This window comes from Gadus macrocephalus, chromosome 22, assembly GCF_031168955.1.
Source record: "Gadus macrocephalus chromosome 22, ASM3116895v1".
NCBI lineage: Eukaryota > Metazoa > Chordata > Actinopteri > Gadiformes > Gadidae > Gadus > Gadus macrocephalus.
The window spans coordinates 16,425,040-16,569,218 of record NC_082403.1 but is presented as its reverse complement, the minus strand read 5'-3'; the positions used below and the strand labels follow the sequence as shown (position 1 = coordinate 16,569,218).

The following is a 144,179-nucleotide window of genomic DNA, read 5'->3' as shown; positions in this document are numbered from 1 at the left end:
TACTGTCTTACTACAGACGTCCTTGACCTCCGTTAAGAATTACAATTATTAATATAAATCTAGAAAACTTGATTGACTTCATCAACATTACTCAAGGCACTTTAATCCCTGTGGCTCTGAACAGAGGGGTATAGGGTCCCAGCCCGCCGTGAACACAAGGGTATAGGATCCCAGCCCGCCATGAACAGAGGGGTATAGGGTCCCAGCCCGCCATGGACACAAGGGTATAGGATCCCAGCCCGCCATGAACAGAGGGGTATAGGGTCCCAGCCCGTCATGGACAGAGGGATATAGGGTCCAAGCCCGCCATGAACAGAGGGGTATAGGGTCCCAGCCCGTCATGGACAGAGTGATATAGGGTCCAAGCCCGCCATGAACAGAGGGGTATAGGGTCCCAGCCCGCCATGGACAGAGGGGTATAGGTTCCCAGCCCGTCATGGACAGAGGGGTATAGGGTCCCAGCCCGCCATGGACAGAGGGGTATAGGGTCCCAGCCCGCCATGAACAGAGGGGTATAGGGTCCCAGCCCGTCATTCCTAAAGATTGACTCATCAGAATCTATCATAACACGGTTTTCCTTTTTCATTCAACATTAACAGCGTGTTAATGTTGACCACGGGGCGGTTCACCGTTAGACCATGGGGCGGTTCACCGTTAGATCACGGGGCGGTTCACCGTCAGACCACGGGGCGGTTCACCGTTAGACCACGGGGCGGTTCACCGTTAGACCATGGGGCGGTTCACCGTTAGATCACAGGGCGGTTCACCGTCAGACCACGGGGCGGTTCACCGTCAGACCACGGGGCGGTTCACCGTCAGACCACGGGGCGGTTCACCGTTAGATCACGGGGCGGTTCACCGTCAGACCACGGGGCGGTTCACCGTCAGACCACGGGGCGGTTCACCGTTAGACCACGGGGCGGTTCACCGTCAGAGACTCACCCTCTCTTCTTCCTCCCGGAGGTCGGGCATGGTGCTGATGCACAGCGTGATGGCGGTGATGGCCACGAACACCACCGACAGGCAGGCGAACACCTTCCCCGGGACACCCGAGTGCGGGTTCTCCACCATGTCCCGCAGCCGGCGCATGCAGTCCCCTCCCTGGCCCTCCTCGTCCGGGACGCCCCCGGCCCCGGCCGGCCCCACCACCACCACCACCGCCGACCCCGCCCCGGCCCCGGCCCCGGGCGTGGCCCCCGGCGGGGCCGGCTCCTCCTCGCCGGACGGGGACGCGGCCGTCAGCTCGGCGGCGGCGGCCTCCTCCTCCTCCTCCAGCCGCCGCTGCATCTTGTACTCCTCCTGCCGGAGGCGCAGCTTGCGCAGGCAGCACCAGTCCAGGCTCTGCTCCTCCACGCCCCAGTAGAGCAGCTCCTCCTGGAAGGACAGGGCGCACATCTCCCGCAGCAGCCGCAGCTTGCCGGCCGCCAGGAAGGTGACGATGGTGCGGAAGGCAGACGGGCTGCGGTCGAAGAAGTACTCGTTGCGCCGGCCGTCGTAGTCGTCGCACACCGCCATGATCTCCGCCTCGCTGCTGCAGCCGCGCAGGCGGCCGAGCCGCGTCAGGGGGAACTCGTCCAGCGTGGACCAGGGGATGCGGTACTTGATGCCGCCCACGTTGATGATGGCCGAGGGGGAGGCCGAGTCGTCTCCGGGGTGGTCGTCGCGCGGGGGGGCGTGGCGCTGCTGGGGTTGCAGCAGCAGCAGCTGGGCCCGCTTGTAGTACAGGCCCTTCTTGGAGCTCACCTCCTGGGGGTTCTCCGGGGGGTTGAAGTGGAAGCTGGTGAACTGGTGCTCCGTGCTGCCCGCCAGGAAGGCCACCTCCTGATACATCCCTGCTACGGGGGGGAGGTGGTGGTGGTGACAGTTGGGGCGGGTGGAGATGAGGCTCACTGCTCGGATGGGGAGGGCTTCACGCCGTGGGTGGGATGACTGGGAACCCCGTCAGCCTTCCAGTGATACTCTGTGGGACAGAATAGACAGTGGGATCAGAGCCAGAACTTACACTGAGCTCGCCACAGCACTTGTGTTCCCACAGGATCCCGTGGGAATGGTACGGGCTGAGACAGAGGACGCCTTCGGCCGATACGAAAACAAATACAAAATCCAACACCAAAACCGAGCCAAAACATTTTTTATGTGTTCCGTCAAAGTAACTGTCACAAAGATTGTCACAAAAAGAACCAGTCGATCTCAAACCGCAAGAAGAACCACAAACAAAAACATTTGAAAGACAATTCAGATGTGTTATTTATTATATTATATTACATTTGAATTGTCTTTAAATGTATTTGTTTGAGGTTCTTCTTGTTCGACGCATTGCCAAAACAAGAATGAATAATGAACAAATTAAACATATCTTTCACAATAAGAGATCAGGTCTAGCAAGGTTTAGAATTCAGGTAAGATGTTAATATATATATTTTTTTTCATAATGTTGAATAAATAAAATGGATTACGATTAAAAAGGAGGAAGGCTGTGTTACTGCCGTTGTTTATTTATCACTTACTTAAAATTCAGGGTTCCTGAATTTATGTCCCAATTTCCATTACTGATATGAATAGCGTTCAATGGTGAATGCAGGGATTAAATATTGATTAACTATGATTTGTGTAGGCTTCTGACGCTCCGATGAGCTCAACGTATTTCATCAACGTCAACAGCCACGCGTCGAACAAATTACAACCTAACAGTGGAAAATTACACGCTGCAAAGAAGATTGGGCCACAACCATCACAGGCAGTGTAAAAATGATTGAACCTTGAAGGCAATTTAAAGCAGTGCAGCCACGGATGGCAAACTGACAGTTTGAGAGAGAGAGAGAGAGAGAGAGAGAGAGAGAGAGAGAGAGAGAGAGAGAGAGGGTAAATATAGAGAAAGATTTGCGAGAGGAAGAGGGAACAAAGTTTCGGCAGAAGTACAGCCAGTCCCCTCAAAAATAGATCCCTCTACATCTCAAGACATGACATTAACTCCAGGGAATGCAGCATCACATGAAGGTACACATTTTTATTCCCCCGTATATGTGCTTTGAATATTGTATTTGGATTTTGAATGCTTTGCAAATCATTTTCAACGACCCCAACATAATGGAAAGTGATTATCAGAACATGATCGATCATTATGCGAGCATAATAATGGTTTGCGTTCCACAATCATTTTATCTTTTTTCGTTAAAAAAATAAAAAAGAAGCCTTAAACCTTATCTTAGTTATCTTAGTGGAATCAAATGCATGGTCCCGCCAGCACTATAGTGTACTCAATAGTCCATTTGCCAAAGCAACTCTCTCCGTTCTGCTGAAGGCCTCCCTAACCCACGGCATTCCCAGGGCAACACCAAAGCTTCGGAGCGTTGGAGTCGAACTCTGGTTGCATGGAGTACCCCGGGCAGGGCTCCAGTTCAGCACTACAGCTCTCTACACAATTGACGCTATATTTATATATTATACAGAGCTGTCTGATTTTCGGTGCCATAATCACCTTGTGGTATTATATATAAATACATTACAATGCTAATTGGTACATGTGTTTCAACGCACCCTACATCGTTGCTGTATGTGTGTCTCGCGCTGGCTCCAGCATTATTTAGCTCCTAGCGTTCCGTGGTGCAATCGACCATCACCCTCTAGATTAGATTGATGAAAGGGATCGGTAAGAAAGCGTTGGTCAAATCAAATTGCCTCAATTTCTGTAAACCCTAATTAGGATTCAATATATCATGTATGGTGATGTGGTCCACCCCACTGCTCCGGCCTGGGGGGGCATCCCCACACCACTGACGCACCGCAGCCAAATGCAATCCAAGGCCACCTTTACCAACCTCAATGATCATACGTTTCTACACAGCCATGTGACGCAGACTCCCAGACTACCCCACGTCTCTGATCTCCTGGAGGCCCGGTGCTTTTAAACATTAGGCCCAAAATGCTTTGGAATTCAATACAGAATTGTGCTATCGATGGCAGCTTTAGAGTACTTTAAAACACTTTTAATGGATGTTTTATCAGAGGGCTGTCGTTGCCTCACTCCTTGTTTTTAATGCGCTTTATGGTTAATTGTTCTTTTATGAATTTGTTTTATGTATTATTTAACTTCTTTGTACTTCCACTCTTTGCTCAATTTTCTTTCATATAAATAAAATACTCGAAATACTGCAGCCTGCCTGTGCATATCGTGTCCAGAGAGATGATCCTTATGTTCAGCAGAAACACAACGCTGTGTATTGGCAATGGCTAGGGTAATGCAGAGATATCATGTGAGACCAGAGATACGTTGATAGCAAATCTTTGCCAGTAAGACAGAGCCAGAGAGAGTAAGAGTGAGAGAGAGAGAGAGAGAGAGAGAGAGAGAGAGAGAGAGAGAGAGAGAGAGAGAGAGAGAGAGAGAGAGAGAGAGAGTGAGTGAGTGAGTGAGTGAGAGAGAGAGAGAGAGAGAGAGAGAGAGAGAGAGAGAGTGTGTCTGGCTGTATTTAGTGGCCAGTCGTTTTGAATGCACACGTTTCCCAGGAGGGTGCTGCTACCTCACAAACGTTCAACAAAGTGTCTCAGACAGAAACAGCTTATTGACCGTGACAGTGCACCCTGGGGTGCACTGAGATGCACAATGGAAATGAATTCAGCTTGTGTCAGGGTTTGCGAGGGAATGTGAGAAGACTATGGTGGCAGACCACATTATGATGCCCAATAGGAGCAGGAGTAAGACAAGATTTGAATAAACACAGTTATGTGTTTATGGGTATGAGATGTGAGTCCTGGCTTCAAAGAGATAAGAAAGCTGGAGATATGGAGGGATAAAGCATTCAGATCCCAGCACATATTTTTATACTGGATTGTCTGCAGGAATATAATTGGCACTTTTGATGGAAAGGTGGAGCCAAAAGGTGGGCCAATGCAAATGTATACAAGTCTATGCATACGGCATATAGTGCCTGGGGGCTTTACGGTTGGGATTCTGAGCACGCTCTTCCTAGATCTTACTGACCTAGAATGATCTGCATATACTCTCATGTCTGTTGTTGACGAGAGGGAATCAATGGAATAATATTAACATATTACTGTATTATCTCCTTTTAGAAAGGTCACTTTTTCCCAACATTCATGCAACCATTTAACACAGACTGGACACATGAAGTTAACATTAACCTCAAATACATGTCGTTGATGAGTAGGTTGGCCGTGTTTCGAAAGCTACAGGTAAACATACTGCATCGTAATCCTGATCTTTCTTTGGTAATCAAACCAATGACCTTTGCGTTTCTCGGTGTGAAAATGAATATGGATCAGAGATAGAGCGATTACAGAGGAGACCATTTCAAATCAAACCAAACACACAAACGTATGAGCATTCAGTCCACTACCCCTCCATTATGAGATTAAAAACATACACATATGAGCATTCAGTCCACTGCCCCTCCACTATGAGATTATCAAGTTGCAACTGAGTAAACAAACCCTCTCTTTACTCTCACTTGTTTTAATTGGGTGTTTTCACATTAAAATAAAACCAATAATGACATTTAAAAAGTAATGAATACAACATGATCATCTTAGCAGTAACTTGTGCAACACGGTCGACTGGAAAAGGGAATTTAATCATGCGTAGTGAGTCGGTAGGGCTATCCCTGAAACAACCACACAAGCCCACATCACATTTCAAAGTGAAACATCACTTTATTCCTGGAAGGATTTATAAATAAAAAAGTCCCATTTAATCTACACCATCTTGTGGCATATGAGGATATGGGAGCTTAATTTGCTGCTGTAGAGTCTTGTAACGTGTGAGTTGGAATCCACCTGTTTTCTTGGGGTCTCTCCCGCAGAGTTTAAAGAAACCGCGACCTAAATTCAAGAGAGAACCGCTCATTTTACAGAGTACGGTACACTGCAGTTTCGCCCCAGTTTGAATCTAGGTTTGATAATAATATTCAGGTTTAACCTTAACAAACAAATGGAATTTAGATCGATTAGGCCTACGGTTAACATTTGCTGTAAATGTGTGGTTTTCATGGTACGTTGCCTTGAGTAGAATATACAGCCTTATAGGAGTGCCCTTGCTTTACTCTTATTCTTATGAAACACAGAGCTGAGATGAGCCAATGTCTCCTCTCTTCTCTCCTCCAGGCTCTGTGAACCATAATCTGCTTTGCTTGTATTTTTGGTTTAGAGCTGACATGCTCATAGAGAAGAAAATAATTCTCAGAGAGAGAGAGGAGCAGAGAGGGAGAGAGAGAGAAAGAGAAAGAGAAGAGAGAGAGAGAGAGAGAGAGAGAGAGAGAGAGAGAGAGAGAGAGAGAGAGAGAGAGAGAGAGAGAGAGAGAGAGAGAGAGAGAGAGAGAGAGAGAGAGAGAGAGAGAGAGAAGCAGAGAAGGACAGACGGAGAGAGAGAGAGAGGGGGGGGGTGAGAGAGAGCGAGAGAGAGAGTGAGAGAGAGAGGTAGAGAGAGAGAGAGAGAGGTGGGGGGGAGGAGAGAGGAGAGAGAGAGAGGGAGAGAGAGAGAGAGAGAGAGAGAGAGAGAGAAAGAGAGAGAGAAGCAGAGAAGGACAGACGGAGAGAGAGAGAGAGAGGGGGGGTGAGAGAGAGAGAGCGAGAGAGAGAGAGAGAGGAGAGAGAGAGAGAGAGAGAGAGAGAGAGAGAGAGAGAGAGGGAGAGAGAGAGAGAGAGAGAGAGAGGGGTGGGGGGGAGAGAGGGAGAGACAGAGAAAGAGAGAAAGAGAAAGAGAGAGAGAGCATGAGTGAGAGAAGACGAACCCTGAACTTGAGTGTTGGCTCGAAAATCTGGGCCAGTGTTCACACCTAGGATGCATTATATTACATCCAGAACTTTCTGACTGAGTTTATCTCAGTTATGTCTGTTAAAATCGGACAAAAAGTTCAGGTTGTGATATAATGTTTCAAACATGTACAAAAAAGTAGATAGGTGCTTCAATTGAACCAGAGTATGTATGCATGCTGTATGAATGCATGCTGTTCCTGCTTCTAATTGGTTCTACTTAGTGCCAGGTGGTCTCTGCCCACCTGGCACAGAATGGAGAGATCAGAAACAGTTGCATCAACCTCCATCACGATTACGATGGTAAAGAAAGATTGGGTTGTTCTTTTTATATTATGACTAAATAATAAATATTGCTGCAAAATCTCTATCACAACAGACACTTTTCCTCATTTGCTTTTATCTCGCCAAGCGGCCATAGAATCCATTTCATAGAGTGGGGAAAATGTGAAAAGTAATCTGTCCTTCAAGATAATAATGCCTGGGGGGGGGGGGGGGGGGGGGGCAACTTTCGCTCGCTAGACTCAGAGGAAGATAGGGGAACTTAGATAGCTTTGGAATGATGACCTCCTATTTTCTTTTTGCTGAACACACAAAAAAAGTACAGGCTCATCTTGATTGAGAACATGACATTGAAATAAATTAGTATGAATAGAACCCCCTCCCTATTTATCATGGACCAGGATGTTTGTAGCCAGCCTAGTCACATCCAATCACACGCTTCCATTGTTAGCTATTTAAAACATCCCATTATAGGAGCTGCCTTGTGGTCTTTAACTCAGAGCTAACGTCCACCATTTTTAGGTATAAATTGTACATTTCATACAATCAATGCACCATGTGCTTTAGATGGGACCATTCTTCCCATGTATAATCATTGTATTTGATGTACCATCATTCTCAAAGGGCCGGGCAATGACAAGCAGAGTGCATTGAAAGGTTAATCCGTGCCAGTAGGGTTATTCATCATACACGCAGCGTTCGTCCCCAGACCTTAGCCGGTGTGACAGAGTGTGGGAGATGATAGACAGGGTGAACAGTTCATATCTCGCACGTGACGGCTCAATGGAGGAAAAGGTGAGGTGGTGGTTGTTGATGTTCTTGTTTATTTACTGCAAAGTTAGAATTCTTACGACTTTCTTCAACATAGAAAAAGAGATTACGAAGCAAAGAATTACCCCCTCCACGGTCTATCTCTCTCACGACTCTCTCTTTCTACCTCTTTCTCTCTCGCTATCCCTCACACGCTCTCTCTACCACCCCCCCCCCTCTCCCTCTCTACACATCTCTTCCCCTCTCTTCTCCCTCACCTCCTCTCTCCACATATAAGAGATAGATAAAGCCAGCTCATATCCTGCCAGCACTGCACACATTTTGATTATATTTGGTGTGTGTGTGTGTGTGTGTGTGTGTGTGTGTGTGTGTGTGTGTGTGTGTGTGTGTGTGTGTGTGTGTGTGTGTGTGTGTGTGTGTGTGTGTGTGCGTGTGCGTGCGTGTGTGTGTGCGTGTGTGTGCGTGTGTGTGTGTGTGTGTGTGTGTACGTCGCACCGGGTTAATGGGCCGACTAAAGGGCAGATGTGTGTGGCACGGGGGCACTTACATTAGTAGGCCTAGTCGGCAACATCAGACACGAGATGGAAAACACATTTCATTTCAGAAAGAGGGGAGGGGGGAAGCATGCATAAAGTTCAATCATCTGTGGTATTGGTTATATTGAACCGTCCAGAGTACAGCAGTGATCTGCGTTGTGGAAAGCCGTGCGTAATGTGCCGTGATGTGTGTGTACTTTACAAAATCCATACAAATCTAGGAAATCTTAAAAACAAAAAACACACAAAAAAACACTTTTCTGGAGATCCATAAGGAGATTAACTTAATTGTGATTTAACATTGGATCATGTTAGACGTCATTTTTCCCGCCTGGTTTTCTCTCTTGGTAGTTCATTAGAGATAGCTAATGTCTTAGATATGATATGATATGATATGATATGATATGATATGATATGATATGATATGATATGATATGATATGATAGGAAAAAGTGTTATCTTCCTCAGACTTACCCCTGGTGTTCGGCGTGAATCCATTCGTTCAGCTTGCTTTGTTTTCGATCCCAACTTAACTCCCAACAAGCGACGACGGTGGCGCACGGCGGATCTCGGCCAGCCCTCCAGAGCCCCGCGGTACTGGACCGTTCAATAAAAAGTTGCGGTCAAACCCCGCAGAACACGCTCATCGAACGACCACCACTCTACCCACACCGCACCAAGGAAACCCGCATGTCTGTGGACTGTTCCACACGCAGAGCGAGTGCGATGCTCTCCGTGGACCGGAGTGGAAGCAGATGTATGAACTGTGTTTCCGTGGGGGTAGGCGGGCTACTGCGTAACCGAGAGGGTGTTGCCGTCCGTTCCGCTCGGACCGCTCAGGCGCGCTGCGCTGCTACGCGTCGCGCGCCTCACAAGCGTGCTTATATTTTGAATTTCATTATAGACTAGACTTTTTTGGTGGATTATAATAGGAATAGGAATAATAATAATAATAATCAATTTGGACACTTTTCAATCATTATATCATCTTTTCCATCATTATATAATCTTAAATGTGATGTTAATTGAAAAACGTAATAGGCCTATTATTAGGCAAATACTAGTAGCAAATGCAATTGTGTATGTCTAATCCCATCGATATCCGTCATCGGTTTAACCGTTAAACTGTGATTTTAGATGGCGTCGTTTTATCATGTGTGTTAAACATCGGGAAGAGGAGTCAGCTGTAGGCCTATATGAACGTGTGCTCCCCGGACGTCAATCAGGAGGAGCTCGTCTCTCATCACGCGTTCGTTAGTTTGAACCCAATATCTTGACATGAGCAATTGGGACAATACCTACTCATTTGACTGATGTCCTCTAAATTAACACGAACACCGGAGAGGTCTGGCTGTGCAAATGTAGGCCGTTGTATGCCAAAACGACCAACTAAGTCAACAGAAAGTGATTAATTAGTGACTAATAAGTTTCAGCTGAATAATTGCATATTCAAAAGCGGATTTACATACGCAGCGAGCAACAAATACCCATCTTAGTCTTATCTTCACGACCAAAACACCTTCCAAACCCTTCTTATTGGGGGGGGTCAATATCTTTGTGGGTTAACCTAACAATTGTCCATATTTAACAAGACCCTAGTTATATATATGAACATCCTTACTGTACCGACAGTGTATATTGTTTCCCCTTCTTCTAACATACATACTTATTGTAAGTCGCTTTGGATAAAAGCGTCTGCTAAATGCCCTCAATCTGAATGTAAATGTAAATCAATGGGGTATATGGGGACTTTTTTTGACATTTCATGTACAGTATATACTTCAAGCTTTGCATTATAGCAGCAGCATCGTTTTGCTTGGGAGCGTATGATAATGTTGTAGAAACCAAGTGGTCTATTCACCATGCTAGATTCGATATACGTGTCAGGTATGTCCCGTTGTAAATGATAGGACTAAACGTGATCAACACATGCATCCTTTATCCATTGGTTTTCTCCTTTACTACATTTATATTTTATAAACACAAAAAAGTTTAATTCTGGAGTTTCCTACTTTGCGTGCAGCCCTCACCCAGCGAGCGCTGGGTGAATGTAAGCAGATCTCCCACGTGGAAGTTGTCCTGCCAAGCCAACGAGGGATCTGCCGTCGGCTGAAGGAAGAAGCCTGTCTTGGCCGAGTAAGTAGGCTGTTACATAAATAACTATTTCTGTGGTGCTCCAGGTGAAGGAGGAAACAAAAGCAAAACAAAAAGGGAGACATCTGCAGACAAGGACTTTTCCATCGTCTGAGACGAGTACGTAGAGATGTTGTTGATGCAGTTGTTCACTGATACAGTTGTTCACTGATAGAGTTGTTGATTGATACAGTTGTTCACTGATACAGTTGTTCACTGATAGAGTTGTTGATTGATACAGTTGTTCACTGATACAGTTGTTCACTGATAGAGTTGTTGATTGATACAGTTGTTCACTGATACTGTTGTTAACTGATACAGTTGTTGATTGATACAGTTGTTCACTGATACTGTTGTTAACTGATGCAGTTGTTGATTGATACAGTTGTTCACTGATACAGTTGTTAACAGAGTGACAAATTACATTGTGCAGATTTCTGCTTTGATTCCCTTTGGTGCACACATCCATGGAAAGGTGAGGGGTTTCAATCCGGCCTAGCCATGGCAACAAACCCAGTTGTGCACTTAAACCCGGGGATACTAACCAGGATGAGTGGCCGAACCGTAATGCGTTGGGTTATTTTCTCTCTGAAGTAACACAAGTACCACCTTGCAGAAACGGGGAAAGGCTGCGCCAGGTTTTCTAGAGGCCTACGCATACATGCTAATGGTACCAGTCCTTTGAAGTGAATTTGCACAAGCGCAGAAGGCTGTGTTCCTGTTTCCTCGCAGTCCCTCGCAGGATCATTAGCCCCGCTGCCACTGGAGACCCTAAGAGGGTGGACCCGTTTGAAACCATTATGAACTAAAAGGTCTGTATACATTCTAATGCATTGCGTTGGGATGCAAAGGACAAGTCATGCAGAAGCATGCTGAGGCCTGAATGCAGGAGGTGCGCGTGATGGCGATTTGCAGAGGATGGGCCCTAGCAGCTCTAGGGTCTAATGTTCATAAGGAAATAAGCATGTGTGGGTTTGATCAATAACCATGGGGAAAAGAGTTGTAGCTATACTTTCAAAGGAATACTTCAGAATTGACATCATTGGTCCTAATTGAACCAATGGAGAAGGCCAATTCTAAAAAGAAAAGGGTGTCAACTTTGTCAAATCTCTTTTGTGTGTATTAGATTCTCCACAGCTCGATTGAGACAGAACTCTCCAATATTATAAAGGAGCCGAGAGTGATGGTTTCTCTCAAGCTGAGCGCCAGGAGTTAAAGGCAGTGAGAAGGAGATAAGTGATCCTATTCAATGAATCCATCTCCAGAGTCTGAGCTGCTGCAACATTTCTGTCGGGTGAGTCAGAGCAGGCAAGCGCTTTTCTCTTGCCTTGATACAACTGATCATCTCATCGGGGAACTCACTGTTCCTGCCATTTTAGTAGTCATCTTGAGAACGGTCACTGACAGTCAGCGGGCCGGTCGACTTCGAGCCCGTGCCTCGGTGTAATCCCTCAGATGTAAACTTGAGAGTGGGATTGAGACTCTGCAGCTCACTGTGCTCAGCCCTCCTGCTGCCATGACAACGAGCCTTTGTTTGGCCTTGGCTGAGATCCGCCTGAAGGCTCATCGCTTTGACTGATCTTTATAGAGTGACCCTGAACAAGTGGCTAACAAACTTTTGCATGCTGGGAGCTGGATCCCTTGCGGACCACCAAGGCTGTGATTGAACACTGGAGGCCTACTTAACGTTTTCTGGACCACTTTGGATTGCTCGCCCCACCATGTCAGTCATTTTAACCCTGTATAATCATTCACTTCACACTCTTGTTCGGGTCTTTTCTTTGCTAAACTTATTACATTCCTCACAAGAGAGGACGTATGGGTCTACTCTGACAGACGTCCACCATCATCTGGGGATAATGAATCAAAATGGCTCCCCTAACATTTACATAAAGAAGGGCTGGATGGGGAGGATTGTTCAATTTTGAATTATACCTTTTTATTTCTTCCAATGACGTTGAAATGTCACTCTTTCAATGTGTGGCGCTGGGGGGTGCGGATTAATTCTCCATCCTCCACCCACCCACACTCTGACGACTGTGGCTGCAGGGATTGCTGTTGGGATCGGTGCAGGGCTGAACTCTATTCCTAATGAATATAGAATGCATAAAGAGAGAGTATAAAGATGATATGGATTCACATTTCTATCAACTTTCCCCAATAGCAAAATTATTGTAATACACAATTAATTTCAATTCATTAGTTAGTGTAACTCTTAAGGGCAAAAAATATGAAGGATAAATGAATAAAAAAAAACGAATTCAACATGTAAAATTAAAACATTTATTCTGATCCTCGATTTGAACCCCGGTTTGGAGAGTTAAAACGTCTCCGTCCTCTTTCTCATCTTCCTCATGCTTACATTCAGCTGAATGATTCCAATTAGGTTTTAACCAAAACATCCTGCAAGAGAATTGTGTCTTTTTGTGTCCATTTTCCACCAAAACTTCACTCAATTTCTTGAGAAACATCTTTCAAATGGGTCATAATTACTGTGCTTGCTGCTTTTCTACATACACCTCGCATTCAACGTTGAGAAATTCAATTTTCCCCTCGGCATGTTTAATTCAGCGAAATAAATCTGTGTCTGACAGAAAGCGCGATGAACCTTTCTCCATCCGTCGAGAACAAAGCAGCTGAACACATCTGAATTCAAGGTGTAATTCCTGCTCCTTTCAATGGTCCTCAGAAGCCTCTGAAGCCTTTTCTTATAACACAAACGCACACACATCCGCTGCAATAATGAGGTAAATTATGTGATCAATCCAGCACGAGCACGAAACGGTTGCTAGCGCGGGCAATGTGGTTTGACCGAGTGTACGGTCGAGGTGACGGAGTGGTCGGTTGAGTCAGTGTGTGGGTCAGTGGCTGTGTGTGTGTGTGTGTGTGTGTGTGTGTGTGTGTGTGTGTGTGTGTGTGTGTGTGTGTGTGTGTGTGTGTGTGTGTGTGTGTGTGTGTGTGTGTGTGTGTGTGTGTGTGTGTCTGTATGTCTCTGTGTGTGTCTGCATGTCTCTGTGTGTGTGTGTGTGTGTGTTTTTGTGTGTGTGTTCATCAGATTGTATGGGCAGAGAGCCAAGCGGTGTCTGATATGGACAGAGATGTAAAGTGTATTACCGCTATTACTTTGCAAAGTACACCTTTGATACGGTTGTGTGGCTTAGAAGCAAAATAATTAATTTCTCAACATCAAGCAAAGAAATTTTCCTCACTGATGATCATGTGTGTTCACCTCCATTCATTGGTTAAGTCCTGTAGCAACGCATTTAGGCTCTGAAGTGATTCAAAGGAGGGGGATATACTCCATTGTTTCATAAGAATGTTGATGACAATCTTATGATGACAATTATGAATGTTATTTCTGAACAGTCACACAAACTTAGCGTTGCCACATTTGAATAAAATGTGTAAACAAACAATGGCATTTCAACGTACCAGAGACCTGCACACCCACTCAGCTGTCAATCATGTTACTCTAAAAGGTCATTGAAACCAACCCCCCCCTCACAGTTGACTAGTCAGTTTCGTCATCTTTCGTCATCTTTACATCGCTAACAGGACAGGGTTCAGAGAGAGAAGCAGCTGTTATATGTAAGGATGCATGTAAGGAGACAGCAGAAAGAAGGTTTGCAGATAGAGGACTTGTAGAGCTTACTGTACAGGTAAATAGGACCGGTAGCTCGGTAGATGTGTCGGTACAGATCAAGAAATTCTGGAAAGGAGGTTGCCTCACACATTAAACAATCTAGATTCAACCCCCTGTGTGTTCAACCCACCTATAGGCTTAAGCTGTAGGCTTAAGCTGTAGGCTCAAACTTTAGGCTCAACCCACCTGTAGGCTGAACCTGTAGGCTGAGCCTTTAGACTTCACCTGTAGGCATTACCTGTAGGCTTAACCCACCTGTAGGCTCAACCAGTAGGCTTAACCTGTAGGCCTAACCCACCTGTAGGCTGAACCCACCCGTAGCCTTAACCTGTAGGCTGAACCTGTTGACTGAACCCACCTGTAGCCTTAACCTGTAGGCTGAACCCACCTGTAGCCTTAACCTGTAGGCGTAACCTGTAGGCTTAACCCACCTGTAGGCTCAACCTGTAGGATGAACCTCACTGTATCCTGGATCACTATTCCTAGCCCATAGCCGTTCCTTAATGACGTGCAGTGTATTCTATGTCAGGCGCTCTGGCCAACAGCGTCTCTGATAGTTAGCAGGTAGGCATGCTCTACACTGAGGTGCTGGCATCGGCCAGTGAGCTCGGCCCCAGGCTCATATAGCTCTGTGTTCGATTGCCCGCGTGGAGGGACAGCTTGTCATCCTGCCACTTCAAACGCCCACTGTTTGCCACCAATTGTTGTGAAGACCAGAGCTATGGTCTGTGAATCATGTGCTCGCTTGACAACACCGCAGAGCTTGGGGAAGTCATGGGCGTGGGTAACCCTTCAACTGCCAGGGGCTGGCTGATTGTCAAGCCCACCTGTGTGTTTGTGTGTGTGTGCGTGTGTTTGTGTGTTTGTGTGTCTTTGTGTGCGTGTGTGTGTGTGTATGCTTGTGTCTTTGTGTGTGTGTGTGTGTGTGTGTGTGTGTGTGTGTGACTACGATAAGCAGCCCCTGGCCAAGCATTTATAAATGAGAACCTCGATTAGGTGGAGGCCGGGTGTGTGAAGGACTCCTTCAGGAGGAGAGGAGCTAAGAAGGCTAGCCACAGCTAAGCCCTGTTCCGTGGGTTGGCAGCCAAACTGTTGCATGCCTCACTCAAGGAGTGATTCCCCCATCCGAAGGAGATACCCCAGTCCGGGGAGAACCTTTCTACTTTTCCCTCCCCTCCCCCTTGGTTCTGTTTGGACCCGGTTTACATAAAGATTCCATGCATGGGTTTAAACCCCAGCTGTATTGGGATTGTGGTGTGGGGTGTGTACATTAAAAAAAGATTTGTATTTAGACAAAAAATTTATGCAGGAGAAACCGAGGAAATGGCCTTTATGGTAGTTATCACATCAGAGCGACCTCAACCTAAAGCAAAGCACTGTTCTGTGTATTTGATGCAGACTGGAGTGCAAATGGCCCTGCTCTGAGTTCAGTCATCCGTGTTCGCCGTAGTGCCGACCTAGCAGTCAGCAGTCAGGGGGTTGCACTCTAAACACATGAAGCCCCCTCTTGAACCCTGGGAGAGCGAGGCGAGAGAAGGCTGGTAATAACAGCCGCAGTACTAGCATTAAGACCGACCCGGTGCCCTCCTCCAGGGACACAGCGACACCACGACCCCTGTGGTGAAGGACGACACAACGGCCCTCACTACGGCCACTACTGCAGAAGGTAAGTGGCTGACCGGAGCATAGAAGAGCACTTTGGGTTGAACCGAGCCGAGACGAGGGTCAACAGGGGTGAGGGAACACCGGGTCCCAGAGCAAATCATTTTTATGAATGTTGTAAATCACATCGCCCGGCGGATGTGTTTTGATTGTGGCGACTTTTATGATTGCGCAAGAAGTGGCGATTGAATGTTTCATCTGTTTTACTCCTTTTTGGATTTTATTTCATTGTATTTCTCTATTTGTATTTGTTTATACGATGTGTGCATTGAAGAAATTGTGTTTGTGTGTGATTCTGTGTGTGAGAGATTCCCTCTACATTATGAAGACTGACATCCCAGATGCTGTGGGAAATACCGATTAGTAGCAGACGCTATACCCAGCAATCTCATTACATTTTCTATTTTTAATTAAACCCTAATGATGTCTTTAGCATGCATGAATGCCATTCATTTGTAAACAAACCGCAGTCAAAAAATGTAAAGGCTGACTGGAATGGAAGAGGAATAGGGCGGCCCTAATGTGTGGCATCAATTATTCTACCAATTTCACAGGGATTTAACCAATCTTGCAGAAAATCTAAATTAAGAATATTAAAGAATCTTGCACAATATTTTAAATAAAAAATATCAAAGAATCTTGCAGAAAATCGTGTTGTATTACATTTATTTTGCTGACACTTTTATCCAAAACAACTTAGAATAATATAACCAAGAAATTGCAAGAATCGTGCCTGTCAAAATGCATCAAATAAGCAAACTGCCTAAAGTATGTTGTTAGAAACAAGGGATAGAGAAATGTTTTTCTTTTTTTTCATTAATTATATTTGCATTGAAATACAACTGCAAATATACAAAACAAAACCCCTGGAAATATGCAAAATAGGTTCACAGAACACGTGGATTGGAGACAAGAGGGTAAAAATACTGAATACATTTCTAGAAATATTACATGAATAATTCATTATGGATGTGATATGGGAAGACTAAGGGATATGCATAAGTATAGTGTACATATTGTGTACAACTGTAGTTTACATTTTGTATTAATTTAATAGTATCTAAAAGTAAAGTAATATTCATCCCATAATAAGACTTCCTCCAGGGCAGGTGTATCGGTGTAGCTGAAGCAGGCCAACATGGTCTCATATGAAGTATTAGAGAAGATAGGAGTTAATGAGGATGGTGGAGTGTATTCTCTCCCCTGACCTGTCTGCCTATCTCCAGGGCAAGGTGTAAGGAAGCCACCTTCTCTGCCCTCCACCACCTCTACATCCAGAGAAGGTCCTTCCCACGCCACCAACGGTTCTCTTTTGGCTGGAAACTTATTTGGATTTACTTTGTACCGCAGTCAACATTCAGCTTAATTTTGCTCTCTGTAAAGCAATACAGGTCTAGTGTGGTTGGGGAATGGTTGTGGACAGTAAAAATGGCAAACCGCTATTTCAAATTGCTAGATTGAGGCTAATTTGTCTAATGCAAATGAGCAGTTGTGGAATGTATAGCGTTCGATTGAAGCTCGAACAAAGTGTCCTCATGACAAGGGACCGATCAATGGAGCTGAGGGCGAAACACATGATTGTGGTACTGTTAGCGTGCAGCTGAGCTTCACATTATTTATTGATTTCCTTTTCATCATGAAAATGAATTCATTAAATTATGTGTTTTTAAAAATAAATATAGAAGTCAGCGCTGGGCAGTAATAGAGAGGGGATTGAAACGCCTAATTTGTGTTTTGAGGATTTTGATCAATGGTCACAAAATATTAAAGGCGTGGTTAGCTATTAGCATGCTAACTACTGGATGAACGAACACATGGAGCCATTCATTCATATGTTGTGAACAAAAGTCGATTTTAATATGGTTTGCCCATGTAAGGTGTGGATGTCTACCGGTCTCTGCCTGTCTCTACCTGTCTCTACCTGTCTCAACCTGTCTCTACCTGTCTCTACCTGTCTCTAATAATAATAATAATAATAATAATACATTTAATTTAGAGGCGCCTTTCAAGACACCCAAGGTCACCTTACAGAGCATATAGTCATCATAAATCGTTTAAAAAAAACAAGACATTGTGGAAACAATAAATAAATAAACATAATTAATAAGAAATAAATAAAACAAAAACAAGACAAAACAAAACAAACAAACAATCAAAACAGTGATCAGTTAGACGTTGTGTGCGAGTTTGAACAGGTGAGTTTTGAGTTGTGACTTGAAGGTTGTAATGGTGTCTGACTGTTTTATGTGTGGGGGGAGGGAGTTCCAGAGCCTGGGTGCTGAACAGCTGAATGACCGGGCACCCATTGTAGTGAGTCTTGATGTGGGGATACATAGTAGTCCAGCAGACTCTACCCATCTCTACCCGTCTCTACCTGTCTATACCTGTCTCTACCTGTCTCTGCCTGTCTTAACCTGTCTCTTAGCACTAACTCACTGGAGCGAGAGCCCAACCTTGAGCTGATGAAATTGTAAAGTGAGAATTACATTGCAAGGAGTTCATGTCTGCATAATTTGCCCACATAATGCAGAATTGGCGGTTAGCCCACTTATTTTGCCTTTGTCTATTACTAGGATTTCTCAAGGCCTATTTGAATAATTGTCCTTTCATTCCTAGATGCAAACCTCAAATAATCAAAGTGTGTAAGCCAAGGCAAGTGTTGTCTTCTTTTAATGAACTTTTTCCAAGTTTCCACCATTTTGGTTCTCTAACATAGACTCCAAGGTCCATGGTTAATGTTCTTTAACATTACAAAAGCCCTGTTTCTGCAAAATAAAAATCCACCTTTAGTTAAAGTGAGCGCAGTTGAGTGCAGCCTATGCCGCCATTCACATAAATTTTTCTCCCACTTAATGGCCGTGGTTATAAAGCGTCTTTAGAAAGCAGTTACAGAGCTTTAAAAATGGGGGTTCATGAGTGCAAAATTATCCCATAGGGCTGATTTTAAAAGGTGCATTTGGAAGTTTGGCACAGTCCCCACACAGGTCCCTTTGCTGGAGTATGCTCCTGTTGTGCCTCATGCACCATTACCACACTATCATGAATCCATAATATTAAACCACGATGGGATTTACTGCGCTGGTATTGACGACGGAAAACAAAGGTGAGGAATGCTATAATCTCTCGTGTATACGGCCACGAGAAACTCACCAGTAACTAACGCCGGTGCCTCGTGGATGACAGGTAGGCCTTTTGTCGTCATATTTCATATTTAGGATAAAAAATGAAGATCATTGATATACAGCCAGTGTCTCCCTCCCGTCCTGTCAGCTAGACAACACACATGGAGCCTGCAGCTGTCCTCTGATCTATGGCGCTGTGGGCTGGTTCCCCCGCAGACCTCGCAGCATGGGGCAGACCGAGCAGGATCGAGGACTTTGGAGAGGCGCTGCAGAGGAAATCACAGAGAAACACGCCTCCTGAGACTTCAGTGTTTCCCCAGGTTTGCATGCCTAAGTTTATAGGCTAACCTTTTTTATTAAAAAATGTGATTCTGTGAAATGTGAAAAATGTGAAAATGTGAAGGTGGTGTGGGATTCAACATGAACATGCACAAACGTCCACTACAAGGCTGTTTCTTTGATGTGTTTTGAAAATCTGTTTGAGGTTCGGCTCTCTGAGAACAAAGCCAAAGGAAACCACTGAGTGTAGAATCCTTAAACTTGACTTTAGTCCCGTTCTATGTATTAACATTGTTTGCAAACAATAACTCCTTTACATACAACATTCAACATTCTCCTAAGGATTTAATGCACCGTTACAGAATTTATCCCAAGGAGAAAATAACGTAGATATAATATTAATGATATAGGTTATTCATATAACACCTCTTAAACATTAGAACACAGGTCAGAGTGCTGTACAGTACAATGCACAACGTAGAAAAGGGAACAGATGTTTAGAAATGAAACATATTACATCAATACAATAAAATCTGAGATACCAGCATAGATAAAATTCTAATTAAAAGCTATTCATTTGTCTTATAAAATGCTAATCCAAAACTTAATTGAAGAGAAAGGTTTTTAACTGGTGCTTAAAGACATTGACTGAGGTTGCTTCCCTGATTTCTTGAGGTTACCTTTTCCACCGTTTAGAGGCCTAATTAATAAATGCAGCATCACATTTATTTTTAATGGTATCCTCCAATTAGCCAGCAGGAGAGAGCCTGAGTGCTCTTGAGGGCGTATGGTTGTCAGCCAGTCAGAAAGGTAGAATGGCCACAGCCCATTTAGTGCTTTAAACATGAGACGAAGGACTTTGAAGTCAATTATAAACGATACAGGGAGCCAGTGCAGAGCAGTTAAGACTGGAGTGATGTGCTTTCTCCTCTTCATTTTTTTCAGAAGCCTAGCAGAAGAATTCTGAATTAGATACAGGCTCTCTATTGGCTTCTTAGGTAGGCCAGTAAAGAGTGCTTTGTATCAGTCAGGTTTACTCAAAATAAAAGCACTGACTTAATCAGTTGGGGTTTGATTCCCAAGGCTGTTTAAATGCATATCCCTTTGGTTTTTGTGGTCAAATTAGAGGATTTCAGTATCAATAGCAAAGCTATGGCAGTTGACAGTGCTCTGAAAATATCGCCAAACCGTAGCTTGTACAGTGAGAATAGTAAAGGACCAAGATAACTTCCTAAGGATCAGAGGTTCTCGTTATCAATCGTGTCAAATGCTACACTCAAATCCAAGAGAACAAGAACCCAGACTTTAGTAGCATCAGTGCTAGGTTTAAGATCACTGACAATCTTTGTTGGAGAGGTTTCTGTGCTATGTAGACCTTAAACCTGATTGAAACTCTTCCAGAATCGTGTTCTCGTGAAGTTTCATTTGATTATATGCTAGTAACAATATAGCATCTTGATAATAAAAGGGGGATTGGATATTGTTTCCCAACAGTTAGAAATAAGCCTGACTCTGGAGATGTGTTGGTGGTTTGCAAGGGTAACATGAGACGTTTAAGAGGAGAGTGGGATGTGTGGGTTTTGGCATTAGTATTTCTGAGGGTAACCAGCAAAGACTACAACATTAAATTGTTGTCGTCGATTCATGTAAATTGGGACACACATTGGTATAAATATCATACTGTATGCAGTAGGAAGGAAATGTGGCAGCACTGCTACACTGTAGAGTTGGGCCCCGTATTTGGGGGCCTCCGAGCAACCAATGAAATTAACATATTATGGACCTGGCAATCAATTTGTAAGACTGATGTGTACAAAGCGTGTAACATTTCAAAAAGCCATTGGCCGCTGAGTTAGGTGCTGTCACACTAAATTTGTACCGGCTGCCAAATTTGTACCGGGCGCGTCATCCATACGTAATCCACTCCAAATCTGCCTGGCAACAGATGATCGCGATCGCGTCGAATGACGTGAACATTCGCGAACCTTCTATCTAGCGATCCGTTATCTGTATTGTGCTATTTCGTCCTTGACCTGCTTTAAACACTCAGTTTACTTGCTAAATTTGATTAAACAATTAAATACAATACAAATATAAAGTAAAAACAAGTGTTATCTGTAATGATATCAACATCAGTTATTAGTCACACGGAGCATGCGCAGTTGGATTGGCGCGCTGCATGTGGATGTCTGTTCCGGGTTAAGAATGTGTCAAGGCGGGTTAATGTTACCTCATGGATGGGTCATGAATATAAAGCCCTTCTCTTCAAGATACATCGTGTGTTTATTAAGGAACCCACAAAACATTACATTATCTAGCGATCCGTTAACTGTATTATGTTATTTCGTCTTTGGCAACATGAGCGCGAATGTTTTTTTAAACCTGCCCGGCAACGGACGACGCGATCATCTGCTGACAGGCAGGTTTGGAATGGATGACGTATGGATGACGCGCCCGGTACAAATTTGGCAGCCGGTACAAATTTAGTGTGACAGTGCCAATGTTTGCTTTTTGATGCGCGCAATTCACTTGCCTCAGCCCCCGAAAGTACAGAGCCGGCCCTGTAGGTATAGGCCATCCGTGGTAGAGCGTTTAGCGGCTGGTCTTCAGTAGACCGGACCCTGGTTCTAATGTCAGTTCTATATAGAGCTAGATGATGCACTCTCTATGTTCGAAAATGTGCATGATTAAGAAGGGGGAAATTAAGGGAAGATAAAAGCTTTTTATGCAAGACTAAATTTGTGAACAGTTATAGCAGATAACAAATAAACTGGGATTAGAATCGAGAATACTCTTTTCACCATCACTCTTAGAGTTTAACCTTTTCCAAATTCCATATTTTATTATATTTCATTGTTTAATATATTCAACAAAACTTTTTAGTCCCATTCTAAGAATCCTTTGAGATCCTTTTAGATCTTCCACTGAATAGCATGCTTATGACGGGGAAGCATGGCTTCAAATTGGATGCATAAATGTACCGAATGCACAGGAATGAGGAGTACAATGTTGTGTTAGTTGTCTGACAAATTATATATGAGCATAATATATGATATAATGCAAGGGGTATCGTTTTATTCCAGTCTACATAATCAAAAAGATGTTATAGGCCTATACGCTATATAAACACTATCTTTCTAATGCAAATACCTTAGAATGCAATCTATATTGTAAAGGCATTTGGTTCCTTGCGTTTATATCATACATATTTATGAATGACATTTGCATTGTTGCTTTGGGATGGGTGAATAATTTAAATGTTGCATTGTACAACGCTGAATCAATCCTTAAAACGTGACTGATCTGTGTTGCACATCATCTCTTTACGGTACCACTGTGGATCCTTACGAAAGGGGGCCTATTCTGTATTTCCTGAACGGGTTCAATGTTGTTAAACTGCACCATAGGTACAATTTGAGAAATATTATTTGAGATATTTGTTTGAAATGTTACAGATATCCGTTCGCTATTAGTGAGTTAAATGTTCTTTAATATCTATTTCGAGTTTACTTTTGCTGCCTTTGTTTGAGATTTTTTTAATTCATACCGCTCACAACAAATTTCAGACTAATCAGGTGCGTGAATGCAAAACTACTCTATTAAGGAGATAATGTTTTACAAAATCACTAGCCTAATCTCTTGACAACTCCAAAATATGTCCGAATTGTGTTGGGAAGAGATGTGGAGGTTTATGATGATGAAAAGGTTCAAACTGTAACATTTGATGAGCATCATCGCAAATATGGCGCTGGGGCGTAGTAATGTTATTGAATCAGAAAGATTCGGCCGATCGGAAGGACAACACTTTTCAACACAATTAAAGCGCATCATAAACATATTTTTATTCAATGGAAAACTATTCTCTTTCTCTGGTTGACATAGGAAATACATTTCCACATATTTGATATGTTCTCGAGTGAAACATATGACAGAAGAGAACTGACAAAATTGTAATTGTAAATGTAAATGTTGGTGGATGCTGGTAAAATGGTGAAGTCAAAGGCAAGGGTGACTGTGTTGGATTATGAAATGGCTGCAACCTGGAGCATAGACTTCACCTTTGGATTGTCTATCCTTTTCTACAATTTAGGTTAATGGCAATATGATGGAATATAACCTAGATGCATATGAAACAAGACATTAAATCGCCATGGATTCTTGGAATGTTAAAAAATAAGACCATGTGCACAAATTACCGATGAGAAGGATGTCATACACTAAGTCCAGGGCTTGCAATACCATACTCAAACATCAGATTAAAATCAGACACATTCTGTGTGAGCACTAGATAATACACTGTTAAGGGAACAGGTGTGGGGGAACTCAGAAATTAATTATGCACCGTAAATCGATTGGCGTGCCGTGTATTGGTCACATAAAGTAGCAGACGTGTTTGCGGTCGCCTCCACACCTCCATTAGATGAACTCCATGGAAATGACAAGACAAATGTACTTATTGTAAGTCGCTTTGGATAAAAGCGTCTAAATGCCCCAAATGTAAAAGTGAATAAAATGAAAACGGCTTTGCATCATATAATAGACTATAGTGAGAAATATGTGAACATCCTTTGTACACTTATTATATGGTGCATTGTGGTTATCAACAAGAGTATGGTATAGTGAACACTACCATTTCAGACAGCACAACAAAATATTGAGCTACAGGTGGACCAATACGCGTTTAGCAAAGGACTCCATGGCATAAATTAATGGTTTCTCCCACCAAAATGTATTTGGATTGAAAATTAAATGTGAGCAGCACCTGCCTTGAAGACCATGCCATGACTTGTAATGAAGCATGATCACACAAACGAACCAATTGTCAACTATGTACAACAAACAATTTCTTTAAAGGATGGCATCATTCATATCTTGGCATGTCATGACCTATTTGTGCTTAGCCAGGGGCAGTGGTTCTCAAACCTCTCATACCATGTCCCACCTCAAAATACTTGTCTTCAAGTCCCACCATTATGACCGCTGTTATAAAGTGACAAAATACAGGAGCGTTGGCCTGCGTCCCTATTCAGCTACACAGAGCTCACTCAGGAGACACATTTATTCCTCCAACTTATTTTAAACCCCATTTAATGACCTCATGGTTAATTTATTTCCATTAATGCTAGTATTTCGATATTGTTCTTTAATAAATGTAATACACTTTTGGAGGTACCACTAAATTACGCACGCGTACCAGTTTGAGAACCAATGGCCGAGGGCAAACAGCCAGCTGGGGGGTAACATTTTTATAAAAAACAAAGCCTTGTCTTCCTATAAAGGTTAGAACAAGGTCAAAAGGTCAGTAGATTTGCAAGTGAACCGATGATAAATGGAAAACTGACAAACATTAATGACCAAGAACAGACCAAATTAAATGGATTCCAACACAAATCGCTGGTTATTATTTTGATCCGGGAAGATTCAAAGATTCCAAACTCTTCGAATGGACAGAAATCGAAATCACAGAAATATTTTTCTTACCCCATTTTATTGATCTTTTCACTCATTTATATATATTTATATAAAGAAAAACGAAATAGTAAAAAGCTAATTCAAGTGAAATCAAAATGTATCAAATGTCACAATAAAATGTCAATTTTACTTTCCAACCCCATCAAAGCAGCCGTATCTACCCCAATAAAAAACAAACATCTGGAAGGTACTTATTTACACGGAAACACACAAGCTACCTTCTGTACAGTGCATCAAATGCTTACGGCAGTGCCCGTTCGTCACACACACACACACACACACACACACACATTACAAAAGCGAATGAAATACGTAAAAAAAATAGATTTTTGGGAAATTTAAGGGTTTGTAGGGGGCCCCTCGGGGTGTTTGAGTCCCGACTCCGCCCCTCGGGGTGTTTGAGTCCCGACTCCGCCCCTCGGGGCGTTTCAGTCCCGACTCCGCCCCTCGGGGCGTTTCAGTCCCGACTCCGCCCCTCGGGGCGTTTCAGTCCCGACTCTGCCCCCGGGTCACATGAAGTCGTTTAGTTCGAGGTCCAAGGCCGCGGCCATCTCGTCCGCTTCTGAGCTGCTGCCCTCCTCTTCCTCGTCGTCTTCGTTATCAGCGTCCTGGTCAACGGGTTGGTCTTCCTGTTTGGAGGGCGAGCCGCTGGCCCCGCCCTGCTCATCCTTACTGTCCTCCTCATCCTCACCCCGCTCCTCCTCCTGGGCCTCGTCCAGCTTGCGCTTGTGACCCCTGGCAGAGTGAGACAGAGAGAGAGTGAGACAGAGAGAGAGTGAGACAGAGAGAGAGAGACAGAGGAGAGTGAGACAGAGGAGAGTGAGACAGAGGAGAGTGAGACGGAGGAGAGTGAGACAGAGAGAGTGAGACAGAGCAAGAGCGAGACAGAGAGAGAGCGATACAGAGCGAGAGCGATACAGAGGAGAGTGAGACGGAGGAGAGTGAGGCAGAGAGAGAGTGAGACAGAGCAGAGTGAGACAGAGAGCAAGTGAGAGAGACAGAAAGCGAGTGAGACAGAGTGAGACAGAGAGTGAGACAGAGAGCGAGACAGAGAGTGAGACAGAGAGCGAGACAGAGACAGAGACAGAGAGAGAGAGAGAGAGAGAGAGATGAGAGCAGAAAGAGGGGAGGCAGACAGATTTAGAAACGCAGCTCTCTTAGGCTTTTATCTTTTGTGTATTGTTGTCTTCTCAATTATTTGTTGTCTTGCAGACTTAAATTATTTGGGAGAAAGCATACAGTATTATGCAAGCAGTCTTATGAAAAAAAAAAAAAAGAATAATCCGCCTTCCATTTTTCATGGTGGAGTTTTAAACTCGACACTACCACTCGAGTTATATAATAGATATAATTCTTCAAGAGGTATTGAGGAGGAGCTGGGGTGACGGTTTCTTCCCAGCGATCATTCAAGACCCTTTCCTCTAAAAACGGCCACGGCCTTCACTAAACACTGAGCCAGTGAGCGTTGCGGGACGTGCGTGTGCGCGGACAAGGTCTCAAACCATTAATCTTGAAAGAGACGGCCCACGAAAAACAAACAGATCAGCTGCTAAACCCTGAACAAGGGACTCGCGTCGAGTGACAAAAGCCAAGGGAAGAAATGACAAGAAGGAAATTCATTCGTCAAGCACCCCGCCGCCGCGGTCTAACCAGAGCTCTGAAGCAGACAAGTGCCTTCCATATCCGCCACCAGCCCTTGTACTCTCCCCGCCCTGAAGAGATGGGTGAGGGGGCTCAGAGCGCTGGAGACGGGAGGCCACCAGATAGCAGAGCTCTGGTGAGATCAGGAGGGCAGAGCTGGGTAAATAAAGCCCATGGCTGCCAGATGAGAAGGTAGAGAGGTGTGCACATGTACCCGCCAATTTCACAGCATGGACATTATTCCGGAGGGAAGACCACCGGAGTGAAAGCATGACATTTCACTCCTGTGTGCTTGTGAGTATGATTGATGCCTGGAGAGCTTCACATGTCTTTCCATACCAATAAATCAACCATTGTTTTTTCACAAGTAGATGTCGCATCTACTTGAGTTGAGTAGACGCGGCGGTGTGTGGCTCAGGAGGTAGCGCGGGTTGACTGGTAACCGTAAGGTTGCTAGTTCGATCCCCGGCTCCTCCTAGCCTAATGTCGAGGTGTCCCTGAGCAAGACGCCTCACCATAACTGCCTTGCTTGGCTGACACAGAAGGCCTGTGGATGAATGGGTGAATATTAGGCAATATTGCAAGCGCTTTGAGTTTCCATTGGTTAGAAAGGCGCTGGATAAAGGCAGTCCTTTTACCATGAGGCGCAAGACCAACAAACACCAGGGGTTTAATAAATGGACAATGGCTGCAAATAAGGGACAAGTTGCTTCATTGCTCATATTGTACCATGGCACAGACCATAGACCTGGCTGGGACCCCCGCAGCGCACGTCTCGTTAGCACCATGCTAATGAGGCGGTCAGATAGGGGCTGGGGTGGTGGCGCGTTACCATCACCAGTGTGAGAAGGAGTGACACCGAGGCCACACACTGCTCTCAATAGACCTGCGTGTACACACAATCCTTCCAGTCTCTCGTGTTTGCTCACAAATCGACACACACACACTTAAAGGTTAGATGTCAGTTAAGATTGCATCCCCCCCCCCCCCTGTGTGCTGCAGCATGGACCGACCTCCCTGGTTTCCCACCCCGTGCACCAAACAGCCAGGAGTGTAACGGTACACTGAAGTCACGGTTCGGTGCATACCTCGGTTCAGACATCACGGTTTGGTACAATGAAGGGAAAAGAAAAGGCTGAAGGCGATTCTTTTTTCATTGTGCACGTCTCAGGTTGTACCACCTAGTGTTATACAGTCTCCCCTGAGCTAGCTACGACAGCCTGAACTGTGTAATCCAAGATGTAATCAGAAAACAATAAGTACCCCACATCATCTCCAGACTCCAAATAGGCCAACTTTGAGGCAAGTCCCCCCTTCGACAAACCCAAGATTAAAGCGCTTGGTACAATATACCAAGCCGTACCGAGACAAGGGTGGTCTCAGGTCTTTGGCGGAGGGGGAGAGGATGAGCACCAGCGTCTTCTGAAAACCGTGGGCAGGTTTCAGCTCAGCAGAGGGCAAGCTGCGACCGGAGTCATTTGCACCTTGCTCAAAGAAGGTGGATCAAAGTAGGCGGTGATCCTCGCGTGAAGTTTGGATGTGTGATGAAAACGAGGAGATTGGGAGGATTGAGGGGTGGCGCTGAACACCGTCTACACAGCGCAGATGGACAGAACGACAATCGCGGGCACAAAGGGCTACAAAACTAACAAGTGATGCAGGGGAGTGAGTTCGCTCTGTGGGGAGGGTGAAGTTAGCAGAACTTTAAGGAGCACAAACATGTCTTTATTTAGAGAGGTACCCCCACCCCCCCAATTAAATACACGCTGAGAGACCTCCCCCCACCAGCCCGCTCCTTTATTTAAATGTCCTCATTACCGGCCTGGAGCCCAGAGCAGCGGGCCCTAATGAACATGAGCCTCCCCAGCCCACTGGGCCACCAGAACAGCCCACTGGGCCACCAGAACGGCCCACTGGGCCACCAGAACAGCCCACTGGGCCACCAGAACGGCCCTGAACCCCAACAACATTACACCTGTACTGTGCTAGTAAGCAGGTCATTAGAGACCTGAATGAATAGGCAAGTGACATGCAGGCACATGACCCACAGCCTCTCTTGACTCCTGGGGCTGGGGCTTTTAAAGAAAACGACAAAAGGAATTCGTACTGAGTTAATTGAATCCGGACAAAATCTGTAATCATTTATTCTAGAAGACGTGATCTTCGTGTGTTATTATTAAGGTAAGTAATTAATTAATACAGATTTAATTAACAGATTTTATTCAAAGATGTCTGAGGGCCTTGCTGAATAAACCTGTGTAAATTAACCAACAAGGTGAAAAAGTACATTAGGTTGGCAGATTCCTGGTGACATTAAGTATAGAGTAATACCTTTAATTATGGGACATTAAACACAGTGACCGCACAACAGATATCAAAAGCAACAAGACCAATGACTTGTCACTAGGGCTGGGATAAACGATTATTTTTTAAACGATTAATCTAGCGATTATTTTTTCGATGCATTGATTCATCTAACGATTCATTTTTTCAGTCCGATTCGATTTCGATTCGATTCGATTCTCGATTATCTCCCCATTAATTGACTAATAGCAATTTATACATGTTGATTTACATATCTGAATTCCTTAACATTTCAATACATGTTTATTGCCTTTAAATTCCAAAATAAAAGTGCAAAGTAATGCATTCTTAGAATTCTACGGTGCTCAGTCATCTGCAGCTGCTACCGGGTGACGCCTCTTCAGGTGCTGGTGAATTGCCGTGGTGCCAGAATGGAAAGTCATCCCCATTTTGCAAAGACGACATATCACGGAATCGTTTCATTTCACATTAAAGAATTCCCATACTTTAGAGGAACGAGTGCGTGGCGCCTTGCACTTATGAAAGTCTGAGGAGCCACTCGCGTTGCAACTACGCTCCGGCGCCGCCCATTTTTATTTATTTTTTTAATCGACGCGCATTTTTCGCGTTGACGTAATTTATGCGTCGACGTTGTCGATTACGTCGACACGTCGTCCCAGCCCTACTTGTCACGTCTTTTCCGATGTCAGTAAAGTAGCCTTCCAGGCAAGTGGAAACACAGTTGTAACTGGAAAGGAGGCATTTGCAAGGTGGAGAAATCATCCAGTCAAAGGGACCACAAATCTATCAAGAATTTCTTCCTTCACTCATAAGCACTAAAAGCAGCAGAACCACAGACACAAACGCCTCTGTCAAAAGGCCTTGTTCCAAGGATGTCGGGAAATAAATCTAATGGAGGCTAATCCATTCTGAGCAAAACGGGGGAATGTTAATGTGATGTGGCTTAACCCGATAGCCTGCCTCCGTAAAGCACCAGCTTAGTAGCGCAGCACAACAGAAATTATCAGCATTTGTAATTGACTGCAATGTGAACATGTATCCTACTAGCATGCCTTCCTAATTCCATTAGCGTGATGTGATTGTGAGGAGTCAGCTAGCGGGATTGAGTTAGGGCTGCCACAGAGCGTGGGGCCGTAAACAAATAGCCTGGAGCCGGCACCCTTTTCCTCTTTTGTTGTCTTCATCATTGCTAATTTGGGTCATTAAAACTCTAATATGGCTTAGCAAGATAGTCAGGGTACGAGCACAGAAGGAGCTTCAGGACATTATTGAAACTTCTAGTCGAAGCATCACACATGTATATTGCTATGGGTAGGCCCCTGGTCTCTGATTGAACGAGCTGTATTCCTACCTGGGATTTGAATGACGTGCAAGTCTAGCAGAAAAACAACCGTTCCGTCAGGGAGACCAAAAATACTTTAAAACATGACTCAGCGGTGTCTGGAGCACGGCAATAAGCAAGGGGCCGAACTGAACGGATGTGTGGGGGGGAAATAAATTGCCAAAGCTAGCCATGTGTGCAGCTAGGGAGCAGGAGAGCAAGCGCGGTGGGGATAGGACACACACCACGTCTCCTAGAGGAGAGGACTGCAGAGCACACCAGGGGCCAAGGGTCCGTGTGAGGGGTGGGATCCATCTGAGTATCAGATCTACTCTCTGAAGAATCGGGCAGGCAGTTTATAGAACGCAACAAGGTCATCTTAGTTCACTGGCACCAAGACTTTCATTCCATTCGATTTAATTCATTAAAAAAAAAACTAGTGGCCACTTAAGCAGCATCGTCTGACCCACCGATGACTCCAGTGGCTATGGGCCACTGGATCTTTTTTGGTTCGCAAATAATCCGATGAAATATGTCAAAATGCAGTACCACGGAGGAGCGAATAGAGTGGACCAATTTAATTCTAATTTAATTAATTCCATGTGCCGATTCAGAGTATTCACATGTCAAACAATGAATCAGACCCGTTTATCGTGGATGCATCAACACAGATTAAACCTCCACCACGTTCACATCTCTGATCTCTGCTTGGCAGTGCAGTGAAATGGTCCCCTGTCCTCCCAGAATCATACAGTTTCCGTCAGTCATCGTGTTGGCGCGGCCGTGCAGGCTCGGGCTCGCAGGAGGACAGAATGGGGGAAGGAGTGTTCGGGGAGGGGGAGGTTGTGTGCCAATTTAGGGAGGATATGACAGTGTTGCCGAGTTGGGTCAGAGAGGAACCAATAATCCCCTGGGCGTTCGTTATGAAGTACACACAGGGGGGCGGAGGGGAAGCCCAGTGGGGGGTCTTAAACCAGTGCCTGCATAATAAGCCTAATTTTGTTTAGTTTCTGGACATTTTCAAAAATCTTTGGCAAGTTGTCTTTTCTACTTAGGAAAAGAAGACAAAACAATAAAATTAAGTTTTTGAGGAGACACAAGCTGGGCGAGCGAGGAGGAAAGGAACTCCTGCTGAGACCCAGCAGGAGTTTCTTTCTTTCTTTGCTCATTTCCCTCCATCACGCTGCAGACCGTAGCTCAGAGCGGGATGGAGGGAAATGAGGAGCAGTTTGTCAGCGTGGGCTGAGATTACCGTCACATGTCCATTAACCACCTCCACCACATCCTGCCTACAAAGATCCTTTCCCTCTTCTCTGGCAGCACAGGGGCTTTGACTCTGAGTGGGCTCCTTTAAAGGCACCCAGTGCAACTTTATGTAAACATTCAATGAAAAATAAACATTCAATTTCTAGTCTTTTTTACACGTAGTAAGTTTCAATAACTCCATACCATTACATATCGACATTCAAGGAGCAAAGATGAGACGTCGTTGTGTGGTGAGAACTGATAGAAAATCGTAAACAACAACAATCGCCGGTGGGGAGAAGCCATTTTTCCATTGACTGGAAGCCTGCTTTATTTATTGTAGGTTACAAAAAATAAAGAAAATGGCGGCATTGTTGTTGTTATCGATTTTCTATCAGTTCTCACCACACAACGACGTCTCATCTTTGCTGCTTGAATGTCGGTATGTAATGGTATGGAGTTATTGAAACTTACTACGTGTAAAAAAGACTAGAAATTGAATGTTTATTTTTAAGCCTCGAAAGTTGCACTGGGTGCCTTTAAGGGCTTTCTTAACCTGCGCTTTGCTCAAAAAGCTTCCACCATTTGCCAAACAACTGAGACCAGGATGTTTTCAAGCTGCCTGTGACAAGAGCCAAAGTCAGTTCATTTATCAAGAAGGTCAACCATAATCCCATTGAAGCAAGTTCCTTGCTTCAAATGAGTTACTTGCTTGAATTTGACATTTACATTACATCGTTTTAGAAATTACTTCCAAAACCAACAAAAAATTAGTTTCTGCTGGCTCCTCCGATCTCATCAAGTATTTCAAAGTAAGAATCCACTCCTACTGCCAACACACCCCGCTTACTTTATTGACACCAAACATTCAGGCGTATTAAGGGTAGTGGGTAGGTTGGCGTTGAGGTGCATGTCAGATAGGTGAGCTATGGTCCGCTATGGATGTATTTCTGCAAACATAGATCGATATCAAACACAATTCAAGACCTATGTAGATTTGAACACTGATTAATCACCAAATGTATTCAATTAATTCAATTATACAAACAAAATGATAAAAAAATCATTCGCTACACTCAATTGGATGAAGGATTGGCTCAATTGCATCATGATTTACGACTTGTAGGGTAATATTGATTGATGGTGTGCGCAATAAAGAACGATGGCGTGTGCATTAAAGAATGACCATCATCCGCTGATAATCTCTTGCTCTTACCCTGATCGTCGATGTATAAAACACGGTGACAGTTTGAGTGCTGAACCAAGGAACGGCCTGCGAGAGGACCACCACCTCAGTCATTGTTTCACTCCCTCACCCAGTGTGCACCCAGGTCAGGGCGTTTGAGCTCACATCACTCACACCTTGTGTCGGTGCATGCATCGCAAATACCGCCCTGAGGGCAGTGACGGAGACACTTCTGAAGGAAACGCCAACGTCAACAATGCACACACACACACAACTATTTCTGTCGCTGCATGGACAGATCTTTGATAACTGTGTCTGAACTGGGGCTAAACAATAGCCTCGGAACCAGACCAATCTGTGAGCTCATGTTTTATTTGCTCTGGCTTATGTGTCTGGCCCCCCCCTCTCCCGCTCAGACAGATTCCAGCAGGCCTGGCCTGGCTCGATCCCAACCGTTTGTCTAATATTGCTGGTTTACAGAGAAGAGTAGCTGTACTAATGTGTACCGTCTCCTATTGATACAAAGCATTGCACCGCCACTCCTCACCGACTTTCTCTCACACATTTCCCCTGTCTCTCTCGCTCTCTCCCTGCCTTTGGGCGGAATCAATCAGACACTGAGGCATAACCAACAGAGGAAGGGCTTGCGTCACCACCTACTCGGAAGCGGGTAAAGTAGAAAGCCTGGCAAGAGAAACTAGGTCACATTACTTGCAGTTTTGTTCTCCTCATTCAAATATCCCCTCTTTGTTGACGCCCCCCCCCCCCCCCCCCCCATCATGAATCCACATCAAACCGGACCCGAGTAAGCTCCGCACACACCTCAGTTCAAGCTCTGTTCGTCAGAGACGTGGAGCGCTTCAGTCCGAGTCCTCCCCCTCTATCCCACCGGTACACAGAGGGAGACAAAACAAGTGTTCCTGTTCATCGCCCGCCAGGTGGATCTGTATGAGGGGCCGTTTAGGACATAACTAATTGAGACACTCTCACACACATACCTATGAAACACTCTTACACTCACTACTGAAACGCTCACACACTCACTACTGAAACACTCACACATACATACATACTCGTCTGAAACACTTACACATACATATGAGAAACACACACGCATACATACATACCTCTGTGGCATATACACATGAAATACTTACATTCATACAAGTGAAACATTTATACGTATCTATCTGAAACACTCATGCAAGCACATATTTGTATAAATGTTTCAAATGTATGAATACGTTTTTCAGTTTCACATGTAGTATTCATACCAGTAATTTCAGTAGTGACGGTGAGAGCGTTTCAATAGTGAATGTAAGAGTGTTTCATAGGTATGTGTGCATGAAATTCCAAGGTCAAGGTCGGCATTTAAACCGGAAGGCGGGAACAAAGAGTGCCGGTTTCTAAGCCAACGGTGAAGAGCGTGACATTTCAGCCAATCTAAGCAATTGGCGCGCTCTGGCTGTTCAAAAATGCACTCTTTGTTCCCGCCTTCCGGTTTAAATGCCGACCTTGACCTTGGAATTTCATGCACACATACCTATGAAACACTCTTACATTCACTATTGAAACGCTCTCACCGTCACTACTGAAATTACTGGTATGAATACTACATGTGAAACGCTTGCACATCCTCATGTAAGAGCATACATACATATAACTGAAAAACGTATTCATACATTTGAAACATTTATACAAATATGTGCTTGCATGAGTGTTTCAGATAGATACGTATAAATGTTTCACTTGTATGAATGTAAGTATTTCATGTGTATATGCCACAGAGGTATGTATGTATGCGTGTGTGTTTCTCATATGTATGTGTAAGTGTTTCAGACGAGTATGTATGTATGCGTGAGTGTTTCAGTAGTGAGTGTGTGAGCGTTTCAGTAGTGAGTGTGTGAGTGTTTCATAGGTATGTGTGTGAGCCCAACCCCACCCACGCACTTATTGTATGTTGTACGACGTCCTGGCACTTAATGTACACTTAATGTATGTCATACTTAGTTATAGTACTTAGTTGTATAGCGTCTTATCCTAGCTCTCTTTGTTGTATACAGGGAATGGGTTAACCTAGCGATTGTTTGTGCTTGTCTTTTGGTTCTATGAACATCCTGACTGTACCGACAGAGATACAATGTTGTTTCAGCTTCTTCTGAAAAATGAGTAAGTCGCTTTGGATAAAAGCATCTGCTAAATGCCCTCAATGTAAATGAGCCAAACACCAGCCGCCCCGTGTGTTACATCAACCTCGACCGGCTCCACCTACTTTACGCCACAACCAGACCTCTCTGGGCCTTCCGCAAACTCCACCTGACTTGGGTCAGTCGGTGAACCTCGTCAGACCCGCAGACCAGTACCCCTGTGCGCGGTCAAGTCAGGTGGTAGATTCAGAGCCGACGACAGGGGGTTTAAAAGGAAGAGCATTTCCACCAGCTTTTCATCGTTATTCCCGGCCAGAGAAATTGCAAAAAAGTGAATAATCTTATAAAGACACGTTTTTCTGCTGCATGGCGCAAACGGTGTCAGGAAAAAATGGTCGTCAGGAAAAATCAAGTCCCAGCCTGCCACCGTAACTCGGCTTTTAGGTGACAAGCTAAATTCCATTAGAGCTTGGCTTTTGCCTTCCCTCTCCCTCGCTTTCAGGTTTGATTGCAGACGCCTGCGGGAAAGGCTTGTTCGATAGAAAAATGTAATTAATCTGACACATTGCAAATGAAAGAGGGGGGGGGGGGGGGGGGGGGAAATAAACAAACGCGTGTAGCCTTAGGAGTAAACGCACGGTGTGAGGGACCGGCGTGGTCGCCCCACGTATCTGGGATACGGCCAACTGGGAATTCCGAGTGTGGGCAAAAATGAGGGCAACGGACAGAGGACTAAGAAAAAAGTGAAGTTTTAATGTCTCCAAAACATTCACACAAAAATATAGCAACGTTCCAAACGAAAAGGAAATGACTGCATCGGTCAGCAAACAAAACTAAGATACATAACATAGGATATCATAACCTTTCGTACTGGCCTCACGTCAAGCCAGCACCACCTTCAGCCCCAAACACCAAATGAAAAGGCCCTTAAATAGGGAAATGGTAATTGGACCAATCACGGCCATATGGGCCAGACCATTAGCTGGGGGAACATTTACCTAAAGCTAACAATCCAACATAACTGAACAGAAAGTACATTGTGTGAATACTAAATAAACATGATACTAAACAAACAATCACCAAATACATATATACCCACACCCTGTGCAGAACCTAAAGATATTTACAAAACAGCTGTTTCTATCAACACCCCCCTGGGCTATTCCCTGATACTTTGATCCTAAGCTCCCTTAGCATACTGCCCCCTACCGGGACGGAAGACCAATTCTATACCAGCCCAATCTAATATATACACACAATATAATAATAATAATAATAATAATTCCTCTAATGCGGGACAGTGAGAAGGGGGAGGATTTCACCTTCTCACACACGGCTATAGCCTGTTTATCTACTAGTGTAACCCCCCCCCCCCCATCCCAACAACTTTCATAAATGCTATTTGAGGCCTCGTTGGAGAATTGCAGTGCCAGAAAGTCTTCCAGCGATTTGTTAAAAACAATTGCACATTATGAGCCACAGCCTGTATGGGTCTCATACTCCTAAGCGGTAATCACTTTAGCAATGCACACATTGTGACAGGGAAGTCTAATTTCTCCGGTGCCACAAATCCCTCCAAACGTAATAAACCACCAGCAGTTCTCCCTTCTTGGTAATGCCTTAGCGATCGTAGTTTGCTTTTTAAGCCTCTTACCCATCGTGGCCTTTAAGGTTGTTAACCTTTTGGGAGCTTAGGTAGCAACTTTGAAAACTGTTAAGGCGTAAGACAGAAATCAGTACCAACCCAACTACAGCTCCATTAATGTCCAAAAAGTCAAAGTCAAAGTCAGCTTTATTGACAATTACTTCACATGGACCAGACATACAGAGGAAACTAAAAGACGTTTCTCGCTGTCCCCCCCACGGTGAAAGAGATAAAGGGCACAGGCAAAACAGATTAAGACAAGACATTTCCTCACACTAAATTAAGCAATAAAGTGAACAGATAAAAAAAGATACAAATTAAGTGTGCCCTCCTAAACAGCATTTTTTTTATGTGTTGATCCTTCTTGGACAAATAATGATTGCAGGAAAGAAGAAGCAGAAGGAGTAGAACCAGCGTGTGAATAGCCTGATTCCTCACTGTGGTATGGACCGTGAGGCCATATCCACTACTCGCCCAAGCACCACCCAACTCAGGTAAAGGAAGGGTTCCCAGCCAGGGGATGAATGATTCAAAGCAAGGGGAGGAAGGCAAGCACAAAATAAACGCAAAATCCCAATGCTTATACCAATATTTCATGAGCACAAGTCGTCTGTAGAAATGAGTCAGTGTTAAGCCACTTATGCAAGGAGGAAAGGCTGGGAGACAGGAACGTTCCCCCTCAACCCAAGCCCGGCAGCTCGGAAGAGATTAATAAAATGTAGGAGGCCAGGGAAGAAAGTGGAAAACTTAGAGCGATGGGGAGGAGTGGAAATTCACCACATGCTGACATCGGCTGCAATTTTCTAAATTTCTGCCTTTATTTATCTCGCTCAAAGCAAGAATTTAACAAAGAGCGGCAAAGGGAGATTAGATAGGCGAGCTGCCCACTTTGTGTGTTCAAGCCCTGCTCCGGATGGGACCAGAAAGCAGGCAGTAGGATTTGAATAGTCATGGCAATTGGGGGAGCCATTCTGCACTGCAACAACGACAATAAAGCCGTACGGGGCGTCCAAATGGAGCTCAACCGTGCGCTTCAATCAAAAATGCCTTGGACTGGGTTCCTTTCCACCCACCCAACACACACTGGCGATTGTGCAGCTATAACTGGGGCAGTATCTATGAGGAACCACATGTATGGGCCGTGATGCAAATGTGCGGATCCATAGGGCTGACGGAGTGGGTTCAGATAGGCTCTGCAGCTGGTGTCACCCCGGACGCGCCCCACCACCGGCTCCTACAGCCAACAAAAGTAGGTGTGCGTGTCTGCTGGAGGGTCTGCTAACATGAATTCTATCTACATTTCACTTTCCTGAGGACACGGTGTTGTCTTGGAATTGTATGAAGGGGCGATTTCCTGGTGAACCAATTAAATGCAGCAACTACTGGAAGACTGACAGATATAGCGAAAGAAACATTGTGAACAGTGCGTGCTCAAGGTATCCAAGAAAGCAAAGACAATGCTGTCCTCTTTCATCCAACGAGAGAAAGCTGAAAACCTTCAAAAAGTATTTATTTCACTTAATAGTTATTTGCTACAGACTTGTTGCTAAAACTTTGGACTTGCATTTGATGTAATTTCGATTCTAATAGTACAACACTACTGTGTACAGACGGATTAATACACTAGAGTCAGAGCACTCTAAAACTCAAGTGCTCCTTCACAGTGCTTGGCCTCTCTGCTTAGCACCAGAACAAGGCGAAATCACTCTTCTGTAACTGCTTCAACACTTTGGGGCTCTTTCTATTAGCTTTGGCAGAGCAGGGAGATGGATGAATCAGCTAAGTAGGAGAGGGCCTAGAGTCTTGTTGCAGCTCAAAGAGCAGAGCCCTGTTGTTATCACCCGTCATTCAGCTAGTCTTGCCTAGAATTTATATCTTCAACAAATAAAACTAAATATGATTTAAAACACAAGCCTGCCTCTTTTATTTATTATTATTATTTTTCATATATGAATGTAAATATGCATATATTTTGAGCGTTCAAATATCTGTAGCCTACATGTGAAAAGCCGGTGGGGGAAAAAGTTGGTGCTGTGGACGTTGGTGAATGAGGGACAAAATTTGACTTCAGACACTACAAGATTAGAATATCAATATAGATTATCAAGATATCAGAATTATAAAAAGAAAGTTTTGAGTTTTCCCCTTGTACAGTACTTGGGCTGCGACTGATGCCTTCTCACAAGTACAAAAGAACAAAAACTACAAACAAGAACAATGATTGTGAAAGTAAATATCAGAATGGAGTTTGTCCCTTGGCCCGATTTACATTTCCTAAATTTGGTTCAAGCATATAATTTAACTTGCAAAAAACGAACCACCATGTGGAATTTGGTTTCAGATTTCTAAACAAATAACAAAATTCATTTATTTTTTTCATATTCAGATTTTGGATTCTCAGTTGAATATGGAAAGATTGAATTATGCACAGATTCTATTTACTTAACAGTGCCCTCTAAATTTAAATTCCTTTGATAGAGTGGGGAAAGTGTTATGATTCAGATTGGGCAGCAATCACTCTTGCCCTGGCCATGGGCCAAAACCTTGTTTCCAAGTAGCTTTTGAGAGGCTGAACCAAACAAAGACACAGAGGTAATGGCTTTGATACATGAGCTGATCTATATCTTAAAGTGCCCTGTTGAACGGTTTAGCACATTAAGACCTCTCTAGACGCTTTGAGATGGTAATCGTACTAAGATACATCTTTGCTATTTATCTAATCAAATGTGTGTTTGCCCTGTGTGCATTTCCACAGGGATTCAGTACTTTGATGCTAGTCATGATGTTTATGAATTGAGTGACCGCAAAGATGTACATATTGAATGAAATATCAAAAATCGTAATGCTAGCTGATCCTACCATGAAGAAAAATGACATGGCAACCCCCCCTTACACACAAAAAGGTTTGTGTTAACATCCATGACAAACGGTCAAACAACTTGCGTATTTTATCGTTATCGCCCTTCTGCATTACCCGAGAATTCGGTCCATGGAGAAAAAAGAAAGCTTATTTTGTGAATCACAGGTATGTTCAGGGACAGAACGGCGACTCTAACAACGGTAACCGTGGCCCAATAGAAACAAACAAACCATTGAAAGAAAGAGAATGTGAGCCCTATTATTTCGACCAGCGAGCGAGAGAAGCGCAGAGCAACCGTTAAATATTCACTGTGAATCCCCGAGTGGGGACAATGTTGTGGAAGCCTCACGGGATGTGTTCACTGCTAGGAAGAGGTGTGGGGGACCATCACGCCACTCTGTGTGATAGGATCGGATCCGTGTTGGCGGCGCTCCATCGCAGTTACCTCTCATTCTGGCTGCCTGGCTGAGACGATTTTCCAAGGGTGAACACTAGTTTGGGGGCTATTGGAAGGCAAGGGACTAGCAGGGGAAGTACAGCGAGGCCACTTCGCTCTTATTTAACAGTTAATTAAACCCTACCGGCCCAGTCGATACCAAGCCTGGCTGGAAACATCGGTCAAGAGCCCTGCATCCATAATTGTGCCGTGTTATGGATAATATTACAGCAACGCAAGATAGGAGATCAGGAGGAGGAAGCGAGGGGATTAACAATCATGCACTGCAGTCAAAACATAACGATGGGGAGAGGGAGAGAGACAGACCGACGGATTGTAGCAGCTAGAGCAGCATTCTATTAACCTCTTCATCACTGGGCATGTTTCTTCTGAATGAGTTTTATTCTGAAAACAACATTGCTAAAGTGAATGAAGTATACCTGCAAACTGCAAGGGTTATTAAATGCAATCTTGGGACCAAAATAAAAAGTACACCTGTGAGATTGTTGTGAAAGTAATGTATGCAATGTGGATACTACTTGGTTAGAGTGAATGAAGTTGGAAGACAGCATAAGTGGAAAATTTCATTTCCATCTGAAAATAAATGTCCTGTTTAAGATTGAATACCACCAGGTGCATTATCAGTTGGTAGCCTTATAGTACTTTAGGGCCATAGCAAAACATCTCAGGAGAACCTAGGTCGATATCTGATACCACTAGAGTTAAGTACAGCAAAGATAGAGAGGTTTTAGTAGATGAAAATCTCAAAATAAATCAAATGCAAACCAATGCCAAATTGAGAATATAAACCGGTAGATATCTTGAGACTCATTGTACAATTGTAAAACTTGACCACTCAATTGAAAGGTCAGGACAAGAGGATTGAATGACACCCAGCCAAAGAATCGCAAAAAGTCTGACCAAAGTAAAAATAAATTGGAAGGAATTATTTCTGCCTTGAGGTCTGCCTCTCATGACATTTCATTCTCATGACATTTGTAAACCTGGCAAAAATCAAAAGCGTATTCGAAGAAAATGGATACATACATTTTTGAGGTGTAGGGTGGTGTATAACAATTTACATCTTGTGTTTAGAAAAAATGTATATAATATTTTTTAGTTAATTACTTTAACCAGTTTTCCTTCCTTTGAAATCCTTTCCCATAAAAAATGTCCCTGCCACTTTTTCCTTAACGGATATTTTTCTTCTACCACACAACCAAGATATTTCTTTCGAGCATATATCTATTTTTCCAAATTTTTCAGGTTCAATGAATTTTGGTATCTAGCGAGTACATTATTTAAGGAAGGATTTATGCTTTCCCTCCTTCCATTATTTCCGGTCGTGTGACCTAAACATGGACAATTCAAAAACAATTGAGAGCAACTGCAATTTTTCGCTTTCAGTTGCTCTGGAAATCAATTTGCTGGAACACATGGCGAGTTAGCTGCGCTGGCTCGTTGTCAAGTGTTACCAAAGAGGACAGGAAATTGACGGTGGCAAATACAGACGATGGTAAGATGAATCTATGCACTGAAACGAAATAATTGCCGTTGTTAATTGCACAATAATGTGTAGTTTTATAGATTAAGCAGAGTGAAGGCAATCCTTTGATTCAAACAAGGCGATTGAGAACATGATGGATAGGTTGGCAACTCTGTATAATGCATTTCTGAAAATGAATACATAACTTGTCCGCCTGCTGTCCTAATCAGAGGTAGAATGAGCCTATTGTTCAAATGAGCGGAGATCATGGATTGTTGTCTCATGTGAAATGTGATGAGTCTAATTTAACTCCACATATTGTGATTGTAATATACTGCTACATAGTATTTTTTAAACCGACTCCTCCATGGAACTGGGCTTCCTTGGCCTCTCTCTGACTGAAGATCGAATCAGGTTCCCCCATTGGCTATTCACCGGGCACCTGGGCCGGTTGTTTTTCCCAGTGACGAGGTACACCCAAGTAATCAACTAGATTTAACACACCACCACTTTAGTCCATGTCTCGGATGTTCATTAGAACATGGATTAAAGACTAAAATTTGCAATCAGCACTGTAGCAACTTATAATTCCCTTTCAAGTGAGAAATTACTAAATACTTCAAGGCACAAGCTGTTGTATCAATGGTAAGTTGGCTGGTAACTGCATATAACAGAGCTGCAATCATCAAAACCGACAAGAATGAAAGATAAGACGGTCCATCTCTTTATGCTGTTAACCCGTAGGACGACTTACAGAAAAGGAAAGCGATGCATGAAAAATGACTTGACTTTTCTACATTACATAATCAAAACACCTCAACTAAATCGTCCCAGAACTACATGATCTATATGACCTGGAACTGCAAGCCCAGGGTGACAACAACAGAGTGTCAGAAGAGTCCTCTTGGGACAGGCTGCATCCTAGACATGTGAAAGCAGGGGAGGGGGTGGGTGCAGTAATGAGAGCGGCTGCAGAAAGGAGATTGTACTGTAAATGTCAAGAAGATAGTAAACCTTCTACGTGTTCCCGGGTTGACAACTGGAACACGTGTTTTGGTGACATTTAACAACTTCACACGACGGGAATAAGATCACGCGTCGACAGGGTGGGCGGTCGGAGGGTTTCTTAGCAACATGATTGCGGAAATCCACACGCAACTCAGATAATAGATCGGAGGATACTGATGATTAACCGGACGGTCGACGAAGGAGACGGAAATGTGCAGAACTTAATTTATGTTGCTGAAAGTGTCTTGGTGGTGACAACTTCTCTTCACGCCTGTTGGGGGAAGAGCAGCGTGAACGAACTCCAGTCATCTCGTCTAAGTAAGCACTGCACATGCAGTCACAAATGGGGACGCATGTCGTCGTGTGTACCGCTGTTACAGACACCAAGGTGGTTGAAGAGATCATTCTTCAACGATTGAAGAATAATTGGCCGATCCTGAATTAAATGCAGTGTCCGTTCTAAAAGAGACCAACGTTGGTCTTCATTCGTGTCCCTAATATAACTTCAAAACATGGGGACTCATTGATGTGGTTCCTACTACTGCATGCTCCCTCATACCCGTATCCTAGCTAAAGAGATCTATGTAACAGCTAGTGTCTGACGCAGGTCTCCTACACCAGGGTTATGTCCCCTTGCAGTGAACACGTGAACTGTGTTGTGAGTGTTACAATGAGCAAAGTTGAATATGAAATGTGCAACACACAGTGGCGGTGTACGGTGTGCGGGAAGCCTATAACACTCGTTGACGCATCAAAATCAATGGCTGTCCAGACAGAGCTCCAGACATTCACAGACACCTCGCCGCCGGTGTCCCTTCACCGTGACGTTGATGAGTATACCAATTAGGGATGGGCATAATTAATCGATGCTCGATAATTGATCGTTAAGAAATGCGTCGATCAATTTATATTGTTATCGATTAAAAGGACGTTGTGTTGCATACTGTGAGTCTTGAAGCATTTAATTGAATATAACCCTGCCGACTGGTGGAAAGTGAATGGAAGAAGGTTCCCCAGGCTGTCAAAGTTAGCGCGACAATACCTCTGCATCCCCGCAACTTCGGTCCCGTCAGAGCGGGTGTTTTCTGCTGCTGGACTGACAGTTACAAGGCTGCGTTCGCGTCTGACCCCCGAGCATGTTAACATGCTTATATTCCTAAACAAAAATATGTAGGCTGGAGTTACTGTATGCTATGGACGACAGTCACCACCGTATGTGAGTCGCTCTTTTCTTTCTTAATGTGTTGACTCTCGCTCCGCTTGGTGCCTCTTGGAGTCGTTACATTTTGCCAAAACTGTGATATTTTAGCAACAAGTCCAGCCTTATATATGTTCAATAAGGTATTGCTTTTAGATAGACTAGTTCATGCAATTGTTTGTAAATGGGTGGCTCATCTTTTTGTTGCGAGCCTTTTCCGCGCGCCGGCTGCAGGCATTATATGTCGGCCTTTCCCCCCCCTTTTTTTTTCATAACAGTTATACAGTTTAATGCCCACTGCCTTTGTTTGATTATTGTTGTCCGATAAGTTCGCTACTTATTGTAATTGGAATAGGCTACAGATTTAGTCTTGTTGAATCGTTTCCAAACCTTTAAGAGCGCCTGTAGGCGCATTGTTCGGACTTTACGAGCGCCGCATAGGCCTATAACCTATAATGCCTGTATTTATTATTTTAAAACTGTTAAACAGTTGTAGGTCTTCAAGTTAACTGTATTGTATTAATTTTGGCCCATACATTATTGTTGGAATAAAGATTTCATTGATAAAAACATTAGAAAAAAAACATAGAAAAAAGTTAATGATTAATCGATAATTGATCGATAACTCTAGCGATGCTCGATCAAGAAAATTTCTTCAAATGCCCATCCCTAATACCAATAGTCACATCTGCGACATGAAAGTCTGTTACCTGCCTTCCAAAAAGAAGTGCAGGTAACAGTTCCTGTAGTGTTTTGAGGAGACTGGCAAAAATATGATTCTACTCTGGTTTTCTCTTAATGGCAGACTTGTTGTAGTAACAGTGACAAATTGGCAAAGATGACCATGTTCACGATCATGTTAGACATTACCACGATTAAAACCAAAAAGTAAATACGGCTGGGGTTCTATTGAACATTGACATACAGCAAGATTAGTGGACGCACTAACAGGAGGGACGTGTTTTAATCCCCGTCCGTTTACTTCACCGCTTATTTTGTTTGCAAACAAGCTCCATTTACGAGAATGACTGGAAACAGTCCCGGTTCCGAAAAGGGGGGTCTGCTCTCTGTCCCCGCGGTTTATGCCAGCTGCCAGCCATAAGTGTTGCATTCCTGCCATCTGCTGGACTGTCCCTTGGCCCGTCTACTGCGGCATTGTTAAGCCATGGGTGGAAGGGCGTGTAAATCTTCCAGACTGTCTGCTTGTTTGAAAAGTAAACATCACTATCTGAAAGGTAATCCCAGTAATGTACCTGGAAATATGTGTGAAAGGGGCGTTGTATGAACCATCTACTCAACGAGGGTCAGACAGACTGCATCTTTTTTACCAATATTATACAACATTTTAATACAATAGTATGATGGAATTTGATTTGTGCATGGTCTTTGATGGGGTTCTAATGCAAGACAACTGCAAACCAATTGCTGATAAGGACTTAAACAATATACCTAATATATACATTTGTGTATCTAACCAATTTACCAAACGTTTAAATTCGACCTACGTTACTGGGATCAAATACTATCAGTATCTGAAAACCAGTGACTCTAAAAGAACACTGCTATATTTTATTATAACTATTTCACTTGACCTGGACAACCTGGACCTGGTGTTTAAGTTAAGGGGGATGTTAGGAACCCTTAATGAACTGTAAGACCAGCAGGATCAAAGAATTAACGACCAAATAGTAGAAATAGTTAGAAACTTTGGTTTCGATTTCTATGTTCAAATGCTCAAAAATGGACATGTGCTTTATAAGACCAATGAGAAAACTTTTCCCTATATTAATGTTCGATAGTTTATGAGAGGAAACATCCATAAATATATACACAATTCTGGGTACTTTGTAGAGTGTGCAGGGAACAGAGTAGCAGTGAAAGGAACATGTATCGACTGAATCTGTAACCAGACAGTCACACCAGTTCCGTATCTTAGCAACGGTTCCATGAGTACTCTTTCAAAAGAGGAAATGGTGCCAGAAACAATGGTGATAGAATGTCAACCATCATTACACACCTAAATGGGTCTGGTACCAGACTGGGGCGTTTGGGCCCAATGCTGAATGTCGCGATAGGGAAATTGCTGACAAATGATTCCCTCATTTAGAATAAGATGAACTCTGGCTGACTTTTATTGGGTGCATTTCACTGATGTTTTAAATACCAATTAACACGAAACGATGAAGCCAAAGTAACTGTCGCTTGCAGTCAAGAGTGTGTTGAAGGAAAATGTTGAATGGCCTTTATAAAAAGAAAAAGAAAGATTTAAGCATTCTAATTATTGAAACCATAACGTTTACTTTTAAAAGAAAAGGGATTTAAATAAGGACACAGAATACTTGTGGCGTCTTTTCTTTGCAATAATTGCTCCAGTAAGATGGAAGATCGTTTAACCCTTTCTTTTTTCTTCTAGTTAGGAAACAACTATATTTTATCCATAGAGGTATAAAAGATGAAAGACCGTACTGGTGGACTAAAGTACAGATTTATCTGGAACTCTCCCATCCATTCAACCACAAGGTGCACTGTAGTTGTGTTTATAAGCAGTTACATCTCCTGTAACTGGTCCAAACAGCATTGGTTTGATTGGATTGTGTCACTGGCAGGGGGTAGATCATCACTCTCTCCCAGTTAACTTCCTGCACTGTGTTAGAATCATAGCAATCAGCGAGACGGGACGTGCTTCTTTTAACAGACACTATTTCTGTTGTGTTTTGATGCGACGGCTCTGTTAAGTGCCACTAAAGAGTCGTCCTGATATATTGAGTGCACACCAGAGACGTGCGGTGAGGTCCGTGGCTAGTGAGGCACTGACTTAGTCCAGATATTTTCAAATGTTGAGAACAAAAGACAGGGAAAGCAGAAATGGCGATTTCTCGTAGCCCAGCCACACAGCCAGTCTTTTCGGCGGTACCACTCTGTTTGAAAAGACCGTTACTTTCTGTCCCGTTGTTTGAACGTTGTTCCATCATTTATTACCTATTTTTTTGATTGAAAGTCCAGTTTTGAGAAATTTCTGAGCTTGACTATTGAATCATTATCTTCCATGTTTGCAGTCAGAAATGTTTTGTTTAAATAAACAAACTGATGTAGTGCACTTGACTGCTTAGAAGAAGTTAACGGAAGCATCCTGTAAACACGGTGGGCTCACGCATACATTGGTGACAACGGTGAAAAAGCAAACTGGGTAGAGCGCATGCGCTCTACCCAGTTTGTGAGGGATTGTGCAATTCTCGGTGAGGCAGCACTGCTCGCTGCCTCAGCCGGCCTAAGCTCCTGTATTTCCCCTCAGGAAAAAGGCAAATTCAATGATTTTGATAATAAAAATGATTTAAATTATTGGAATCGTACATTAATTACATTTAGACCACAGATCAGTAGATAAATACCAATATATAATATTTTTTCAATATTATCATAATTCGTTTTTTCTTTTCATGATGACAGGCGAGGCTCTGCCTCACCTGAATCCCCTGACTGCACGTCACTAATGCACACCTAATCCGGCTTGGGAAAATGTTTGACGTGGTGGATTTAGTTTCATTTGCGGTGTAATGGCTACTTAACTAGGACAGCAATGGAGATACAGACTGCATTATTCACATCTGGCAGCTCAGACCAGCCGCTTGACCCCAGAAAGAGTCTCTCACGTGTTGTCGAGACCCCAGTCTGCATGCATTCAGCTTCCTCATTTCTCCATAGCAACCAGCTAGCCGCTCTTTTCTGTCATGTGAAGCATGCAAGCGTTTGTGAAAAGGTGTTTGGAACGGGAACACAAGACGAGAAATAGATGCCTAATTTCAGTTCTAGAGGCCACACCATGGGTTACAACATCCCTTTTAACTTCCTTTCACTTGATGCAGAGTCGAAATAAAAAATACAGATGAACGGCGCCCCTCTTTGGCATCCATAACTGGAGTTTGGGGTCTCACCTTTGTACACTACTCGTCAAACAGGCCTCCTTGCCTGGGGTCTGGAGTCCCGTGTGCTTGGCGACGGCCAGTGACGGAGCAGTGTGCTCTCCGCCCGTGCTCGCCCCCGCTCCTAGCTGCTGATGATGCTGCTGCTGATGCTGCTGCTGCTGATCCTCATCCTCTTCATCATCATCATCATTCTCCACCTCTTCCTCCCCTGGCCTCTCCTTGCCTTGCCCCTCACTCTCGTTGTCGCTCTCCTCCCCTAGGATGTCATCCACCTAAGTGAGAGAAGCCTTGGTTGAGTGACTGCGTTTGGGGGGGAGGGGTTTGTCATGATCAATGTTAACAAGGTCTCGCCGTCTACAGCGGCCTCCCATAGCACAAGCTGCCCTGTTTGACCAGAGCAGTGTGTGGACTACAGTACACACGCCTCGTCGGTTGCTACAGAATGCCTCCACAAGTTTCATTGGGATTGTGAAACAGGTGCGCAATGTAAACAGCAAACTAAGTTGAACGTGGACAGTGAAATGTGTGACAGGGTCACAGCTTCTCCAAGCCGGCATATATATGTATATGTGTATATTTTTATATTATACAAGGTTTTGATTATACAGTGAGTTGTACTTTAGAGTAACTAAACATGATTTTCAACATAAAAATGGCAAATGATCCACGAGTCTCGGCGTAAAAGTTATTTGAATGAAATAAATGCACCAGCGTCAATAGAGTCGATGACAATATTTTCTTTTATTAATTTTCCATTAAAACACATTGAGTGCACCTAATATATCAAAACAATATGTTGTACAATGAGGAAAAGCTAAACTAATCTACTACAATACTCTCAATTAAAGTTAATGTTAGTTACCCAATTACACATTCCTGTAATCACAATTGGCAATCAGTTATAACACCTACTGATTCACTGTGATCCAAGCATGGGTCTGCTTGAGAATCCCACTACAGTTAGTTTGAATACGAGAGCACCTCCAACATAAAAGGGCCTGCCGTATGAATTGATCGTCATAAGTAAAATGGTAATGCGATCTCCAATATACCAAGGCAACAGCTGGGTTATAACTTGGATAAGCAGCAGTTCTTCTCGTGGCATGCATTACCACGCAAACGTATGAATGCTTGCATTAACCCCTCTAAGTGACTAGGGAGCGTTAAACATCAAACTTGTCCATGCATTGTTTGACATTTACATGCAAATGATTTACAGTGTAGAGGTATGTCTGATGTTATCCTGTGTCAACTCATTATTTGTCAAGTCTGTGATATTTTCAGCCATGCCAGTATTATTTACACCATAAAAACAAGTTCACCACGCTCTAAAATGAAAAAGTAATAAGCTTGCCATTTTGATGGCAAAGAAGCAGAGATCCACTGTTCATTTTAAACCACATAGTCTGGGTTGATCGGTCAGTGCCTTGACAGTAATATGTGTAAACAGAGCAAACGTCAGGGAAGCAATAAGGAATGATTCCCAACAGAGCAAACAAGAGCGGCCTGCCATTCGTCATGCCATTGAGCAACTCACACCACTTAACCCAGTGGCCAAGAGAAACCGATGATAAATGCAGATAGACAATTATTCCCTTGAGCAATGAGGCTCATTATTGGCGTTGACCCAGGCTCATTAAAAGGCAAGTTGTTAGCGAGATCCAGACAGAATACATAGCAACAAGACCTTAGGATGGATGACTCGGAATCTGAAAAATTACTATTTTGCCATCATTTTATTTAGAAACTATTGTAGCTCCCACAGAACAACTATAGGAAAGTGAATTGAACCAATTTTGGATTGCAATGTACAGACATCAGAGTCAACACTGGTACGTCTTCTCACACATGCCATAAAAGGAATGATCCATCTCTTATCACCAGTGCTGGGGCACTGTGGCAGCTGCAGCGTATCCTAAATGCCAAGCACGGAAGGATTTCTGTCTCAGTATGGATATTTAACGTGTGGACATAACCCACTTGGGTTCAAACATGCTCTTATTTAAATCCTACCAAGGTTGCCGAAAGTGAAAATAAATGGGGCTACGCCTAGAGAATCACCAGGTACAAAGGAGCATATACAACATATAACACTGTATTTATTTATATGCCTGAAGCCTTTAGGCTCGAATCGATTGGGGCTTTTGGAGAACTAATCTGTCTTTGCAATGTTGTTGTTGAATCACATGCAAAACATGTTGAGGTGCAGGACAGGAAAAGGCATAGGACGTAAGGACGTTGTAAGAATGACCATAGTATTGATGACGGCAGGCCACAAAAATGTTATGCTTTACACTTTATATTCAAAAGAGGTGTTAGAAGCTAAAAAAAAGAGCCGGTCAATGCTGGCTGTGTGCCACGTGAGCAGTGACAGCTTGGTGATGGCATCAGTTACACTTTTGATCCAAAGATCAAAGCCCATATGCTGTCCAGCGATTGCAGGAGAAAGGCTCATCTGGTTTCCATGTAAGGTAGGTGTGTGTGTGTGTGTCTAGAGGTGTGTGTGTGTGTGTGTGTGTCTAGAGGTGTGTGTGCGTGCGTGCGTGCGTGCGTGCGTGCGTGCGTGCGTGCGTGTGTGTGTGTGTGTAGGGGTTTGTGTGTGTGCACGCGCGTAGGGTGTGTGCGTAGGGGGGGGGTGTGCGTGAGAATTATCATGGCTTCAAATTCACAGTTGCCATTCACCCAATCGCTTCAGGAATAGTTGATTGTAAATATATTCGAGAGAGATGTGATCTAAATGTCAATGGACATGCAACGCAGTTTACCATTTGAAATAATATTCTTAAGTGCCAAGCCAACCGGGGTAAACGGGCAGCTTTTCTTAAGTCAGGTAAGAAATGGACAGGTTATGTAACATTTAAGTGAAAGCACTTAAAACAAAGAACATTTGCGGTTCAGAGACAGGGCAATATGATGAACACTCATAACTTTCCAAATGAAGGGCAATGACTTATTTCCAAACTGACTAAATACCTCAAACGCAAGGATGGGGGAGACGCAGATACAGAGCCCCAGACAGCACTCGCTGTGCTGCCAAGCAACCCATTAAGTTAACGTTCATGTTATCTTCTGTCAAGCTCAGATAGGATATGTGCAAATGGCTCATCAGGGAAAACTGAGTGCCAGGTCTGGGGATAGACAATACGGTTTGTAAGGGAAAGGTGGGGCCAGACAGGGGTGTTTTGTGTATCAAGAGAATCAGGCATAATCACTAAATGCTGCCTCTTTCCAGCATATAATCTGAGCCCTGCTTGAGGAAAGATGCACATAATAATAAACCATGTTCAACAACTTAACTGTTCTCAATAACAGGCAGATGGCATGACTGGACTTCTTGACAGTTAATGCAGGACATGTTAACCACGAATATGCAGAAAAGAACAGAAAAAAAAAATAGTATTCAATGTAGGGATGGGCAACGATCGTCGAATAGTCTAATAGTCGGAGTCACGTAGAATATCGAATAATGAATGTGATTATCGTTATTTATTACACGGCTCATCTCAATGCGGTTGTACGCTCCGTTCACTTGCATGGGCCTTCACAACTTCCGGTGGTGAATATTTTTTTGATGATTCACCTTTGCTAAGCATATAATGACCGCTGGGGTTGAAGTCCGGTAGCTTCAACCCCAGCATCCTCGGTTGCTAACCGACGTCAACGTCTTTGGCAGACTATTTCTCTGCCGATCAACACTACGAATGCAGGTAACAAATACATTGTAGAAAGACACACCGTGTGAAGTTATTTTTTTGGCCACAGTTTCCATACGCTAAAGACGTGTCTAGTTCACCGTCATGCAGGCTGATTTCAGTAAAATAATTAGCGATCTGTTTGACGCATGTAGGCCTATCTGCCTAAGCCCACGTTGAAATAATTTTGATGTTGAATGTTGATGGCGCAGTTGTTGAAGTAAACAGATTGATTTCATACAAATCATAAAAGCCTCTCCCTGTGTCGTTGTATGTGCGTGTATACGAGGTGCGCGTGTGCGTGCGTGCGTGGAGGGTTCTTGATTGACCGATTTTCGAATATTATTCGAATACTTCTCAGCGAATATTGAATAGTATTTTTGCCAGAAATGCACATCCCTAATTCAAGGTCAAACAGATCAGTTATCACCATCAGTGTTCAGGAGAGATCTGAAGTCCATCGTAGAAGAATTAAAGATAACTACATTGTATAAAAAGGGGAAGTCTCTGGATGCTTAGTACAATGTAAAATAAGGGTTTGAATTGAGAAGTCCAAGTTTATGATTACTACAAGCCAAGACAGACAAGCCATGTCAGACATGTCAACTCAAATGAGCAATCAAAGCAGGACAGCTGGGTCCCCATTATGGTAGCAAGCTTTGAAAGTACAGGAAACATTATGTTGTTTATAAGAATACAAGCGGCATTCCGCTCCTAATTTAACAATAACAACAAATGAAAGAGCCATGGCCGATACCCTCGGCCATCTGTCATTCTGGAATATCTATATGGGGACCCTCCCACGATTCTTCATGCTCAAGCTGGCTAGTGGAGACTATGCCTGCTGTCTCTGGGAAACACAGAGTGAGCAGCATTCCCACTATAGCAACTTGTATACTCATCTCGCAAGCCATGGCAGGCCTGTAATTATTTTTGACGGTGGTAGGCCAGGGCTAGACTTTTGTCTTGGGACCAGATTCAAGGTAGAAAGCTGCTCGTCATTATGTCTAGGCTTGTAATGGGTTTGAGATGTGATCCAATTTCTGTCCTCTCTACTCTGCCAGCTCGAATTTGCGAGACGGTAAATTGATGTTCTCCCATACCCTCTGATGGAAGGATGCCAGGAGAAGAAGAAATAATTTTACCAATGGGAACGCCAACTTTGCTTTCGTTTCAACCATAAGTAAACTGAACTTGGCCAGGTTGAAACTCCTCCTCCTCCAGAGTACTGGAGTATCAAGGCATGGTGAAGAATGAAATTGGCACATGTGCGGACCAAAGATAATGAGGTTTGTGACCAAATTTGTCCGTTCCATTTCCCAGAATGAACAGGCCGGCTGTTTCAATTCACCAAAAATGCTAACATTGGTTATAATTGTTGTCGCCACTATTGGCTGGTAGCTTCTGGCTTCTTCCAACTGAACATCCCACTTTGTTTGTTTTTTAGGTAAATTAGGTATGGGACAGATGTCCCTACCGAGCATCAGCGTCCCTTAACCACAAAATGTTGTGCAGGATCATTTATGGAGGGTGAAATTTTAATTGTAATTGTAAATACAGGATCTGCAAATTTTAAGATGGTTGCTGTTGGGCCTTGACAGAGACCGCAATGACCGCTAGCCTCAGTCAATGGGATCATTTGGAACTCTGAAAACTGAGCAACAATTCAATAAGTCTCACGGGTAAGACTTGGAGTGTACTTTTCTTTTACTGATTTGAACGCTAGATAAGCATTCACCTCTGAATCAGAATTAAGTGCTAGATTCCTGGGTGTAAGAATGAACCTTGAACTAAACTGTCAACTGAACACAAATGTCACTTCTTCCCCATTGGATATTTCCCCATCATGGCAATAAAAAAAATCCAGTTGGATCCAAATGACCCACTGTGCACTGTGACATTAAACATTCAACAGTTCTAACTGCTTGCCTCTCAGTCTACGTCACAGAGTCTGTGAGCATGAGAAGTGGTGTTTGAACACAGAATGCAAATGCTGTGTTCAAATCCGTAAAGAAAAGACTCACTCTCGTACCATTACACTTGCGACTCATTGACAATATCTTTGCACATAATTCTAACTGATTGCCGTAAAATCTAAGTGTTTCATAAACAATCATTAGACTTTGTAACAAAGCCACTTACTTTACATACCTGCTCACCTTAGACGTTTCATTGATTTGTGGAACCAATAAATGGTGCTTTGCGAACTAACCCTTAGCACAGCGATGGTGCACCCATGCAGGGAAACATGTCCACCAGGGAGAAGGACTGGGGAGTTGTAGGCTGTCCAGGGGGAACAATAGCTCAGTGAAAAGGGTTACCTCTGAAGGCGTAACCCACCAAACAGGCTGCGGTTATAATCCATTGGGGCAGTGGTGCCCCGTCATTGTACGTCCTCTAAAAATGCTTGTTTTCGGCTCCTTTATACATACTAACATTATGGATATGATCCCTACAGAAAAGTTCAACTTGTTGCGTTACCTTTCGCTTGAACAGTCTGTTTTTTATAATGTCCAACCAACGGGACGACAGTAGCACAGGAGGTAGAGCGGGTTGACCGGTAACCGGAAGGTTGCTAGTTCGATCCCCGGTTCCGACTGTCGAGGTGTCCCTGAGAAAAACAGCTCACCTTGACTAACAAGCTGTTGCCTTGCGTGGTTGACTCCGCCGTTGGTGTGTGAATGTGTGCATGAATGGTTGTAAATGACTTTGGATGAAAGCAACAGCTTTTATATTGTAGCTTTTACATTGACACAGCGTCAATGTCAATGTAAATGTAAATGTCCAACCAAGTCTCTCTCAAGGTCAAGTCTATCAAGAGTTGAGTTGTTGCAGGAATACAACAGTGTAAACGATAGTGAGAGCTGGAGCGAGCCGTTTGCCGTGTTGGGCTACAGAAAGTGTGGGTTGGTATCATCTAAAAAGTTTGGGTTAAGAGAGCTGAGATAATAATGACAAGAGGGAAATATCCTGCAACGAGATTTCAGAGCAAGACATGTCCTTGATGGTAACTTGGTTGGGCACATAGCAAACTGAGATCACGCGAAGGTTAAAGAAAGCCGTTTTATTTCTCTGTAGGGATCTTTGACATAATAATAGAATATAATCTGAGCCCGTCAAAAACAAGCATTTTAAGAGGACGTACATAACTTGGATTACACCACGGGCCGTTTTCACGCATTATGGCTGTGGCGTTCTCACCCAATACTGTTCAAAGTTCAAATAAGTGTCGTCAACACTAGACCCCTTTAACAGAAATGATCAGAAGATAAGGTCCAGGTTGAAATTCTTGAAGTTCTCTTTCAAATAAGTAACAAGCACCAGGAAATAAAGGTTATTCGCTACACTTTGGCTGGGTCTGGGATGCTTAAAAAAATCCAGATGGCAGTAGTCCAACATATTAACTGAATCAACAACCGTATTAATTCGGTTTTGGAAATCACACAATCCCTAGAAAGCATTAGCTGAAGTTTGAACTCTGTTGCTGAGCCGTTGCTAAGGTCTATCTAACTTAATAATAGTTTGTGTTGCACAGGAATTTATAAATGTAACTGATTGTTACTCATTTCCAGGTTTTAAGGAGACCCCTTAAAACGGGGAAAAGATAAAAAATGTACTTATAACCCTACAATATGACAGTTTTTTTTGTCTTTGTGCAGAGTAAGACAGGAAGGTATCAGAGAGAGAGGGGAAGACATGCAGCAAAGGACCGCGGAATCAAATCCCGGTCGCTGCGGTTAGGACTGGGCTTTACAGCAGCGACCGGCTGAAGTCGAACATCTCATGTCAGCTGTACCTTTTAGCCAGTGAAAAATTGTCACATTAACAAAGGTTCGTTCATGAACACTTTGTGGCTATTTCTGTCCTAATGAGGGTGTCCCTGCACTACTGGGGACTAGGGCTGGGACGACGCGTCGACGTAATCGATGACGTTGACGCATAAATTACGTCGACGCGAAAAATGCGCGTCAAAAAAAAATAAAAAAAATGTCCTTGCAAGATGTCCTTGCCTTGTAGCTTTAAATTCAGTGTATTCAGGTGTGAAGTGATATCAACCAAAAAAGCCACAATGTCCTTCTTCTTATCATCTTATAAGAACTGAGAAAATGGTGTTGCTCTGGCTCTTCCGCTGCACCAAGAATCTGTGATTTCCCTTCGGACGGACCAGAAGCACTCCAACACACTGCCTTTGCTGAGCCATCTTACATTGAGCAGCAGAAGGTCATCAGCATGAGCATCAACTACTCTGAGGAATTCCCAGAGTACGCAATGCTGATGGGAAGGATAGGATGAAGGATGCCCTGAGAAATTGAATCATTCTGATCAGCGTGTTCATCACCACAGGATTCTCATCCGACAGGGGGGAGCACAGGATCGATGGATGAATTATGCAATGGTAAGAGATTACCTCAGGACTGTCCAATTTCATTCATGCCACAGCTCATCTCTCTCCATCTGTGGTTATTGAAACCACTTGATTCAGCTCGATTCCCCTCTTTGTGGACATCTCATTTATGGCCAGGTAGATGTCCCCACCTCTTGTACTGGTCTGAAGGGGTGCACCACTTCACCAAACTCTTTCTTCTCCTTGTTGAAGAACCTCACGTAAACTAACAGCGGAGCATACATCAGTGGTCTCGCTAAGCCTACACATGCTGCTTTATGAATTGCTTCATCCAGCTTTTGCTATCACATCCTGGGTAAAATGTTTCAGTTTTCTTTGTGGTTGATGATGCCGACGTACAGTAGGTACTTGCTGTATTTTTGTCACAGAACTCGTATTATTTTTGTTTTCCCTCAAGAAAGGTTTCTGCTCCTGCACCCAATCATATTGGGCCCTTAGATCGTTGATTTTGTGCTTCCTCATCTCACATTTGAATGGGTAAGCTTGCTCAAAGGATGTGTGCTTTATTTTAAACATACAAGACCCACTGGGTCAGGGCTGCCTGTGGGAAGCATTAACATAAGAATTCGGCATTCTTAATTGATAGCTTGTAGGTCGCCATTTACCTTTCTCTTTTTAGAGCGATCCTAAAAATAAAATAGACTTTCCACCGACTGTTGCGTCTCGTGACTCCCGTATTTCTCTCGTCTTCTCAATACACGAGTGTGCACCTCACACTCACTGACTCTGTATAGGCATAACCTAAAGTACATTGAATAACATAATGGATACACTTTGAATATAACCACACACACACGCACACATAAACTTCAATATGATCAATTTATAACTATACTTTGCCAAACTTTGCATTTTCAACACCAATAATGCCCCATTTCCACTGCAGGGTGCGGAACGGATCGGATCGCAAAGGTGCGGTAGGGAGGGGGCAGTATAGCCCAGCTCAGTTCCGAGGTCGCGTTTCCACTGCCGACAGTACCCTTGGTGGTAGGCCGGATGTCAATCGCCGCGGCAGCTACGTAAACAATGTAAACAACGTCTTCCTCCGCAAGAATGCAGACGAACGTCTCCACCTCCTTGTTCGCCCAAGCAAGCTTTTTACGCGACATGTTAATTGTAAAGAATAATACCTTGAGGCTACTGTTTGTTTGTTTTTATCCCCGCGTCACCCGGAAGTGACGATTCTGTCGACCAATCAACGGAGGGGGGGTGTAGCTAGAATTCCAGGGTACCCTTTCAGGCGTCTGGTCTCGTTTTGGGTACCGCAACGGAGGAGTCCCTAGAATGGGGTCGGAACGGGTACGGCAAAGTCCGGGTCACGCCCACTTTTGGCGGTGGAAACGCGATCCGACCCGCACCTTTGCGATCCGATCCGTTCCGCACCCTGCAGTGGAAATGCGCCATAAAGGACTCTCGCTGTACCAAGGCATGAGCTGCCCTTGTGTTCTGACCCCAGCGCCTTCCTATCGGTGCGGTGATTAACGACGGCGACGTGTTTCTCTGGGTTCTCTTGTAGCTGGGGTTGCAGCCACTGTGCTTCACAAAATGCTATCGACTTACACTGAAAGGTGGACCGGGCCAGCCAACTCTGAGCACTCTGCTTAGAGTGGGCTGCTCTGAGGTAAGGTAGGTGGGCTTAGTGGTCCCCCTAGGGACAATACAATTAAAAAAGGCACTATACTGTTCTACACTGTACTGAATGGACCATTCATCCATTTCTTGTACATTTTTATATGTTAAAGAGACTGCATTTATATAGCGCTTTTCCAACAGGTGGACACTCAAATCGCTTTACAATAATGCCTATCATTGACCAATTCAAGCACACATTCACACATTGACGGCGGTGTCAGCCATGCAAGGCGACAACCAGCTCGTCAGGAGCAGTTAGGGTGAGGTGTCTTGCTCAGGGACACCTCAACCCTCAGAGGAGCCGGGAATCGTACTAGCAACCTTCTGGTTACCGAACAACCCGCCCTACCTCCTGAGCCACATGGCGCCCCTAATCTGATCTGATGACTCTCGATTCCTATCTGTGGTGCCAGTGACTCACCCTTCATTCCCATTAGCATTCTCATTAGTCTATCTCTCTGCCTCGCAATTAATAACCGGTTCGCCTTCAAGGGAAGCTTAGAGTGGAAAACCCATTCTCTCTCACGCCCACACACACACTCTGACCCATGGCAGACATTACCTGCTCTTACAAGATTATTCACAGCAGTGAAATGTCCTTATGGTTTCCTGCTGTGCTCACGTGTTGAGCTGTGTTGCTGTTGTGAGGTGAGTGAAAAAGGAAAAATAAAACCTAATCTAAAAGACCTCAGAACAGTGACGGGCCACAGGATGGATATGGCATGTTGAATCATTGAATCACATGGTTCAATAATATTATTTCCATGTTTGCGTGTTCACCATCATCATCGTCAAGCCTGAAGCTCCCGTCCACCACCACCAGGTTTGTCTTATACTGAATACTGAGCAATCTGTTCAAATTGATAGAAGACGGGAAAAGATTAATATAAACGTCACCCTTGGTTGTGGTTCTGGGTTTCCACGGTGGAACGGCGGAATTAATAAAAACAGGGTTTAACTAAAGAGGAGACTACAGGGAGCTGAACGTCTAACTATAGAATTTAATTAATCCAAAGAAAATCATTTGAAAACATCCATCAAGGCTGACTGGCACTCGGATGGGGGCACTTCAGTTCAGTCATTCAAAGCCAGTCCAATCACACAATCTGAATCATTCAAATCAGACCTGACCAGATGACGATATAACCATGCCTACTCTGCTAGCTGTAATGGACCATAGATCAAGGTTCGAAATATAAAAACAGGGTGAGCGGGGTCACCGTATAATTGAATGTACAATATAACAACCCCAAGGTACTGGTAAACACGAGAGGTAGCAAAACATAGCGTTAATCTTGCCAACAGCGGTATTTGCAGAGAGTGCACTGGCTGAACACTTATGTGATAATTGTGCAATCATGAATGAATAATTGTGATTCAGATGAACAGGGCAGAGCTGCGTGCGCCATTAGACTTCGAGTTGGTGTTCCATCATGCCATTATGATGCATTACCCTGCGTTTGAAGCAGAACAGAAGCACTACGCTGCCTGCAAACCACACAAAATAACAATTGTAATAATGATATATTATTATGCTCCGTCTGGGGCCGCAAACCGATACTCTAGAGATAGTTCATTAATGTGTATCGCAGGAAGTCTTTCACGGTACATTTTTTTTGGGGGATAATTAGCCCATCTCTGTAAGGCGCCTAATGACAAGAATCACAAACAAGGCAGATCCTACAATGCACAACGCTGGACTCCCATGTGAATTCAGTCATCATCGGCACACATCACAGACTAATGTAATCACTCCATTGCATTGCACGAGATGGTTCAAGCTCATTTACCATTGAGTGGGGTCTGGGGAACCATCTCATTCTGTGTCCATACGTTAAATGTTCACAGTAGGATAGAAAATGCATGACGTAAAACTAGCACAAACATCCCATGCAGGTGTTTTCCCACAACAAGTAAAACACACACACACACACACACACACACACACACACACACACACACACACACACACACACACACACACACACACACACACACACACACACACACACACACACACACACACACACACACACACACACACACACACAGCGGAGGCCAGACTTCATTAAATAACATTATTAAAGCTGGTGGAGGACCAGCTTCTAGGCATTACTGATAAATTAGGAGGAAATTAGTGTTGTGGCCAAAAGCTACAAACGATCCGTGAGTGCCTGACAGAGATACTAGGCTGCGATGATAGGGCGTTTGGAGAATTTAATAATTAAATTGATGGTAGAGGATAAAAGAGATGCTGTGATGTTGTGTCCCTCTGGTTTATTGGTTTGAATGCACTATGGTCTGTATCTAATGTGTGGCACGAAGACGGCGTAGCATCACACCCTGTAGTGCTCAGTAAGAGTGTGGGCGCATGCAAATCCCCATATTGGTGTGCTACAGTACACACACATGCCGGATGGCATAAGTGTGTGGCCTTCGTCAACATGATGCAAACGTGAGAAATGTGTCAGAGAGCCTGTGTGTTCTGGGGGCAGACACAAAGATCACACCGCTAAACGGTAGTGCCGATGGGAAGTTATGCAGAGGTTTGAGCAGTTGCAAACTATATGACGATCTAGAAGTCTCATCGCGGTCTTCCTCAGAATTGTTAAGGACTCTCCATTGCTATTCCTTGTTTTTGTGTTTCCCTGTTTTTATGTTTTTATTGTTTACGTTGGTTTCAGCATGTTGTCTGAATCGTTGCAACATAAGTATCTCTTCTCATGTTGCACATTATCAGCTAGTCTTTCAATAGACTTACCTAATCCAACCTGGTTTAAACTGTATGGTTCACTTTGCCAACATTTGTGTTTGCCTGGTCTTTCTGAACACACATTCCTACATTTCACACACACATGTAATGCCGTCTTTTTGCCTGCACATGTGGAAAAATATAAAGGCAAGGCGATTGTTTTAAAGGTGACATATTATACCAGCAGGTGTGAATGTGATTAGCCGTTACAGGCCGTTTTGAAAATCGGCCTCTTCTGACATCACAAGTGGGCGTGTCCACCTAGATGTATGACGGATAGATGAGCAACGTTTGCTACTGTCCACTGGGTAGGCTGGTAGACTGAACTATCCAGCACACATCTAGTTGGACACGCTCAATTGGGAAGTCCGATTTTCAAAACGGCTTGTAACGGCTAATCACACTCACACCTGGTGGTATAATATGTCCCCTTTAATATGTATCCCTCTTGAATTTTATTTCAGAGTGGGGGTGCACATTTAGCACGAGTGCTTTGGTTGGTCACACTGGAGGAATGCCTTAAGTGGACAGCGGTTGGCGGGCGGGCCCAGGGTCTCCTCACCTCTTTGTCCATGCTGTCCAGGTCCTCCTTGCAGAGCATGTAGAGCGGCATGGAGTCAGACATGCTGGGCCCGCGCTTCCTTCTGGACGGGCCGGGCTGCTCGTCATCGGACGCCGCTGACGTCTGACCAACCCTGCAACACACGCAGACAGACAGACGTTTCACACATTGCTCCAAGCCATTTAGAGGCGGAAGAAAATATACCTTGTTCACCTTGATGGCCAATCGCCAGGGATTATGGTCCAAATCAACAAAGTATGGCAGAAAGCCAGAGTTTCCCGCTGAATTCTTGCTGGGTCGTGGGCTTAGCAAGCCCTACTTCTGTGTTGTTGAAGGGTTAACATTTTTCAACCTACACTACAGCAGTGAAAGAGGCTAACATGCTGCTTGGTAGAGTGAGGGGAGGAAAAAAGGTACGAGATGCGGATGGGTCCTGTGATAGTCCATAGAACAAGATAACTGCTATACAGAATAGGGATGGGCAACGATCGTCGAATAGTCGGAGTCACGTAGAATATCGAATAATGAATGTTACTATCGGTATTTATTACACGGCTCTTCTCTATGCTGTTGAACGCTCCGTGCACTTGCATAGGCCTTCACAACTTCCGGTGGTGAATAATTTTTGATAATTCACCGTTGCCAAGCATATAATGACCGCTGTCAAGGAAAGTTTTATCATTATTTTTCTATCGTATCACTCCGGAAGTAGTCCCGTAACTTATCAAGGTCCTCGGTTGCTAAGCAACGTCAACGTCTTTGGCAGACTTTTTCTCTGCCGAACAACACCACGAATGCTGGTAACACATAAATTGTAAAAAGAAGCAATGTGTTATTTTTTTGGCCATAGTTTCCATATGCTAAAGACATGTCTAGTTCACCGTCATGCAGTAAAATAAATAGCGATCTGTTTTCGGCGCATGTAGGCCTATCAGCCTAAGCCCACGTTGAAATAATTTCGATGTTGAATGTTGATGTTGTTGTTTAAGTATTGATTTCATACAAATCATAAAAGCCTCCCTGTGTCATTGTGTGTATACGAGGTGCATGCGTGCAGGGTTCTTGATTGACCGATTTTTGAATATTATTCGAATACATAGACCAGGGGTCTTCAACGTTTTCCAGGCCAAGGACCCCCAAACTGATGGAGAGATGGAGCGGGGACCCCCTACTTATTTATTGTATAAAATTGTGTTTGATATTAAACTGTTCCTATAGTGGCATGTATAAATGTACCTTGTTATTTTGCATTCAATACTAAGATATTCAAATAATACACAGGTTCATATATTCATGTTTTCATTATAAACATGTGCAAGGTACAGCGAGTAGGGTGGCAATGCCACTGCCATTCATAAACACAACATAACATAATAAACTGATAACTGCAATTGCATGTAATCATGCATAAAAGCAATTCAAATGGACATTTTTAAAACACTCTGCGACTGTAACTTATCAACCCCAGCGTGTCCGGTTGCTAAGCGACGTCAACGTCTTTGGCTGACTATTTCTCTGCTGATTGCTTATTTTCCCGATAATGACCGGCGTTCTGTACATTATCCCTTACATAACAGCACTCTCTCTCTCCCAACAGTCTTCGCTGCACACTCTCATCATAATACGTATTGTTTGCTGAGGAGGGGGTAGATATAAAGACCGGACAACAAACTGATGTCGCTGTGCTGTCCTTCTTAATTGAAGGAGCAGGCAGAGAAAAGCTCTCTCCTGCTGGGCTTTCATTAAAATCAAATACATAAAAATTTCACAGCCAGTCCAGATGTGTCAGGTGTGCGCGAGAGACCAAAATGCCATAGATATAATACATTCGGATGATAGGAATAGAGCTATTCCAATTAGAAATCGGATCAAATGTTTCCATGTAAACGCGGCTAGTGTGTTGGATTCATGTTAATGTGTATTTAAAGACATTTCAATTTGTGTAAAAGATTGTGAAGGTAATATAAAGAAAAAGTCTAATCAACCCAAACTTTCGCGACCCCCCTGCAGTACCTCCGCGGACCCCCTAGGGGTCGCGGACCCCCTGTTGAAGACCTCTGACATAGACTATACTTACTAATATCGAATAGTATTTTTGCCAGAAATGCACATCCCGAATAAAGAACACACATGCATACTTTGTGGTTTAAAATGGAGGCAGACAAAGCTAGAAATTAGTCATTGAGGAAGAAGAGAGCCTGATCACATGCTTCAGCTGTTAATTGGGTCTTTAGTGTTTCAGGTTTCATTTAAATGTCCTGCAATGCTCCAGGATGTTTCCACAGAATAATGAAAGTAGGATGGTTGGATGCTTATGGTAGTTGTGATTCAAACCATCATATTACAATTCAAAAACCAAATGAAACATGGGTAAACAAGTTAACTGTCCCCAGTTAGCAAACAAACATATTTCCCCTCATATAAAAGCCTTATGGGAAGTACTTTGATACAGTTGCGGCTTATTCTTTATTTGAAACCCTTGGGGGGTGGCAAATGTCTGACGATTGCAGTGATCTGACGTAATGTTTTCCATTCCATCTGAGAAGAGAACAAGGGTGTGCTTTTAAAAATAAAATAAAATTGCATCATGAAAAGAATATTTTTTCTGCATCTTTAAAGCTTTAAACCATATGAAACCGTCTGAGGCATTTATTAAAAAATAATAGGTGCCTAGCTGTTTGACAATAGCAGGGCTTTTCATTGCACAAATTGAAATGAAAAAGCAGGGCTACATCACAGCCTCTAATAGATTATTGACTGGAGTTGCGAGCCAGGGTTGCTGCACAGTGTACATGCATTATGGTTTGCCAGAAATTCTTTCTCGAGAGGATTTCAGTAACAGCAGAAACATTAAACAATGAAAATCGTAAAACAATGGCATCTGTGTCTGTCTGTCTGTCTCTACAAATAATGGCTTGCATCAGTGAATCCAGTGTGCTGTCCCTGACCCAGGGACACCAGTACATGTACACTTGGGCAGGTACACACGCTGAGAGATGGATCGTTGTTTTCTACAGATCTTTGCAGACGCTGCCTGCTTTTCTACCTTCACATCAAGTTAACGTGAACCCAAGGGTGCATGATGAAAAACCAATACATTCACGTGAAACAGTGTTGACACACCCTTCGAATGCACTGCAAAAATAGGGTTCTGCTATACTAGGAAAACCAACTCATGATGATAGTGCAGGTGGCATAAGATTCGGAATGGCAATGAGAGCAAGTGAGAAAAAAGTTAAAGAACAAGTTAATAACATAAAGTATGTGATGGTGTAGAACAGAAGCAACAGTATTATAAAACCTAGACAGGGATACCGCCTGCAGACTGAAGACTGTATTTCTTCCAGCATTAATGGCAAACAACTTGGCTGGTGCACATTTGTTGTCAAGTTGTGATGACATCGGATCAACTACAGCCACTTCAGTTGGGACTGCATGTCGGCCCTCTGATCCCATCAGAGCCTCTGATGAAACATCATGTGTTTGTACCTGGAAACTGCATTCATACCCAGGAAACTGCTTGTTCGTACCCTGGCCAAATAGCAACCACCAGGAAGAGGTTGGGGGCTTTGACCAGCCGGCTTCCTGCGGTGTGGGGCCCAGAGGGGACTCAGGCACACTCATAAAAACAGCAAACCTTTCAGAGTGCAGCGCTTAATGCTTTTCATCAGCGCCCCTGGCGGGTGCTCAACCTCAAGTCAATGGTAATTGGAAGAAGGCAGTGGCTGTGGAGTCACCGAGCACCATGGGAGCTTGATCTACGTCTGATGGTATTGTCAAACCAGAGGGGAATAATGGAGGATAGGTGATGAATTTCCTTCTATTTTTTGTATTGCCAAACAGCAATAACCAATTTGTTGCAATGACGCCTGGAGGAAACAAAATGTCAAAACTAAATGAGATGGCCATTTTAATAACATATGTTGCTGTGCAAGAGCAAACTTCAAATTGGCCAAGTTGGCTAAATTAATTGTGACACAAACACACACACACACACCTTGTTCCAGCCGCCATTGTCTCTCACCCACTAATTCCAGTCAGATGGGATCCATTTAAAAGGGGGGCTGGTCTAGGGGCTGGAGACAACAGACAGCCTGCTGCGTGTTAATCATGTTTCAAAGGACAAGCCAGCTATGTTCCCTCCAACCGTTTGGAATCACTAATGGGAATGAAGCCAAATAATGATATGGAAATGATGCAGACTGTGTGGGCATATCTCCGGCACGGAAGAACTAAATTCTAAAATTTAATTAAATTCAGCGCTTCACATCCGAGAAGAAAGCACTTCAGCGCGGCAATCGCATCCCGTATTGTCCTCCGAGGAGAGGGCCTGTGGCGACAGCGGTCGCCGCGTGGGAGCGGGAGGCGGGTGGGCGGCACGCGGAATAAATCAGCTAAACCTTCACAGAGCCGCACTCCAGAGAGAGCAGAGCGGGGGGATACGGAGCGACGTCCTACCTGGGGGGGGCCGTGTTCCGGTGGTCCGGCTGCGACATGGACCCCGGGGCCTGGAGGTAGGGGGGCGGCCGCTGGCCGTGCTGGCCCTGCCGGATCAGCTTCCCCGTCACCGGGTCGTAGATGCGCACCTCGGGGGCCGGGGGCGGGGGTCTTTGGTGGAGGTGGGCGGGGTGGAAGACGGGGTGATGGAACATCCCCTGGGGGTCGGGCAGCATGGCCGGGCTGTTGCTCCTGTGGCGGGGGATAGGATTTAAACAAGTAATCTCTCAGCGGGCGGCTGGAGAGTGCTTCTTTACATTTAGTTTGACAGCAGGAGTCGTGCTTCAAATGGACAGCAGGAGTCTTGGGTAAACTGATTATTTAAGGGGAAAGAACAAGTCACCGGGGACTGCAGTGTCTCTCAGTGAGAGACAAAGTGCGCTTTGCTTTACCTCTTGGTCTATACATCAAAGGCCTCAGCGAGGGTCCCTTACCGGGGGGTCTTGGAGTGTTCCTCCTTCAAAGGGTACAGCTGCTCCTCGACTTTCTCCCAGCGCTCCAGACAACACCACAGCCAATCGGGACTGGTGATGTGGAGGTGTTTGCAGCCCAGTGCCTGACGTACTTTCTCAGTGCCTGGTGGAACGGGAGGAGGGGAGAGACCAGGTAAAGAAAAGGAGTTCATGCCCAAACAAGACACTCGCTTGATCGATGGCCACATTTACCTTGAGAGAACGGCAGATCAATGACCCGTGAACATCAATCTATGTAGATAATGAACGGGACCACACTCAACACTTGGTTTCACACACTGGGGGAGACGGGCGAAGAGGCGGTAGCTTTGTTTACTGTTGTCAGATTGTTTTTTTGTGCACCAGTCTGATTGCAATTTATTGACGCTGGACACAAAGGAAAGCTGTAAACTGCATTTGGGACAAGAAGACCTCATTCACCCAACCCAACACATGAGAGGCCAAGCAATCACCGCTAGCCCAGATATTGATCACTTCTTGGGGTAGAGCACGTGCCTGATATTGGTGTGAACTGTGAAGTATGCTGTTGCTCAATGTGTGGTCGGGCAAGGATCACTGTTGTTTTCATGATTCAGGACGATCGTTCAGAAATTCGCAAATTAATAGGACTGTGATGTTGTCCGCTTCGAGATTGTTCTACGTGGCAGCAACCCCGCCCTGTCTCTGAAAACACCTCAGACGGTAGAAACTTCAGCCTGAAACATGAAGTGAAACCTCAGTTTGATTATGAAGCTAGTTCAGCACAGCTGAAGAGAGAGAATTTGGCAACTGTTTTATACGTCCATCAAACACGGAGCCGGAACCAAAGGGGGGCATTAGCCAGCCAGAGGCGTGTGTGTGGGGGGCAGGAAAGAGTGTGTTAAAACACCACCATTAAATAATCAATCCGCCATATGAAATGCGAACGCCCGCGTGCGTGGGCCTGACGTCAGCGACGCGTCGAGCTTCCTCGAGTCGGTTCCGGCTCGGGGGCTGAAGTGGCCGGCTGAGGTCTCGCCCTGAAGCACGGCGGCTGATTGTCTCCCCGCCTCTGACGTAGCGAGGCCGGCTGATTGGTTAAGTGTTGCTCTAAGTGAGGCTGGCTCCCACGGCAACAAGGGCTGTGCTACCAAGCGCCGACCCGGGTGGGGTGGGGGGGTGGACGAGGGAACACAGACACACACACACGCACACACCGGGTTGTGACGTTTTTTTTCTAAATAAACTCAAATAAAGATTAGTCTTACTTCTGGGTTAGTATAATAGAGATAAATATCATTTTTTCAATTACCAGAAGTAACATGTTGGCACTTGATTGGCTTGTTGTTTTTATATTGATGTTTTAAGTAGTTTTTTTTTTGAAGATTCAATATTTGTTCTCATTCTTTCTCACATGCCTGGTTCAGTGTCATGCCTCCAGGCAGCAAGCCATGTTGCGGTCTCTGTTGGTGCCCAGGGGAACACCCCACGAAACATAAACTGCTCAGTGCAGCCCCCACAACCGGCAGGTGTCATCATTATCCTGAGGGCTTGGACCATGAAGACATCGCAGTGACATGTGCAGAGCAGACAGGCTCGTCTCCACAATCCACGATCCGCGATCCACGATAAGGAATCACACGAGCGGGTATAACTTGAGCAGCTGTGGTCTTCAGAGGACGGAACTAGACACCTGCGACAGCCGTACTGTTACGCTGTTGTTATGCTGCAAAGGTTTCTGTTTTAACAGTGAAATAAGGTCACAGTTGTATCAAATCGGGATCAAAGCGTTAGATCTAGGGCTGCAACTAACGATTATTTTAATAATCGATTAATCTGTCGATTATTTTTTCGATTAATCGATGAATCGGATAGAAAAAAATTATATTTCTTTTTGGAATTGCCGCATCTTAATTCAAAAACTGAACATTACTTCAAATTCACAGTGCAGACTGAAGTGTAAAAACACCAGGTTATTGCTGCAACGTCCCGGAACTATTAAAAGTAATATTAAATAATAAAAAGATTAAAAAAACATAACTGGGATAACACAAAAAAAAACATACAATGTATGATATACTTTTATATGTATATAAGGGAGGTCCATGGTTAACCGGTCAAACCTATTGATACCATTTTCGAGGCTCCTTGAAATAGAACTTGTAATATTGCTTTAATTGCTGATAAGATGATGATAGTTCAAGATAGGACATTAAACAGGTCATAATTCTATCTTTACTATCTATTTTATATTACTGGGATAACAAGTTTTCCCCAAAATCTCAATTATTTTATTTTTTCTGCTGCATTTGAACGCATCAATCATATTACTGAGCCGACCTGAACACATCACATTTGACACTGTTAGTGACCATTGGTTAGTTGTTTTTTTTAAGCTAACTAGCTCTATATCCTGCCGATTTTAACATGGATTGCATTACTATTTTTAACTGACGGGACTTTCTACACCGTCCGGTTGTGTGATTACTACCGCTGCTTTGAATGACTGTTGATGCACGCGGTGCCGACTCCGAGCCCGTCTGCAAAACGTCTGCAGCAGCAGCAGCTGACAGTTTTCGGTTGGACTAGACGGATACTGAGTTGAAGGAGTTTTTTTAACCCAAAGACAGTGAAGGTACAACACTTTTATGTAGGCCTACAGTCCAGTTTTAAGATATGACCAAAATACAAGCTGTGGTCGCTCACACTAAAGCTCGCTGTGGGCATGCATGAACCGTGAATCAACCTGTCGGCGGCTGGCTGTAAACAGTGCTGCGCCTATGAGTAACTTATTAATCGCGCGACACAACGAATCGATGACCAAATTCGTTGCCAACGCATTTAGTAATCGATTTTTATCGATTTTATCGATTCGTTGTTGCAGCCCTAGTTAGATCAAAGAAATATCATAAAATGTTTACGTCAAGGTCTGCATACTACACTATGTTGCATTCGTTCCAATTCAGACGGATGCAGCAGAGCGAGGAGGTAAACACACTCACCGCTGTTGGGCCAACTTTGAGTGTAAACAGAGTAATTAGGTTTACTTAAATCAGGCAACTCATGCATGAACATCCGTCGGCCCCAGCACGGTTGTTTTGGCCGCAAATTTACTGATCCCCATCGTTACTACTGTCGCATCAGGCAGAGATTTGACTGCTTTAGATATTGAAAAGCAGAAGATAAATGCACGTTTCACTCAACTATTCATGAGAGCGAATCAGAGGCTCTCCTTAGTGGAGGTCAAATCATCTCCCGAATAATCTTTTCCATACATTTCTCACGTCACCTCTGTGGGTGAGGATCATGAACTTCCTCCCGACTTATTAGCATGAAAATATGTATTCTAGCTAGCCCCATTCACTATTGAATTGTAAGGATGGTTATAACAATCCCTTTGCATAAGTACATTTACCATTAGCACTCTGTGAAAAAATTGTCCATTACATTTGAGAGAATGGCAGAAACATGCAAGGCAGCATTTCGCCTCTCATCATTTAAATGCTGCGAACAGGACAAAGAGAGCATTCGCAGGGGAGGGCGTGTTTGTGTTCGGAGTTCATGTTTACGTGTGTGTGTGTGTGTTAGGGGTAAAAAAAATTGGGATATACTGGAATCCATCATTAGGAGACAGTCACAAGCCAATGATTACTTCAACATTCATGCAACAATATGGTATTCAGATGAACTTAGGCCCACCCTTCTTGACCTCCTCCTCCATTATATAAAACAGCCTTTGTGTTGAGCCCAAATGCTGCCCTAACACTGTGCTCATGAATAACTGCTGATCTGCAGTTTTGGTCAGTACATGAGGCAAATGAGAAAGGATGTGCCTGCACCATGTAATGCCTAAGGTGACGTGATGATGTCCACAATGTCCAAAATCACATCAAACTTATCACAATAAGATAGTAGATCAGCTATGAAGCAATCAATGCTTGGTACATTATTCCATTACGAACACAGACTGTATGTTCGTCAGCGTCAATGTACTGTTGCAGATCTGCGAGAGTTTAAGGTACGAACACACCAAACGCGTACCCCGCGTATAGACGCGTATAAAATCGGCAATTTTTCCATAGGGAACCATTGGTTTACGCGCGTATGAGCTGCGTACATGCGTTACATGCGCTAAAGCAACATTTTACCCGCGTTAGCGGCGTATGAGCTGCGTACATATACGCGCGTACATATACGCGCGTACATATACGCGCGTACATATACGCGCGTACGCGAGGAGTTCAAAAAATTGAACTTTTTACGCTCATACGCATGACGATGAGCGTATATCAGCGTTGAGCTTGACCCGACGTCACTGGCAGAGAGTAGTGACGCTTGCACAGAAGCATACGGCCGACATCTTTCTTTATTCTGGGTGGAAATAGTAACATAGTTACGCCATTAAATGCGTTTATGTAAACATTTTTAGCGAGAAATGTGCATTTTACTTTCATAATGTTCGCTCGGTGAATGTGAAGGATGTTTGGTTTGATAGTTATGACGAAGAGGGAACGCTCCGTTCACTTGCATGGACAGAGTCTCTGGTTGCTAAGCAACCTCAACGTCTTGGCGGACTATATCTCTGCTGATCAACACTACGAATGCTGGAAACACACCAGACACACCATGTGAAGTTATTTAACCCGATTATTGTTATTTATATCTGAGATTATTTAATCTAACCCGATCCAAGCTCTATCAAGCACCCAAACACGGCTGCGTTTGGGTTTCCTTCCTCGGACTCCTAAATCCAGCGCAGCCACAGGTGCGTAGCTGCGTACGTAGGACCATTTTTGACACAAAATGGTCAAGCAACATTTTAACTGCGTTACGCGCGTAAATCTTACGCGGGTACGCGTTTGGTGTGTTCGTACCATTAGAGTTTATCAACCACAAAGGAAGAGATTAATTCGCAATTGCTATGACCCCATTATTTTTCATCGTGCATTGCGTTAGTGCAGAGACATGCTTGCAGCTACTTCTGTTAATTGTCATGGAACACACAAGAATAGATTCAAATCCCGTCGGCACAGAAGATAACTAGTGGTGGTTTGTCGACGTACCGGCTCTGGCTGCGATGAGGTGCGTGGTCCGACAGGGGTCCTCGGCGTCGAGCACCAGGCCCCGGCCGATCTTGGCCCCGAGCACCATGGCGTGGTAGTACTCGCGAGTCCTCTCCATGGGGTAGTTGGTGGGGTACAGGCCGCTGAACACGATGGTGGCCCCCTCCAGCACCTTGCCCTTCAGCTCCGGCACGATCCGCCGGACGTCGGGCATCTCCGGGGCCTCCTTCCTCTGGTAGACCTCGTAGCGGGCGTAGTACTCTGCGTGGATCCTCTGCAGCACCTCCTCCAGGTAGATGAGGTGGTCGTCCTGGTCGGGGTCCGCCTCCTCCTCCTCCTCCTCCTCTTCCATGCTCTGCTCCAGCAGCTCCTCGCCGGCAGTGACCCCGGAGAGCTCGCTGTTCTGGGACTCCGTCTCCGGCTCCCTCTTGTCCGAGCAGCCGTTGCCCAGGTCCTCGGTGTCCGGGGGGCCCACCGGAGGAGGCTCCGCCGCGGGTGTCGTGCTGTTCCCCACTGCGTCCGCCTCTTTACTTTCTTCTTCTTCTTCTGCGGCGGTGGCGGCAGCGCTGGCGACAACGACTTCAACCTTCCCTTTAACGGCGTCTCCTGCCTCCCTCTGTTTACCCCCGTCTCCCTCCGGCCCGTCCCCACACTCGGGGTTCTGCGTGGGGCCGGCCTCCTGCTGATCGCGAACCCCCGACGGACTCGTCTTGGGGTCGCCGCCGGCTACGCGATCCGCCGTCGAGCTGGGGGGCTTCTCCGTGACGGACTCGCCGTCACTGTCGCTGGACAGGTCAAAGTCCAGGTTGTTGCCTGCGGGGGCCTCCGCCGGGGAAGGCTGCTCGGGGCCGTCCCCCTCCGCCGAGCCCGTTGTCCCGGCGCTTCCCCCCTGGGCGCCGACACCCGTCCCCTTCCCTGTACCCTCCGCCTGCGTCCGCCTCGATTCCCCCTGTTGCCCCGGCTCTGGGTCCTGCTCCTGTTCGTCCTTCCCCTCCCCGGTGGCGTGTGTCCTTTGCGTTTCCGCTGGGGTTTCCTGAGTGGAGGAAAGTGCGTTGGGCTCCTCCTTGCCTCCGTTGTTGACGTTGGTGTTGGCGTTGGCGTTCTCCCTCCCTCTCCTTTTGAAGCCGTTGTTCTGCTCCTCAGCCCCCGATGTCCCCGTGGGTTCAGGGCTCTCAGCAGGCCGGCTCGCTGGGGAATGACACAATGAGGCCTTAGGATCATGTTGAACACGGACATCAGTCAGAGAGGACTGTACGCGCGTGCAAATGGAAATCTTCCCTTGCCTTCAGGCAAGAACGCCGCAGTTTGAAGGGATACTTGGACTAACTGTTTTTAGCCTCTACAGTTCAGGTTTAGCATTGGCAAGGCCAACACACATTATTATATCATATTGAGCCTAAGAAAGCACTTAAATTAGAGGATTTTTAACTTGGCTTAGGTTCATGACCTTGCCTCCACCTTATAGCTGCCAACCACTTTAACGTGCACTTTTCCGGCAGCCCTGACTTTTGCTCACTTACTTTCCTCTTTTCATCTTTCAAAATCAATATTGATTTAGATTCTCAAAGATTAAATATCTGATATATTTTTTGTTGGTTTTTAAAAACAGGTAAAACTGGCTGCATTGAAAAAACTGCATTTGAACCAGAGATGAACACTGTCGACCGGTTGTACAGCGCAGGTTTAACGCATAAGTAAGTACAAAAAAGAGCAAGGGGTTCGTAGGTATGACGATCTCCCCGTAGCCTGGAGGTCCAACGGAAACGAGGCTTCCCCTAACTAGAAACACTGACTAGACCAATACAATTGGGGATTGGTAGGGACCGGGAATTACTGCCCTAACAATAAGGGGATCTATATTATAGTGTCTCCAAGTGGATTTCCCTTGCAAGTGGCTGATCTACCAGCTCCTTCTGAGCCCAGAAGGACATTCAGGGCGTGGTTTGGATGACCCTTGCAATAGGACCCCCCTGAGTAGGATTCTGAACCAGGTTTGGCAGGATTACAGGCATCAAGGCTCATCAACACACAAGCTGTCAGGACACAGGTTAAGAACATGAATATTGTGGTGATGGTGAGGATGACTGATTATTGGGCAAGTGCTCAAGTGATTGGCTGTTCACATCGATTAGCGCCTGACCTTAGAGTCTCTTAATCAACCTTTGTGGCAGAGGCTGTAAGACAATGAGGCACTAGTCCAAGAATCATGAAACAAGAAGAGCTGGATTTTCTCACAGTTTAGGTATATGAAATATTTCACACAGGAAAATTAATAACTTAAATAATAAAACCAGCATTTCTCGTTGCAAAGAGGAACCTTTTTTTTTTTATCCTGTCATGTAATACACAATTATCCAAAGTAATACACCACTTTAAAGAACAATAATAATTACGATATCTCAACATTGGTGTAGCGGCCTCCCGTCACTATTCAACTGCACTGTACCCTTCTTGGCCTCGCGGGAGCCGGGGGGAGCGTTGATGTCGCCGGTGCCTTGGAAGTAGATGTACTTCTTCACAGTGATGAGGTTGGGTGCAAACTTCCACACGTCCTCGCGGTCGTCGATGATGCACACCATGGAGTCCCCGCACGGGAAGAGGTTGCTGCCAAACACAACGCGTTCAGAAATAAACACGTCAACGCATGAATAACCAATCTGGTTTGGTTTCAGGGCAGTGGAATGCAAGCGGCGTCCTATGAATCTACAATTGGTTTCATTGTTACAATTATAAATCCCTCCACTCTATACAAGGCCTCTGCCTACCTCTGCATACTGGCCTAACTACACCATATTATATTGATGCACTGGTCCATCGGTCACCGATTGTTATCGGCCAATATAGTCCTTAAACACGTGATTGGTGAACTTGACATTTCACATTTGATTGAAGAGGGAATTCAGTCTACAGCCTGTGTCGCAGCGGCAGGTTTTTTAACGTCCTTCTAATAATAGTTGAATGGGTTATAACTCCAATCAAATCATCACCATAGGCCTCCACTTAGAATCGTAGCACGCGAGACCTGCAGTCTTTAATGTGATAGCATATGCATAACGCAGTAATAAGCCCACACATTGTCACAGGGGGCAAAAAGTAGAATAGACACACTAAAAGATTTGTCATTACCCAAGTTTGCGAATCAAACCATTAATAGCCCTTTTAATAACAAAACAAATGTTTTATTAACGTTATGCTCCTAGAACGCCAATGAAAATCTTATGAAAAGCGTTTTATAATCGAAAGATTTATTGTATTATTTCAAAATTATCGTGTTTAACTTCCATAGTATAGTAATACCTTTTATCTCAGGAATGTGGGGACGCACTGGGCTTATAAACCATGCTACTGCTGTTTCAAAGGAATTAAAAAATGTGTTGATCAGTATTTGCCTAACACCAAAGTTAAGCTGCTTTGGGTAAGACTTCAGGTTAAGAAGAAAATACCACAAAAACTTTCCCCTCCCTATATGCTCCCCCCCACCATATGTTACTTCAACACTGAAAAGTATTGCATTCACTTTGATTGACAGGCAAGATGGATTAACGAAACCATTCAGCAAAAATGATCAGAAATGAGCCATCTAAAATCAAATGTTATGGCTCATACATAAAGGGAGACAGTCAACCAGAACCGATAATCACACGTGGCATTTCTCTCTAGCTGACTGATTGCTATGGCATTTCTAGCAAATTGCTCTCAATTATGGCTCTGAAATCTTACCTAAAGCACCTGTAACATATTGAGATCAATTATTTTCAAGTAGCTCCATCTACCATGAGTTAAGTCAGTTCTAACCTTCTTATTCCCAGCATTAGCTTTGAAAAGCAAGCAAGTGTGAGATTGCCAATAATTGTTTGAGCCATCACTTTTAGAGAGAGTATAAAAATTAAAACCTTAGATTCCCCGTCTTGGAGAAAGGATCGATGCATTCGTCCCTGGAGAGGATGCGGTGGGAAAAGAGTTTCTTTTCAGGGTCCAAAAAACCTGCGGGAATTAAAATAAAAAACAATTGAAAATGAATCAAAAACACACGCTCTGAACAAAAACGCTACAAATCCATCGCAGAAATCCCTTCATAAAGAACCAGAAAAAACATCTGCATAATAACCTTGGTCTTGGGTTCCCTTCACTTCTCCAGCCTCCCATTTTGTCTCATGACATCATACAAGATAGTCTTATTATTGTTATTTCTAGACTCTCTTCAAGAAAGGCTGCCACACACAGCATGTAACGAAAATTAATACAATAATTCATGACATGACATTTATTTAGCCGATGCTTTTGCCGGAAACAGTCTTCTATAGGGGCATTCAACAATGAAGATACAACCCAGAAAGTGCAAGAATCCTGAGAGTATATACAATTACTTGAATAACCCAACTGCTTTAAGTGCCACATGATAGAAAAGAAAAAATGCAAGATGCAGAAGAGTTCTCAGCCTGCAGCAGATGACAGATTTCAGCTGTGCTGATGACATGTCGTCCTCACAGTAACCCGTCGCCGCTGCACAGGCACAACCAATCAGACGAGCACTGATCTCGGTCGCCTGCGGAAGCTTCAAGCAAACTCCAAAAGTGCTTTCTCAACTGCATTACTTCCAACAGACTTCCACCATGAGAGGCAGAGCTGTTCCTGCACTAGGGACCAGAGACTCCCTCATGTATGCTGAAGGGTTTGTTGTCGGAGTACACTCAGGGCTAGTCTTCCTTCCTCTTCAGTCTCTTTCAATCCACTGGTTGACAGTTAAGCGAACTCAAGTGTCTAGTCACACTATATTTTTTTTTATTTTTTTTACAAAAGTTAGGATACCTGTCTATGTTTACTTATCGATTCACCAGCAATTGCAAGTATAGTTCCTACCATGTGGGAGAACATGCTAGGCGAAAATGATCTGATGAATAAAATACACTTCAGAATTGAAAAAAATGACAATTCTGCCCTCCTCTGTTCTGAATTGGGCACTACAATAACAACAAGTTGTTTTTGCCTGCTACGGGGTTTTGACCTGCTTCAAAGAGGAGCCAGACATACATCCCCTGCTAGCGTGTAGGTGGTAATAGGACAGCAGCTGGCCAGGTTGCCAGGTGTGAGAATGTTTTAAGCTTTGGGAAGCGTTTTACTCGAATTATATAACAAATGGCCGGTACTTCATAAGTATTGTGCCTCTTGTATGCCACCATTACAAAGTTTATACAGGAAACATCACTTTTCAGTAAGAAATGTCCTTTAAGAAAATTTAGGATTAGTGCAATACCTGCAATGGTATGTGCATAGGGACGGCTTCCGAACGTGAACACATGCAGCTCGTACAGCTTGGCTATCTTCTCCAGGAACTCCTTGCAGTGCGGACGCAGCCGTGTGTGGAGCATGGGGTCGCCTCGACCCAGCTGGAAGTGGAAGATCCCCTGGGGGAAAAAAAACACAGGGCTCCACTTTACCATGATCCTATAAAGAGGGGGATTGAAGTTTGACTTATGGTTTCCATCCCGATTTAGATATTGGCTTGGGTTTCAGTAGTTGAAGAGAAGCTGAACTTTCTCTGCCTCTTGAGAGCGGTATCGCTAGGAAAACAATTTTGTGAACCACCATCCCTGAACTGAAAACAAATAAAATGACTAAAGGTGTGGCCACACTGATTACGCCCGTAACACGCCTAACCTGACACTTGATCATTGTGTGTCACAAAAATGGTTCAACGCGCCTACGCAGCTAGATGAGCCCGCCCAGCGGAGGTGTCTTGCTTCGCCCTGAAGGGGCTTATTTTCGATAATGGCCGGCAACGTTCTATACATTATCCCGCTTATTACAAGGCTACTTGCCAAAACCAAAAAATAACTTCACATGGTGTGTCTTTTTAGAATTTATTCGTTACCAGCATTCGTAGTGTTGATATGTAGAGAAATAGTCCGCCAAAGACGTTGATGTCGCTTAGCAACCGAAGACGCTGGGGTTCACAAGTTACCCGAGTACTACCCATTAGAGCCCGACCGATATATCGGCAGGCCGATATTATCGGCCGATATTAGGCATTTTTCAAACTATTCGGTATCGGCATTATAATGGCCGATAAATGAATATTAAAAAATAAATAAAAAATGTTTGTCCACCAGAGGGCGCTCTAACGCCCCAAACCCGCTGATTCAGGCAGAGTGAATGACGGAGATCGACGGAGATCATCGGTGTTGTTCATAGCTGTGTTCGAAATCATTCCCTATCACGGATATAGTGCGCTATATAGGGTGCTCGCCAGTGCTTAATTTGAGGGGGAGCAAGGGGGAGCGCGCTCCGGAAGCTCTGACGTGCGCTCCGCCAGCTGGATCTGGAGTGTGTGTGTGTGTGTGTGTGTGTGTGTGTGTGTGTGTGTGTGTGTGTGTGTGTGTGGCTAATACTGTGTGCATGTGTGTGTTTTGTTCAGATGTGCAGCAAGAGAGGTTGGACTTGGAGTGACGCGAGTCGGTTGAGCGATGTGTGATAAATCTGCGAGGAGTTAGCGAAAGTGGCTGCGGCGAAGAGGGGCAAGAAGGCCAGGTCCACCATGAGCACCCCCCCCCCCCCCCCCCCCCCCGCCGCTTTTTTTCTACTCGTCCTCAGCGCTCCGGGAGCTCCCACTTGACAAATTAAGCACTGGTGCTCGCCATTTTTCAGTGGTGTTCGAATTCTCAGTGGTTAATTTCATGCACTAAAATTTGAGTGTACATACGATGTTCCCTACTTGTTACTCCGTATACCACAATGCAATGCGGTAGTGTTCTTCCGGAGGAGAAGAAGAAGCTGAATAACCGCGAAAACTAATACATTTAATGATGGAGTCTCCGGCTTTCGTTTAGAGATGTCAACAATTTTGGGAGTTAACATAGAAAATGTAATATTCAAAATTAATAAAAAAAAACTTGATCAAGGAAATGTTGCATTCAACATCAATACAAGCTCCAGCTTTCCTCGGGATTGCCCGGTTTGTTTACATGATGTGGGAGCATCTGTCTGCGCCACACAAATACCCGGCGCATTTACTGACGCAAATGACGCTTAGAAATGTTCAGCGTAGTGTCCGAATTCTCGTTTGTTCGTTCCCTATATAGTGCACTATATCATAAACACTAGGCTATATAGGGAATAGTGAGGGAGTGAATAGGGAATGATTTCCAACACAGCTCATGTGTGCAAGTGTGTTCATGGTAAGTTGGCAACTGTCACAAGACATACATTGCTTGAATAACAATTAAAAGAACATCCCCATCAATTCTCTAGTCGATAAGCATGACTTAATTCATGACTAACATGTCCAGTTTTGCTGTTGTTACGTGTTAGTTGAGAGTGAAAAGGATTTAAAGGTCCCATGACATGAAAATCTCAATTTATGAGGTTTTCTAACATAAATATGAGTTCCCCTAGGCTGCCTATGGTCCCCCAGTGGCTAAAACTTGCGTTTGGTGTAAAACGAGCACTAGCTGTTCTGCTTGCCTTTGAAAAAACGGAGGCTCAAGCGCGCTGATTTGGAAATCTGTGCTCATGACGTCATGAGGAATCTCAGCTCCTCCCCTTACTCTGCCTGGCCCGCCCAGAGACGTTGGCCCGCCAATGAGACTCGACCGTGCGAGCGCCACATGTGTGTGTGTGAATACACACACTGTAACGCAAGTGTTTCTTGTCGGTTCTTTGACGTGTCTTGTATTTCCACAACGAGACTGTCGTGGGGGTTATCTGAGCCATGGTTGAGAAGGAATTGGGGGAAAGGAACTTTGGTTTGACTCGCTGAAGTACATGAACTGCGACATGCCGCCGGTTGCCGCGAGGCACCATCGCCCGGCAGCGGGCAGCCGGCAGCAGGCAGCGCGCGGTTCAGTCGACTTCAGGTTGATGTGAAAGTGGAAGAACCAGAGACGTCGCAGAACCCGACAAAGTCGTTTGTGATTCATAATATCGTCTGGAGGCGCACACAATATGTTATATGATATAGATATCTAGGCTATGTATTATATGATATTATTTAGATATAGAGCTCCAGGACTGTAACGCAAGTGTTGTACACTTCCTTGTTATTTGGATAACCGTTCTGCTGTTGGTGTGATGGCGCATCACGTCGGACTCTTGTCTCTGGTATTTCTACAACGAGACTCGTATTGGGGGTTATCTCAGCCAAGGTTGAGAATGAATTGGGGGGAAGGAACTTTGGCTTTGACTCCCTCAAGACCATGAACCACGACAAGGAGGAGAAAGGGATCTTTGCCGGGCAGCGCTTATGCACCTCCGCCTCCGGCGGTGGTCCCTCAGCGGGGCTCAAGCGGGAGACATTCGCCGCCAACAATCCCTTTCTCCTCCATGTCGTGGTTCATGTTCTTGAGGGAGTCAAAGCCAAAGTTCCTTCCCCCCAATTCATTCTCAACCTTGGCTGAGATAACCCCCAATACGAGTCTCGTTGTAGAAATACCAGAGACGAGAGTCCGACGTGATGCGCCATCACACCAACAGCAGAACGGTTATCCAAATAACAAGGAAGTGTACAACACTTGCGTTACAGTCCTGGAGCTCTATATCTAAATAATATCATATAATACATAGATATCTATATCATATAACATATTGTGTGCGCCTCCAGACGATATTATGAATCACAAACGACTTTGTCGGGTTCTGCGACGTCTCTGGTTCTTCCACTTTCACATCAACCTGAAGTCGACTGAACCGCGCTCTGCCTGCTGCCGGCTGCCCGCTGCCGGGCGATGGTGCCTCGCGGCAACCGGCGGCATGTCGCAGTTCATGTAGCCTACTTCAGCGAGTCAAACCAAAGTTCCTTTCCCCCAATTCCTTCTCAACCATGGCTCAGATAACCCCCACGACAGTCTCGTTGTGGAAATACAAGACAAGTCAAAGAACCAACAAGAAACACTTGCGTTACAGTGTGTGTATTCACATTGATGTGGACGTTGAAGAACCAGGAACGTCGGAGAACCCAACGCGGTCGTTTGAGATTCATAATATCGGCTCACACAGCTTTTGGCCGTGATAATATAGATTATATGATATAGATATCTGTGTAGGCTATATGATAATATTTAGATATAGAGCTCCAGGACTCCCGTGTGTTCTAGAATATTTACAGAACACGGCTAAAGGGTGTGCGCCTCGCCATTGCGATACATCCACTGTAAACAGAGCGCATGGTGGCTGCAAGCTGCTCAGGGCCACACCCCCACCCTCCTCCTTGACACGCCCACCGAAACAGCGCATTTGGGGGAAGCTCAATGTGCGACCGGCTCGGAGTGGCTGTAACTCTGCACCACGGCTGAATTTAGGGAACGTCTTTGAATACTGTGTTAGTTGCCCACTAATACCTATATTAAAGAATACATAAAATAGCATGTCATGGGACCTTTAAAGGATAACTACAAATAACCAATGTTAGGGAAATCTGTTTGTTTTGTTGCGCGTTTCTGGATTTTATTTTTTTATATATATCGGCCGATATATCGGCATATCAGATTTTTTAATCACAAAATATTCGTATCGGTATCGGCCTTAAAAATCCTATATCGGTCGGGCTCTACTACCCATGCAAGTGAACGGAGCGTTCCACGGCATTGAGAAGACCCGTGAAATAAAAGGTCTAGAATATTTCTGTTTATGGCATAGATTTCTCCTCAGATGACGCCAATAAAGCAATGATTAAAAAAAACAACCTCAAACGCTCGATCAAAGGCCCAGCCCGAGGATAGTGGTGGGAAATATCAGCCCGACCCGGTTCGGGCTGATATGCGTAAAACACGTTAAACGTGCCTAACGTGCTGCTTTAGCGCGTGTAACGCATCTACGCGCCTTAACCAATAGTTTTGTATGCCTTAAGGCATACAAAACTATCTACAGCAACCAACGTGTATACAGGCTTATGAGGCTTATGACTGGTACGTAGCACACAGAGGTGCTGTTTCGAGTGCTCGAAGGGCTGCGCTGGCTTGCGTCAGAGTACCTTGTTGGACATGCGTGGGCAGTGCTGCTCTGTGGTGTGTATCAGCGTCTGGTCCAGGTCCACCATGAGCACCAGCTTTCTGTTGCGGTGCAGCCTCGTGTGGTCCTCTCGGCCCAGCTGCTCTGCTTGCTGCGGCAGGGTGTGCGTTCATGGGAAGAGAGGTATAGAGAGAGGGGGACATGGAAATTAGGAATCTTTACAAGATGTCAACTGCTGGCAGTGCAATAAATGGAAGGGGATTTCCCATCATTGTCTAAAACAATCGAGGGCCAAGTAGCTATTCTTACACCATTCTTCACATTCAGACAATTTGAACTTGAATTTGGTGCAGAACTATTCAGTCCAGATTAAAATAAATCATAGATGTGTGACTGTGAACTGTGGAGGGAATTCAAAACTTCCACATAACCAACCAGCACAGTGCACTGTAAAGTGGAAGCCAACGATGGCAACAGTGTGTAGAAATGTGTTTATTTTTTATCTAAATTAACAAATACTAAATCAGATTACGTCAGTTTCTTCTCTATACCGTTTCCAAGCAGTTGTGCAAGGAAATTGGTCCCCAAGGGCTATTAGATTGCGTTACAGACTTCGGAGACGTGGCTTACCTCTGAGCTGACCATCAACTCAGGCACGCTGTGCACCATGGAGACCTTTGCCGTGGAGAAGGGCACTTGCAGATTCCCATTAGTGCCCTGGAGCCTGAGAAGAGGATAGCATCGTAAGGAAAGAAATTGAGTGTGAAGCAATCATATCAGTTAAATGATCTTTAGATGCATCTAGCATCTGTGATGGTCAAGAATAATATATTTATATTTATATCTAATACAGGGGTATAAATATATCTAAATAAATCTATTGACACTGAAAATAGATTTGGACTTTATGCTTTTGTCAATTCCAATGTTATCCACTCATGTGCGCTCTAAACAGAAGTGTGTTGATTCTGTTACTAACTGGCATCAGTCACTATGGTAATGGGACTTCTGGTCAATAATCCACAGCAGTGGATTCGTACACCTCTGCTTGTGCAGTTGTCCAACAGACTGTTGTAAACAATAGCTGGCCCATGGCCATACAAATGCACCAGAGAGAAAGGTTTTATCTCTTCATATACAAGCAGCCTGCCTTGTCAAATTATTTTCCAAATCACCGTTTGCCAATGAAGGAAATAGTAAGAGGTCCTACTCAGAAGCACAATCTCTGGTGCCACCTGCTGGTTTTACTGATATAGATGTACGCACAAATTAAGTTTTAACTGTAAATGTAGGGCTCTTCTGTAAATGATTGGTTATTTTCTCCAAGTGGAATTGTATAATAGTAAAGAAAATTGTTTAGACTAATAACAAGATAATAGACCTCTTCTAAATTAATTATGATGCAAAGAACATATGCTCACAACACTATATTTAAATTGTAAGCAGTATTAGTCTGGTTAACTTTAAATGCCCACATGATTCAAGGTTTTAACCCCATTCAGAATCATATCTTTAATTCATAGGCATTGACTTGTATAAGAAGATTCTGCAAAGGTTCCCATTTGTGTCATGATGCCACCATATCTTATTTTCCATATTTCCAAGCCCTATTAGACCAGGGACAGTGTTTTCAACATATTAACAATGAAATGAAACTCGAGATAAGGTTACCTTTTCTCTTAAAAATATCATCTCATATATGCCATTTATTTATAAATGAAGATGCAGACATTGTTGACTGAAAACATCTATAATCCATATGGGGTGTGGTTCTCTCCACTCAATAGGCATATGGGGAATGATGGCATGCATGTTAAAGTCACTAAATACTAGCGAACGATATGACACGCCAGATGTCATGATATACATGAACGCAGCTTTAGCCCGCACTAGGAAACGCATCGCATCGATTTTGTTCAAAATGTAAAATGGATGCATCTTCTAATGATCTAATTGATTTAGACAGGCAAGTTAAACTCTTGAGTTTAATGGTTTATCAAAGTGAAGGTTTTGGATACAAAGCAATACATCCATTGATTAGATTTGTACACTTTGCTCTAGAGATTGACGAAGTGTGTGGAAAATTGCAGCACACCCTGAAAGAGTAATTTGAGGTTTCCTTACTGTGTCAAATCCAGTCCACATTCAGCACAAAGTCCTTTCATCGCTACAGGATGGCTGCATTCTTCAATTCGGACGATGATACCCCTGTTATTGAAAATACAAGTGAGTAAACAGACACTGCATCAGGTCAGTCAAGTAAAAACACTTGCCAGTAGACCAAGATCAGAAACAAACAAAACAAAAAAGGAATTTAACAAATTGACGAATGCCAATATAAGTTAACTGAACTGTTTTATTTCTCTGGACATTTACAACTATGCTGTTCCTGTTTCTGAGCAGCAGGTGTTTTCTGCGTCTATAAAGAGCAAATCGAACACACCCCCTAATGTGGGCGATAGGAAATGAGAAAACCAATGACCCGGATTTTTGATGAAATAGTAGTTTTGCTCTAGTAAACCCAGCTGGTTACAATGTGGTACTATACTTCCAGAGAGAGCACGTTGGTACACATCGGAGTAAACAAACTCCCTCTGTGCACTATGGCCTGTCTGCGTTACGCATGTTAGCCTTGATAGCCTGTGTTGTTCTTATAGTGAAGATAGATGAGAAAACAACCACCAGACGTCATAATCTTAATAATGCATTTTCAAACCTAATGTTTTTTATTCTCTGGAAGCATTATTAACTGAAAGTGTATTTTTGACGACGGGGGAGCAGTAACACCGGGTAGGGTTACGACGCGGGACGGTCTACCTGCCTGGTGAGTGACTCGTACTGCCTTCACTTTAGACAGTCAACTAGTACTCATTATAGCAAATCGTAACAGTATGTATAACAGTCTGTCTATAGCAAATAACGTTTTTATAAACCGCCAAATAAACTATGAAAAAGTTGTGAGCCCACCGGTGTGTTGTTTGCACCCATCCCGACGCTGATCAGATCTACCCTTCTAGCTAGCGGACTAGCTGCTAGCCTACAAGCTAACGCATGTTATTCATTGGTTGTAGGAAACAACTTTAAGTTTAAGGGTTGTGTGAGTCCATACAGGGCGAGAGGAGAGGGATGGCGAGAGGCTAGACAGCCTAGGTTGAACTCACCCAGGGGGTATGACCTGCCCGAGCTGACAGCAAAGCTCCCTGATCACTCCGGCGCGGTCCGACTTCACCTTCTTCTCCGGGAGCCTGTTGACATGTTTCTGGGGCTTCAGACCGCTCTCTACCGCCGAGGAGATCGGAGCACATAAGGCCAGCACCGAGTCCACGTTGACGCGAGACCTGGGTTTGACTTTCCACTCTAGCAGACGCAGAGGCAGAGCTCCGATGGGCCAGCGGATGTCTGCCACCTGCACCACGGGGCCCTCTGCCGCGGAGCCGCCGCCAGAATCCGCGGGGTCCTCCATCTGTTTGGCACTCTTAAAATCCCGTCAACGTGTAGTAGTAATGGTGCAGGTAAAATACCATTTGATTTTCGCACAGCTTCGCCTGTCATATAAGTGCAAGTAGAGGGTTTTCCGATGGACATTCACGGACGCGTAGCCAATAATAAGCTGATATACAAAACACTAGCGTTGTGTCGGTCGCTCTTCCCGCCCGTAAACAGGAAGGCTGCAGCTACAGGATCATACAGCATCCAGTGTTGCCAGATTGGGTTAGAGTTCCCGCCCAATATGACAACACTGGCTGTAACGCACTGGAGCCAGTGTTGCCAGATTGGGCGGGAACTCAGTCCCAATCTGGCAACACTGACAGCATCCGGTAGTCCGGTGAGGAGGGCTGAGGTGTTTGGTTCCTCGTGTTGCGTTAGCGCACGGGGAAAAAAAGATATAAACAAAAAGGAATAGTACTATGTAATTATTATGTCAATTCTAAAGACAAGTAAAAATATTCAGTAACTCTAGGTTGCCATATCTAACCAATTTTTTAAGCACCACTTAGTTTATTTACATTATATATCGTCATTGGTGTAGTTTTAATATTGTTCAATATTGAAACATAAAATAATGATTGTCTGAATTATTTATAAAAAAATATTAATCCTAATTGATCTAAAATGTTCCATAAAATATAAAGAACACAGAAGTGCCATGGGACCCATTGCAGACTTTCTGATGTAAGATGATGTAACATAAAATGAGACATGCTTTTATGATCTCATGGGTGCCTTTTATTTTTTCTTTGTTTCCATGTTGCCACATGAACATACACAACCATAACACTGGGTCTAATGCGCAGTTGCCAAAATAGCCTGCCTGCACCATTGTGCAGATTTTCTAACAAAAAACTTGTGGATGAGAAAACCTTGAAAAACCTATGTTATGTTCAACCAAATTATGCTTATAATTCCTGAAAGTAAAATGGGTTAATCCAACAATTTATTGTTTACACATATTCAATAGCACGAACATGAGGAAACTCAAAACAAAAAAAAAGTTTTATAAACAGCACACATGTAAACATAGATACATAGTAATAGTTAGCAATAAACTGTTGCAGGCCCTTGTTTTATTACCATTGAAGCACAGTTCACTGCGGTGCAGCAAAGGATGCATGTTGTCTGTGTTGGGTTTAGTGAGATTTTAACTGATTAATCATGTTGCCACTTGCACACCTGCACATTATATATTTATAATCTATATTCAAATTGTATCTATATGGTAGTGTTTTTCTTTATATAACCATCTTACCAAGATCAATGATTTCTATCACTTAACAATGGAACACATTCTCATTCTCTCATTTTCGTTATTAATATTTCTCCTAGAGTTGGTGCCATGTTAAATGCTCTTGGTGCCATGTTAAATGCTCTTGGTGCCATGTTAAATATATTTAGCTGATCCATCACAGATAACGCATCCCAGGAGTAGAGACATATCGCTAATCAATCAAAGTATAATTGTATAGTAGTCATACCCCCCCCCCCCCCCCCACCCGTGTGGAAGCTATCGCACTTCTATGAACAAGAGTGTCCTGTTTGTTTCAAACTTAAAGGTTTTCAGACTAGTTTGTAGCAATATAACAAACAAACAGAATAGCACGTTGTTCAGAAGTTGCCGTTAAATACTATTGCAGACAGTGAAGTGTTGCGTGTACGCGAGTCCTTCTCACCCATGCCTCCGGATTGCAAGGCGCTACCTTCTCTCCACCTTGTCCTCTTGTGTGGACTCTCTCTGTCCTCCTATCAGCAGGCTCGCCCTGGTTCCTTCCCACTGCCCCGCCAGCTCTCGACCCTATCCCCTCTCACCTTCGGTGGATCTCTCCAAACCTCCTTAGTTTCATCACCAATCTCAACAATACCTCTTTGACTAACTGTTTTTTTTTTTTCAAACACTCTTAACCCTCATAGGGTGTTCGTTTTTTTGTTACACAGGAGGTGCTGCTGGGTCTGGTGGACCCATTGCATTTTAGGCCTTTTAATTCAACATAATCTAACTTTTTTTAAAAATACTCACCAAATGGTTACTTCAACCCAATTGCAAGTAATATAAACAACACATATGTTAAATTTGTTCCCTTTGCCTTTGTTAAATCACATTTATGAATAGAGGTGCCACTCGTTTTTGTTTATTTTCGTATTAGCATGTAATAAAATAAGGAAATGCATCATAAAACAGGCATAACTGGGAAATTATCAACATCATTAGAAATTGAAACATACATAACATCTGTCTGAACAACACATTAAAGCCTTTGAACACAGCCATTATACGTATGGGTGTAGATAGTGTTGGGTGCTCCAATGTTGCAACCTTGTGCGGGAACAGTGGGTGCACACTGTGGGTGCTCACACCAAGGGCCCATTCACCTGCTTTACTCTACACACACACACACACACACACACACACACACACACACACACACACACACACACACACACACACACACACACACACACACACACACACACACACACACACACACACACACACACACACACACACACACACACACACACAGAGGAGAAAGGGAAAATGAGGGTGCACAGAACCTATGATTTCCACACTTAAACTAGCTCCAGGTCCACTGGACCCGAACACCCTGTGTGTAATATAAATGTGATGGGGGGGTATACAGGGGGGGGTCCTTGAAAATGTTTTCTGATTTATGTTCCTCACAGAAAATGAGCCAAAGCCAATGAATCTTAGTTCAAAAAAATAATTATTTGGATCACTTTTATAAAGCAAAAAACTGAAAACGGGTCCCACAGACCCGAACACCTTATAGCAAGATTGAACCAACTTTAAAAAAAAACAGACTCAACCAATGTGATGTAACAAATTGCAGACCTGTCTCTCTTTATTTCGAAAACACTTGAGAACTCTTAGCTCAAAGATCTCGACCCTCACCAGTCACCAGTTCATCCCATTTCTATCACTTACCCCTTCAAAACAAGGGGGAGGGGTAAGGGGAAGGGGTAAGGGGTAGAAATGGGATTGGGCCTAAGAGGCCCTCAGGGTGCACCAAGTCACTGGGGTCTGTCATTCGGTCAAATGGCTTCTCCTACCACTGCTATTCAGATGACAACTGATTCTGTGTTGTCACGGTGTAAAAACCAGGATGGTGCGCGTCTGGATGCCATCTCTCAGTGGATGTCCACACACCACCTGGAGCTCCATCCTCACAAGGCTGAGCTGCTCTTGGGGAGGCCATGTGGCTCAGGAGGTAGAGCGGGTTGGCTGGTATCCGGAAGGTTGCTAGTTAGGTCCCCGTCTCCTCCCAGTGTCGAGGTGTCCCTGAGCGAGCCCCCTCTCACCCTGACTGCTCCTGACGAGCCGGCTGTCACCTTGCAAGGCTGCCACCGCCGTCGGTGCATGGATGTATGAATGTGTGGAATTAATGGGTGAATGTGAGGCAATATTGTGAAGCGCTTTGAGTGGCCACTGGTTAGAAAGCTCTCTATAAATGCAGTCAATTTCCTCTTCCTTCAAGGGAAAGCTTCTTCATCCATGAAGTCTCCATCCATATTGATCACTATGTGCCACGGAGTGATCAATATGGATCGAGACTTCATGGATGAAGAAGCTTAGCGACCCTCAGACACCACACAGAGTCTGTGATGTCTGAGGCTCGGACAGCATGGAGACTAATGGGGACCGCTGCCCCGGGCAAGCATCCCCTCTGCGACCACCCACTCCAGCAGAGTCATGCTCCAGGACATCAAGGAGAAGACGCCCATACCTCAGTCTGAAGGCCAAGCCGACTGCTGCGACTCGCTTCCGGCTGGTCTGCCTGCATGCGCCATGTGTCCTCTACAGCTCACCCAGAATGCAGTAGTCTGGCTAGTCTTCAACAAACCCAAGTTCTCCCACACTACACCACTCCTCCGCACCCTGAATAGACACACAGCCCATCCACGACACTCTGTCTCTGCCAAGCGGTTTGCTGCTCCCTCAGTGTGAGGAGGTTTCAGCAAAATTCAGATTGTTTTCTGCCCTGGCTCCACAATGATGCACCGAGCTCTACAGTTGACAGCAGAAGCCGCATTGATCTTCTGTCTCAGGCTTTATCTGATCTGCTCAGACTGCATACTTTCTGAGACTGCCCATGAAAATAGAAATTAATTAATTAATTAACCCATATTTACGATCTCTTGTTTCTAAGATGTGGCTCCCGAAGCCATTTATCACTTTGTTCTAACTCATAAATTGTATATACTTGCTAGATTTTTTGCAATTTCTGATTTGTATGTTCAAGGTAGAATAGAATATAAAAAAGTATCTTTATTGTCATTGTGCATACAGTGTAATGTAAATGTCATCCAGACGGTGCGATTCATAGATTTCTCTTTTAGATATATAGAAAGAAAGCTAAAAAATATTTTAACAAATAAAGATAAAATATACTAATAACTAATTAAGATCAAATTTACAGATAAATAAGAATAGCAGCTGAGGTAAGCGGTATTGAACAGTGGTGTTGTCCAGTTTTTTTTGTAGTGCAAATTGGTACATTCAGGATGTTTAAGGTGCTTGTGAGATGAGATGTAGTTGAATGTGAGTGTATTGATTCTTATTTTGCATGGGGTAGAGGTTGTCTCATCAGCTGAATGCATCAGCTTCAACCTTTAATTGAATGGAAAAGCGTCAATGGAAATACGTGATGTAAAATAGCGTAATGAAATGCAATGGGACTGTGAATGAATCGCTGAACAGCTGATTCTTCTAAATGGGCCTGGGCGGGACAAACCGACCAATCAGGGACGAACAAGCTCATTAAACATGAAGACGAATTTATATTTTAAAAAAAAGTTCAATGGATTAATGATTGAAAGACTGGTTGTTGCTTGACCTAAAAGGGTTGGAGGTCAAATTATTTTCTCAATATTTTTTACAGGGGCAAACCGGGGGACGGCTTCCACGTGACCCACTACGTAGCCGCCCGTTCTACGCGGTTTGGGCGGAGTCTCACATATAGGGGAGGTTCGAGACGGAAAGATCAACCGCGTACAGAAGGTTATATTGTTGCCGAGACGAAGAATACATTAGTTGAATCATCTACCGCAGTGACAGCTCTGCTCGGCGTCCAGGAAATATGGCTATGGAGGCATCTAAAGTGGTAATGTCTCAGTGTTTTGTGTTGTTTAACTGTATTTGGAGCGGGAGTGGGCATTCTAGATCAGTCTAATGTTCTTCAGTGGTCGCCAACAGGACCAGCACAGGAGTACAACCTAGCAGTGACCCCAGTCTGCTTAGACTGAAAGGGCTCTCGAAACATAACCCACATAACCAACCTAACGGACGAGTCGCTCAGTTAGACCTTTTTTACATCGGCAGCTCAATGCTAAGTTGTTAGGGTAGAAACGTGGAAGAACAATTGTGTCAATTTTTTTTAAGACTCCTCTATCATTTTATGAAAGAAATTGTGTTGTGAATAAAGAATGTCAAAGAATGTCATTTAGACCACTGAAGCCTTGGCATCACTTAGGGAGTTTCACATTCCTTTAAATATTTAAGTGGTGTAGAAACTAAGACTACTAACCTGGTACTGTGGAAGTCCCTGACCCAGGCTAAGGCTAATCAGTAAACCAATTTGTCAGTGTAAAGACATTTTGTCCCTTACACACACAGGGACTGGTGGTAAAACAACATTGTTTCTAGGCTGGTCACAGTGGCCTTGACGCAGACCCCCACCCAAATCAACGGCTATTGCTATCACGTCAATACGTCTCGGTGTTGCACAGTGGTTCCCCATGCAGTTTGACTTGAGCCCTTCCTCCTTCCTATAGGTGCGCTTGTGCGTGGGCCAAACGTCCCTGTTCTCCAGATGTGCACATCCCGGCTCACCACATCACCTGCGATCGCTGAGTACCTCCCTGAGGTGTGAATTGTACATCAACAACATGTGTTCCCCTCATCTGTTCCCTGTCTGTACCCACTAGATTCAGGCTCGACTTATTGTCCTTTCCAGGGACGGGAGGAGCGTGACGCGGAGACGGAAGGCTGTTTTAGGGGTCGCGGCTGCTGTTGCGATGGGTGGGTTTGGATACGCCCTCGCCGACTTTCAGCAGAGAAGGAGAATCAGGAACATTGTGGCCGGCAAAAGACGGCTCTGCAGGTCTGATTACGTCATCATCATCATCAAGCTACATTACAGTGTACTGGTTCTTTTAAAATAAACAGTGTTTATCGACTCTCCTCAGATCGATGGCGATCGGTTGCATCATCTCGGCGGACTACTGGTGGACCACCAATGTGGCGCTACGCCACCTCGATGAGGTATAATTGATTACCATTTTTAAAATCAATGGGTTGAGGCATCATAGAAAGTGTTACAGTTCCAAAACTTTCCTATTTTCAGCCGACTTCTATTCGAGCTCAGAGACCGCATGTCTGTGCAAAAAGAGAAATTGACATCACTAGCCCTTCCATTCAAACGTGCCCACTTTTAACACAAATTTCGCCTTGCTGCATAATGCACCACAAGCAAAGTTGCCCGCATCGCGGCAAGGCTTTAACTCAAGTGGAACTAAACCTGTGTCACAAATGTGTGTCGCCCTGCCAGAGCAGCCCACCCTACCTGGCGGCCATGTCTGCGTGCCACCAGAGGGCGGCGGACCGCATGGTGGGCGGCGCGGTGAGGAACGGGGGGATCTACATCAAGCTGGGCCAGGGCCTGTGCTCCTTCAACCACCTCTTCCCCGTCGAGTACATCCGTACGCTGCAGATACTGGAGGACAAGGCGCTGATCAGGGGCTACAAAGAGGTGCGTTTCAGAGTCACCGCCGTTGTTTTATCGGGAGGGGTAATATCGACACAACACAGTCCGTATTCACAGGGAGAGGGTTAAAAACTGGTTGTATTTGGTTGTTATACTTGTTGTTGGGAGAAGATGATCAGTGGTGCCCTTTTGCTTGTACCCCTGTTTCCTGAATGACAGGTGGACGCTCTGTTTCAAGAAGACTTTGGTAAATCCCCAGATGAGCTATTTAGAAAGTTTGACCCAGAGCCGATAGCCGCAGCCAGCTTAGCCCAGGTCCACAAAGCGGAACTGTTTGACGGCACACCTGTTGCTGTGAAGGTGGGTGGGTACCGTGTGTGTTGCGTTCGCCGTGACTAAAGTATCTGAGAGTCTTCTTCTTCCCCACACTCTGTTGGGTTTGACAGCCGTGTCGTTTGTTGGTTTGTTTCCCCACAGGTGCAATACATAGACCTCAGGCACCGCTTCGACGGCGACATCCAGACTTTGGAGTTCCTCCTGGACATTGTTGAGTTCATGCACCCCAGCTTTGGATTCAGATGGGTTCTCAAGGTTGGCATTCTAGGTTAGGGACAAGTAACGATCCTTGAATTTGTTTTCGCTAAAATTGAATAAATGCAATGACGGGACAATTAGTTTTTTGATCTTATGATGGATGGTGATGTTCGATTGACGCTGTGATTCTTGATCAACTCAGGACCTGAAGGAGACGTTAGCCCAAGAGTTGGACTTTGAAAATGAGGCCAAGAACTCAGAGAGGTGCGCAGTGGAGCTCAATCACTTGAAATTTATCGTTGTTCCCAAAGTCTTCTGGAAGGAAACCAGTAAGGTGAGGGGGAATAGTAGCATTGATTTCTGGGGGTTAGCCTTGAAGGCACATGTTCCCACAGAAATGTGATTGGCTACTCCTGATTGCCATTCCTACTAAATTTTGCATATTAATAAAAAAAAGTAGTAACATATGCGTTTTCCATTTGGAAGGCTGGGTTGGCTCTGTTATATACTTTGCAACTCCTTGTCTCCCTTCTCAATGTGTCTGGGCATGCCACTGATGAAGTCACCCTTGTTTTGTTGTTTGTTCTGCTTAAAGAGGGTGCTGACGGCGGAGTTCTGCGAGGGCTGCAAAGTGAACAACGTGGCAGAGATCAAGAAACAAGGACTAAGTTTGAAAGACGTAAGCGATGAAGATGATGATGATGATGATGATGATGATGATGATGATGGTACCAGCCATGAGCACCGTGATGATCACCGCAGCATTATAACACGACGCACACTATGTGCCTTGCAGACGGCTGACAAACTGATCTGCACGTTTGCAGAGCAAATCTTCAGCACAGGCTTCATTCACGCAGACCCACACCCAGGCAACGGTGGGTAACGTGTATATCAGGTCTTCACCGCAAGGAAATGGACCGGGATCAATGGATTAAACCAGAGGGGCAGGATGGATGACTTGATCGGGTTCCTCACTCGAGAGCACACCACAGAAATGTATTATGTGTTAACATTTCTGTCCATGTGTATAGATTTAATGCTAGTGAACGAACACATTACACCTTACCACCATTAGACATGCGCACACAGACAAGAGATAAAGGTGTGATTTATTTTGGCATTGATAACTCATTTTAGAATTTCCTAATGCAGGTGCAAGATTTAATTATAACACCCTGATTAAGACACCCTGATTACAGAACCATGCTGACATTGTGAAAACACTGCGATAATGTAAGAGGTGTGCGTGTACGAGTGTATAATTGCTGTTGACCGCCCACTCTGTCACACTACAAGCGCAAGGCTCTGATTATGTGCTTGTGCTGCAGTCTTAGTGAGGCGAGGTCAGGACAACAAGGCAGAGCTGGTGCTGTTGGACCATGGCTTGTATCAGCACCTCAGTCAAAGGTACAGCATCCATCTCCCTTCAAGGTGCTGTCGTCATGGGTTTGTTCTGCCCAGTTTAGAAGCAGATTAGCACGGCTGATTTTAAAGCACAGGGCTGCGTGGTTTCACACAAAATGTCTGCATTTTTGGACGGGTTATTCATAGCTGTTTGACTATTGGCAGATAACAAAGTTCTGTCCTAGAAGTTGTCTTCATTCAAAATTAATTAAATTAAATTTAAAGTGTCAATTTTAATTGCCAAATAGACTTTAAATAACAGACTTGGCCTGTCCACAATTTAACCCTTGCCTTACCTAATGTTTACAGTGGACCCGGAGATGAAGGGGTGATCTAGGACTCTAACTGAGTGAACTTTGACCTTTGCAGCGACCGCGCGTCCCTCTGTAAGCTATGGAGGGCCATCATTCTGCGTGACGAGGCCGCCATGAAGAAACACTCGGCCGCGCTCGGGGTCGAAGGTGAGGACAGTTTGTCCTGTATACAGAACAGCTTGATGAACGACTCCTCTATGTTTTTATGGCTAAAAAAACATAGAGGAAAAGCAAACTCAGCCATGCTTATCTGATTCTAAACTAGGCAAAACAAACAATCATTGTAAGTTATAATTTGTTGATACGGAACTATGAAGGACAGCCATGTTTCTGTTCAGTGCAAGAAAAATTATATTATAAAGTGTAACTGACCGCGGTTCAGCTGCAACTCAAACTCTGACATTTAAGAAACTTGTTATTCCCCTGGTTAAGTCCCATGCTCACGTTTTATGCCTTTTATTTAAGCGAGTACCCTTGTTGTGTATTAGCGTTATAATGAGTGACGCTGTGTATGGGATAAACCCCACACCCTGGTGTTCTACTGTCAGAGTCCAAGAGGCTAAAAGATGTGGCTTGCTTGATAAGACCCTATGTTCTTGGTTGACATCGTCCACCCCGAGATGTTAATCAGCCATGATCAACTCGCCCCCTCCTGCAGTGTAGACGCATTCCGAAACGGGCAGTGAGCCATTCATTGACATCCATTATATTCCAAACGAGTGTATTGAAGCTACCGGGCTGTATCTTGGTTTGTAAGCTTCAGGGCTAGGAAGCTTTTTCCAATAGCGCCCACAAACGATCACGTCCACAAGGTTGGATTCTGTGTTCGCACTTCACTGCACATGCTCACAGAATGAGAGCCAGAATCTGAGAGGGGGGCAGTGTGGATTCTTTGATGTTAAATATCCTGGTCATGAGCTATGGTAAACTTTGGCTTGATTCCACCCACCAGTTGCAACGGACCGGCTCGTTGGTGAAATTAGTGTTCGGTTCACTTCAGTGTCACTGTATGTACATTCTCACATCTGGGAACTAAGGATGCATTTCAAGGACAGATTCAGGGGTTTTCCAGGCCCAAATGAAGGCTCAAGCAGCAGCAGCAGAGGTGAAGCAAAATAGATGTGCACGCTACTGTGACGGACTTCCGCTAACAGTAACTGGGCCGGAACAAAATAAATTGCATTATTATATACATTTATACACCCAGGAAATAAGGCTTTATTATTATAAACTCCGATCTGGTCTGGCTGGGTGGTCGGAATATGCCGTGGGCAGTGATGGAGTGTATTTCTGACGTAGTAATGTGTGTTTCAGCAATAAAGCCGCAGCCAATGACAGGTTAAAACTAAAATGTAATGGCCCGCAGCATCTGAACACTTTGTATCACTCATTATGTCAACAGTGAACACACGTTGACATAACGTGTGTCATCATTCATTACTTTCTAGGGTCCCCCCCGGGCTGGGTGTGCCCCTTGTTAGATAGGAAGAACGTCTTTACAAGCTTGGCCCAGCACTCCAGATGTATAAAGATTGGTTCATAGGTGAATGTTGAGCTGACGGATCACACAAGGCTCAAACTCGCATCCTGCTAGGCCAAAGCCAAGCACTGTTGAGGACCTCTTTATTGCTCCAAAGCACTTTCAAGGTCTTTATTTTATGTTTAATTATTTATTTTAATCCAAGAACTCATCTAGTGAATTCTTGGGCTGTGTTCCAATCAGCATTGAAACCCACAGAAGTGTCACACTGTTACCGTCTCTGCTCAGAAGACTCACTTACTCCTCAGTCCCCTTGTCCTGACGTCCAAGGGCCTTGGCTTTGACCAACGCAACTTGTATTCAGAGCAGTGGAGGACATTCACTCACTGCTGGATGGAGGGCGGCTAAAATGACAGAATTACACCAGTACTCCCTAGATAATGGCCTCACTTTGATAAAATGCCATGGGTAACTATCGAAGATCATATATATCATATATTACACGTTTTAAACAAAGAACAGTCTCAAAGGGCTTAAAAGGCCAAATATTTGGCCTTTTAAGAAAATAAAAAAATAGATAAAACACTTAATTAGCAAGGAAGAAATCTTGAGGAGGAACAAAGAGTGGGGGGTCCCTCCTTCCAGGGATGATTATGGGGTGCAAGCGGTGTCGTAATTGACATGCATGCATTACAGGCCAAACATATGAAAGGGGATCTGGCCGGGTTAACCATAAGGAGAGTCCAGTCGCATTCACCGCAGCACGCTAGGACAGACCGAATAATGAATCGCCCTCCCTCCGCAGAGTACTTCCTGTTCAGCGAGATGCTGCTGCAGCGGCCCATCAACATGCGGGAGCTGGGCCTGTCCAGCCTGCTGAGCCGGGAGGAGACGGCCTACATGCAGGACATGGCGGTGCACCGCTTCCAGAGCATCATGCGGGTGCTCAAGTCCATGCCCCGGCCCATGCTGCTGGTGTTCCGCAACCTCAACACGGTGCGAAGCATCAACATCTCGCTGGGCGCCCCGGTGGACCGCTACTACGTCATGGCCAAGAGGTGAAGGCCGCGGGGGCATGTTGAGGGTTAAGCGTTGGCCGACGCGGTCGCTAGGGAACGAGACGTTTACGTTCACGCGATTTGCTGATGCTGTTATCCAAAGCGTCTTACAGCCATTCAGGCACACATTCACGCCGTCAACCACGCAGGAAGCCAGCCAGCTGGTCAGGAGCAGTCAGGGTGAGGCGTCTCGCCTCAGAGACGCCTCGACACTCGGCGAGGAGGAGCCGGGGATCGAACTAGCAACCTTTCCGGTTACCAGTATAAACCCTAAAATTGAATAATATCCACACTTTCCTCTGAAAATGTAAGGAAGGCTGATCCGGACACCTTTTCACTTGCCAAACGTTACCGGCTGTTTGTTTTAATCAGCAGCGCTGGCCAGAACGTGAAGAGCCGTTATGGTACGGATGGATGTGTAATGTGGCAGATATGACCGTTTAGAGCAGGGGTCACCACCACAGTGCCCGCGGCACCAAGGTGCCCGCAAGGACCATATGAGGCGCCCGCAGGCCTGTTCTAAACATAGCACAAATCATTCTTGAACAACTCTTTCCCACCTTTTTTAAGTCATTGTTGAGAGAAATCATTCACATGATCAGTGTCTTCACATAGATGAGTACCATTAATCATCAATAATATTTAACTAAAGGCAAATTGAGCAAATTAGTTATTTCAGAAGAGCGTATCAAACTGGGTGCCCCGTATGACCCATGAAGTAGCTCTCAGGTTCAAAAAGGTTTGTGACCCCTGGTTTAGAGTGTAGTTACTTTGACGTGTTTATCAGTGCACTGAATGTGTATGGTTACTGTTTAAAACACTGTTCTGTCCTTTAGTGCGGTACGTGGGTGGGGACAGTTCCAGGCGGAGAGCACAGGGGTGTTGTCCAAACTCAGAGCACTGTGCTGGATGCGGACGGCTTGGGAGAGCCTAAAGTTTGAGCTGGCCTTGCGGTATGTATGGAGCGAGTTCCAAAAACAAACCTTAGAGTTCTGATTCTAGATGTCATTTAGATAAGATTGGAATTATGTTTATTTCTTTCAGTTCCGAGATGGCAATGATGAGTCTGACGCGATCCTTTGTGAACCTGCTGTCCTATTTTGGTCTGCTGTCCCTGGATGCTGAGGCGTACGAGTACCTGAGGTAGAGGGAGTGGACACCTAAGGACCAGAGAATATTGGTCACAACGCAAGGACAACACTGCATGAAGAACAAGGCAGAATTGCCTTGATTTTTCACCAGATCCCATTGTGATAGTCCATGGGCATCGCTAGGAATGTACTCAAGGCTGTGAAGAGCTCACTTTTTTTAATATTATAGGAGAATTGCTCCCAACTGATCGACAGACGTTTAATGTTTTTACCATAATGTACAATTTTATGTTTAGCTAATCTATTTAACTTTATTTTGTATTTTAGTCTCCAATTCTAGGCAAACCTTTTTTAAATAAAACTTCAGGAAATTTGTCGTTGGAGAACATTTTCTCCAGTGATGTGTTATGTTTTATGTCAGATATCATTTAAAACCTTGATGCAAATAACAAGAGGCAATGTTTTCATTTCAATTTGTATTTCAACATGTGAAGCCTTTTCCTCGATGGCACTCATCTGACTATGCACATCATACAAATAAAGAACAAAATTCAGGATTCTGAGATTGAGTTTAATCATCAATTTGTGTACAAAATATTGAAAAAGAATTTGTTTACACAATTCATGTTCACAAAAAAAACGGACTCTTTTTTTCTTCATTTCATATTCTTTTACTATAAAATAAATGGCTGGTGGGAATATGCGGACATGGGAATGTTGTAGCTCAGAAGTGAGCCGTTACTCTGTCAATCTCGAGGAGGTCATCCAAGATCTGGGGAGAAATGACAATTATAAAAAAAGTTTCAAACACTACACCCCCTATCTCCACTATTGTTGTGTTCACTGAGCACTTTCCTCACCCTCTGCTTATTGGTATGGCACTTCTAACAATTCCTTACAGTGCCTATTTAAATCGACCCCCAAAACAGAGTGCTGGGCTCCAGCTCATACTCACAATGTCCTGCGTGGTGCCGATCTTCTTGGCCAGCTCGCTGCGCTCCATGGTGCTGAGGTACAGGTACTTGTTGAGCAGCTCCCCGTCCAGCACGTTGCGCACGGCGTTCTGCAACGTCCGCCGGTCGCTGTGGAGCATTCTGGAGCACACCACGCGCCTCGGTTAAACACTGTTTTACAGTCATTGGTGTCAACTGCAGATCACTGTAAAATAAAGTGTGGGAACACACTTTGCTGTAACACTGCTGTTTAATATGAAGCACTTGTATGTGCACACTGCTTGATTGAACCATGAACTTTTTCCAATCCCTATGGTTACTCTGCACTCCGCCTTGTATTTTTTTTTACGCAGCTAGGTTGTGCAGTACAATAGGACTGTACTATTTTAATATGAGGGTACACATAACGGCGGACTAATTCACAAATGTGTTTTGGTCAGGAACCTTAAAGGTTGTATCGGCGATGTTGGGTGACGTCACTTCTGTTGGTATTTGAAGCGAGATCCCAAACAAACAGCCAGCACACCCCTCCCTTCCGCATTTCGTGCATCCAGTAAAACTATCATGATCGCAGCGCAAAACCCCAGAACACCCACCCCTTGTCGGTGATTTGTTGGAATACTATTTATTTGGGTTTTGAGTGGTTGGTAGTACCATTTGTTTTTGTGTGGGATCTCGGGGCATAGGCAGCCTCCAGAGACGCGTTTTTTTTGACGGCCTGCTTATGGGGCGGGCAGCCATCGGATCATGAGGAAAGATCAGATGAATGTGATCATTTATGTTTTAGCCTAGAATCGCTGATACAACCTTTAAATAATTTTAGATTGCCAAGGGGCGTCATCAACGGGTGCTGAAAAATGCCTCTGGACGCAATTGGATAGCCCTACTAATCAGAGCAGCAAGACCTGCTGCTCTGAAGTGCTGCCATCCTCAGGCCTGTGAACCAGACCAACCTCGCCAGCTCATGTTTCATTTGCTCTGCAGAAAAGTTCTGGCTCCCCTCCCAATCAAAAAGATTTCTGCCCAGTACAAGATGGACGGACCGACCACAACCATTCATCTGATATGATCTGGGATGACGAAGAGAAGAGCGCCGTAGAGGCACGTTCACCAGCAGGGAGGCCGGCCGCGGCTGTGGAACGCCCTTTTGATTCCGTTATTATTCTGTTGATTCCGTTATAAAAGAAAAACTGTGGTGTATTTTCACTCAAAGAAGAACAACCGATTGCACTTAAAGCTTTTGTTGAGGAGAAAGATGGCCGTGATTGGGGTAGGCCTGTCCAGGGGCCTTTTGGTCTGCCCGTCGGTTAGGCCCTTTGGAAAATCGAAAATGAACCGAGAGGGTCCAGACTAATTGCAGTTTGCAGTTAATCTGGCGATGCCAGGCCATATTGTTGCCATGGCGGCGCGCACGGTCGCAGCGGCTTATAACGGCTCTTCCCTTTCGGTGCTTTATTTGTTTTTTATGCTTTTATTTACGTTTTTGTTTGTGTCTACTACGCAAGGAAACAATTGCTACAGTAGACAGGCTTTACTGGACGTGGGTTTCCACAGAAAATCACCGGTCACAGCCGACTTTCATTGCCACAACAACATCCCGGACGAGATAGCGAGACCACCAGGCTCTCCGTGGATCGTAATCAGCTGCGGCAGGCGGCGCCGACGGAGAAGGGAGAGGAAGCAGAAGCGGGGACGTCGCTCCGGCCTCCTGGCAAGACTGAGGAAAGACCCACATAAGCCTCCTCTACCGAGTATGTTCCTCTCCAACGCAAGATCTCTGACACACAAAATGGACGAGCTGGAACTACTCGCCAACGGTAACCGCTATGTACGAGACTGTTGCGTGTCTGTAATATCCGAGACATGGCTTCACCCGTCGATCCCGGACGCAGCCGTACAGCTGGGGGGGCGCACCGTCCACCGCTGGGATCGCAACAAAGACTCCGGTAAGAGCAGAGGAGGTGGTTTGTGCATCTTTATACACAACAGCTGGTCTATAAATACAACAACTATAGACACACACTGCTCCCCGGACTTAGAGTACATTACAGTTAAATGTCGCCCATTTTTTCTGCCCAGAGAGTTAACAGTAGTGCTAATCACGGCTGTTTACATTCCTCCCGATGCCAACGTTGGCATAGCTCTCTCTCTACTGCTAAAAGCCATAAACACTCAGCAGCGTGCTCACCCTGACGGTGTTCACATCATAGCTGGTGATTTTAATCAGGCAAACTTAAAGTCTGTCCTGCCGAAGTTTTATCAGCACGTGAAGTGTCCGACCAGAGGGAAAAACACATTGGACCATGTTTACACCAACATTAAACATGCTTACAGAGCCATACCACTACCTCACTTAGGCCAGTCAGACCACCTCTCTCTGCTCCTTACCCCTGCATACACCCCTCTCAGGAGAAGTGCACCACTACAGACCAAAACCATCACCACGTGGCCTCAGGATGCACTTTCCCAACTACAACACTGTTTCCTACACACCGAGTGGGATGTTTTTAAACACCAGGACCTGGCTGTCCACACAGAATCTGTACTTTCCTACATCAAGTTCTGCGTGGGAAACGTCACAGTGGACAAACGCATTCGTGTGTTCCCCAATCAGAAGCCCTGGATGACCAGCCAGGTCCGGACGCTCCTCAAGGTCCGCAACACCGCCTTCAGGTCTGGAGACAGAGAGCAGTACAGCGCTGCTAGAGCCGACCTGAGGAGGGGAATTAAGAAGGCAAAGGCGGACTACAGGAGGAAAATAGAGGATCACCTCTCTGAAAACAACCCACGGCAGGTGTGGCAAGGCATTCAACAGTTGACAAACTACAGGGGACACAACACCACAACTGTGAACTCAAGTATCTCGCTGGCAGAAGAACTGAACTTCTTCTTTGCCCGCTTCGAGACATCAAGGACATCACAGACCTCAGCTTCATCACCACCCGAGCCCCCACCAGCTCACAGCACCCACTCACTGACTGTACAGGTGCAGGATGTGAGACGTGTGCTTAGTGGAGTCAACCCCAGGAAAGCTGCCGGACCAGACGGACTTCCTGGGAAGGTCCTCAAGGGCTGTGCTGACCAGCTCTCACAGGTCTTCACAACAATTTTCAACCTCTCCCTGACACAGGCCTTCATCCCAGCCTGTCTGAAGTCCTCCACCATCATCCCCGTACCCAAGAAATCGGCACCGGTCACTCTAAATGACTACCGCCCAGTAGCACTCACACCCATCATTATGAAGTGCTTCGAGCAGCTGGTCCTACACCACATAAAAGCCTTCCTCCCCCCCACCTTAGATCCTCACCAGTTCGCTTACAGAGCGAACAGATCCACGAGGACGCCATTGCCATAGCCCTTCATGCTGCGCTGAGTCACCTGGAACACCGGGAGAGCTACGTCAGGATGCTCTTCATTGACTACAGCTCAGCCTTCAACACCATCATCCCGGCTATCCTGGTCTGCAAACTGTCAGCTCTGGGTCTCGACCCGCTCACCTGTTCCTGGATTAGTGACTTCCTCACAAATCGACCCCAGAAGGTGAAACTCGGTCCCCACTTCTCCTCCACCCGCACCCTCAGCACAGGCTCTCCACAGGGGTGTGTGCTGAGCCCACTCCTCTACTCTCTGTACACCTTCGACTGCAGTCCCACCCACCTCAGCAACACCATAGTGAAGTTCGCGGACGACACAACGGTGGTTGGACTGATCTCAGAGGGAGACGAGTCTGCCTACAGGGATGAGATCCTGAAGTTAACATCGTGGTGTTCAGACAACAACCTGGCATTGAACATCGCAAAAACTAAGGAGATCATCCTGGACTGTGTAGAGAGAGTCCACACCTTCCGCTTCCTGGGCACCATGATCTCTGCTGGCCTCTCCTGGACTGCCAACACGGTGGCGGTCGTCAAGAAGGCTCAGCAGCGGCTTCACTTCCTCAGGGTGCTCAGGAGGAACAACGTGGGAGAGAAGCTGCTGGTGACCTTCTACCGCTCCACCATCGAGAGTCTTCTGACGTTCTGTATCTCAGTGTGGTTTTCACAGTGCACTGAGGCAGAGCGGAAGAAACTCCAGGGAGTGGTAAACACCGCACAGAGGATCACTGGCTGCCCCCTCCCCTCCCTGAAGGACATATACATCTCCCGCTGCCTAAGCAGAGCGGAGAGAATCATAAAGGACAGCTCCCACCCTGGCTTTCACCTGTTTGACCTGATGCCCTCTGGCAGGCGCTATAGGTCCATCAGAACCAGGTCTTCACGGTTCAGAGACAGCTTCTTCCCTAAAGCTGTATCCACCCTGAACACACACATGCACTGACCCCCGACTGACTGACCCCCCCCTAACCTCCCACTGCTGTATTGTACTTTACTTTATTTTACTTTATTATTTATTTTACATTATTTACATTTCTATTTGGTATACTGTTGTTCTTGTTCTATTTATATATTATTTATTTTCTCGAATGCACCAATTGGGAAAGCTTACTAAAAATTTCGTTGTACTTCACTCGTGCAATGACAATAAAAGGCTTTCTATTCTATCTATTCTATTCTATCTAACTACTAGGCCCTCTGTTGATGAGACATTGAACTCCTTTTAGGAGTTCCCTATATGAAGACAGCTGCACCATTCAGTGATTTGACACAACTCTGCATTTCGGCTAATAATCCAAACTACTCTGAACTCTAACTGCACGCCAGAGTCTCTGAGTCAGTGAGGATTCACAGTGGGGCGTCAACACAGAACCAAATGTGTGGCTCTGATCATTTGTGGGCACTATTGGAGGAAGCTACCTAGCCTGGGCAGTTGGTATGTACGTACTTGTGTTGGACAAGAGGGGGTGAGCTAAAAACAAAATTGCTGATCTGGGAATAAAAAATGTCAACAATGAACCTGTGGTCTTCGCAAAGCGGCCGAATCCTTTCATAAGTGATGTTTCATGTGTGTGTACCTGAAGGCCTTGGGGTTGAGGCCGGCGTGGTGGGGCAGCATGGTGTTCAGGGCGTTCTGCAACATGAGCAGTCGGCGGTACGTCTTCTCCTGCATGGGGAGCAGCAGGCCCAGTCCTCCGTCCAGCGTGGCTGAGGAAGCACAGCGACACTCACAGGTTACACTTCCAGAGTACGGATGAAGCACTGGAGAATAGACTTTAACATAAGGGTTCAGGAAGCCGGGCATTCTTCTACACACACAACTTTCTTTTTGGGGTCAAACGTTTGGGTTCGATCAGAGCGAGAGCAAGAGAGAGAGGGCCAGCCAGAGAGAGAGGGAGCTAGTGAGAGAGAGAGCCAGAGCCACATACCGAACCAGGTGATCTGCTTGTTGTCCCAGGTGAGGGTCTTCTTGCTGGCCACGTCCTGGGACCCCCTGCAGGGCATCCTCCAGAAGGTGTTGACGTTGGCGCCGGCGTTGAAGTCGGCCCGCCGCAGCAGCCGCATGCCCCCGAAGCTCTCCTTAGCTGGCAACCCCACAACAAACCCAGTTGAGTGGCACGCAGTACAGGGCTGTGAGTGGGCAACCCGTGTGTGTGTGCATACGTTTAACATAAGCATACAACTAGGCCGACGTATGCAGACTTTCTTCAACTCAGTATTAGCTTTTATTTTCCAAGCATATCTGAATAATGTATCATGCTTAGGTTTATTTTGCTTAACAATAGTAGTTTGGTTATTAAAACAGCGATAGAGTGAGTATCAGCCTCACAGCCTTACCTTCAGGTAGATACATGTAGACCGAAAGGTTCTTGTCTCGGTCCGACACTAAAGTCAGAGAAAGAATCCATGAGATCACTCATACTTCATAATAGTTAACTGATGTTTAGCTCTATAGCTGAATACAACGTTACCCAGGAAGCCCAGCTGGTTGTTGTCCACCAAGAACTCAATGCTGTAAACCTCCAAGGGCTTTGCGTCCTGTTACAAACAAATAAACAGGAAGTAGGTCAGGAAGACTGACGGTAGAACTGGGCTCTGGATTTGATTAAAACAGAGTTAACACAATCTGGAACGGTCAGGCTTTTCTCTTCAGGACCATTTGGTTTCAGTTCAGCGACGATGTTCCCGTGTACACTACTGTTTTTTCAATGAAGATAACATGAAATTAATCAGAAATAGAGTCTAGCCATTGTTAGTGTGGTAAAAGGACGATACTAGCTGGAAACGGCAGATTTTTTATGGGATATCTACATAGGTGCACAGAGGCCCATTTCCCACCACCATCACTCCTGTGGTCTAATGGTACATTGTTTAGCTAATCGTGTTTAAAGGCTAGTTGATGATTAGAAAACCCTTGTGCAATTGTGTTAGCACAGCTGGACACCTTAATAAAAGTGTAAAAAGTCATGGATAACATGAACTGGTCTGGGTGACCCCAAACTTTTGAACGTGAGCGTAAATCATTCAAATAAACCACAACAGCTCGATGTACCCAAAAGGAGGAGGCTACCGATGCACATTAACAACGAGAACGCCTATTCAACACCATTCCAACAGTTGTGATGCCACCCACCCGGCTAACGAGGGAGAGGGTCTTGCTCTCCGTCTGGTAGCGCAGCAGCGAGACGCTCTTCATGAGGTCCGCCGCCAGGATGAAGTTCTTGATGCTGAACATCTGGTGGATGTGGAGCTGCGTGTCGATGAAGGCCATGCCCGTGAGGTCGTTGTCCTTCAGGCTCCACAGGAAGATCTGTGGGAGGAGGACGACCGGGAGGGTGGAATCGGTCGGAGCGCCAAAAGAATAGAAAGCCCACGATGGAACCACGCAATGATAAAAAGGTTGCGGTGAAATGCAAGTGACTAAAACGAGTTGCTGCTAGGCTCAAAGAGGAGGTCATTGACGATCGAGAGAGCACAGAAACTCTTCTATTTTGTGGCGCACGGCGCTTTAACACATGCAGGACTCGGAGGAAAACAAGAGGTGGCCGCACCTTCTGCCCGATGGCGGAGACCAGGAAGCCGCTGCAGTGGCACAGCGCTGTGACCGGGCCCTTCTGCTCCTTCTCGTACAGCGTCTTGAACTTGTTCTTGGTCAGGGGCTGGCCCGGCTCCGGCACCACCTCGATGATGTCCAGGATCAGGATCTACCAGGAGGCGGAGATACAGAGTGACACACTTATCGTACATCTGGGGGATTTTGGCCTACCGCTAAAACCTTGCAGCGGGGCAGTGCGGTGGGGAAGGCTTTAAGGTAGGCTGTGGGGCAGTGTGGTGGGGAAGGCTTTAAGGTAGGCTGTGGGGCAGTGCGGTGGGGTAGGGGCTGTGGTGGTAGAGCAGCAGCAGCAGCAGCAGCAGCAGCAGCAGCAGCAGCAGCAGCAGCAGCAGCAGCAGCAGCAGGGACTCACCCTGCCCCGACAGGTGACCTCCTCCCCCTGCATCAGGCAGGTGCCGGCGGCGATGTAGCCCTTCAGGCCCGACACCGTCTCCTGGCTCTTCAGGGCCACCGTCTTCATGCAGGTCACGTGCTCCCACTCCTCCAGGTCAATCCTGCCGTGACGGAGAACACCTCGGTCATACACCTTCTATGAACAAACGCTGGGCTGCCCAATGGCATCGCTCTCAGCCAACCCACTGCAAAGGGAACTAGCCCTGGTTTGTACACCGAAGCTAATGGTCCTGGGCACATCTTCTGTAAGCAGTGGATGAGTGGGGATGCCACTCTTTGAAACAACACTTCTGAGACAGGCTCTACCATATGTTGTCATTAATGGCCTGGGTCGTCTTCTTGTGTTTGGAAGTTCAAAATATTGGTTAGGTTTTTTCCGTAAGAGGACTAATTGCGTATTATTATTATCATCATCGTTCACTGGTAGACAACAGTGAATCCCCTGGCCTGACGGAGGAGGTGGGGCTGTGCTGGACCGCCGTATGGGCCCTCTCTTACCGCGTGTTGGGGATGGTCTCCCAGCTGACCGGGGAGATGAGCTGGATGGAGAACTTCTCCTGCTGCGGGTTGATGTAGCGGTCGTCTACAGGCGGGCGGACACAAGAGACAGGTTCAAACCAAAGACTCCGGCCTCCACAGACTACGCTGGGACAAGGGTGACGAGTGCCGCGGTCTTACCTCTGTCTATGGTTTCAAACTCCTTCTCCTCCCCCGTCATCCGGGGGATGCGTGTGGTGGGCTCTTTGATGCTGGTGCATATGGCGTACACCTGGGGGGCATCCACACAACAAGCAGGACAGTCAACTCAACGCAGCGTTGGAAACGGCTCCCATACATGTGTCTTCCTCTTCCTGTCCAACACACTCAAACAGTAGAACGGTGAGTCAGACTATGAAGAGGGGTGAGCTGGGGAGTGTGGAGTCATGAGAAGTGCGTTAAGTGTCTCCACACTGTTGGTACTTTGCGGGTCGGTGAGTTACTAACTGTATCCAGCAATTGCAAGTGATGCGTGAGTATGCTTTAAAAAAGAAAAGGAAAAAAAGGAACAATTTAAGATTTATCTTTGAAGGTTTTCTCCTTTTTATTGTAGAGTGAGTAAGACAGGAGGATTTGGGAGGACATGCAGGAAAGGACCACGTGCAGGAATTGAACCCGGGTCGCTGCGGTCAGGGGCCTTGATGGTACGCTCTCTCCCCCGTTAACCACCAGGGCGCCCCTTGTGTGTTTTGCTTGAATGCATGAATGACTGAATGTGTAAATGAGTGAATGTGTGAATGAGTGAACGAGTGAATGTGTGAACGAGTGAATGCGTGTCTTGCCTTGGACTCCACGTGGTAGGAGACGTAGTGCACGGTGCACCTCAGGGGGATCTTGCGGACGGGCCACGGGGCGTCGTAGGACAGGTAGGTGGGCAGCACACTGATCCGCAGCTCTCCCTGTCGACGGGGGGGATTACACACACACACACACACACACACATTGTACTTGATCCAATGACATACCTAGTACTTCCTCCTGAGTGGAGATAACTGTATATTGTTTGGCACAAAAATATATAATAATAGTTAAATGTATAACTAAAGTATCCCTACTTGGTACAGTGAAGAGGCAGGTGCCTGCGGACCTCCGTGTGTGCGTGCGCACGGGTGCTCACCTGCTTGTTGAAGTACAGGAAGCCTTTGGGACAGTTGATGTTGTGGAAGGGGGAGAAGGACTCGATGGAGCCGTCGATGGTCATGGGGTGCAGGCGGAGGGCGCCGCGCGACGTCACCAGCATCCAGTGAGGGGACGGCCCGCAGATGAACACCTGGAGCCGAGGGGAGGAGAGAGCAGGTCAGCCAGGGTCCCCTTGTCACGCGAGCGAGCGAGACCTCGTCGTTTAAAGACAACGGCGAGGCAGGAACCCAGGCCTTACCCCAGAGTACCCCGAGATGTCCTCAAAGTAGCGGAACCGGGCCACTCGGCTCTTGACGACCACGCCGTCCTCCCCGCCGTCGGCCCGCCGTTCCTTCCTGACCTTTGACCTTTTCTCCCGGAAGTTGATGTTGTGGGGCATCTAGGCAGAACGGTGGGGATGTTTTAATTAAAACGGGAGGAGATGAACCATTCGGTCTCCAGCGGCGGCTGTGGTCCGAGACGTCCACGGACTGGGGGGCCCTTACCTTCTTGAAGCGCACTTTGAGGTTCTGGGCTTGCTGCTGGTCGTAAGGGAAGGCCTCGTAGATGAGCAGCTCCTGGTCGACGTGCACCTGCGGCACAAAGGGGAATGCTTCACAGTGAGACGCATCAGGGGCCTTCCCACGCTGCACTGCTGGGGTGATGGTCACTGGTCTGAATCAGCAGACTCTCTTTCGGGTTCCCCCTCTGCGCCTGCACTGCTGCACCCAGCTGGATAGTGGGATTTGTCTCTCTAGCCTAATACCATCAAGTCCCAAGTGATCCAAAGGTCAATCCTCCTGTATTTTCTGCTCATTATATAGAATGCAATATATATCGACATATCTATCAGAGATGGTACAAAGTCGCCGTTTGGCAAGTCCCGAGTAGAGTCCCAAGTCAAGACAGGGAAAGGCAAGTCGAGAACAAGTCAAAGTCACACCAGAGCCAAGTCGAGTCCAAGTCAAAGTCACACCAGAGCCAAGTCGAGTCCAAGTCCCAAACTTTTTTAAGTCCTGAACAAGTCACCATGTATTTTTACTTACCGTAATGTCATTATTAGGCTATTGATCATAATTTCAGCATATCACTCTAATGTACAGTGTAATTTCTTATCAATACAGTTATAATATGTTCATTGTTTCTGTCTTCAAATCTGTTATATGTGCATGTGCGGAAATCTTATGTTGTCTCAGAGGAGATGTGAGAGTGGACGGTGGGTTTGAATTGTAGTAGTAGTAGGGTTAGGGTTAAAGTATAAATTATATCGAAATTTCGTTTTGATATTATTGAAGATACAAGTGTAGATTTGTCTTCGCTCGCTGTTTTTTTTCATGGAAGTGAATGCGTCTTTGGTGTCTAGCCCTCCAGGCAGGAAATATGTTAGCTATATAAAAAAATAAATGTTTTTGACGCATCGAGTCATTACAAGTCAAAGGGGCAAAGTCAGAGTCAAGTCTCAAGTCAATAGCAGTCAAGTCTAAGTCGAGTCGCAAGTCATGCGTAATTTTGTCAAGTCGATTCTGAAGTCATCAAAATCATGACTCGAGTCCAAGTCATGTGCCTCGAGTCCACATCTCTGCCATCTATAAATATATATTCTAATATATAGAATGTACAATTATTCGATTGAGTAGCACAGTAGGAAGAGTGTTTCCCTGTTTCCCTTCATCTGGACTTACCAGCAGGTAGGGCCTGGTGTGGTTGTTGCCGAGCGACACCAGGGTCACCTCCCTGACCAGAGGGATCTCCCCCTGCCGCGTCACCTCCTCTTTTTTACCCTCCCCCTGCGTGGCCGACTGGCCCGAGGAGCTGTCCACCAACACCCTCTGGCCGACGGGGAAGTTCTTCACCAGGAACACCAGACGCCAGTCGGGGAGCTGGTAGATCTGGAGAACAAGGAGAGGTTACAAGGCATTTAGATCCAGGATTCTCTTTAGCTTGTACGATCAATGACACATGGCTTTCCATGATCGTTAGTGCGCAGTATCGTGCACCCATAGCGATGGTTCAAGGCGTGCGAGTGTGTGCGAGTGGGCGGTACCTCCATCACGCCGTTCTCGCGGACTATCATGCACCAGTGGGTGGGCTCGGCTTTGTCCCCGCCCCCCTCGCCCCCGGGCGGCGCCGAGGCGGAGGAGCCGCGGTTGGGGTCGTCCCGGTTCGCCGCCATTTCCGCGTTGCAGTCTCCGTACAGCATCTCTTCCTCGTCATCCAGCGAGTGGCTAGGAACGCACACAAACACACACACTCTGAGTGAATGTTGTGTACTGTTTTGGTCACCCCGTTGAGCTTTTCTAATGGGAGACAATTCTTTCTTGTGTGAGATGGTTTTGAATTGACAGATAAACACGTACACTCTGTACTACACACGGAGTGTCGTTGTACGGAAAGATTACAAATGTATGAAGGGATAGTCTGGTCACACGGCAATATATTATCAAACTGATTACACATGTGAACAGGGATTTCAAATGTACACACAGATCTTATTCTGCTGAGACAAATCCAACCCCATATGTTCTATACTTAATCAGACCCCAAATATTGTCAACACAAAGCACAAAAGTCCTTCTCTGCATTTATAGGACTAATCAAGCAAACCATAAACGACTGGTTTTCAAGTTTGTTTTGTGCTTTTTAATGTGTTGATATGAATTTTGGCCAAGGATTTTGAATATACAATTAAAATCCAAAATCGAAGCATTTACCAAGGCATGTTGTAAATAATACTAAATAGGGTTGCTTCAGTACCCTAGTCGTGCCCGAGGAAACTCTGGCACCACCAACACCACCGTGGTGTTACACAATTAACCAATGAGTGTCCGAGAAGCTTAAAGATCTATTATACTTTTCTAGTCTTCATTTCTTATTTATGAATCCGATAGAGAAACCTGACACGAATCACAGCCAAAAAACTATGTTGATTTTCAGGAAATTCTTCCTCTCATCTGGGCGCTTTCAGCATTCTCTGTCAAGACTCGGCTTCGTCCTTCTCCGCCCCCTCGCCCCCCTCCTGCCAACCCCAATCCGTTGTGTTTGGTTACCTTCCGGAAGACCTGCGAAGGGCATTACCATGAATGGAAAATCCGGATTGTTGTACATAGATAAATCCCGGAAATTTGAACAAGTGAATGGCGACCGGCGTCCCTAGTGTTTAGCGCTCTGCACAGCCACCCCAGACGGTCAGCAGGGAACACGTCTAAATGCATGTACCTCATTATTTGACACTTTAGTATGGTTAAACATGACCATAAATCATTATAATAACGTTTATAGGTCATAAAAGTCGAAAAGCATAATAGGTGCTCTTTAACTCTCTCTTTCGGATGCACCATCAACATCAACCACCTCAGACAGACCTCTACACAGACAACGAGGCGTGATGTTGAAGTGCCTATTCAGAGGCACTTCAACATCTGGTTAAGAACGCCACTTGAGTTTGCCGAAGAGTAAAGAGTTCATAAATTGGTTGCAGAGCAAAACATAGGATTTTTACACCCGCTTTCTCCAAATGTCTTATTTTAGTCACAGCGATAAAATGACGCTATGTTGAAGATCATATAAGACTTATTACGACGCTCAAAAACAAAACAGGTGATTGTGGGTCCTCCACTTTAAGGCGCAGGCTGACTCAAGGCCTGGACTCACCTCAGCTCCTGGAAGACGGTCTCGGACTCGGACAGGCTGCGGCACACCGTGTCGTCCCGGACCGGGCAGCTCACCATCTTGTTCTCCGTGGTGAACATCCCGCTCACGTCGCGGTACGCACACAGCGAGATCACACGAGATTGCTGCAGAGGAGGAGGAGGGCGAGAGAGAGAGAGGGAGCGAGAGAGAGAGAGGGTGCGAGCGAGCGAGAGAGAGTGCGAGAGAGCGAGAGAGGGCAAGAGAGAGAGGGCAAGAGAGAGAAAGATGCACAGAGAGAGAGAAATGTAGGAATAATCATAAGAGAATAATAACTCATGTAAAAAGGAGAGTTGGAGTGGAACTCTACTGAATTCATAAAATCACGAGATGATATGGAGGTGGGGGCCGACGAGAGGAGACGCCCGGGGACTCACGGTGGAGATGTGGGGCTTCTGCAGGGCCAGCCTGTGTGTCTTGCCCAGGTACGAGTCGCTCTTCAGCACGAACATGGTGACCGCGCCGTCCGCCGTCATGATGACGACGTGGGGGTCGGCCACGGAGCAGTGCACGATGGGGGACCCCAGGTCCACAGGGATGAAGTGCAGCTGGGTCACTGGTGGCAAACGGAAGAGATTGATTACAACAGTCAAAGCTGCTGCGGGTGAGGTTTGAGTTGTAGAGAGAGAGCAGAAGAGGTAGAGATCTTTGAGACTAAACTAAACTGGATCGCATCCCTCGTTATGCTTCCCCACCAAGATTGCATTTCACACCTGTGATTGACCGGCAAGATGGCTTCCCGGACCAATCAGGGGGGGGGGGGGGGAATGCCCTTATTGGTCAGAAATGGTCGGGAGCCATCTTAATTCTGTATCGTCTCATACAGAAACTCGTATTGTAAGAGAGCATATCACAGAGTAAAGCTTATCGATGGCTATAGCATTTCTAACAAATGGCACTAAAATGACTTCTCCAGGTTCAATCAGAACCACGTGTGGACTTGCCTCCTTCCAGCAGGCGTATGCCCATGGGCGACACCTGGATGATGTACTTGTTGTCCCCGATGTTGCCCGCAAACACGGTGGGCCCCTGCGTGGCGAAGCCGCTGGTGTCCAGCTCCATGATCTCCTGGCCCGTCTGCAGGATCTGCAGGGGGGAGGGTGCGCACGGTTGGAGTGACATGTTGCGAGGCCAATCCAAGCGGTGGATGCGTCTCCATTGTGCGCGTGCGTACCATGGTGGAGTCCTCGCGGCTCAGGATGAGGAAGCCGTGCTTCTTCTTGTCCTCCTCCTCCGCGGGCTTCTCCTCCTCCTTGGCTCCCTGCTCCTCCTTCCCCGCCTGCTCCTTCTCCTCGCCGGCCTCGCCCTCCTCCTCCTCCTCATCCTCCCCCTCCCCGCGCTCCGACACCTCCTTCTCGCCTCCGTCCCCTGAATCTTCCTTTTTCGCCGGCTGGTTGGTTTAATACACGATACATAAATACATGATTACATGAATACGAGTCCTGGTCAAGTTGTCTGATTATACGTGTAAATATACCGATATTTTGGTATTTCTTTACTAAAAATCTTGACTGAAACCAGTTTCCATTCATTGTTGCTCTTTTCCTTAATCATGGGTCTGTCCCATTATGCATCAGGGCATAGCAACTTGCCTAGACTAGTCTGCTACCTGTGCCTTAGTACATAAAAAGGAACAGATCCATAATTCGTGCTATGAGTGACACCTTGATTTGTCCTTATGCAATAATAGCAGATCAGAGATATTGTGATCCTTTTCGACCCTTAAACTAACTGCCCCCCCAATAAACAATACGTCAGCTCTATTGTAAAAGTTAACTTTCGAATACATTTACATTATACTACATTTACATACATATACGCTTTTATTGAAAGGGATTTACAAAAAGTACATTTGTCAGAAGAAGGAGAAACAATACATCTCTGTCGGACTCGGTACAATAGGGCTGTTCTTAGAGCCAAGTGCAAAGCACTAACAATCGCTAGGTTACACAACAAAGATAGCTAGGATAAGATGCTGCACGACCAAGTCCTATGACCAAGTAAGACATACAATATGTGCGTACAGTAAGTGCCAGGACGTACGACAGACAATAAGTAGGAGGGGTGTGAGGGGTAGGAGGACTCAATAAATCGTGTGAAGGAAGTGATCCAAACCCGGCTACCTTTTTGTCGTCTTTGGCCTCGTTGGAGATGACCGTCCACATGTCGTGGCAGCCAGGCAGCTCGAAGGTGGTGACCACCTGAGGTCTGATGCTCCTCTGGTTAGACCACCACATGCCCCCCGCAGGAGAGAGAGGAACATCAAGAGGCAGGCAAACAGGTTTGGGGGGGGGGGGGGTCTCATAAGTACAAATACCACCAGAGGAATACAATTTTACAGAGTTAATTTGCGTCCTTATTGAAACAAGCCGCTCTATAAATCAGGCTCACTCTGTCTAGCCTGTAAGCCTACGAACCACAAAAACAATACAAATCTGCCTTGTGGGTTTTGTTGTCCTCGCAAGATCACACACAATCCTACAATTTGTCTTGCCCCCCATTACCTTATTAACTTGTTAATATGTAAATAACACAGATTGTGTTGCTTGATAACTTTGTGTTGCTTGATAATAATCACCTACGTGCCAAGAGCAGCTACCACCCACTCAAACGAGTTTAAATCTATTCAGAGTTTGCCGCAAATTAACACATTGGCTTAATTAGTAGAATGACATAACCTGCTCTCCTGGTCCAGAGAACCTCCGTTGTGTTACAAAAGACACTCGATGAGCGTTCCAACACTGAAATGACGGGCGTTAATCATCACGACTGCATCATTGAAAGAGCATGTTTGGTGGCAGCCTGCCGATGCTGTCCCTGGGGTGTTACAAGCAGGCCCGTCGTTCTCTGAGCCTGCCCTGGTAACCCAGGCTTTAGCTTAGTGTAGCACCAGCATGGCTCAACCTGCAGCGGACGGCCCTCGCCACTGCACGTTGGAGCCACAGTGCGGCATCATCTGTCTATACACACACACACACACGCACACACACACACAGACACGCGGGTGCATATTGCAGTGCGGTACGATATTTACCTGAAGCACAGACAGAGCACCATTCTTGCCGAAACCAGAGCACACCACGACTTCCAGGTCAGGCTCGGGGTTGCTCTGGAACTGAGGACAGATAGGGGCGCGGTGAATTCCTTTACACAGTAATGAAATAAAACCACGCAGATGACCTCAGCACTGCTGCGGAGCGAGAAGAAAATAATGAGGTGGTGACACCCCCCCCTCCCTTCCAAGTACTACGACTGAGTAACATGTCAATGCAATACTATTCAACCATACAGAGAAAGACTGCTGAAATGGTTTCAGTTGACTTTGTTTACATCAAAGAGTTGATTGCTAATAAACATCTCGCAGTACTAAAGTATCCGTTCGTCAGTTAAACACATTGAGACATGAGCGTATCATTTACATTTACATTTAGGACTTACATCGGTTAATACACACATTGACACACCGACGGCAGAGTCAACCATGCAAGGCGACATTCACTGGGTTATCTTTTATGGAACTTTCCAATACAAATCAGTGTTATTCGATAATAACTTTGATTAATTACACAGATTATATTACACAGATGTATTGAAAAGTGTGCAACAACGCTTTTTAAGAACTAATTTCCAGTCAAAGGGTTAAATCACTGCCTCAGAAGGCTGGGACAGACACCCATTCTTAGAGTTAATTGTACCTCTTCAGACAGGAAGGCCGGCTCGCCCATGGAGGCGTTAGCACAAGGTCCAATGTTGAGGATGCTGTCACACACCTGTGGACGAATGAAAGGGGAAAATTAGGTCCATTGCTATGACTATAATCCAGACCATTTAGGTGCATGACAGCCAAGTGAACCAATTATTTTACCTCAAAAGAGTAGGTGGCTAGTTGAGTGCCGGACTGGGCCTCGCTGCCGTACACTTCGATCTCATCCACCTCATCTGAAAGGAGTGAAACGTGAATGACGGGAAACTCATAAATTCTATATTCTAGAGGCATCGTTCAAATACATAACAGGATCTCATCTAAATACCAGTCCAGTTGGCCGAAGTGTCCAGCCTCTTCTTCTTGCTCGGTGGCTCCTCCTGACAACAAGCAAAGTCACAACAGATTCAACATGATCAAACCCAACACTGCTTCATGCAATCCTTTCAAAGGTCTGGTACTGCTCAGTGGTGCAGAGGGGGTGTACAAAAACAATATACGAATAAAGGTAAGATACACGCCTTGATTATTCTGACAGATTGTCAACACAAACAGAAATCATCCTTGTGAGCCCTTCCAGATGTTAACCTTGTCATCACAAGGCCTATTTCTGAGTTTTATTCTGAAAATATCCAACCCAAATTAAATAGATTAGCCTATATCTACACAAATGCAAAAAGCTATCACATGTAATCTTGTAAAAGGAAGAACACCTGTTGTTGTGCAAGTGAAATATTCAATGTGGATACAACTTGGTTAGAGTGAATAAAGCTAGAATAGCTTTAGAATACAAAAGTATAATAGCGCCATAGCACAACATCTGATTAGTACCTGGGTCAATATTTGATTCCAATTGAGTTAATTAAAAGATTAGGAGAGGTTTAGGCAAAATCACTAAATCAATCAATAAATCCAATGCAGAATTGACAATGTAAACTTGTTGAGACACAAACCGGTAGATATCTTGAGGACCCATCGTATAATTTTGATCCCTCTATTGAAAGGTCAAGGCGAAAATAAATGTATGACGCAAAGTCATACAATAACAGTTGCACTATACTGCCACCAGATGGCAACAAAGAAGGTGTTTTCTGATAGCAATTGACCTATTTCCTCTGAAACCCTCTTAGATCCTAATTATTGATTGTAAACACAATGGTTATTTGCTAAATGGCGTCAAGACACTAGATTATCTGTTTACAGTGTTTTTTTTGCAATCAAACAAACTAATGAATAGACTTCTGTACTCATTTTTGTTCATCTTTCAACATCGTTGTCTACGCCATCTCAAATAAATTTGATTGCTCCGATGAACGCTAAACTTCCCTCAGGCCGTTGTTTTGAAATCCTCCCTGTGGCGCTCCTCGTTTGTCCTGAACTAGAACTCACTGTTCCAGTACATAAAGCTGAACCCCTCCCCCTTGTGCTGATTGGTCCAATCATTTCCTAATTTCTAGGAAAGAATTTAGAGGGGCCGGACTGAGAGCAGCAGAATGGGACCTGAGATCCACTTGAGCTATCTGAAAGAAGGAGCCCACATAAGCGAGGCGTCCTACCGGCTTGTCCTTGTCCCTCTCCTTCTCCTGCTGGCCCTCCTCGGCGGGGGCCTCCTGCAGCTTCTCCGTGTACTTCAGCAGCAGAGAGTTGCCCAGGCGCGACCCCAGGAACAGGTAGCCGGGCTCCATGGTCATCATCTGGTGGAGGGGAGAGCGCAACGCTGCAAACCACGTCCTTCTCATACGGCTAGTGGACCTGACCACTGGCTGAGCACCAGCACTCATTATTCTCTTTGAGCCGAAGGACTGTTTGCCTTAAGAGGTGCAGTACAGTGCATGTGATGTACTGTGCATGTGACGTACACATAATTAAGTCCAGCGGAGTCTCAACGTTTTTTCTGAATCCTCTCATTCAATGAGTACGGGTGCACATTTACCCCAGTCACCTAGACTGCAATTAATATCCCAGTTACTTACAATGTTTGGTCATTTATAGCTATAAGACAGTTCTAGAACCAAACCGCCCCTTACAGTTCAAGCGGTCTATTAGTGATGATGCCATTTTGCGCATAGTATAGAATCTGAAAGATGGACTTGTATCCCAGCAGTCCAGTGACGCTGGGATACCAGCGGTCAGTCACTCACGCAGGTGGTCAGCACGCTGGCGGCTGCCTTGTCAAAGTGGAAGGCCCTCACGCTCCTCATGCCGTCGGTGATCAGGGTCAGCACGTAGCTGGAGGAAGAGGACGTCAGTATGCATACTAGTACGTAGCTATGCATGTAGGTAGGTATGCCTGGATGAATATATTGGGCTTGTATGTGCATGTGTTTTTGTCTGTTATTTACTCGTCTCTGTAAACGCACCCTTGACTGTGAGAAAGGTGCATTATAAAATATGAATCATTATAATTATTAATATAGATAAAATGCATACAGAGGTAGATGCACCGTATGCTATTTATTGGAGCATACAGCATAGAGAAAATAATCCCACCCCTCCCTCCAGGCCTTCCTTAAGACCCTTAAGTGTCCTAAAAGCTTAACCCTCTCTCGGACATTACGTTTCACTTTCATCCATGTGTAAACTAGTGTCGCTACATTACAAGGGGGGTATTGATAAGGGACATCAATCTTATTGAGACGTTCCTTTATGGTGGTTGCAATCTCCAACATCACCGCAGGACTTTTAAGAGAGCTATATTTTTCCACAGCATTGTGGCTGAAAAAGATTTCTTGCAGCATTAACCCTTTTGGCACCAAACTCACATTTCACCTCCCTTCAGCGAGATCACCATCTTGTCGTGGCCGATGAAGGAGGACTGTGAGCAGTCCAGGGAGATCTTCACCTCGTCCTGCACACCTGGACAATGACGATATGGGCGCAGCATTCATGGATGAGTATTCTGACCCCGTGCAGACGGACAGACACAGCCATGGTAGATCAAGAGCACTCACGCAGTGGGAAGGCTGTGGTCCCGGTCGTTTGAGAATTTAGGGAAACTCCGAATGGTGGAACGCTCTGGTTGAGATACAGCAATGAATTCACAGCAAACACCACCACGCCACCTGCATGGGACGCATCATAATGAAGGGACTGTTGAATTATAAACATGGCAACTTCTTTACCCAAAACATTGGAGTTACATTAATGTAACAGATTCTACCTTGTACTGCTTTTGCGTAAAATAACAGCCATTTAACTCTTTGTTTCAATTATTCAAAGCATTTGAGAGTAGTTTATTTTAGATTTGCATACAGTTCTTTATAAAGAAACAACACAATCTTTAAGGAATTTATGTCTTGCTGGTGAAATAAATTACAATAGTTTCTTAAAATGTTTCTCGCGAAATTCAATCCTTGCTAAATCTGATCTAAGATCAAAATAGTTTTTGGTCACATAATGTGAAGCGCCTCTTAGATGTAACTGTGTTTAAGGGGCTATTAAAGTTATGCTCTAGATCCTTTCCTTATTCCCTGCCCTCCAACCAAAGGCCTCAGGGCTCACTCACCGATGGGCTTGGGAACAGCCATGACCTGGGTACAGTCAAAGGGCAGGTTAGTGAGTGACCAGATGACCGGGTGCACCTTCTGCATGATGTTGAGGGAGATGGCCACAATGCTGCAGGTGTCCTGGCGCACAGCCACGCGGCTGCCAGACACACAAACACACACAGTTTGACCATGAACTCATTACAACCCAGTGTTAGTTAGTTTTTTCCTTCTTCTTGAAATTAAAGTGTTGTTGAATATGACGATTTTAAAAACACCATGTTTTCATATTTAATATACTCAAGTTAGAGTTTTCTGTTTTCATGAAATAGTCATAAATACTGCACGCAGTAACACATCAGCAACAAGAGACGCTGAATAAAAAGAAAAAGTAAACGTAAAATGACTGCACTGCAGAACTCACCCAGGCCACGTTTGGTTTGGCTCAAAGAGGATGAGCAGGGTGGGCTCATAGTAGCCATGGAGGAACTTCATGTCGATGATGTTAAGCAATTTCTCATCCAGCTCGCGGACATCAATGAGGTAGCTGGGAAGGAAGCTGGACTTGGGCCTGGAGAAGAAAGAGAGCGAGAACATAAGTTTGAAATCCACCAGAAACATCTATGCAACAAAACATATCCACTCTTCGGAGTTGAGACGTGTGTGTGTGCGTGTGCGTGTGTGTGTACCCTTCGCCAACGCCCCCCTCCTGTTCATCCGTCAGAGTGTCCTTTCTGAACGGCAACACAACCAGTTTAGTGCCGTAAACCAGCATCACAGCGCAGCGGTTCTCAGGGTCCACACGTACCATGGGGGTGTGGACGTTTTGCACAAATCCGTCCTGAGGAACACAAGGCAACAGCAGGGCAATGTAGCAGCACAAGCTGGTCATAGCTGGTCAAAGAGCGCCAGAGCGAGAGAAATGGAGCGAGAGCAAGAGCGCCACTTACCCTGAGCTCTGGCTCCTCAAAGAAATGAAGAGAAAGAGTTTTCAGGTCGTGGGTGCCTGGGTCATACTCCACCACTGACAACTATAAAACATGAGAAGATGTAGGTACATTTAACAAATATATTTTCATTTATTGTATGCGACAATATTTTGTCTTGTTTTTGACAATCTGGACACTATTGTAATGACAAAATAGCATTACCATTAAATAAATGACATGACTATGTTGTGAAAGTATATTAGTGCACATTACATAAAAGCCAACCCTTCAGTGTACAACTGCCCAGATGCTGGTACCTTAGCATCTTTGAAGCTGAGCAGCAGTGCATCCCTGTTGGCCCCCGACAGCTGGACACTGGCCATGGACATGATGTTGCCAAAGAGAGAGAAGGATGCCACCTGCTCCAGCTTCTCCTTCCGGGTCTTGGCATCTATTATGAGACAAGAATCAACTCAGCCCAAAAGTAGACTAAATCATGGCCGTTTACATATGACAATAACAAACTTGTCAGAGGAAGACATACCCGGAGCCTTTTCAGCCTTTGAGGTCGTCTAAAAACAATGATACAAATTGATTAGGATTTAAAAGGAATACTTTTTTATATATATATATAATTCAATGTAAATGCAGTTATAATATAAGTGGCCTTTTCACCTCCACATCATGGATTATCCTGTAGACATAGAGCTGAGATGTTCCCGCAACAACCAAGTTCTTCTCCTTGTTTGAGATGAAGTTGCAGTAGACTGAGAACTCCACTGCAGTGGGAGTATGTGCTTGCCTGTACACAGCATACATACTGGACAGTGGACCTCCACACCCGACAGGCGAGTCACCTCACTATGAGCTACAATGGAGAACACCAAAAACTGTGAAACATATTTTATATGCATGTATTCACGTCATCTTACATAAATGTAGTCACATATACGTCGCATTCGGCCAATGGATCGCCATTGCAACAACCAAACGATGTTTTCATACTACCACGACCCCATTCATCCTCAAATCCTGAGAAAAGTGACCGACACCTGCGTGCTTGCTAAAAGGAAACATATTTTCTTATAGCCTTTGCCCTGAACGATAACGTATACATTATATTTGTGTGCAGCAATTATTTAATAGTGACAGTGTAAATAACCCATGTGTGTGAAGAACCGGTAGCTTGGCTTGCTAACCTAGCTAATAAAGCTAGCTTATGTAGCCAGCTTTTAAAGTATGGGCGCACCACACCAAACGGTTAAGGAACCTTTACGCTATTTCTACACAATGCTTCGTTGAACATACCGAAGGTAAATTCCTTATTTGACTTTCCAGGCTACGGTTTCCTTTAAAGACTGCACATCTCCTATGAGTCGCAGGCTAGGTTAACGCTGTTTTCATTGTAAAGAGGCGTGTTGTGTATTGAAGTGGCGCCGTTTCTTCCGGTGCCGCCGATTTCAAAATAAAGGTATTCAAGATGAACGTTTTTGGGGTTTTAATAACAATTTATGAACACACACACACACACTTTACACATCAATGATTAAGAGACACATCCTATTTTATTGTTCTTTTTACATAGCTTTTGCTATGTAATATTCGCTTTGAGCTTTGACTTAACGTCGTAAAGTACAGTATTGAGACCCAAATCAAATAGTGATTTTCAAAATCAGCATAATTGCGTCCAATCATTTTGCACAAATGAATGAACGATTTATGTCTGAAGGTGCTCATAGCACTGTCAAAGATGACTATACCCAAACAGGTATATAATTTAGTTTTAGATTTTGCTTAAATTGGTTGGTACTTCTGTAATAAAATGAAGGAATATCTCACAATGTAGTGTGCACAATAATTCCAAAGTTGTTTCAGAAATTGTCAGAAAATGAAGGTAATACCTATTTGCCCTTTCCCCATTATGTAATAGAACATGGTTTCTCCTAGAATCATGCACACTTAGCGGGGGATATTCTGGCAGGTAATCAGGTACTCGGGGTAAGCCTGTGTATCGTTAAAAATGACAAACATGGTGGGCTTGCTGAGGTTGTCCGTCACACTGTCGTATCTTAGGGGAATGTCCGCACTCTCTTTGAGGGGTGCGGCTTTCATACTGCTGCAGCCCAGTGTGAAGTCCCCCGTCAACACTTTTGCTACGAAAACAAACTTGTGTCCATCTGCGTTTGGTGGCGAGTATTGATCTGCGACCGACAGCGCAGAGTTTAGAGCAAAATACACCCCCTGGCCGTATACCGTGGCTGTGAAGAGAGCACAACACAACAATAAGCCACAATAGAATCTAAACATTAGAAAATTATAACAATATTCAGGGGTTGAAAATATCCTTCCTAGAAAAGGTATTCATCTTGAGATGTCCTCTTGGTAAATCCAAAGGACCGATTCAAAATATCTATATTTTGTGTTACTGAAAGTCTGTAGCACAAGACCATTCCAGTTTGAAGGCAAAAAAATTCAAAAGTTCCACATACCGTTCTTTCCGCAGAAGCTCCTGTTGAATCCGTGAAGGTAAATGTCCTTCACGCTGGACTCGCTAGTCCCGTGGTAGAGGGTTCGCTCCACCTCGTTGTGTACGCCACTCTTATAGAGGCTGGCCTTCTTCAGCTTGTACTGACTGCAGAGCAGGCGATTCCCCAGTTTCTCCACCTGGAGGACAATGCACAACATTGTGAGACAATATTGGTCAATAGTTTAGAGTGAATCAGTGTTTTTGTTGGGTTTTGCTCTCCGACCTTGACAATCCTTATTTTACTGTGGTATCCTTTGATGCTGCCGTAGAAGTTCTTCACCACCTCCTGGAATTCCTCAGAGTTCTCATCGATTCTGGAAACCTCCGGCAGATTGGCCAGCAAAGAACGCTCTGGCGTCATTCGAAGGCAGGCTAAAAAAGGACATGTTAATGATTTAATACTAAATACTAGCTTAGACCCATACTGTATGTATCACAACTAATTTCTAATCGGTCCAATTTCCCCCCCCCACACACAAAAAAATAGCAGAAAACGTTTCTACCTTCAACATCAACATCCAAGTCACTGATCGCGGTGCGAGCGACCGTCAAAGACTTCTTAGAGGCCACGTTGTAATCCTCCATCTTCACGAGGTCAACGATGTGGGGCTGGCCGTTAAGCAGGATGGCCACTTCCTTCTCCTTCATCCTCCAGGTGTTCTCAAGGAACACTATGGTGTCCGGTTCATACGGCGTCATGGCCGCGGTGGCCGGGTCCTGCCTCGCCCACTGGATGTTGCTCAGGAGCTCGTCCTCGTCGCGGCGGGAGGACACCCTCTGCAGCAGCAGCCGCACGTCGGGCAGTGCCTCGGTCACAAAGTCCTTGAACCCGGACACCGTGAGCATGTTGCCCTGAACCCGGATCTCCACCGCGTGCTTCCTCTTGATCACCTGCACGGCCTGGCGGTGGAAGTCTGACATGTCCGTCAGCCCCTTCTGCTCCATGGTTTCCTCCACCTGCCGGAGGGAGACCTTCTTCTTGAGGGCGATGTCGGCGCGGATGAGGTCGCTGCTGAAGCCTGCATACACCTTGACCAGGGCCACGTCGGCCGCCCGCATGTCCTCCAGTAGCGTGCTGAGGCACCGGGGCATCGAGTGCTGGGTGCTCATCGCGTACGAGATGTAGGAGCCTTCTTGCCTGGACAGTTCCAGGACCATCTGCAGTTCCTCGTCCTCCGCGGTTGAGAACAGGGAGTTCTGGATGGCCAGCGACATTTGTTCCTGTTCCTGCAGTCCTGTGGCTCCCGGAGAGACTTTCAACGAGGAAGGGCCGGCACTTGCTTCGTCGAGCATCATGCCTTCCTCGGGGTCTCTGGTGTCCCCCGCTGTGTAAAGATCCTCATCATCCTCTTCCTGGCTCCCTGATGACACGCGTTGTTTAAGGGGAAATAAAAAAAGATAAACCCTCGTTAGTAGGAGTGAAACAATTCATAAAACACACTTTTTGACTTAAAAGTCAAAACATTAACTCAATAAGACAATGTCTTCTAGTCTGCTGTACAGAGCCGTTAAAGCAGGGTTATAATCCTGGGGTTTGTTTCCCAAAAGCATAGTTGCTAACTTCCTTAGCAACCTACATCTTAGGGACTCAACAGTTAATATGAAAGTGTTCCCAAAAACCATTTCACCTACATAGTAAGCTCAAAGTATGGAGGAAGTTATTGCATTCCATTGTACTAGCAAGGTAAGGCTCCCTGACAGTTTCCCAACAACATAGTCTGGCTGAGTCCTTATTACCCACTTGGTAAAAAGGCAAATTAGTTACAACAGCTCTAGGGCTGTTGTAGGTCCATATTAGGCCACATGCTTCCTGGATATTCATGGTCACATTTAAGTCACTTCAGTGGGGGCCTCATTCCATCTGCGCGCGGCACCTTCTCAACAATAATCAATAATCTTCCTCCCACTCAGGGTGAAAATGGTAGGTCTTAGCTCGTTTCCCCTCAGCCATGCCAACGTTTAGGAGTGCGTAACTACTGTTGACGGCTTTCAACTGCTGTTGACAGCGCATGCGCTACCGCGCGTATATGTCCCGCGCAAATTGTATTTTATAAAAAAAAAAAAAAAAAAAGGCCTTTTTTTTTTCTTCTTCACCCCTCGCGGTCGACTTGGGATCTGTCGGCGGTCTACTGGTAGACCGCGATCGACTGGTTGGGCACCCCTGTCCTAGAGAATAGAGTAGACAAAGCAAATTTCTCACCAAATTCAGTGTTTGAATTATCTTTTTTCCATAAACGTATCATCCGTTTGCATCAACTATATTGAATTGCATAGATAGTACCTACGCTGATGAATTCGCCCCCGTCATTAAAAATGTGTGTGACGTTTTTTCCAAGCAAACAATTATTTCCGAAATTGTTTCTAAAGTTGATACAAAGGATAGGTAGGCTACACACAATCAAGTTGGCGAATATTAACCACAACTGTTTAACAAGCATGTAGCCTAAATGTCAAAGTTTGTGAGGCTTCCACCTGTGAATGATTGAATGCCTCAGAGCAACTCCGAACTCCGCCTTCAGAAAACATCTGTTCAGTATGTATCAGTTGATAAGTACTCAGCTAATCAACGGAGAGATCAGCTACGTATTTCTATGTTAGCAAGAGATTTTTGGGAAACACTTGTACTTCGGCTGCTGCATAGTACAACTGGGCTTAGTAATAAGTCGGCAAAATGCTAACGTCCTGACTGTTTTGGGAAACACACCCCTGTGAGGTTGCTCTGGTATCAACTGTCTGTAGTTGTAGCAAGAGAAGGCTTTCCTGACAATTTCATCAATCGTCAATTTGTGTGCTTGTTGTGCAATGCAGATATTACTGGGTCAGGCACTTAAAACATGTTTGTGAACCACAAAAATCGATGCCCATATCTGCCCGAGAATTCTGTTACTGCTGCGGAGATCTCTTTAGGCCCACCGTCGTCAGACACATGTTGTTGCCTGAAGGCTGCAATGAGAAGTTGCTCCTGTTCGATTGCTGTCATTTGTTTGACGTCTGGACCAGGGGTTAAAACAAACTTTTTCCACCCCCTTCCCGGAAACGTCCCGAAAAACATTTTGAATCGTCCCGAATTTTCCCAATAATCTTTTTTTACATTTTGAGTCGTTAGGCTACTTACTGATAATATAATAAAAACACAATACATTATGTTGATAAAATAATATATTTATTTCCATATTAGATTAGTTTAGCATCAAGATGACAACCAACACCCTCAGTCCCAGAACGTGACCTTCTGCCAGTAATCCACCATTTAGGGACTGCATTTAGTGAGTTGTATTTGCCGTGTTCTTTTTGGAAAAAGTCTGCCGAGTAAGGATCGCTTTAACTCACTTTGTTTGGGAAAGGTTTGGACTAGTAACTATGAAGCAAAAGGAGGGGAATTGTATTACGCACGTGTGGAGATACACTGACCCTACATGCCCACTGCACCGTCAGTCAACGGACGTGGGAAGGCGTGGCTGACGGATGGGGGAGTAGTCTTTGCAGAGGCATCCGTCAGCCAATCAAATCGCTTCGCCGGGTTCTTCCCTCTTCTTTCTGCTTGTTGCAATGCAAGATGACCCGCTTTCCCGCTTTCCAGTATCGTCAGAGCCCGAGTCGCGTCACAGTGCTTAAATTTGCATACGTGATCTGATTGGATGACGGATCCGTTGCTGCCGAAAAAGTTGAACATTTTTCAACTTTTTGACGGAGCCGAAGGCTCCAACGGAACGGACGGATCCACAATGCATTGCGCGTCCGTCCCCATTCAAAGTCAATGGGGATCAGTCAACGGACGGAGGTAGTGGGCACGGGGCGTTAGCCCGTTTCTCAATTCGCGTACTTGTGCGTGCTCGTGTGCTCGTGGACTCGTGAAACGTCATCAGTCGTTGCCCGAGCACTGTTCCAATTCGAAGTACGCATCAAGCAAGTACTGTCGTAAAACCCGGAAGTGTTCTTGATGCGTGCTCGATCTCGCCGTTTCACCGAGCATGCATCGGAGGTGGCTCGTGTGTACTTGCAACCGCTATAAATCCCAGGATGCATTTCGCACTCGCAGCAGTACGATGGCGGACAATATGGAGAAGACGCACAACTGTAGCTTAAAGGGATACTTCACCCATTTAGAACCGGCGTTCTATCATTATAAAATCGCTATTGTAATATAAATAAATATATAAATAAATATCAGTCTAAACCAGTCTCCCCTTGGCCCATTTTTTCTCATCTAATTTTCTCCCGAAATGACGTCAAATGACGCGTTTGACGTCATTTCGGGAGAAACCTCTTGTCCCGCTAGAAGTGCCGAGGACTACAACACACTTTTGGTGGAAAAATGTTCAACCAATAAGGAATGAGAGGGGGCGGGAGCTCGCGTACTGAGGGGGAATGAGGGGGACAGGAGACCGACAGGTGGGCGGGGCAGCGAGCGCAATGCACTGTTGTAGTTGGAGGTTTTCTTACTTTGAGCCAGAGAGACCATGAAAACACTCTTTCTGCCTTTTTTTAGGCTAGGATGAACCGATTTCAATTTTTTTTTCACATTTATAATGAAATATTTAATTCATAAAACCTTCATATTCCCACCGGTGAAGTATCTCTTTAAGTTACTCTTAACTTATATATGTATTTATATAATATAATAATAATAATAATATAAGATAATATATAAATATATATATATAAAGTCGTGTGTGTATAGCTTATACACATGACAGGACACGCATATCTTTTCAATTTTTTCATTCAGAATATTTACATAGGCTACTATTTGAAAATGAAAGAGGCTGGGATTTTGTTTTATATCATTTGTTTATATTGTTCAGTAGTATATGGCTAAATGAGGCCGTAGCACAGTTAACGGACGAGCAGAGGTGATGACGTCATCGAGTCCGCTGATGTTCGCAAGTCCGTGCTTGAAGTACGGACTTGCCAAGTACGTACTTGCAAGTCATCGAGTCTGTAGTACGCGTGCTAGGAATTGAGAAACGGCCAATGTAGGGCATCAGATAGATGCGTTACCTGGCTGGAGCGTTCTGCCCCCTGGGCTATGTGTTGTGACTTATCTACTGAGCAGGCGTGGACTCAGTTATGTGCTCTGATTGGCTAAGCATGGTGCTGAACTCCCGCCTCCTGGATACCGTGTGTGTATCTATGCTGCTCTCTCGTGGCTATGTGTTGGCATTGCAACTTGGTTCGTGGCTATGTGCGAGAATTACGCTTCTTTTTGTGGCCTTGAGCTTCTGGGTCTCTCGAACACCTGGGCCGCTCGTATCTCTAGAATTGGTCCATGAATGAATGGCTTCTTGTCTGGGCCGGACGCCTCCCTAGGATGGGAAAGAAGCCTCTCTAGTCGACAAGGACATATGTGGCCTGTTGGTATGAATGTGGGAATTATGTTACATATTCGTCGAGAGGAGGGTCATGCATTGAGATTTGCATGAGGCTGTTCAGAGTGTCATTGGCTAGGCGAGACCTCCAGTCCGACTTCACCCGTTTCATGCAGGAGAAGCCATGCTCGCAGCAGGAGCTGCTCCCACCTTTTTCGCGGCACAGTCAGTGCATTTACACTGCCCGAGGTAAATTGCCTGCTTGAGCTAGCACCCCAATTTACCCTTCCGGACCCTACACACATTGGCGGTTTATTGGGTTTCATTCTGATGTAAATGCAACGGCTCTGCGGTTCCAGGGGGGGGGGGGGGGGGCTTGGGTAGAGGTGTTGCACTCTCTCCACAGAGACAACACAGCGATATCATCATGAGCAGTACTAACTGGAGAGAAAGTGAAATCTGCGAGCTGCTGATTATGTAAGAGAAGGTGATGCAGTTGCATTAAACAAAGACGTTGAAAGAAAATTTGACATATTTTTCATTAATCTCCCTGCGTCTGAAATGCGCGAACCTCTTCGCCCAGCGCTCGTCCACTGGTTTTCCACAAGCATTCCACTGTGCGATCATCCCTGCTGCGTATGCCCTCACACACACATTGTTGAAATATGTTGGATGCTTTATTCTTTCTGTGTGGCCGTTAGTTAATGATCGGGCTATAATAAAGACCACGTTGGCTATGTAATCGCTGACAACAGGGGACATTTCCTAGTGGTTGGACATTTTAGCGTGCCTTTTGTCGGTACGCGGAACCCGCAACCCAAAATCGGGATGTCTGGTCACCCGATGATCGGGCGGTTGCGGGTATCAATTGTTGCAAAAAATATTGCTTCGGGTGGATATTGATATTAGGCTGATATAAAGTCAGTGCCCACAAAATTCTCTTCGTCCCGAGGTCGACCCGAGAGAGAATATTGATCCTCCCGATGACAATTAATTACGTCCCCGGGACGACAGGACGTCGTTAATTTTAATCCCTGGTCTGGACACCTTGCTCGACCCACTCCACTGTGTACCTTGAGAAAGTGCCTTTGATATTCAAATCAGATACCGGAAGGGCTCTCGATTTGAGGAATTGCACTGCAGTCTGAAAAGCCTGAACGTTTTCCACCGCAGCCGATTGTGTGTCAAACATGCTGTGCTCGAGAACACAGTGCCGACCGTGTCTCTGTACCTCAGATTCTGAGAGCATCACTTGACTTTATGTGGATATTTTTCCCAATTTAATTCCAGCATACACTCAATTAGTTATATCTGTGCATCATCTTTTTGATTAAATTAATTGAATCACTTATGATTTGTTTTTTTTACTAGCTGCAGTATACAGTTCAATGAGAATTAACAAACTGTTTCACTCCTAATAGCCAAAGCAGTATACTACCTTTGTCCAAATCACCATTGTCTGTTAAAGCTGACTGGAGGCTGGCTGCAGTGCGAGCTGAAGCCGCCTTCTGGAAGTTTATGTGGGACAGGAGTTTCCATGCAGCTTCAAAGATGTCCTTGAAAGAAAAACGTGGATTGTAGTAAGAAGAGAATGCCCAAATGCAGATTGCTGCATTGCTGCATTTTCCAAGAAGTATCCAGACCCCTTCCCCCGCTCCCTCACACCCAACCCTAACCCCAGCAGCGTCCAACCCAATCCCCACCACAACCTAACTACCCCTATCCTCGACTCCCTCACATCCCACCCTAATCCCAGCCCTTACCCTAAACCACCTCACACACACACACACACACACACACACACACACACGAAAATAATAGTTTCCCATTGATCATCACCTGACTCTGCAGAGGGGCCCAGTGGATCTTGTCCAAGCTGATGCAGATCTGGAACTTGGCCCGCATTTCGTTAAGGATGCCGGTCCCCTCCGACTCTACCAGGAAGCGGGCCACACCCGACTGGTTTATGGTGAGGGTTTTGGTACACACTGATGAGACCATGCTCTGTAAGAGCTCTTGTGCATTTTGACAGTGACCAGCCAAGCCCTGGATCTAGAATATGCATTCAGCAAAAGAAGGCAGAAATTGGTTTGAGTTCCAAAAAAACTTGATGATGATGCATCACTAATGTATTAAAGATCATTTTGTTTTGTGTTGGATTTCAATGTGCGACATACCCTTAAACCGCAAAGCTCTTTCCCATCTATCGGAAGAATCACAACTTGGTTCATTTCAGCCATCAGCTGATGGAAATACATCTGGACGTATTTCAGCATGCCTGGCTCCATGGCGATGAATTTCTCCTGCTCGATGGGGGTCAGGAGGAACTCGGTCACCTTGCTCCGCTTCTCCTCCTCCAATCCTTTCAGCGTCCACAGGTCCACACTCGCCCCGTCCTCAGACACCTTCGCCGAACACAAGCCCAACGTCCGGAGGAACGCCGCCCACTCCTCAGAGTACAGCATGCACTCGTATTCCTTCTGCACCGGGATGCATATTGTACACAGCTGGGATGTCAGCGAGACACACCCCTGGGTCGCCATCTCCTGAGACAGGGCAGTAACCACGATAACCTTGTCTAACACCGTGTAGATGGCGGTAATCCCCAGTTGAGAGAAGGTTTGAAGAAGTTTTTCTCGCACGTCGTCATTTTCAAGGAACTTGGCCATCTCAACGTCAAGGGTCAAAGTCGACTGAGCCATTCCAGCCAATAAGTCGACAATAGTGGTCTTCAGACGCTGCAGTTCCTGTTTGTCAGGTCCGGTGAGGTGAACCGTGTCATCTACAACCTGCGTGTTTACGTTTGGATGCGTCTGGTGGATGTCCTGGGGAAGGGTGCTCAATTGGAACAATTGGAGTTTCACTGAGTCCTGGATTGTGATGTCAACCGAATGCGTGTCTGGCATGACCTCTGTGACGTCCGCCATGGCTCTGTCCACTATGTCAATAGACCTCATGTTGGAGTTGACGGTTGCTAAGGCTGTCTGCCGCGAGGACCGGATCTCAATACTATCAACAGTCAGAGGACTGGCCTGTGGTTGAACTGAATCCAAAATGTCTACCTCGCTCTCGGGCCCGTCGTCTGAGGAGACACTCACACAGCTCAGTGATGGATCGCTTTGGGCTTGACAAGCTGAAGGTTGGTTGAATACATGGTAGGGAGACACGGTGAGGGTGGCATCGTTCAGTATGTGTGGATGCTTCAGGACATGTTCCACAGCTAGATATGGAGAAAAGAGTTCATCAGAAGAAAAACTGGAACTCCGAGTGATCAAAGGCAAATATACTCTTCCAGTGTTCATATTGCTATCAATGAATAAGAAAATTATGAGTTACCCAACCTGTAGAATGATGGCTCATCCAATACCTTTATATTAATAGTAATAAAAGAAAATAATAATAATAATAATGTGAGGAAGGAATTCAATTTCTATCCAATGCTAGGGTTGTCTTGTTTTAGTGGTCATTAAACAATGCTTTGTGCAGTTTAAAAAGTCATGAAACACTAGGGATGGGCAAAATGATTCTTTTCCAGGAACTAGTTCTTTCAGTTCAGTTCACTATAACGATTCGTTTATTTGATTCGGTCGTTTTGATTCGTTCGTTACGTCAGATTACATCTTAAAAAAAATAAAAAATAAAAAAATCATTTTTCTATAATTATATATATTTTTTTAATTGGTCATGGGTCCGGATAGGACCGTTAAGACCGCAGTCCGCCGTTTGGAGATGCCTGCTATATAGTATATCGAACGTCCCACCAATATTTATACCACTTGCTTACTCTCTATATTTCATTCATGGTTTTACATTTATAAATTTATTTTACTTTACATTTAATTCTTCATTGTTCAGGCATTACAGAACTTGCATGGTCATAAATAAAAAATACGAACTGCAGTTTAATTTCTTTGTTTGTTCTTAAATTGACGTAGAATGGAGCAAAGACTCCTGGGATTGGGAAATGCGTTTATCCAATAAACAGATGGAGGTCAAGTCTATTGTCGAATGGTATGACCCAAGATACAGACAGAGAAAGCGCGCATATTCGACGGTACCGCCTTGTCATTGGTTTACCCAGGTGCCATTCCAACACCATTGCTACCTCTCATTGGCTGAATCTTTGAGCACGTTGTAGACTCAATCAATATAAGTCACGGGGAGACGGAGCTCTGTTCGTTTGTATATTTTATTTTCGTGACCATATGTTTGGTTTATGTTAAAAAAAAAGAATCAAAGAACCAGTTCTTCTTGTTTTGGGGAACCAGTTCTTGTCGTTCACGTTCGGGATTCGTTCGTTGTAACGAATCAGTCGCGACCGACACATCCCTATGAAACACCCACTGACTTTGGGAGTAAAAACATAATTTTATTATAAACTCCAACATCCCCGTTATCTTTATGTCAAAGGTGGATTCTAAGGTAGAACTTTCTGTATATGGATAGAAAAGAGAAGGTATATTTCACAGCTTAACTCCCTTGCTGTCTAGATGGCGTAAACAGGTGTGATTTCTTTTTTTTCCCATTTTGCCTAGATAGAGCAACATTTCTTTATCAGAGCAAACATCAATATCTACTTTGTCATTGACCACTCATCTTTTCACTCATTGTTGAATGGCGTGTTTGACATGTAATACATGTTTTCATATTTTCTTGTTTTCTGTTCTCATTTATTTAATGCAACCAAGTAAGAAATGACCAACGGGGGCAGAGAATGCTAAATACATGGAACACAGGTGATCCGATTAACTAATCACCACGGGTGACAAACATTACAAAGAAAAAACAGTAAAGAACTGGGCTGGGGCCGGATCAGTACAAACCCTGGGGGTAAGGTTTAGTATATTGAAAAGATGCACAAAAGAAAGTTACAAAAAAATACAACAAGTATAATTGGTCGTTGGAATTCACTATGAAGCGGTGCAGCGGAAGGGCTTACCTTCAGGGTGGACAAAGGTCACCCGGGCAGTGCTCTCTGAGAGCATGACGACCTCCTTCACCTTCAGGTCCGCCGGCTGGCTGCCCTCGAAGTGCAGCGTCAGCAACCTGACGGACAGGCCGGGGTGGAGGTTCTCCACCAGGACGGAGTCTGTCTGCTCGATTTGCTCCAGGGTGAGCCTTGAGCCCTCCAGCGGCTTCTTGGATATCTTGGAGCTCAGGCTGAAGAAGTCTGTGCACCCCGTGAAGAAAAATAATTCATATAAATATGTAGTACAAATGGCCGCCTATATTGCCGGAAAGAGATGGCCTGGAGACCATCCTGATCACGTGACCTCCACATTCGGTTTGGGCAGCGGGCGCCGGGCGGTAGTACTTGCCTTGACAGACAAGCTCCTTCAGCCAAACAGTGTCACAAAACATGGGACTCCATTGCGGTGTGCTCTACAGATACACTTTATCCACCGGAGACTCTGCTAGCACGTACTCTTCTTGTTTGAAAATTATTGAGTATATTTCCACAATAACTACACTCATGGTTGTTTTAAATACTATAAATGTTACCACTCAATGCTTTGAGAGACGCCATTGTTTTTGCAGCTGTGCCTGTGTTGTACATCAACGACCCGTGCCTAATTGGCCCCAATAACATTGTCCCTTCGGGACATCAATGTGGGTGACAAGAGGTCCAGACTGGTTGGTGCAGTGTAAGTGTGTAAGGTCACCTGATCAGGACGGCCACCAGGCTAAGAGGAGATGGGCTGAGAACAATTTCTTTCCTTCTTCCCTAAACTCTTAAGGGGTTGGGGAAAGAAAATCCAAATCGTTCATGCATCCAGTGATGGATGCTGGCTAATTATGCTTTGATGGATTGAGGTCTCCTACTTGTATGTACCAGGCCACGGGTAGCAGACTTAACAAGTGAAGATAAGTTTCCTACCCATACCGTTACATTAAAGGGATAATGTCATGCTTTTTTCGACTTTCCCTTTGCTTAGACTGTTATGACGATTGTATACATGTTTTACGTCTGCTAAGCTAGAAAAATCTAAGTCCGAGCCAGGGGGAGTATTCGCGACAACCGAGAACATCCCTCAATTACTGCGTGATAAAGCTTGCCACGCTCAGACTTTACTTTACCTAACAGTGTGACATCACTGTGTGGTGGGCGGTGCTGAAGTTCAGAAGTCGTGCCTCCCGGCTACCCGCAATGTTTACAAATTCTAGTGAATTTACTGACGCACGTGCAAAGCGTTCGACCAATCGCAACAGAGTGGGCGTGCTGACCAATCAGGACTGGACTGGGCCGCAGGACTGGGCTACTCGGGAGGCGGGCCTTAATGCGATGTGATACAAATCAGAACGTTTTTGAAAGAAGCTTAAATTGGTTTTGCAGAAATTAACAGTGCGAGAATAACGCAGGGTATTTCTAACATACAGGCATCTAACCCTATTCTACGTTTTAGTTGTGCCCCCAAATGCAATTATTAACTCAAAAAAAGCATGATATGGGATCTTAAAAAGGAGCAGGCCCATAACTAGTGCTGTGAGTGACACCTGTGTTTATCCTACAGTGGCGTCTCTGTGAAAAGGGTCCATGAGCAATGTCCAACCTGTAGCGAGGGGCTGATGTAGATAGACGAGGAGGGCGTCCCGGCCAAGCAGCGGGGTTAGGGTGTACTCGTCCACGTCCACCTCCATCACGTTCTCCACGTACAGCTCCACCAGCTCCATGCAGGTGTTGGGCTGGAGGCCACACAGCAGCAGCCTTCGCTGGTCCTTCAGGACGGGTCTTCTTACGGTGATCTCTGCGTTGTAAACAACATGCTGCTCTTTGGACAACACCCGCGCGGCGACTGTTTGGGAGAGGGGGTAGGTTTGGCAGGTTCTTACATTTGTGTCTATATACAAAATATTGTTTAAGGATAATTATATTTGAATGCATTTCTGAGATAAGTCTCACTACTTCCTAAAAGTGTTAATAATCGATCATCATCATTGTGGGTCAGACTTTTAAAAGGCTCCTTCCTTTGATAGTTCATTTCTGCTTGCCTTCCTCCTCTTCAAAAACCAGAAAGGCATGGTCCCCTTTCTTCTCCACAGATACGAGTGGACCTCCGCCAGAGCGTCGCTTGTTGGCGAAGTACAGCTGCAGTAGCTCCTCGTCCACACCCTCGGGTACACCCCGCACCTCCACCGTTCTCTTCTCGTTCTCAGCAGACATCCTGGCGTGATCTAGGTACAAGTCTGGGTTATTATCAAGAGCTGTGCAAGATACACATGTGACATGAACAAAGCATTCCATACACCCTGGTGCCATCCACAACAGCAATCAATCTGCATTCACTGTCATGTAAAAGGTGTTGTTGTTTACATGTGTTAGGCCTACTTTCTGAGGCCTACCTGGAAGGATAGTCTTTATACCTTCAAAATGAAATGTTTAATATACGTGGAGAACATTGGCCATATGCCGGTACATATATATTACACATGCAGCGGAACAATTCTTTATTTAGTTTAACTTGTTGCAGAGGATCAGCGTTTATTCGAAAGTGAAACCAATCCCTAGCGTCGATTTGGTACATTTCGAAATAAGAGTCACTTTAGAGACACAATATTGACTTCAAAATGTAGTCTGACGATTGCAAGACTGTCTATGTTTTGGCAATAATTTGAGGTTCACTTACTTGAAGTTCACATCGTCACGTCCAGTAGTCGTACGTACTTCCTTGTTATAGCGCAGACTCGCCAATAGGTGTAGCATGCCTTTAAGTTTAAGGGGACAGGTTGGGCGGAGGGGGTTCTCCGGTCTGTCACTTCAGTTTCCGCCGGTCTCGTTCTGCGTGTGTCAGTTACAGAATCCGGAGCGAAAATAATAACGCCATTACACGAACAACAAAAACGGGGAGAATAAATATGGAGTTCGAAAAAGAATAGTTTGTCGAATATTTTGTTGATAATAATATCCGAAACAGACGGACATCCTTTCAATGAAGGTCCCTCCCCCTTCCCCGCCCTGTTAACGGTGGCCGTTTGTAAACTTTTAACAGTTAACAGTTTGTGAGCACTTGCCTGTGTTCGTATGTGGGAAACAGTGAGTGAGAGGGAGACAGTGAGTGAGAGGCGGCGGGCGCACTGTTCGAATGAACATTTGTAAACGAAATATTTTGGTTGGTTGTTAGCCCGCAGTAATCATCCCGGCGGCCGGTGTCACACATGGACCTATTAAAGAACACACACCGTATTCTGTTACCCACCGTACAGTGTGGCCCCAGGGGTCGCTGTTGCACATTTTCTGCAACATGCACGAGTTTGAAGCGTTGCCACTGAGCATGAAGTCGTTCACGTGCGGAAACATGCACGAGCTTGAAACGTAACATTTGCGCGTGCCTCTCTGTTCCGAGGTCATTTTGCCTACGTTTGGTGTGATGCTGCTGGGGCGATCTGAAGCCCGCTGCCCACTGTGGAACGAGAGCGCGCAGAGCCGACAGTATTGCGCACTGAGTGGTCATTGAAACGGCAGCAGACTAGGTCCAGTGGAAGGCTTCCACTGGAAGCACGGCGGTCCTCGGGACGAAGCGCCCGACAGGAACCTCTTTTTTTAAATTTGTCACTCTCATATCTGTGTGTAGTAAAATCATGTCTGCGATCATCAGGTCACAATCCATGATAGCTGTCCGTCGTATTCTGTGAATGCGAAAAAAATGAATGAATCATTCATCAAATGTTTTTTGTCATCCTCATCATAGCTGTATGTGGACTCAATAATTAATGCCTGCGATCATTACAGAGTCAACAAGCAGCAACAATCCACGAAAGGTCACAATCGACATACCGGTAACTTCCTAAACTATCTGGAGGAATCCCCCGGTCTATTGCATATTTTGGGACAGTCGCTCATGATTGATAATAACTGGCCAATATATCATATACGGTGTGTTTGATCTCTCAGCTTCGACCTGAAACCCAGGGTATTGATAAGCACTTTATTAGGTAGCCTAGGTATTTGTCACACACACACTAACCCACCGGCCGTGACTTTATTGACAGATTGATTAAAGCATAATGTCTGCCATTTTACAACGACACCAACTTCCCCATCAACAAATACATGCATTTAAACTTTTAGGCTTATTTCAGAATCAAGGGAAATATTTTCAGCCATTAATCTGGCTATGGCCATGTCAGATGTAGCTATATTAATAAATAAAAGGAAAGGTAAAAGTGTAGCTGAACCGTGATTTTGTCTGTGTCGTCCCTGGTAGATATGCATGTCAGCTTCTGTACAGCAGTGTTCACTAAGGCCCTTAATAATAACAAATTGAACGACATTAAAGGTGCCATGACATGCTATTTTATGGATGCTTTAATAAGGTATTTGTTGGCCACTAACACAGTATTCAAAGACGTTCCTGAAATTCAGCCGTGGTGCAGAGTTACAGCCACTCCGTGCCAGTCGCACATTGAGCTTCCCCCAAATGCGCTGTATTGGTGTCTGTAGCTGTAATGCAAATGAGGAGTATGGAGTTAGAATCATGCCAAAACCCCACACAGACGCAAAACGTGTTTTACTCACGCACAACGATTCACACACACACAAAACGTGTTTTACTCACACACGATTCACACACACGCTCAGTGTGGTTTGCAAATACAAAACATCATTCACAAACTAATGCATTTTGCTTCAGAAACAAATAGCCTACAGTATGTTTTACACATACAAAGAAACATATTTCTTCAATTACAAAAAAATATCCTCCAAGTACAAACTAAAATCTTTCAAGAACAAACTAAAATCTTTCAGTGCAAAAAGAAATCCTTCAAGTACTACACAAAACAATTCTACAAGTACGGAACACTGAAAGTTGCGCGTGGATCTGAAGGCATTTGCGCGTGGATCAGCAAGGCGGAAAATTAGTGCCAAAAGTCACGTGACAAACAAATGTCCTGTGATTCACACTACACAACAGCAGGTGGCGCTGTTCCTGCCAAACCGCACGGATTCCGTACGGATTCCGTACGGTTTCCGTGCGGTTTAGCACTTTTACCGCGCCATTCTAGGGCCAGTTAAGTGGCCTTCTTGGCTTTCCATAGAATCCACACATGGTTGGCCGGCATCAAACGGGACTAAATCGACGCCACTTCGACCTGGGCGGGACTTCCTACGTCACTCGCTATGGGTGTGCATGTGTGCGCGTAGCCGTCACTCGCGATGGGTGTGCATGTGAGAAAGGTTTTGGCTTTTAGTGTCTATGGGTTGGTAATAACGGTTCTGATGATTTTTCTGATGGAAAAGTGGTCTTTTATTTCCATAATCTTTGTTCAGTGAACGCATAAACCCGTTTGTTAGTTAGCAGTTAAACAAAATGCGATCTCTTTGTTTACAGTTACCAACGACCAACGTTTAAAGACTGATGATTGGGGGTTCGATTCCCTAGTGATGCAAGGTTTTTTCTTTCATTTTGGACTGCACACATATCGCGAGTGACGGATACTCGCACAATGTACACACATCACTGTCTTTACAATTTCTAGGCAACCGAAGTTTGAAGATTGTCAAGTGGTTAACTCTTGAACTAAGACCTGATGGGTTAGTGGTCAGAGAACAACTCATTGACGCGGGGATAAGGGGTTTGATTCCTTAATGAAGCTAGCTTTTTTCTTTCATATTGGACTGGATGTTTGCATGCCATTTTGCGTAACTTGTAGTTTATGATGAAGAAATATTACTGGGGTTAAGGTTAGGGTAACGGTAAGGGTAAGACACAAAGTGTTTTTGCAACACAATATTTCTTACAATAACAAAGTTCAAAGTTTTGATGACTCCAGTAGGAAACTTAAGATATCTAGAGAAATGCCTGAGTGCTCACAAAACATCAACAAGTCAGCAGTGTGGTACAGGGTGATCATTTCTGTTCTACAGGGTGATCATTTCATTTCTACAGTACAAAAGCTGAAACTATTAGCCAGGAGTGGGAAAGATGCAGACGCAGACGTGGGAAGCAATAAGACACACCAACACACAGTTGCCAGTTGCAAAGTGGTTCAGAGTTTAATATAAATAGTTAGGGTTAGCTGGTATGGCGTTATCTGGTATGGCTATAGTCTAATGTTAGCTTAGTTCCTGTTGTTTCGTCATGTCATTTGTAGTGCAAGGGAGTTTTCTTTCAATATTCATTCGGTATCTCACTATGGGACACGCCCCTCGCGCTGTCCCCCAGAAGCAATTTTACACTACGCCAGTCGTGACTGGCCAACAGACGTGACGTCTGCCTGCAGAGGAGGGGCTCCCTCCTACTACATAAGCCCCGTCGTCACGTCATCTCTTCAGTCTTTAACCTCTTCTCGCTCCTAGAAGCACCTCGCAGACAGAAGTCGTAGACGGACTAGCACACTGTTCACTGAGCGAGCTAACCCCTCGGTCACCGAACGCTAGCCTATCGCTACCTCTGACCTCTGTGAGATTGAAGAAGTAAGCTAGTCTGTCACCAAACAGTAGCCTCTGCTAGTATCCATACTAGCTGCTAGCATCTACACTAGCTACACCCGTGTCCAGGCTGACCTGTCACCAAACAGCAGCCGGCATAAACGGAAGGCGAGAACATGCAGTCAGAGGTTGAACCTACCCTAACCGAGGGCTCGGGGAAGCCTCCGACAAAGTTCTGCGCGTGCGGGAACAAAATGTCGGGAGCGGATAGCCACACCGCCTGCATTCGCTGCCTTGGGCTGGAACATGCCAAGGCTGCCCTTGCATTCCCGCCTACCTGCGAGCATTGCGCACGGTTTTCAAATAAAACCCGCAAACGCCGGCTGACTAAGCAGGCGAAGCTCAGCACAGATGATCCGGTAATGGGGGTAACCGACCCTCCACTACCGGAGCTAGCGGGAGGTTCCCAGGGGCTCTCCGCCCCACTGGGAACCAGCTGGGGATCGGAGGTGGACCTCACCGACGCCTCCCAGCCGCTGGAGTTGATTCAGCCCGACGCTTTCGAGGCTAACCTGCTGGAAGGGCCCGACGAAGCCGAGGGCGATCACTCCGAGTCGGGGGGGGAATCCATTAGCCTCGGCTCTGATGAGGACGAGGATGATGATTCCTTTTCCCCGCGCACCGCGTCGCCTATGGTGGTGGGCGGTGCGTGCACCCCCTCCCCGAACCCGGCCGTGAGCATGGACCTACACGAGGCCTGCAAGAGGGCGGCTGCGCGGCTAAACATCGAGTGGCCGGAGGCCCCGGTGGAGACCGCCACATCTCGGTACGAGGGCAAGCGACTCCCGAAGGCGAAGGCTTCAACCAGTCTGCTACTTCCGGCCTTTCCCGAGTGCCTGGAGGAAGCGACCCGGTCTTGGGGCAAGCCTCTCTCAGCCAAGATCCCCGTCCAGGGTGGATCGGGTTTGGATTGGGCCGGTATGGAGGAAAAGGGGTTCTCCCATCTTCCTCCGGTTGAACCACTGCTGGCGTCGCACCTCCACCCCACGCAGAAGTCCGCCATGACTTCAGCGAGCCCTACACTGCCGTCCAGAGCCGACTCCTTCCAGTCATCAATGACCGAGAAGGGCTACAAGGCGATGGCGACGACGGTGAAGGCGCTCAACGCGTCGTCGCTGCTGCTGGCCTACCAGGCTGAGCTGGAGCTCGACATGTCCTCGTCACCCACCCCAGCCCTTTGGGATGAACTGTGCGTGGTGACGGACCTGTGCCTGCGCCTTCACAGGAGCGCTGTCCAGGCGTCCGGAAGGGCCATGGCGCTGATGGTCGCTCAGGAGAGGGCGAGGTGGCTGAACCTCTCCAGTCTCTCTCTGAGGGAGAAAACCCAACTCCTAGACGTGCCCGTGGACCCGAAAGGCCTGTTTGGCCCGGCGTATGATGTCATGCTGAAACGCTGGGAGGAAAAAAAGAGGGAGGGTGAGGCGCTGCGACTGTGTCTTCCCAGAAGAGCGCCTTTCCCCGCCAACGCACCCGGCCAGGTGTTCACCCAGCCCCGCGCTCCTCCGCCGGCTTACCGCGGCCAGAAGCGTCAGCCCCACCCAACCCACGGGGCCGGCCGGGGCCAGAACAAGCCGCCGGAGCACAGTGGCGCGTGGGCGAGGAAGCCACCCGCGCCCGGGGTGGCGCCAGGTGGCCGTGCAGCCCCTTCGGCTACTCAGGGGGCCGGGAAGAAACGGCGCGCTACCTGAGGCGCTGCGACCAGGGGGGTGCGGCAGGCCCGGCCAGACGCCGTCGCCGTCCCCCCTAGGTGTTCTGTTCCAAACCCGGTTCCAAGAAGGGTTACAGAGGGCATGTTCCAAGCCCTGCAAAAGGCGTGCAGAAGGCCATACAGCCTTCACAGTTCACGACGCGAAGGAGAGAAGGGTCGGACCTGCAGAGAGCTCGGTGGAGCCGCAGCAGTGTCTCGCAGACACATGCATGTGTTCAAGCACACACCAGTGCCCAACATCACACATGTGTCCCCCTTCCCCAAATCATTATTCATTAAAAATGTTTGCCAGCGCGCATCCAGGCTCCGAGCCGAGGGCGCAGCTGCTTGTGAAAACAAAAAAAAATGAAAAAAATGATAAACATAAAAAAGGAACAGAACGTAATAAGACGGTGCCTGGTGGGCGTGCGCTCCGGTGCGCAACCCACCACGCCCGTTCGGGCCGGCACGACAGCGGAACCAGCGACGCTGGGACCGCTGGCTGGCCGGGCTCAACAGTGGCGGGCATGTGGTGCGTCGGATTGGGTTATAAAAACTGTAACCGCCGGCTACAGGCTCCAATTTGCGTCCACTCCTCCCCGTTTCAACGGGATACTGCAGTCGCAGGCCCGTGGAGAGAAAGCTCAGGTTCTACAGGAGGAAATCACCTCTCTAAGAAACAAAAGGGCAATTCGGGTAGTGCCACCGGAGAAAAACCAAAGCGGTTTTTACTCGAGGTACTTTCTAGTCCCGAAGAAGGGAGGGGGCCTCCGGCCGATATTAGATTTACGCGCTCTGAACAGATACATGAGACAGTACAGTTTCAGGATGCTGACACACGCCGCTCTCATACGCTTCGTGCGCCCGGGAGGCTGGTTCACAAGCATAGATCTGAGGGACGCTTATTTCCATATCGCCATTTATCCCCCTCACAGGAAATATCTCAGGTTCGCCTTCCAGGGCGTAACGTACGAGTATTTGGTTCTCCCGTTCGGCCTTTCGTTAAGTCCACGGGTGTTTGTGAAATGCACGGAGGCTGCCATCGCGCCCCTCAGGTTGAAGGGAATGCGTTTGGCAACATACATAGACGACTGGCTTCTAGCCACACAGTCGCCCCAGGAGGCTCAGGCGCAGACCAGCGTGCTCATATCGCACCTAGTGTCCCTGGGTTTCACAATAAACGTGAAAAAGAGTGTTTTGGTCCCTACTCAAAGCATAACGTTCATAGGCTTGTGCCTCGATTCAGTGACGTTCAAAGCACGTCTATCCGCGGAGAGAGTGGAAGCCTTTCAGGCTTGTCTGGCACTTTTTCGCAGGGGGACGATGTTGAAGTTCAGAACGTGCCTCAGACTATTGGGTCTGATGGCGTCGGCGCTGGTAGTAGTCCCACTTGGCCGCCTCCATATGAGGCCGGTTCAGCGATGGGTTGCATCACTCAGACTGAACCCGACGTGCCATGGCCATCGCCGGGTTTTGATCTCCATGGCGTGCGTCTCGGCGCTGCGCCCTTGGGGACGCGCGTACTTTCTGACTACAGGCGTTACCATGGGAACTGTCCTGGCGAGGAAGGTCCTTTCAACGGATGCCTCTCGGGCGGGCTGGGGAGCCGTATACGAGGGCAGATCAGTAAATGGCACTTGGAGCTCACATATGCAGTTTGTTCACATAAACTGCCTGGAACTTCAGGCGGTGTCACTGGCGCTGAAACATTTTCTTCCCTTTCTGAGAGGGCAACATGTTCTAGTCAGGACGGACAACACCACGGTGGTGGCGTATATAAACCGTCAGGGGGGGCTGCGCTCCCCTCAAATGCACACGTTGGCACACAGACTGATCATTTGGGGCAACGCCCACCTGTTGTCGCTGAGAGCAACACACGTGCCGGGCGCGCGGAACTGGGGAGCAGATTTAATGTCCAGGGGCGACCCTCGCTACAAGGACTGGAAACTCCACGTCGTGGTCGTGAACCAGATATGGGAGAAATACGGTCGAGCAGAGGTCGATCTCTTTGCATCAGAGGAGAACACTCAGTGCCCTCTGTTCTATTCCCTAACCGGTCGGAGCGCCCCAATGGGGCTGGATGCTTTGGCATACGAGTGGCCGCGCGTCCTCCTGTACGCTTTCCCCCCATTAGAACTGATCATTCCTACTCTCGCCAGGGTGCGAGAGAAGGGTCATGCGCTGATCCTTATAGCCCCCCGTTGGCCGGGGAAATATTGGTTGGCGGAAATAGTCCAGTTGCTGTGCGGCCAGCCTTGGCCTCTGCCTTTACGAAGGGACCTCCTGACGCAAGCGCAGGGGGAAATCTTCCATCCTCATCCGGAGCGCATGGCTCTATGGGCCTGGCCCGTGAAAGGATGAACCTAACGACGGCTGGACTCCCATTGAATGTCATTACGACTATCCAGGGCGCCAGGGCTTCCTCCACGCGTAGCGCATATGAAGGGAAATGGCGTGCGTTCGAGGATTGGTGCGCGAAAGCTGGGGAAATAGCTTTCCAGAGTCCCGTGCCTGTTATTCTGACATTTCTACAGGATTTGCTGGATAAAGGCCGGGCTTTCTCCACTGTCAAAGTGTACTTGGCCGCTATATCGGCTTGTCACATAGGTTTTGGGGACAAATCGGCAGGTCAGCACCCTATCGTTTGCCGGTTTATGAAAGGTGCACGCCGTCTTCGGCCGGTGTTGCGGAGCTTGGCTGCTCCTTGGGATTTATCTACGGTGCTTGATGCACTGTCACGCCCACCGTTTGAGCCCTTACAACAGGTAGAGCTTAAGACGCTCTCGTTTAAGACGGCTTTGTTGCTCGCGTTGGCCTCGGCTAAACGCACTAGTGACATCCATGCGCTGTCGGTTAGCCCGACGTGTATGCAGTTTTTGCGGGGGAACTCAAAGGTTCTATTAAAGCCGAACCCTGCGTTTGTTCCCAAGGTATTCGACTCTGCGTTGTCATACCGCCCTATTGAGCTGTTGGCTTTCCATTCTCCCCCTTTCTCCTCCCAGGAGCAGGAGCGGCTGAATGCGCTCTGCCCGGTGCGGGCTTTACGCGTCTATGTTGATAGGACGGCTGGATTCAGGAAATCGGAGCAGCTGTTTGTATCATGTGCTACGTCACATATGGGGAAGCCTCTCTCGAAGCAGCGTTTATCACACTGGATCGTGGGGGCTATAGCCATGGCTTATAGTAGCGTGGGTTTGGAACCCCCTATCGGCCTGCGCGCACATTCGACTCGCGGCATGTCCGCATCCTGGGCACTGTTTCAGGGGGTCTCAGTGGAAGAGATATGTGCGGCTGCCAGCTGGGCGACGCCTCACACTTTCGCTAGATTCTACAGGTTGGATGTTACTGCGCCTAATCTGTCTCACACAGTCTTGAGCGTTGGATCGGTGAACATGCCTGTTTGATGGGTTTGCACTGGTACTTCTTTGGCAATACGGGAGTTACTATATCCCATAGTGAGATACCGAATGAATATTGAAAGAAAACTTAGGGTTAAGAAATTAACCAAGGTTTTCTGATATATGAGTGAGGTATCTCACCAGACCACCCTCCTTGCCCGGAGCGAGGAAGAGGTGTTTTGCCTAGACTGAAGAGATGACGTGACGACGGGGCTTATGTAGTAGGAGGGAGCCCCTCCTCTGCAGGCAGACGTCACGTCTGTTGGCCAGTCACGACTGGCGTAGTGTAAAATTGCTTCTGGGGGACAGCGCGAGGGGCGTGTCCCATAGTGAGATACCTCACTCATATATCAGAAAACCTTGGTTAATTTCTTAACCCTAAGTTCGTGCACAGATCCCTGAGACAAACGGCTACGCGCACACATGCACACCCATAGCGAGTGACGTATGACGTAAAGTCCCCCCCAGGACAGGCATATACTTCCGCAATCCACCCGTGCTCAGAGGCCAAGCCTGGTATTGCAGCTGTTTAGCTGGGAGTGGACGGGGGTCCGTCATTTCATGCGGCCCAGAAGTAGATATCGCCGTCCACTCCAATACAAGTGGGGAACAGGATTGTGTCTCCGCAAGAAATGTCTGGATATCAATCAAAGGCTCATAATTATATTTCTACCCTGTTCTAAAAAAATGTAAGTTTTTTTTTTTTTTTTTTTTTTAAACGCCTCCTCAAGCGTTTTATTAGCAGTTTACGTTGGGTACGCAGCTGAAAGGAGCCGTACCGAAACAAACGGCTCCTTGCTATGATCCTATTTTGAAGTGCACGGCTCCATTAACTTCCGAATTAAATTAAATTCCGAATTAACTTCCATTAACTCCATTAACTTCCAAAGTCTGAGATTTGTCCTTTACTTGACATGAATGGCGTTGAACACGGATATATAACACACATATCATTGAAATAGCTGGAACAGGCACGCACGTATTGATTACCTGAATGATTATGGGAGACCTACGTAATTTTCATAATATTGTAAATTGTCTGATATTAACATTTCAGTTGCGTTGGTAGGTATTTCATTTTCATTTGCTTGTTTAGCTATGTATGACAGGGTTATGGTTAGCTATGTATGACAGTTGACAATGTTGGTGTATTACAATTCAATATTTGGGTAGGCTACTCCAACTTCGTTGCTGGTCGATATGTAAACATTTACTTTTATATAAATTATTGATTGCATTCTTCGTAAAATAGTTACTTGGAAGGAATCTGTTTCTTAAGCAATAACATTGAACTGAATTTTTTAGGCCTACATACGTTTACTATGTTACTATGGTATTATATGGAGCAATCTTACATATTTATGAAGTTTCCAGATCAATAAAGTTCTCTTTTTATTTGAACTGCCTGTATGTCCTCTTGATTATAGTATTACAGTGTGTACCTTGGTTATCAGCTATCATAGAATGGTGTCCAAATGGCTGCATGTGTAAGAAATAGGATTTGAACCAAGTGTTACAATAAAAAAAAAGCTTTTATTAAAAGACCCCCCACCCCAAATTTGAACAAAACACATTTTTTGGCTGTTTGGCTGGGGCAGAAGAGTGGAAGGGGAAACAAAGACAGGTAGCCTAAGAAGTAAGGAAAGGAATGAGAGGAAGAACAGTGAAATGAATGAACAGTGTGATAAACGCAAATGATTACCAAATTAATACCAAAAAGGTTATAATTACTGATTTATCAAATACGCAGAGAAGAGCATCATCGAATAAAGATTAAGGACCTGGATTATATCTTACAGTATTGAAAACTGTTGAAATTACAATTCAGAGTGGAGAAGGCTGAAGGCATTGGCCCTAAAAGTGTCAGTTTCACC

General features: G+C 45.4%; 5 protein-coding genes across 9 annotated transcripts in view; 1 reads left to right on the top strand and 4 right to left on the bottom strand.

Annotated features, from left to right (window-relative positions):
- Positions 1 to 9,188, bottom strand: part of kcng2 (potassium voltage-gated channel, subfamily G, member 2) — a 34,529-nt gene extending 25,341 nt beyond the window's left edge. Inside the window, exons 1-2 of the mRNA XM_060043029.1 lie at positions 8,829 to 9,188; positions 943 to 1,960 (exon numbers count right to left, since the gene is read on the bottom strand). Of these exons, the coding sequence (XP_059899012.1) occupies positions 943 to 1,830 (888 nt within the window). The 5' untranslated portion in view covers positions 1,831 to 1,960; positions 8,829 to 9,188. The remainder of the gene's footprint in view (positions 1 to 942; positions 1,961 to 8,828) is intronic.
- Positions 9,189 to 24,662: 15,474 nt separating this feature from the next.
- ctdp1 (CTD (carboxy-terminal domain, RNA polymerase II, polypeptide A) phosphatase, subunit 1) lies at positions 24,663 to 83,763 on the bottom strand. 2 transcript variants are annotated; one of them, XM_060044365.1, is made up of 13 exons: positions 83,224 to 83,763; positions 82,187 to 82,270; positions 80,693 to 80,786; positions 80,085 to 80,213; positions 75,375 to 75,525; positions 74,014 to 74,104; positions 72,567 to 72,724; positions 70,121 to 71,308; positions 65,061 to 65,202; positions 64,588 to 64,818; positions 60,130 to 60,262; positions 47,096 to 47,358; positions 24,663 to 25,400 (listed from the first exon to the last, which is right to left on the bottom strand). In XM_060044365.1, exons 1-13 carry the CDS (start codon positions 83,523 to 83,525, stop codon positions 25,175 to 25,177), a joined length of 3,192 nt encoding a protein of 1,063 aa, XP_059900348.1. In that variant the 5' UTR covers positions 83,526 to 83,763; the 3' UTR covers positions 24,663 to 25,174. The 2 variants fall into 2 exon arrangements, with proteins under 2 accessions (XP_059900348.1, XP_059900349.1); XM_060044366.1 differs by lacking the exon at positions 47,096 to 47,358 and having other exon boundaries at positions 25,207 to 25,400; positions 83,224 to 83,758.
- Positions 83,764 to 88,498: 4,735 nt separating this feature from the next.
- adck5 (aarF domain containing kinase 5) lies at positions 88,499 to 96,726 on the top strand. 3 transcript variants are annotated; one of them, XM_060043025.1, is made up of 15 exons: positions 88,503 to 88,677; positions 89,348 to 89,439; positions 89,530 to 89,676; positions 89,762 to 89,837; positions 90,124 to 90,324; positions 90,499 to 90,639; positions 90,757 to 90,870; positions 91,016 to 91,147; positions 91,409 to 91,492; positions 91,610 to 91,691; positions 92,145 to 92,223; positions 92,590 to 92,681; positions 94,820 to 95,072; positions 95,909 to 96,025; positions 96,117 to 96,726. In XM_060043025.1, exons 1-15 carry the CDS (start codon positions 88,654 to 88,656, stop codon positions 96,217 to 96,219), a joined length of 1,737 nt encoding a protein of 578 aa, XP_059899008.1. In that variant the 5' UTR covers positions 88,503 to 88,653; the 3' UTR covers positions 96,220 to 96,726. The 3 variants fall into 3 exon arrangements, with proteins under 3 accessions (XP_059899009.1, XP_059899008.1, XP_059899010.1); XM_060043026.1 differs by lacking the exon at positions 92,590 to 92,681 and having other exon boundaries at positions 88,499 to 88,677; positions 96,117 to 96,149; XM_060043027.1 differs by lacking the exons at positions 88,503 to 88,677; positions 89,348 to 89,439 and having other exon boundaries at positions 89,534 to 89,676; positions 90,129 to 90,324.
- Positions 96,714 to 119,418, bottom strand: cpsf1 (cleavage and polyadenylation specific factor 1). 2 transcript variants are annotated; one of them, XM_060043023.1, is made up of 39 exons: positions 119,265 to 119,418; positions 118,632 to 118,824; positions 118,501 to 118,528; positions 118,274 to 118,407; positions 117,978 to 118,058; positions 117,717 to 117,868; positions 117,452 to 117,598; positions 117,048 to 117,187; positions 116,494 to 116,604; positions 116,305 to 116,398; positions 115,684 to 115,771; positions 115,099 to 115,236; positions 113,871 to 113,922; positions 113,705 to 113,778; positions 113,535 to 113,609; positions 112,874 to 112,954; positions 111,963 to 112,058; positions 111,014 to 111,229; positions 110,784 to 110,925; positions 110,217 to 110,395; positions 109,804 to 109,946; positions 109,200 to 109,211; positions 108,197 to 108,377; positions 107,835 to 108,041; positions 106,659 to 106,745; positions 106,412 to 106,552; positions 106,151 to 106,303; positions 105,816 to 105,932; positions 105,175 to 105,265; positions 104,995 to 105,079; positions 104,456 to 104,597; positions 104,042 to 104,194; positions 103,624 to 103,800; positions 102,962 to 103,028; positions 102,828 to 102,875; positions 102,419 to 102,574; positions 102,068 to 102,197; positions 97,119 to 97,257; positions 96,714 to 96,935 (listed from the first exon to the last, which is right to left on the bottom strand). In XM_060043023.1, exons 2-39 carry the CDS (start codon positions 118,773 to 118,775, stop codon positions 96,888 to 96,890), a joined length of 4,449 nt encoding a protein of 1,482 aa, XP_059899006.1. In that variant the 5' UTR covers positions 118,776 to 118,824; positions 119,265 to 119,418; the 3' UTR covers positions 96,714 to 96,887. The 2 variants fall into 2 exon arrangements, with proteins under 2 accessions (XP_059899006.1, XP_059899007.1); XM_060043024.1 differs by lacking the exon at positions 109,200 to 109,211.
- Positions 119,419 to 119,437: 19 nt separating this feature from the next.
- Positions 119,438 to 133,556, bottom strand: parp10 (poly(ADP-ribose) polymerase family member 10). The gene is made up of 11 exons (XM_060043043.1): positions 133,418 to 133,556; positions 132,783 to 132,965; positions 132,344 to 132,586; positions 130,732 to 130,962; positions 127,970 to 129,012; positions 127,632 to 127,844; positions 127,231 to 127,348; positions 120,987 to 121,844; positions 120,707 to 120,855; positions 120,446 to 120,620; positions 119,438 to 120,214 (listed from the first exon to the last, which is right to left on the bottom strand). Exons 2-11 carry the CDS (start codon positions 132,952 to 132,954, stop codon positions 119,916 to 119,918), a joined length of 3,501 nt encoding a protein of 1,166 aa, XP_059899026.1. The 5' UTR covers positions 132,955 to 132,965; positions 133,418 to 133,556; the 3' UTR covers positions 119,438 to 119,915.
- Positions 133,557 to 144,179: the final 10,623 nt, after the last annotated feature.

Coding starts and splice junctions, on each gene's coding strand:
- ctdp1 (XM_060044365.1), bottom strand. CDS start 83,525: ATGGAGGACCCCGCGGATTCTGGCGGCGGCTCCGCGGCAGAGGGCCCC. Junction 82,271..83,223: donor GGGCAGGTCATACCCCCTGG/GTGAGTTCAACC, acceptor TTTCAATAACAG/GGGTATCATCGTCCGAATTG. Junction 25,401..47,095: donor TTGACGAGTAGTGTACAAAG/GTGAGACCCCAA, acceptor TCACTCTGCCAG/GGGTCACAAGCGCAAGCTGG.
- adck5 (XM_060043025.1), top strand. CDS start 88,654: ATGGCTATGGAGGCATCTAAAGTG. Junction 89,677..89,761: donor GGCAAAAGACGGCTCTGCAG/GTCTGATTACGT, acceptor GACTCTCCTCAG/ATCGATGGCGATCGGTTGCA. Junction 89,838..90,123: donor CGCTACGCCACCTCGATGAG/GTATAATTGATT, acceptor TCGCCCTGCCAG/AGCAGCCCACCCTACCTGGC.
- cpsf1 (XM_060043023.1), bottom strand. CDS start 118,775: ATGTATGCTGTGTACAGGCAAGCACATACTCCCACTGCAGTGGAGTTC. Junction 113,610..113,704: donor TAGCCACCTACTCTTTTGAG/GTAAAATAATTG, acceptor ATTCGTCCACAG/GTGTGTGACAGCATCCTCAA. Junction 103,801..104,041: donor TCTCCGCCATCGGGCAGAAG/GTGCGGCCACCT, acceptor CTCCTCCCACAG/ATCTTCCTGTGGAGCCTGAA.
- parp10 (XM_060043043.1), bottom strand. CDS start 132,954: ATGTCTGCTGAGAACGAGAAGAGAACGGTGGAGGTGCGGGGTGTACCC. Junction 120,856..120,986: donor CTTGGATGTTGATGTTGAAG/GTAGAAACGTTT, acceptor GTCCTTTTTTAG/CCTGCCTTCGAATGACGCCA. Junction 120,621..120,706: donor GTAAAATAAGGATTGTCAAG/GTCGGAGAGCAA, acceptor ATTGTCCTCCAG/GTGGAGAAACTGGGGAATCG.